General features: G+C 36.6%; 1 protein-coding gene across 2 annotated transcripts; it reads left to right on the forward strand.

Moving 5' to 3' along the window:
- The first annotated feature begins 26,934 nt into the window (after positions 1 to 26,934).
- Positions 26,935 to 86,186, forward strand: GABRA1 (gamma-aminobutyric acid type A receptor subunit alpha1). Of its 2 annotated transcripts, XM_002710356.6 has the most exons (10): positions 26,935 to 27,540; positions 29,851 to 29,939; positions 33,197 to 33,309; positions 46,748 to 46,815; positions 56,084 to 56,304; positions 57,532 to 57,614; positions 65,882 to 66,025; positions 75,305 to 75,457; positions 81,071 to 81,273; positions 83,372 to 86,186. In XM_002710356.6, the coding sequence occupies exons 2-10, from the start codon at positions 29,857 to 29,859 to the stop codon at positions 83,681 to 83,683; spliced, it is 1,380 nt and encodes a 459-aa protein (XP_002710402.2). In that variant the 5' UTR covers positions 26,935 to 27,540; positions 29,851 to 29,856; the 3' UTR covers positions 83,684 to 86,186.
- The last annotated feature ends 57,993 nt before the right edge of the window (positions 86,187 to 144,179 follow it).

Consider the following 144,179-nt stretch of genomic DNA (forward strand, 5'->3'; position numbering starts at 1 on the left):
GGGTACTAAGTTACAGCCAGATAGAAGTAAGAAGTTCTAGGGTTCAGTTGCATAGTAGGGTGACTACAGATGATGTTAATTACTGAATATATCTCTATAGAAAGAATGAAAGAACTGGAAGATAAAATTCTGGATGTTTTTATACCATATAGAAATGTTAAATATTTGAAGAGAAATATTTACCCTGATTGGGCATTTGACAATGTATGTATGTGTTGAAAAATCACGTTACCCAATGAATATTAACAACTTTTATTGTATATTCTAAAATTAATTTTAAAAGTGAGTATATCACTTTGGCACTGATTTGCTGAACTCTACTCCCATAAGGGAAAGCAAAAGGCCAGATACTGTCTGCCCATGAAATCAGTTGTTTTACAGGAGAGGAACTCCAAGAATGGAAAACCAGAATCTTTTATAGTAGGCTTTAAGGCTGTTTAGATTTTGGCTTGTAGGTAGATACTATCTTTACCTTATTGAACAGGAAATCCATGAACCCACTGTCCCAGAGTTAGTAAAAAAGGCATGTCTTGGATAAATACCCAGGAGTGGAATGGCTGGGTCATATGGTTGGTCTATATGCAGCTTTCTGAGATATCTCCATACTATCTTCCACAGTGGCTGTACCAGTTTACATTCCCACCAACAGTAGATTAAGGTTCCTGTCTCCCCACACCCTGGCCAGCATTTGCTGTTTGTTGATTTCTGTATGAGGACCATTCTATCTGGGGTGAGGTGAAACCTCATTGTGGCTTTCATTTGCATTTATCTGATAGCTAGGGATCCTGAGCATTTTTTCATTTTCTATTGGTCATTGAATTTCCTCTCTGGAAAAATGTCTGTTCAGGTCCTTTGCCCATTTCATAATTGGATTGTTTGTTTTGTTGTTGAGTTTCTTGAGCTCTTTATAAATTCTGGAGGTTAATCCTTTGTCAGTTGCACTGTAAATGTCCCTTTAAGAAACCTTCTCCAGCTTCCATTCTAAAGTCCCCCTCTTATTTATATCTTTGAAATGAAGGCATGAATGGGACTGCTCTTCTTTATATTCCCTTGTGAATTTGTCATTATCTTCTTCATCAAGAAGTCATCTCTTGAAATACCAGAGAGCCAATTAGCATGATTCTCGGAGCAATTTATATTTGAATGGTCTCTAAGAAATGTGTTTTATAGAAGGAAAATGAAAAATGTTCATTTGATTAATTTAATTACTTAATGCGAGACTTCAGAAAAAATGTGAAGACTTTCCCTCCAGTAGATTTACTCTTCTTTTTCTTTATGCTGAACTTTTATATCCAAGGGCTCTCAAACATACACCCTGCTGTGAAGTAATCAGATCTTAGGAAACGGGGTGACTAAGTATTTCTAGAAACCTAAGGAAGATCCTTTAATCTTTTAACTGCTGTATGCTCAACTGAATATAATAAAGGCCCTGTTTTACTATTTGAAATTATGTATTCTCAAATCCCTATGTCAAGAGACATAACTATATAAAGGGTTCTACTTAGTTTTAAAAATCTGATTTGAATTATGTCACATTTGGTTTTTTCCAAAATTTATTTATCTAAAAAACTTACAGACATGTAAAATTGAACATATTTATGGAGTATTATGTGATTTTTTGTTGTATATATACATTGTCAAATCAGATTAAAGATACATATTTGTTCTATGAAGCATTGAATATTTTTCTATAGTAAAGTCATCCCAAAATGCAGTATTCAAGGTTAATTTTTTTAAACAGAGAAACACATTGGGAGCCATTGCCATGGCACAGCGGGCTAACACCCTGGCCTGAAGTGCTGGCATTCCATATGGGTGCCAGTTCGTGTCCTGGCTGCTCTACTTCCTATCCAGCTCTCTGCTATGGCCTGGGAAAGCAGTGGAAGATGACCCAAGTCCTTGGGCCGCTGCATCCACATGGGAGACCTGGAAGAAGCTCCTGGCTCTTGGCTTCAGACTGGCGCAGCTCTGGCAGTTGCAGCCACCTGGGGAGTGAACCATTGGATGGAGACCATTCTCTCTCTCTCTCTCTCTCTCTCTATCTCTCTCTCTCTCTCTCTCTCTCCTCTCTCTGTGTAACTCTGACTTTGAAATAAATAATCTTTTAAAAATAAGAGAGAGAAATACACTGTTCATTAGTATTATCTGTTCTCACCCTAACATGTAATAGAACCCCAGAACTCCTAATTATAATCTGTTTCTCAATCTTTCCCTACTCTTCCATTCTGATATCTCTCTTCAGCATCTGATAACCAAGGTTATATTTTTAACTTCTGTGAGATCACTTATTTTTGTATTCCACAGAAGAGTGAGATCATGTGGTATTTGTCTTTCTGTGCTTGGCTTATTTCACTTAATATAATAAACTCCAGTTCCATCTGTGTGGTGCAAATGGCAAGATTTCATCCTTTTATATTTAATACTCCATTGTGTATATGTACTTCATTTTCTTTAACTACTCATCTATTTTTTTCATTATTTTCTGTGCTTTTGTGGTCTGACCCAGAAAATTCTTGTTCATTCTCATGTCCTGAATTGTTTTCCCTGTTTTCTTCTAATGATTTTAAATCAAGATCTCAAATTTAGGTTTTTCATAATTTTGAGCTGATTTGTTTATATAGTGAAAGATAGGAGTCCATTTTCATGCATCTGTGTGTGCAGTTTCAATTTTCCCTTGCACTATTTTTAAAAAGACTATCCTTTTTCCAATGCATATTCTTAGCACTTTTGTTAAAGGTCAGTTAGCTCTAGATGCCTGTGTTTACTTCTAGGGTCTCTATTTAGTTCCATTAGCCTATGGATCTGTTTTATACCAATAGCATGTTGTTTTAATTACTGTAGCTTTGTAGTGTATTTTAAAGTCAGGTACTGTAAAGCCTTCTGTTTTGTTCTTTTGCTCAATATCAATTCAGTATTCATGGTCTTCTGTGGTTCCATATTAATTGCAGTAGTTTTTCTATTTCTGTGAAAAAATGTCATTGGATGTTGACAGAGGTTGCATTGATTCTGTAAATCATTTAGGGTAGTATATACATTTTAATAATATTAATTCTTCCAATCCACGAACATAGGACATCATGCCATTTCTCAGTGATCTCTTCAATTTCCTTCATGAGTGGTTTGTAGTTTTCACTGTAGAGATCTTTCACCTTTGGTTAAATTTGATCTTGACATCGGTTCAAATATTGCTTCTTTAGCTGTTCTTGTCAATTTTTTTTTTATTTGACAGATAGAGTTAGACAGTGAGAGAGAGAGAGAGACAGAGAGAAAGGTCTTCCTTCTGTTGGTTTACTCCCCAAATGGCCGCTATGGCTGGCACTGCGCCGATCCAAAGCCAGGAGCCAAGGTGCTTCCTTCTGGTCTCTCATGCTGGTGCAGGAGCCCAAACACCTGGGCCATCCTCCACTGCCTTCCCAGGCCACAGCAGAGAACTGGACTGGAAGAGGAGCAACCGGGACTAGAACCTGGCACCAATATGGGATGCCAGCGCCACAGGTGGAGGATTAACCAAGTGAGCCATGGTGCCGGCCCTCTTGTCAATTTTTTTAAAAAATAATCAGGTTTGTACTTTATATCAAAAAGCAAAGTTGTTGTGTATGAGTGAAATTTAACATCTTTTCATCTGATTATTGTTTATAACACTTGCCTATATTCCTGCTGAACTATGATCTTTTTACACTATTATTTGTTGCATCCTTCATTTAGTGGAACATTAAAGCTTTGACTATAGTGTATTAAAAATACGTTGTCTGAAAAAACAATAAATGGAAAATTAAAAAGAATATCCACATATGCAAAGTCAGCTATATAATTTGTTACAAGAGCAAAACTAGAATCCTATCAAATGCTTTCACCTGGTACAAATTTCTTGGGAGTTCGTTGTTTAATAAAAATTTGAGAGTAAGGTTTAGAAAAGTCCCAGTTAGTCTCTGTTATTGTAAGAGTTTGCAAAATCACTTAATTGTTCTGGGATTACTGTTTTCTGATCTATTAAGAATAGTCATCAAATTATATACACTTTATAAACTTTCTGTCTTAGGATATTTGAGATTTAATGGTTTCTATTAATATTAATTTCATAAGTATTGCTATGATATTTCCTAGACATGAGGAAAGCCTGTAATTCTTGAAAAGTTTTTTTATCATAAATGTTTTAATGGTTCAGTTCCATGATTTTTACCCCAGTGGATTCTTCTCCATTTGGGAAAAACCAAGATTGAGTTTCATGACTGTCTTCCTCATACCCAGTTATTTGTTACTACCTCTTTGTCCTGTTGAATATATTGCTCTCATGGAAAAAAACAAATGGGGTAAAGGAAAAGGATGTTTTACCAGTTTAAGCAATATCCTTTCTATTGCATTTATACTCTAGAAGACCACTAAATTTTTTAATAATATTTTTTTTTTTACTTTTGTTTTTATATTTGTTTGAAAGAGTTACAGAAAGATTCACACAACAGCTAAGGCTGGACCAGGCTGAAGGCCGAAGCCAAGAACTTTATACAGCTCTCCCACTTGGATTGGCAAGACCCCAAGTACTTGGTTCATCTTCAGTTGCCATCTCAGGTATATAAGCAGGATGCTGAATATGAATCTGCAGAACTGAAACTCAAACCAGCTCCCTGCTAATGTGCCGTGGAAAGCAGAGGAGGATTACCCAAGTGCTTGGGCCGCTGCACCCACGTGGAAGACTTGGAAGAAGCTTGGTTTCTTGCTTTGGCTTGGCCCAGCCCTGTCCTTTATAGCTGTTCAAAAGAGTGAACCAGTGAGTGGAAGAACTCTCTCTCTCTCTCTTTCACTCCCTTCCTCTCTCCCTCTCTCTTTCTGTCTCTCTCTGTAACTCAGTCTTTTAAGTAAATAGATCACTTAAAAAAATAAAAAAACGAAATTCAAATGAGTGTATTTATATGGATGCCAGCATCCCAAACAGCAGCTTAACCTGTGTGCCACAATGCTAGCCTCAAAACTTTCACTGAAATAATAATGTTAAGGCAGAGTTATGGTGGACCACTAAATTATCTTTGGAAATAGGCGAAGTCCAAATAAGTGAGAATACACTTTTCTATTGTTAGTCTATTTCAGGGTAATATGCTTCTGAAATATCTAATTATTAATTTATAATTAAATAATTATTCATTGAGCTCGCCAGATATGTAAAACCATCATACTTTTTTTTCTCAGTTTGCTTACTGAGGATCTGCCATAATCTGATGGAGGTGATTATGTTTTCCAAAAATCCTCATGATAAGTGGCTCTTAGATATCTGTGCTAGAATGAGGTGATGGGCTTGAGAGGAAAAAGGTTCATACAGGAATTGACTCAGAGACAAGAGTCTTTAAACAGAGGATGAGCAAAAGCTGCATGGATGCACGTAAGTACTAATTCCTCCAACTTTCTCTGATTTCTCCCAGAAATCCATCTGGCAGAGTGGAGGTGTTGAGAGTTATGGATAGGATATAAATGATAGCAAAAATTATCATTACAGTAAAGAAGACAATTTATCTCCAACCATCACAATGTGAAGCCCTTGACAAAGAGTAACTTCTTAGCTGGGAACCTCACTCAGAAATATTTTGCAGCTCTTTTAAAAATATTGCAAAGTTAACACTCCATGTGTAGAGGAGGAAATGCTCAAAAATTGAGTCTCCTCAGAATTCGGTTTGATGGGAGGTTAGTATAAGAGTTATGGAGCCAGATATGGACATTTCATCCTCAAATTTTAGAGATGTTAAGGGATTCTAAGGCTTTTGTTTTTACCAAGCGAAATTATTATTCCTTTGGAAATCACGACTCTGTGGAATATTATTGATGCCACAGTCACTGATTGTTTAGTGTAAATGGAATCACTTCTGTGAAAATGCCCCTGGCTTCAGTCACCATGTCCAGGCAAGCACACTGACACATGTCACTGTGGGCTGCCTCCCACCAGCTTCTAAATGCAAACAGAAACGGAAACCTTGACTATAGACATGAAGAGATGAACAGACTGCTCCCATCCTAGGATACTGAGAGATCTGCAAGGTGGCAGACAGATTAAAACTGTCTTCAGCATGGAAGCTGCCGAATGTTAGTAGGAAAATCAGATTAAATCAAAAAAGTGTCTGTGTTTTTGTGCACTTAAAAAAACCTGACTCTTAAGGGAAGGGATTTTTTTTTTTTTTTTTTAAATACAGACTTCCTTTTGTTGTAAGAGTCAGTGTCTTTTTGTTTTCTGGCGATTGTTGTCAAGGTTCATGAAAGTGGCATTGTCCCAAAAGGTAGACACTAGTGGTCCTTCATTAATCGTAATTGCTAATTAATCATCATTAATCATAATTGCTGTTGCAGTGGTTTTGAACCTTGTGATATTACCCTGGAGATTTTGGTAGACTCCAGCATGGTTTTCTTGTGTCTGATTTCCTTTATCTGTTCCTCTCACTCACTTTTCATGAACACTCTCATTTTTCCAACCTCCAAGCTGCTGCCAGACAGACCATTCAAGAACACAAATGTAATTTTGCTTATGCTGATTTAGAACAGAATAATAGTACCATACTGAATGGACTAAAATGCCTAAGTTTCTTTTGTGCCTTGGATTTGCACAAAAAAGCCTTTCACAGATTGGCCTTTGTCTGTGTCTTCAAATCTGTATCTCTGTCTCAGAATCACATGCTCACCCACGAGATCAACTCATTTCTATTTTCCAGAAACACCAAAAATGTGAAGTTTTTGGGAAACATTATACAGATGATCCTTGAATTATGGAAAGATTATGGCCTGAGAAATCCATCATAAACTGGAAATATTATCATAGAAAATTTGATATAAGCAACTGACCAAACATTTTAGTTTAGCCTACCACCTCTTTAACATACTCGAAATGCTTATATTAATCTCCATTTAGACAAAGTCCTCTAAATGGAATCAATTCTGTTATAAGATATGGAATAATTCACGGAATTTATTGAATAACTGTATCCAAAAACCATAAACAACAGTTTCAGTTGCTTACCTTCAAGACTCTCTGGAAATTGAGGCCTCTCTACTATTCATAAGCATTGAGTGAGGGAATACTTAGCATAATCTTAGCCCAGAATTTAAAATGCTATGTCTAGTTCCTAATAAACGCATATCACTTTTGCACCCTCATAATCCAAAACATTGTAAGTGGAGCCATCATAAAAGTCAGTCATCTGTATTTTTCATTTATTAATTTTCTACCTGTGTTGTATTTTCATTTTAGAAAATCTTATTCATCCCCCTCAACACTTAACTGAGCTTCTTTGAGAAACTTTCCATGACATTTAAAGTCAATCATTCTTTTCTATTTTTTTACATTCCTAGCATGTACTTCAATGTCTGGCACATGGTAAATTCCTAAAGTAGTTTTATTTTTGTAGTTATTATTTATGACAAGATTTTGGACAACTTTAATCATTTAGCATCCTGCAAACCTTTAAGAATATGGAATAAGCAGAGTATACCAGGAACTATGGTTAATTGCTTGTAAGTAGCAGTCTTGACTACACCACCTTAAACATATTAGTGCTAATTTTTAAATTTTTACAAAAATTGGATTAGATTTGTATATGCAAGGGATGCCATAGCAGTGCACAAAATGAGTTGAAGTTTGATCTGTAAGTTTTATTATACAGACTCATAAATTTTATCCTAAAAAAACTTCAGTGTCACAAGATTGTGGACTGCAGGGGCTCCATTATCACATATAATTTCCAAAAAGAAAAATAAAACAGGAAAGTAGCAAAGTGTGTACCCCCTCCAAGCTCATTTACGGCCCTTCAGAGAACTCCTTTCATGGTACAATTCAAAATTAAGCCTACATTTCATTGCCTTTCCCAATAACATACAGGCTGAGAAATACAGATATATTGGCTGGTGTCGCGGCTCACTAGGCTAACCCTCTGCCTGCGGCATCAGCACCCTGGGTTCTAGTCCCAATTGAGGCGCTGGATTCTGTCCTGGTTGCTCCTCTTCCAGTCCAGCTCTCTGCTGTGGCCCGGGAGTGCAGTGGAGGATGGCCCACGTGCTTGGGCCCTGCACTCACATGGGAGACCAGGAGGAAGCACGTGGTTCCCGGCTTTGAATTGGCACAGCGCGCCGCTGCAGTGTGCTGGCCATGGCGGCCATTTAGGGGGTGAACCAACGGCAAAGGAAGACCTTTCTCTCTGTCTCTCTCTCTCACTGTCTGGCTCTGCCTGTCAAAAACAAAAAAAGAAATACAGATATATAGACACATACTGTATGTTAAGTTATACTCCTTCCCCAAAATAAAGCTAAATAGGGTCCTGTTACTAATAGAAAGAGAAAATTCCATAAATAAATTCTGTAACTGGTTTTACAAACTATAAAATATCTTATCAAACACTATCATCTCTAAAATCATGAATTCTTTTTTTAAAGATATTTTTTGTCTAGTTGAAAGGCAGAGTCACAGAGAGAGAGGGAGAGAGCTAGAGAGAAATCTTTGATCTGCTGGTTCACTCCCCAAATGATGGCAATGGCCAGGACTGGACCAGTCAGAAGCCAGGAGTCAGGAGCTTCATTCAGTTCTCCCAAATGAGTTCAGGGGCCCAGGGACTTGGGTCATCCTCCTCTGCTTTCCCAGGCACTTCAGCAGGGGGCTGGATCAGAAGAGGAACAGCTGGGACTCAAACTCGTCTGGGATGCCAGCATCACAGGCAGCAGCTTTACTCACTATGCAACAATGTCAGCCCCGAAATATGAGTGCTTTGCAACACAGTTTTGTAGCCATTGGTCTAGACAATTTCCTTTAGACATATGAACCTAGTAGTAACATGTCATTGGTTAGAAATTACTCACGGAGTAGATTTCAGATCCTCACAGACTTGATATCCTATTAAACCAGAATGTGCTTTTTTAGGTAATGTTATTTGTTCCCTTTGACTTTGTGCAATTAGGAAACATTTTCTCTAGTATAATAATAACAGCCCTTTTTAAAGAGACTTTTTTCAGAACCAAATCATTTTCTTTCAAAGGATCAGTCTAAAAGCAACTGGAATAAAGCATGGGTCATCTCTGTCCTCGTGCTACATGATCGATTCAGGCACGTTTGCCCACCTTATTATTTACACATTGTACATCTGTTATCTGCAATGGCAGCTATTGGAAAAAAAAATGTGTGTCGTATTTCAGCCACTATAGAGAGCCAGGCTTTTCAAACAATGCAGATAAAAACCACCAATCATTTTGTCCTGTGGCTGAACCTAACAATCTTGGGAATACTACAATTCTCTACCAACTGATGACAAAGCTGTCTGCTTCATAAGAAAGGAGCATCTGCAGCATAAAGATGCAGCATTTAAATATGGACACCGTATTGTGCAAAAGTCCTGGATCTGGAGGCAGAGAGTTCCAAGGTTCAAATCCTGGTTTCAACATGGGCTAGCAGGGAAGTCTCATGCAAAGGCTTTTATCTCCGTGAGCCTCAATTCTTATCTGAAAGGAGCACCACACCATGTTACAGAGTACTTTAAGGTTTATGAAAAGTATGTAAAGCATTGACAATGGTTCTTCACATGCAAGACTCTCTCCATAATTTGTTGCTTTTATTGTTTTCCTTCTTATCTTATTTTCCTTCCTCCACCTAGTTCTTCCCTTCACATTTATACTATTTTTTCTAGCACATATTAGGAGTTAGCAAGTTTATATGTGGTTTAGTTACAATAGTAATCATAGTAGGTAGTTGCAATTATATTCTGTTGTGTTTTCCAGATTTTTTTTTATGTAAAGGCATTTTTCCCTCATTTTGTTTTAGAAATCCAAATACCTTCATAGGATAATGTAAATGTATTCCTTGCTTTCAGATTATTCACGGCATCAGTAATCATCCTGATTTAAAAATAATGAGGAAAATGTGCCAATTGAACTTCATAAAAGAAAATTGATGGCATCTAACCCATCAGACTGTCTTAATGCAGTCTAAAATTTCTGGTATAACCTGGCTCCTATACAAATAGTCAAATTTATCCAAGTAGCCCTTTAGAAGAAAATGGCTCACTCATTATGTTGAAGTAACATTTCTGTTTCATGCTCAATTGGACTTGCCCCAAATGGTGGAGTTAGAAATGTGCCAGGGGATTCCAATACAATCCTATCAAGGGTGCATGTACCAATGCCATCTCACTAGTCCAAGTGATCAATTTCAGTTCACAATTGATCACACTGATAGGTCTAAGAGTCAAAGGGGTCACACAAACAAGACTAGTGTCTGCGAATAATAACTGATAGAATAAAAAAGGGAGAGAATGATTCAACATGGGAAGTGGGATACACAGCAGACTCATAGAATGGCAGATGTCCTAAACAGCACTTTGGCCTCAGAATCAGCCCTTAAGGCATTCAGATCTGGCTGAAAAGCCCATAAGAGTATTTTAGGCATGGAAAGCCAAGACACTCTGGAAAAAAAAAAATAGGCCATCAAAGAAGGAGGTACCTTTCTCTGAAGGGGGGAGAGAACTTCCACTCTGACTATGACATTGTCTCAATAAGATCGAAGTCAGCGAACTCAAGAGGCTTCCATAGCCTTGGAAACTCGTGACTAGAGCCTAGGGAGATTTCTGATGCCATAAATAAGAGTGTCAAATTGTTAAGTCAACAACAGGACTCACTGTGTACTTACTCCTCATGTGGGATCTCTGTCCTTAATGTGTTGTCCAATGTGAATTAATGCTATAACTAGTGCTCACTTTATGTTCTGTGTGGGTGCAAACTGATGAAATCTTTACTTAATATATACTAAACTGATCTTCTGTATATAAAGATAATTGAAAATGAATCTTGATGTGAATGGAATGGGAGAGGGAGCAGGAGATAGGAGGGGTGCGGGTGGGAGGGAAGTTATGGGGGGGAAAGCCATTGTAATCCATAAACTGTACTTTGGAAAATTATATTTACTAAATAAAAGTTTAAAAAATAAGAAAAGAATGAAATTTGTACAATCCTCAGGATCTCTATTATGTTCTCTATCTCTATTTCTCTCCCACAATTTTCCCTTCATCACTCTCTCACACAACCTCTCCTTTTCTTGGACTTGTGGAATGTCCTTTCCCCTAATTTCTACAGGTCGGACTCTATCTCAAATGTTATCACTTTAGAAAGAACTTCCTTCATCACCCTAGTAAAAGAAGCTTTCTCATTGGCCTATCCTTTTTGTTTAGCATCATAGAATTTATAACCATCTGTAATTAATATATACATATATGTGTGTGTGTGCGTGTGTGTATTTATTCACATCTTTGATTTTGTTTCTGCTCAGCGGATAGCATGCAGAAAAGTGTCAGTCATAATCAGTTCTGTACTCTTAGCACTTTGAATAATACCTGCCACAGCAAAGTGCTCAGTATGTAGATAAATGAATTAATACTAAGTAAACCTTTATTAAACAAAAAGGAAAGGCATTTTAAAAACCCTTTTTCCCTTCTTGAGTGCTTTATCTTCTACATCAATTTGTTTCTCTACGTTCTGTAAGAACTATAAAGTGTATAACACTTTACTTGCAAGCTAACCCTTTGTCCTGCTGCAGTTTCATGATTCCTGGCAGAAGACATGAGCCTCCTGGGCCCCAAACAAAGGACCCTGTTATTCAAGGCACATCATGTTTGCATCAGTGACTCTTACCCCACTTCTCACATGTCATCATAAAGAGGACCAGATGACACCTACACATGGAATAAGATTCACTCTATGAAAAGAATCCTTACTTTGGTGAACCCAAGTATTATAAGAAGTGATTGTGCTTGCTCTTTGCTTCAGAAAACAGTTACCTCTATCTTTCAAACATGTAAAGCAAACCTGCTCACTGTTCTGGAGGGAGGCTTGCTATCTTCCAAGGCTGCTTAATACTAAAACATTCTTGAAAAGTTAATGTGGAATAATGGTAGTCAGTGTTGCTGCTCATAGAATGTGTAGAAACACTAGATAAACATGGAGATTTTTTTCCAGGAAGCAATTCCCTTTAGCACTTGCATTGCCACTCAATGTCTACTTTGCTTTTTAAAATTCAATCTTGTGTATAACTCTAATTCTGTTCATTTGCTCTGTGTGCTCCTGCTATCATGGAACTTACAATCTGATATTAATGAGTAAGGAAACTCAAGTTCTCCTAATCCAGAGCCAATAACCCCTACTTCACCCCACAAACCACAAGCAGAGCCTCTGAAATTGTTCATGGGACAGCTATCGTTTATCAGGCCTGTCTCCTTAAGTCAAGCAGATGGAGAGTAGTCAAATAATCCTTTCCAATGAGAGTGGAGAACTGGTTATCCTCTGAAGCACTTAGAAATATTAAACCTAGCAGGGGAAGTTAAAGCATGATTGAACTGAGAAAAATTCCCTCATGTAAATGACTACTACTGGTGTTTGTAATAATCAGGCTGTAATACCTTGAGGCTGTGAATGTTTCTCACATAGTTTTAAATATTGTCAATTTCTATTTATGGGCTCAAGATCAAAGAAGTTTTTATTTCAGTAGAAACCTAAGTTGCCAAGTTTTCAAATTGTTCAGTAAGTTTTTTTGCTCTATCCATAATGAATATATCTCTTGATGTATAGTGAAATAATGTTCTTACATAATTTCTACAAAATCAAATATAACCATTAGTATTCCATGAAGAAATGGTGATTGGGACGGGAATCATAAGTAAATTGCAAAGTGCAACATTAGCATATTTTTGCCTATGGATCCAAGTAAAGAAGGTATAGCGCATTCTGTTTTATCTAATATCAGTGTTCTTATCACCTGGATCTTTCTAATTTTCATGAGTATACTGTAATTCTTAGACTAGAGTTGTCTCGGACTTATAATAGCTGCTCTCAAATACACATTAGTATCATTTCTCCTAGAACATCTTGAATTCATCAATTCAATCATAAATTATAACTTAAAAGTAAAATATCTAAAATTATATTATACCTTATAAGAAAATTATATATTATATTTAAAGCATATAAAATAATTAAAATTATATTACATAAGTAACATAACTAAAATGAATTTATTACATATTATATGGATTATTATGTATTATATAACATATTAAAATTAAAACTATTGGAATTCTAAATTGAATTACAATCTATTCAGAAAGATGCATGTTCCTCGATGTGTGGCACTTACATGGCTCTTTTGTAAATTCTCAAGTAATGGTGACACAGAATATTTCCTGAAAAAATACTGTAATGTACCTACAATGAAGTTTCCCTTGGATTATTGATTTCTAGCATGACTATACAGAAACTGTGCTGCATCTCAGAGAGGTTTTTTATGATACAGATAATAATACTATTAATTATAATAAACACCTGGTCTGTATCATTTTAGAATACTTTACTGAGAATGTATCATGTGAGTGACATTGTACAAAGCACTTTATCTAACTATGTAATTCAGATTTTATACAAAAATATATGAAGTGGTTATTACCCCTAATTGTCAAGTGAAAAATCGGAGATAAAGACATGTCAAGTATCTTAGCTCAGTAATCGCCTGAGCTAGGACATAAATCTATATTTGCTTGAAATTGCTCTGACATACCTCCACTTGTACATAAACAAGGAATAATTATCAGTAATTGAACATGATTTTTTCTACTTTTTAAACAAAAAGATATATTTTCAACAAGTGCAAAGATAGGTATCCAAAATATATATTCACATTCCTATTTGGCAGAATTGTTTTCTTTCTTTGTACAAAGATGCAAAAAGAGTTACAGTTTTTTTTTTTTTTTAAACTGTAAATTTAACTATTTATGTCTCCATAAGCACTGAATTGAAATGGTACATTTTGTAAGGGTGATATCAAAGGAACTTGACATTTAAATTAATTCTCTATTTTAAAACATACTCTCCTTGCTAAAGCTCTGTAAGAATGAACATTTGCAAATGAGAGAAAAGGCCATCCTTTGGAATCCCTTATGTGCATAACTATGCAAAATCACAGTGTCAGACTTACATGTCCTTCAACACAGGGATAAGAGAATTACGTGACTAGTGGAGAGTTGCGAAGAGTACAGAGAAAGAAGTAGGGGAAGTTTTCTGGTTCCCATCAATGTGATGCTAACATACTTAAACATATGCCCCCTAGGGTATTTACAGGCACAAAATGATTTGTCCCTGAAACCAAAAGCAGAAGTGCCTCTAAGTTTTCATACTGGTAATACCGAAAATATGATCTGATTTTTACAGCATGTACCAGAGATTCTCTCTTACTCAACCATATCTCTTCAGTTGATTAACAATTTTTGCTTTCAGTAATTTGTTGTGAAATTTACAATACATCTATAGCACAATATTGGAGGAGTGCCTAAGATTCTGAATTAAGCATCTTATTTCTGAACAGAACTGTTGCTCATGTATGATTATATAATTAGGAAGAAAAACCAAGCAAAGAAAGTTAGTGTGAGCTTCTAACACTAAGTTGCCACTTCCTCTTCAACTTTCACAAGTGAATGAAATCTCAGGAATTTTGAGAATCCAACTCTTCCTGGGTGATAATTATAACAAACCTGTTTTTGTAAACCTACAGGTCAGATTTTTCCTATTTTATGTGACACTGTGTCATTAGTTCATTTCTTCTATTTTGAAGAATCTAAGTCATCTTATTTTTCTTTTTGCTATTTTATAAACCATTTAACCAAAGGTATACAAGCTCACAAAAAATCATAACACATGAAAAAGATAAAACCAAAAAGATAATCCCTGATGGCTTGTGTATCTGAAGTCTGTGGCAGTTTATATCTGTGTTATATTTTCTATATTATATGTATTTTGTGAGATAGCAATCATCTACTTATATCTCTGTTTTTTGAGTCAGTAATACTTTATAGGCATCTTTTTGTATCAAGGGATAAAGATTTACTTCATTTTAAAAGACAATTCATATAATGTCATAAATTGTTTTAAATTTCAAAATTCATTCAACCATTCCTCTATTTTTGAGCATTTTTGATATCTTCGGGGCAGATATTTGGACCTGTGGTTAAATTGCTCCGTGGGACACCCCATCAGAGTGACTGGCTCAAGTTGTAGCTCTTCTACTTCCAAATCCAACTTTCTGCTAAACTGCACCCTGAGATGCAGTAGATGGCAGCTCAAGTCCTTGGGTCCCTGTCAACCACATGGGAGCCCTGATTGAATTCTGGGCTCCTAACTTCAGCCTGCCCCAGTCCTGACTGTCATAGATATTTGAGGAATGAGCCTGCCCCAGTCCTGACTGTCATAGATATTTGAGGAATGAACTTGTGGATGGAAGATCTCCATCTCTTTTTGTGTGGATGTCTCTTTCAAATAAAATGAAAATAAATAAATAAAAATTTTGAAAATGATACTTTTAATCTCATGCATTCAGATAATCTTATAATAAACTTCTTTCTATACATACCCTTTCATAATTTATTAAGATTATATATATATAGAGAGAGAGACAGAGAGAGAGAGAGAATTTATTCCTAGGAATAAGATATTGACGTTAATTTTATATGTTTTTATTGTTTGATATCTGCTAACATATTAGCTGCTCAATTATTACTAATTCAGATGAATAATCAATACTATCAATCATTTAAAATATTTTATTAATCCAATAATCAAAGCATAATGTTTTAATTTGTCTTTACTGGGTTTCAACTACAGTTCAGTTCTAGTACCCAAGTTTTTGACAATTTGTAAGAAGTTCTTATTGTCCTATCATTTCATCCACTGTAGTTTTTGTTATTAATTGATATATAGAATATTTGTAGTTTCCGTTATTCATTGGGGATCTGGTTTTATGTCCACCTGGAGGTGTGAAACTAAGGGTTTTTTGTTTGTTTGATTTTTGTTTTATTTTAACCTATGGCATACAATCCTGTTCCATGTGTTAAATAATAAATTACTTTGACCATGGTTTAGAAAACAGCTTTTACATATAAAACTCCTCATATATTGAGTCTGTTTCTGTATTCCTAATTGTGTTTATAACTGTGCAACTATTTCCATGCCAGAAATACTGAGTTCTATTTATTACAGCTTCATATGTATTTGTTACATATAGTAGATAAACATCTATGCCTCAACTCCCCATTCTTCAAAATAAATCTTGATAACTGTGCTTATATTAACAGAGAACTTTTGAATGAATTTAATCAGCCCCCAAACAATCTGATTAGGTTATCAAGTATATTTACTTAATTTTTGAATGAAATAAATTATCTAAACTCTAAGACAGTAAATACTGGTAAGTACCTACATATTTATATAACTACATATCTATCTTTTAGTTCTAAATATTGAATTGAGAAAATGAAACTAGTGGGTGTAAGCAGGCATGCCCTTTAATAAAGGGTGCTACCTAAGTGAGGAAATCCCAACTTTGAACTTGGATTTGGAAACCAGATGAAAGCAATTATATTTCAATGAAATGATAAGAAAACCTAGGACTACAACTTTAAATTTATAACCACATTAACCACTTCACCTATGCACTGTAATAGAGAAGCTACTATAACTGATTTAAACAAACTTAATCCTATAATGCTCTTTTTTTCTCTCTACATTTATATAGTGAAGTTCTAGGGAGGGAACTCATTCTGTTTTTACTTTTGAATTTTCACTTGTTCTTATATATTGCCCAGCATCTGAGTACAAAGTGATTTCAGGAAAGGTGAGGAGAGTGGGCCACGTTTTACAATGGATTTTTTGTTTCTGGTAATTTATGGAGCCTTCTATGACTGTTTACATGGGAAACAGATGCCATTCTGTTGGGAAAAGGGCTTGCATTCAAGCCCTCTTTCAGCCTTTGACAAAGACTTTCTGAACCTTGACTGACCTTCCCCAGCCATATTCCTCCAAAGCCACAGGGCAAGTCTACTGAATTTGCTGACTTGTCGGGAGCCTGACAGAAATTTCTCTAGGCACTGAAATCATGATTTAAACATATGGCTGTCAGACTAACTTAGGACAGTTCAATATATGAAAAAGCTAGTTTTCCTAGAGGTATCAGGTCTCTCAAGGTCACCAAAGACTGGTTCACAGAGTTAATAATAACAGAAGTCTGGTTAAGTCACATTCAGACAGTATGTCTATATTCTAGCTTTTTTCTACTTTGATGTTTTAGAAAAAATGTAAGCACACCATTAATTCACATTGATGTATATAAAGAACTGTAGGGTGGACATTTAATCTAGTGATTAAAATGCTGGCTAACATCTCATATCAGAGTACCTGGATTTAATGCCCAAGTCTGGCTCATGGCTGAACCTCCTGACAATGCAAACTGTGGGAAACAACAGTAGTAGAGCAAGTTAATGGGTTCCTTTGACTAACTCAGGTCCTGGTTTTGGCTCTGGCTCAGTCCAGGACATTGCTGGTGTTTGCGGGAGTAAACCAATGGATGGGAGCTTTCTCTCTCACTTTCGCTTTCTGTCCTCTGTCTCCCTCTCTGCTTTATAAGTAATAAACAATTTTAAAAAATTTTTCAAGAAAATAAAAATTCTGTTGATTTTCAATGTAATAATATTTTATATTTCTACTTAATAGTTGATATTTGTGTTGGTACATGAGTTTGGGGTCATTGATATGACTTACTTCTTTCATCATGGAGTAAAGTTGACTGCTAAAATACTCCCACAAAAATAAAACACAAACAAGCAAAAACGTGTTAAATGTCTTTAAAAATGGTATAAAAGATGGACCTCCAAAAGAATCTCTCTTAATCTTTTATCTGCTCTAATTGAAGTTGGTTTTCAATTTCAAAATTTGCTGAAAAGAAAACAAATTGCTTTTCTTTTGATGCTTTCTTCTGAAATTTTGTGAACTGCTTCTGCCTCAGCAGTATCTACTCAGTAGAAGCAGAAGACATAGCTTGAATAGGTAATTTCTCTTAGACTCTTATTTATTCATTACTTTTTATTCCATATATTTTGTATTCCATTTTATTTGACTCTAATATTAAGTCATTCAATTTTTTTCATTAATCTTAAATTGTCTTGTTGGTAAGACAGTTAAGCAGAAGTTGGATAAAGAGTTCTTCACCTCTTGCCTTGGCATTATGGTTGAGATTTGCAGTAGCTTCAGCCATTTTGTAACTTATATCTTAACACCTGCTGACTCAAAATTCTCTGAAATAATCAATTCAATTTTCCTGCAAAGGCCAAGGGTTTCTTGACTCAAGCAACAAATATATGATTAAAAATATGGTCAATCTTCTATTTGATAAATTTTGAATGAGTGTGTTGGTTCAAATGCATAGTATCAATTGAATTGATGGTATATATATAAAACTTTAATTTTAATATTTGAAAAACTAAAATATACTTTATGAAACATTATTTGTTATCACAGATCAGCAGTAAAAATGCCTATAATAGTCATAACCTCCAGGATTTTTAAATTTGTTAATTCCTTTGCAGATACTATCAATATGCCTTATAAAATGAAATTACTAATCTCCTATTAGAAATAAAGAAACTTAAGTTTAGAGAAGTTAAGTAGTCAAACAGTAAATAATTGACAGAGAGGAAAAAGTTCAAGATTGATGTTTCTGGTGTCTGGGCAAAGTGATTAAGACATGGCTTATGATATTGAATTCCATATAGGAGTGCCTAATTTGAGACCTGGCTCTCTACTTGGGATTCCTTCCTGCAAAGGTGCACCCTGGGAGGCAGTAGATGATGGCTGAAGTTCTTGCATTGCTGTCACCATTTTAGAGATGATGCAGGTTAAATTTGGGGCTCCTAGCTTTGTTGTTTGCATTTAGGGAGAGAATCAGGAAATGGAAAGTCTCTCTCTCTCCCTCTCCCTCTCTCTTTCTCTCCTTTCAAGGAAAATGAAGAAATTTTTTAAAAAATTTTGTTTTTATTCATTTATTTTAAAGGCAGGATGACACAGAGATGGCAAGTTGAGATGATGAGATGCAGGTGACCCAAGCAATGGTTAAACCCGCTGAGCCAGAATGCCCAACCTAAAATCAGTTTTTAAAAATTTAACAGTAAAAGGCCTGCCTCAAAATCCATTTCTTGAATGTGAAGATATTTCAAAAAGTTTGTGAAAAATTGAATTTTGGCTGCAAAGATTTTGAAATTAACACCGAGTATTTTCAAAATACACAGTTTCCTTCACTTTTTGAAGACCCCTTGTATTCATGGTTTTCAAATTTTTTTTTTTTTGAAATGTACCTTGGAATACTGTTCTTGGTGTTTATCTTTTTTTTTAAGTTTTAATTGTCTTTTTTCTTTTTTAATGATTTTGTTTATTTATTTGAGAAGTAGAGTTACAGACAGTGAGAGGGAGAGAGAGAGAGAAAGGTCTTCCTCCCATTGGTTCACTCTGCAAATGGCCGCAATGGCCGGAGCTGTGCAAATCGGAAGCCAGGAGCCAGGAGCTTCTTCCTGGTCTACCATGCGGGTGCAGGGGCCCAAGCGCTTGGGCCATCTTCCACTGCTTTCCTAGGCCATAGCAGAGAGCTGGATTGGAAGAGGAGCAGCTGGGACTAGAACTGGTGCCCATATGGGATGCTGGCGCCGCAGGCGTAGGATTAACCTACTGTGCTACGGCGCCAGCAACCCTCAAATTTTTTATACACAATAAACTGATCCTTTAATTCAATTTCCAAGAATATTTTAAACTACATTTCATTATGTCAGACTGCTTCCCTAAATTAAATATTTAACCTTTAACAATTTATAATAATCAAATTTTGTTTTGCAAAATTTATGGTCAGAAATAGATTTACAAGTCTCTCATCACAGTTTTACTTTCAGGCTTTGTGGAAGAGATTTACATAACTTCACAAATTTATAATCCAAAGTTTTAGAAGTCACAAAATCCATGCCTAAGTTCAAATCCTGATAGATTCTGTTAGTCTCTATCTTTTCTGAGCCTTGGTTCTTTCTCTGCAAAAATCATTGCATATTGTGAAAATGCAATTATAAAAATTATGTGAAGAAAAAAATACTGGTGCAGTGTCTAGTATATTATAACTCATAATTAAAAGCTACTATCTTCTAAGAGGAGAGAGAGTGTGATTTTGAAGTTCATTTTCTCATCTACTCTATGTTGAAATTCTAATATTGAATGTGAATAGTGACAAGCAGCAAGTTCAGTCAATCCAAATCTCACTTTATGTCTCTCAAAGGCAATCTTGTGCTGTCATTTTTATAAGCAGTTGAAGTATAGGACAAGGAAATATATCCTCATTTGTCATCTTGATTCTGTTTGTTAAGTTTGCCTTGGGCTATATGATTTCAGATGTATCTTTTTACTCATCTAGAGCAATGCTTTCTAGGCCAACCCACAAGATCCCATGGGGAACCATCTACATTTCTGAAATTAGCTTGTGTTTATTATTGTTTCATAAATAAATACTCAAAAGTGATTATCACTCACCTTTAAAACTCTTTCGTTCACCCTTCTACATGTAAGTGCTCTGTTTCTCTGTCTCTTTCTGTCATGAAATTTTCTCTAAAAAAATCATATCGAATATTATTAGAAGCCAAATTGGAAATGGTTTACATTAAGAGGTTCTTTTCTATAGTTATGAATTATAGTAAAATAATCTAATTAGTTCCATTTTATACATTTAACACAGGGCATTAGTTACATTTTGATATATTTATGTTTAACCATAATGAAGAAATGCATTTGTAACCACAAAATTGTTTTCATTTCATTCCTCAACACACAATTATTGTAAACATTAAGAACTGGGAGCTATTGAACAGATGGGGCATTAGTGTCTTAATTCTTGATCTTTGTTCTAGCAAATCCTTCTGTTTCATATACTTTACACAAATCCTGTGGCCATGAGGAATGATTTTTTAAATGCAGCCTTAATGTTGTTGTCACTTTTTTGTGTTTTACGATTTCAAACAAATACGTAAATGTAGCTGTCCAACAGGATGTGTTACTTTAAACTCTTCAAATGTTTTAAATTGGGCATATCCCAATGATATCCAAAGATCCTGTTGAACTAAATGCATTTTCTTGGTATTAACATATCTATTGCTTTTTGTTACATTTGATAAGCAATTTTTCTAAATTGATTTCCTAACTCAGGCCTTCCTTTTTGCCTGCCAACTACTTACTAAACATTATTGATTGAATATCTATTAATTCTGTTCCCTTAAAGATGACAGAAGTAAATATGTATTTTTATGGATTAAAATGGATATATATACATATATATACACACACAAACACACACACCTTAAGTACACAAAAGGAAATACATATCCATCCTGAATATCTTAATTACTGCCACCAAAACAGAAGATACGTTTCCATAATCAAGTCACATAGGATGTAGCATTGTAACATATATAATTTTGAGTTATGACAGCCTTTAATGTATTATGTTCATTTTCTCATCTCCCTTACAACATCATTATAATTACCAATTGCATCTACAGAGTCAAAAACTCATATTCAAAATTTTAAAGATTATGGATATTTTATTTTGATTTGAAAGTAAATAATTGCTCCTAAGCACCAGCTGATTATCATTTCCCCTATCTCTAAACATGTATGCAGTCACCTGCTTGGGTGGGTGGATTTGACATGCATGGAAAAAATGTTTTTGAAAGAAAATGGGTGAATCTGGGTTACATGTCAGTTGCAGATATACTGAAAATGCCAACACAGGAAAACTGGATAGTGTCCTAGTTACATAACTATGAAGTTGACTTTGGCATAAATACATATATATATGTACATATCTACATATATATGTTTTCTGGCATATATATATATATTTCCACTAAAAATTTATGGAAAAATGCATATTAGGAAAAAAGCTGTATATGGACTTCAAAATCTTGCACCAAAATGAACTAATCTTTCCACAAACATTTTGAATTACCCTCAAATTTTATTGTCGGATATCTATTGTATCCTTCTTAAGTACTATGGGGAAATAGCATTGCAAGTGACTCTTTTAGGGGGGTCTATGGTTGGCTATACTGGCTGTGGTTGGAGCATTTCTTGTGGCTATATCTGTCTTGAATTATACTCTTCAAACATTCCTGGTTTGGAGTATATGTAAAATACTCCACACCTAAATCACATGCAGTGAGAATCATTCTGTTTCTAAGAAGATTTTAGAAATAAGAACATGGACCTAGGATTACTGTGGTATGAGAGTTTTGTCAGTATCTTATCTGATAACAGTTAATCATATTCTTCAGTTATATCCTATGCAAAATGTGAGAAATATTCTCAGTATTCAGAGTTACATGAATATATTGTAAATAAGGCACTAAAACTCTGTGAAAAAATAATTTGTGGTATGAAAATGAGAGAAAAGGAAACCAGCATACATCAGCTATCTATTAGATGTCACATTTGAGGGCCATGAGATTCACAAGCATTTTCCCACATAATGACACAAGTAGCTTATAAAGCTTCGGAACCTCCTTTGAAAACCTCAGAAACTGAGATTCAGGAAATTTCAATAACCTATTCTTGGCCACCCACCTATTAAGTATCAGTGACTTTAAATATGCAAACACCCATGATGATTTATTATGCCATGCTCCCCTGTGTTCTATTTCTGAAAAGACTAAGAAAAAAAATACAGAATCCTTGTGATATGTAAAAGTGTTTGACACAACAGCTTGAAAGTCTGATTAGAGTATCAGATACTTATGGATCAAATACAAAGAAAATGTTTATTGTTGTTTTTAATATCTTATCACATCTATCAGTATGCTGAGACGTCACACAGAACCTCTAGCCAGGGAAAATAATTTTTCTGAGTAACTCAGATGACAATGGCATCTACCTGAATGTACAGGAGTACTCTATTTCTTGAATCATATTACTATTCCTTTTCTCAACTGAGCTACTCATTCAGAATCAATTGTCAAAGGAGGGATATCTTTCTGGATATATGGTCTGTATTATTTACAGAGGAATCAGAAAAATGGGAATAGTTTAATGCATATAATGAAATGTTCCATATTATTATTCATTTAAATGTACATAAACATAAGTAAATTCATATTCAACTGCACCTTGTACATTTATTGTTGCATGTTGGTATTCATGTTTCACAGTTTGTTAACAGGAAAATACACTTTCAGTGTATGTATCTGAGCCACTCAAATACATATTAAAATCACTTTATTCTTGGTTTCAGCTGAAACTTATTTGATATTTTACTATTTTTATTTACTTCTTCCCCTTCACTTCAAACTGTTTTGTATGGGATAAAAAAATTTCTCACTAAATAAATGAGAACACTCTTGCTATTTTTTTCTCATTTGGTTCACATGTAGTTGGAGGAAGTAAAAACATTTTTCTGTTGAATAGAATCAGTGCCACTTCTTCAATTAGGTCAGGGCTTCATGCCATTTAAAATTGACAGAAAAAGCAAAATGTACCAGACTGCAACACTGGAGATAGAGCTATTAGGCCTCCCCAGGATCCCTGGTCCTGGGTTTGACCTCAAATCCCTTCTGCCAAGAATTAGAAACTGTTAAGAGGGTCTTGGCCACTAGCCTCGGGAGACAAGATAAAATAGCATAAACTTCTGCAATACTAAAGGGAGCCTGACATTATGTTGAAGTTGGAAGCACTTGTTCATCAAAAGAAAGACTCCAGTAATGAGTAAATAATACAAATATTCACACAGGTTTTATATGACTGATAGAAAGATAGTCAAGCATGTATATAAAATGTATGAAAAACATTTTGAGTCATAACCTCATAGTAATATAGTAACATAGGCGTGTGTTCAAGAAAGCTTTGGGCCAGCGCCACGGCTCACTAGGCTAATTCTCCGCCTTGCGGCGCCAGCACACCGGGTTCTAGTCCCGGTCGGGACGCCGGATTCTGTCCCGGTTGCCCGTCTTCCAGGCCAGCCCAGGATAAGTACCTGGCTCCTGCCATCGGCTCAGCGTAGTGCGCCGGCCGCAGCGCGCCGGCCGCGGTGGCCATTGGAGGGTGAACCAATGGCAAAGGAAGACCTTTCTCTCTGTCTCTCTCTCTCTCTCTCACTGTCCACTCTGCCTGTCAAAAAAAAAAAAAAAGCTTTGAAGGCAGAGATCCGTGTTTGTATTTTAGCATAGATATTCACCAGCTGTATGACCTTGGGCAAGTCTTAATCCCTCTAAATCATAACTTATTGAATGATTTGAAAACAGATATGTTAAGAGAAATTAGAATAGATTTGCTTTGAGAATTAAATTCAAAAACTTATATTAATTGGGAAGTTCATCATTTGGCATCAAGAGACACTTCAAGAATACTAAGGGGCTGGTGCTGTGGCATAGTGGGTAAAGCCGCTGCCTGCAGTGTCAGCATCCCATAAGGACGGGGGTTCGAGTCCCAGCTGCTCCACTTCCAATTCAGCTCTCTGCTATGGCCTGGGAAAGCAATGGAGGATGGCCCAGGTGCTTGGGCCCTGCACCCACATGGGAGACCTGGAAGAAGCTCCTGGCTTCTGGCTTCGGATTGGCACAGCTCCAACCATTGCAGCCAATTGGGGAGTGAACCAGTGGATGGAAGACTTCTCTTTCTCTCCCTCTCTCTCTCTCTCTCTGCCTCTCCTTCTCTGTCTATGTAACTCTGACTTTCAAGTAAATAAATAAATATTTTAAAAAAGAATACTAAGACTCATGGGTATTAGTACTTAAAGAACTTAATTAAACAGATATGCCTATATTTTAAAGTGGTTTATTGTGGGAAAAGAAAAAAGAATGTCAAAAATTATCTCAAAGAATCAACATAACAAGACTATATAAAGTAGATTACATCTTTGTCAATAATTTCTTGAATGTAATCTCTGGTAATATGTGCATATGTTAATGACATCTCAGATGGAAAATTATACACATTCGTAATTTAGAATACTATTACTATTTTTATGTAGTCAAATTGTCAATATTTTAGTACTCAGTTTATTAAAAGCAGATGCACTAGAACAAATTCATATATGTATATATGAATACATATGGATATTTCAAAAAGTTCATGGGAAATTGAATTAAAAGATTAGCTCATTTATTCCATAAAATAAATTGTAAAATGCATGCTTTTTCATAATACATATTGACATGAACTTTAGGAAAAATCTCATATACACTACAATATGATCTACACAGGAAATAATCTAGCAAAATCTCCTTTGTAAGTATTGTATTTTAAATAGAACCACAGCATGCATTTCTACTCCCATATAAATATTATGAGCCCCCATTTAATTTTTTAGAGATCTCTGGAAATGCTGTACCATCATATCTTTTTGCATTGCAGCATAACATTTTTAGTATGAAGCAAGATGTGATGGACATTGTTTTCAGACCATGGTTTCAATAATAAAGTTTCTGTCATTATTGGCAAAACCATAATTGGCAGAGTTTGCATGACACTACTTATGAGATCAGTGTGTAGAGGAGGCTGAAAGGAACTGCAAAGAATAAAATATTACATCTTTATAACTATTGATTTTTGTTAAAAGAAAATTATAGAGTTGCAGTGTATAGAGAAAGGCAAGAAAATAATTGTTAAATCGACTTCAAAGTTTTTCTTAAAACTGCTCAATAAATATGAAAATGAATTGATAAGTAAATAAAAATTGAGCAATGTTACATAGAGAAGTAATGGCAGATATCTTTACAAACATACTTGTAATTCTTGTGTTTGAAAAGAACAGTTAAATAAATACTGTCCAGAAACAGTTTTCTAAGATGATAGTCAAATCTCCATTGAAGAAATGCATCTCTCAAATCATTTCCCAGGAATATTTCACATCCAAAGTGAGAAGGTAACGAACCCCTTCCATCAAAGTGGTCTTCAATTTTAAAATCCTTATCATTTCAGTCACCTGAGTTGTTTTAGTCATGTAAACTGATTACCCTGCAGCAAAAGGAAGGGAACACTTGCACAAACACTCAAAAGTAGTTGTGGACTAATCTAGGTTTTCACTTGGTTTCACCAAGTTCCTTCCCTATCCAAAAACTCTCCTCTGCTAGAAGTTCACTTGAGGGAAATAGTCAGTGAGGTTGCCACAGCTTGGATCTTACCCACCAGAAGAATGGACAGGGCCACCCCATTTATTCAGCACCTCCTGCCTAGTCTGGGGGATCGTGCTGAAGGGACAGCTCCCCGTAGATTAGCTGTTTTCAAGTATGCGCTCCCAGGAAGCAGCACCCACTCTCTCTGTGCTACAAGGAGCCATTCACAAAATCCAAAAGGGAATCACGTTCCTCGCTGGCTCCTCGCAAATTTAGTTAGACTGATGTTGAAACACACGCCCCTTCCCTAAGTGTATAATTATTCGTGGGTGGAGAGCTTCCAGGGAGGGTAGTAGAAGAGGGCAGAGGCGAAGGAAAAAAAAAAAAATAGCAGCAGAAGCGGGTCTTGGTTTGGCTTCTAAAAATCCCTCCTTTCTCCCTCTCCCATTTTTCTAAATCCGAGAATGATGGATTTGAGGCAAAGGGAAGACTCCGGCAAGGAGATATGACTCTCCAACCTAGAAATGATCAAGGCGATTTGTTAAAACTCAAGTATCCTTCGACCAGGAACCCAGGATAATTCAGAGTCGCAGGCGCCTGTTTTCCCCACGGAGGCATACACAGACAGACATGTGCCTCCCGAGACAAAATCCCCGGTTCCGGAGCGAGTTCCTGCTGTCCTCCAAGCTGGAGACGAAGGTGGGGTGGAGAGCACTCACTACCTGAGGGAGTGCGAGGGACGCTTGGCATCCAGGGGCCAATTCCCAGCCGGCCAGAACTCTTCCTTGCCGTCCTCACCACACGCAACTCAGCCAGATACTGACTCTGACATACATGTGCCAGTGTGTGTGAGCGAGGGGGGAGAGCAGCGTGCGCGCTCCACTTGTGCACCCTGCGCCTCCCTGTTCCATAGCTTGCGTTCATTCATATGCATGCATTGGTTAAATATTTGATCAAAGCAAGGACAGCTATATTGATCAGTTGTATTTTTAATGGGCACACCTGAAAACAGGGTGTTTGTAAATGGCAAGTGTGAAAAATTACTCAATACAGTCTCCATGTCTCTAACCCTTTCTCCACTTCCTTCCCCCATTCTCACTCCTCTCCAAAAGGGAAGCTAGCAGCAGATTGTGGAAGGATTTGAGTCTGCAGCTAGAGAGAAGGGGATTAGGGCCAGAGCGGTGCAAGTTAAATTGTGCTGCATATAAAAAATGGGCGGATTGGTCTCCAGATCCAGAGGCTGGTACCACCTTCCTTTCTAAAATAAAATCTCTCTGGCATGAAGTCACCGCCTATTTCACATCCGGTTTGCCCTGGGACGTATTACTACTGTCTTGGTAAAGAGAAATCTTTTGTTGTATAGCTGCAGATTGGACATTGGGAAGCGAATTTGGGTGTGAAATCTTCAGCAAAGGAGCACGCAGGGTCCATGATGGCTCAGACCGAGTGAGTGAGAGGCAGCGCGAGGACGCCGCTGCGCTCCGCTCGCCGCGCGCCCGGACTCGCGGACTCGCGCCGGCTTCAGCCTCTCCACGATTTCCTCTCGCAGACTTTTCCCAGGTCTTGTGCGATCCTGTGCCCAGAGGGGGCCGAGGTAAGTGCGGCTTCGGACCGCTATACCCGGGGCTTTGAACATGGCTTTGCCTAGCTGGAGAGAGAGGAATTCTATAGTGGGGGGGTGGGAGGTGGACAGAGAAAAGGAGAGCAGGACAAGAGCATAATCCCACAGCAGGTAGGAACAACGAATGTTTTTCTTTCAGGGTGAAAACTGCAGCGATGTAAGAGCATTATTTGTTTCTCTCTTTTATTTCTTTCCTTCTTTCTTAGGCAGGTTTGAATGTATTCCGCGGGGTGGGTGGTGACATGTTGTTTTGGTCTTTTTCTTTCTTCTTTTTTCTATTTTTCTTTTTGCTAGGGGGAGCTGGGGCGAGTTGCGGAGGGGCGTTGGGGGCCATCGTCTAAAGTTAAGACAGCAAGACAGAAAACCTGTCTCCCTTTTCCATCCTAGGGTAGGCACTCTTATCCTGGCTGAAAAATTGCCTTTCCTCTTTCTCAGTGGACGCTGCTGAAATGCCCTCTGGTGTAGGGGTCTCTGCCACTCTGAACATGAAGAACTCAACTTATTATTCAATACGGGTGGCATGGGACATGGGGGTTCGGGGTGTGTGTGTCTGGAGGGAGGAGGCTGACAGTGGGAAGAAGGCAAGAGGCAGCTGCGTTCCTTTTAAACTATTATGTTTGTATTTGCAAGAAACTTTCTCACTCAACAACTGAAGTGCCATGATGGGTTTGTTTTTCTCTCTTTAAAATGTCAGAGGAATGTGAAAAGGAATCTTGCCTTTCCTTGGGGTTTTGTTTTGTTTGTCCCTTCAGGAATTCCTCCTTTTTGTACAGATCAATGAAAATTAATAAGGCTGAGAAGTGTTCTTTTTCTTCAGAACAGATGTTAAAGATTAACACAAGGGTGAATGATAACTGTACAATTTGGATGCAATCTTTTAAGATAATGATATTTACCCAAGATTTCTTGTCATATTCAACTGTGTGTGTCAAAACCAGTTACTACATTAAGTAAAAGCAATGAGACGCTCACATTTCTTATCTCTAGACCATTCCATTCTAAACAAATTAATTATGTTTCATTGCTTACATGCCTGTTTGTGATGGTTTTTTACTGATTCAAATGATCTCCAGGAGTGTAGAAAGCATTTGCAGATATATTTAAAGATATACCACACCAAACTAGAGAGTGCTTAATAAAAATATGCTTCAAAAGATTTTGCAGTCCATTAATCACTGACCCTACTAAGGAGTATAGATTTTGGGAAGTGCTATCAAACACCTTTAACATTTCTCATATGATGACTAAAATTAATTATGGTATATGAAAGTAAAATGTTACCCTACCTGCTCTTTAACCAAGTAGCACACTGAATTTCAAAAATTGACTTCACAATTAGATTCATATGTTTAATTCCAAGAGCTTTCCTGACTCCTCCATTTCTCCATCATCCACTACCAAGTCTAAATTCAACAATCAGATGGTGATTGATTGCACTTTACCTAAGAGGGAAAAAAGATCCCCTTATTCATGCAAAGCAAAGCCCTCCAGCTTCCATCTGTTTGAGATGAAACATTTTCTAGCAGCAACCTGGCAGAAATCGAGAGGGCTAGAAAGATGTGTGTGGGCATGTTTGTGTGCATTTATGTGTGTGTGGTTTATATGTGAAAAAGAGATCAGCACATGGTTTGACTACAAAGTGTGTCCTTTAGCCTCACAGAAGCATTAGTGAGCACATTTAACAAGGCAATCACAGACCTAGAATTTAAGCATGACTTCAGCATTCAACAGTGTGTTTTCTATGGCTTTTAAAACACAGAAAAAAATACAGTTGCTTCTGACATCAAGATACAGTCAGAATGCAAAGATGAATTCAGTTGACAGAGTGTTAACCAATACCATCACCTCCCCAAATAACTTGTCCCTGTTATAGATACCAGCCTAAAAATTTCAGTGCAGAGTTCAGTCATGGGAACTCAAATCAGAAAGGTCAAAATTTCCAGATGGTAAACAACGGGAAGTGAGACTACATCAAACTATATTGGAAAAATAAAACCTAGAGATAAACAACTCACAGTTTTTATGTGAACAGTATGGACACCAGAAAGTATTTCAATTTGTCTTCTTTTATCAGGAGAAAGTAAAATATTGATATATTTCTGAATGGAGGAATGGAAGGGAAAGTGGAGTCCAGGCTTCCATTGCTTCCAATGAGGTGTCATATTCCAGTGAGGTCATTTCCTGACTTCAAAGCATTCATCTGAACTGCCTCAGTCAGCCCTAGTGGTTATAACCTGATGTTTCTTGCAAGACACATTGATCTGTACTTATTCTACTTTCCAGCTGCTCATGTCCGCGATGAAGAGAAGTCTGGGTCTCTCTGAGTATCTTTGGGCCTGGACCCTCCTTCTGGGCACATTGACTGGAAGAAGGTGGGGACACTTTATTTTAAATCTGCATGAGAATTTCTGTAACTTTTCATTTATTCCATCAGGAGGAAGAAACTTGTCCTTGGATGAATTCATGACTAAGGGAATTAAAAAAATAACTGCAATACAATCCCAGCTGAGAATAAAGAAGAGTAGTATGAAAAATTAATCATCTAATTTGCATGTTAGTTGGAATACACTTAACAAGGCTTAGTTAAGAAACGTCTTAAGTCAACTTTTATGTGTTTAACTGAACTTTTCAATATTCACTTGTGTTGAAGAAAATGTGTGATTTTCTAATTCATAGAAAAAGCTACTCCAATCAATGCCTGTATACCATTTCAGTTAATTTTCCAACAATAAAATTTCCAGTAAATTGTAAAGATCATGGTATAAGTTGCAAATGTGTAGAGAAATAGAAAGTTTAACATTATATTTGTGATTTGAAAGTCATAAGTCTCTCTAAATGTATGGGCACACTGTGTTTTGAAACTATTATTTATATAATTGAGGTAGAATATATTATACAAATATTTAAGATCATTGAGTAAAATTAAACTTCTCCAATTAAACATAACTACGGCATAGATAAAAGAATTTCTTAACTAACTACATTCAAAACATTTTCAAATGATCCAATAAAGTACATAAAGTATTACATTCACAACTATATAAATGATCAAAATATTTTTTAAGATTATTTTTGATGTGCCTAAGTATTTTCCATATGGCCTTTTTCTGTGGCCCATAAAAAAGTGTTAGTAACAAAAGCCTGAGATTCTTCAAATACAATAGAAAATGAAGCCTTATGAGGTAAGGTGGACAGATGGACTGTTCTGGAAAGACATAGGAAATTAGGAGAATTATTTTGTTGAAAAGTTGTCACTATTTTTTTTACTATTGCATAGAGTAAATACTGACCTCCAGATGAATAGAACATACATTATTGTCAGATACTCTCAATCTGAGGAGTGAAATGGGCTTCACTGCTTTTGAAAAATTATGTGAAGTGTTACTATTGTAATGACCTGTAGATGGAGGTAGTGCACAGTGTTTTATTATATGGTGGTTCATATGGAATCAAAATCAGGTACTGTAACTGACATTTCTCTTCAAAATATGCATTCCATTTAGGAAACACTACACTGGCATGAGTATTTAATACTAAAACCATAATCTTGATATTTTTTCCTAGAGTTCTTCTCCGGTAATTACAATTTGACTTAATACTTGTAAACTAGAAGTATAAAGATGGGGAAGAACCTGTTTAAAAAAATCTCACAAAATAAAGATTTCTGCTTCAACTGGAATAGCAGAACTAGTCCTCTTGGGGAAAATGGACAAGTCTCTGAAAATTTGTGTTCCAATGCAAACAGTTAGAGAAACCAACATTTTAACAGATAAAACCAGAGAGAACAGCATTTCCGCAATTTGCATAAGCTGTGAAAGCAAAAAGAATGCAGGTAGAGTTAACATATTATAAGGATTGATTTAACAATCTAATTGGCACTTGGTAATGTCACTACATTTCACATTTCATCTTTTCTCCCCTACTTATTTCATTGTTTTCTCCCTTCTTTATCAGGCCTTCCTCACAACTTAAGGTGTGTTAACATTTTTTTTCCATCTATATCAAGATGACCTTGCAATCTCCTTGAAAGATGCATGCATGGCAGTTGTTTCTGTCACAGTGAGATTTTAAAAATAATTGCATTCAGAAAACTATTTTTGCCTTATTCCAGTCATATGCCAATGAGATATAATGGAAGATGCAGAGCTCATTGAAAATTTGATTTATAAAAACAGCAAAATATTTAATGTTATAAAACAGAGTATGCCCTCAATCTGCATGTCATTAATGTTGAATTTAGGAAAATGAAAAATAATTTCATAAAGATATATTTCATATATTTAATATCATATATACATTTATAAGAAATTTATTAAATTAAAACTTTACCAGAAGAATAACCACTACACTTTGCCATTACATATTTAATTTTCTGCAAATCAGTATTTGTTTTTAAATGCCATTTTATTTCTTTCTTCTGTTAAATAAATAAACTCTGGTTTAACATGTTGCCTTTTAAAAAAGGAAATATAATATAAACAAAAAACATATTAAATAGAAAGTATGAAAGTGATAGATTTGCAGCATTTTCTTAGTGTATATCTTTATTTGTTTATTCTGCTACTCAAGGTCAGAGATACTGTTAAAATATATCAGGAGTGTGATCCATAGGGAGATAGAAAATGCCCTCTTGAATTATTTCATAGGATTATGCTAATCATTGCATAAAATATGATTCAAGGAGTATAGCGAAAAATGCGGTTGATGCAAGAAATACACAATTTTTGAACTGCAGTCACAACATGCTTGAAACTCAAAAACTAGTAATGATAATGCATACAAGCTCTGTTCTCAACTAGAAAGATTTAAATAGAAATAAGTTATTACAGTGGAGAAAAATGGAAATAAATATTTAGACTAAAACGGAGAATGATAGGTTCTAGGTTGAGCTTTGCTCACAAATAGTTGTGCCTTTCCAAACAAAACACTAAAACTTTGCTACAGCTTAGTAAATCATAAAGCCAGAGTATTGAACTTCATCTTTTGCAGAGTCTTTTACATTTATGACCAGAAATGACAGAAATTCAAATAATTAACTGTTTAAATAGGCAAACTTCAAAAATTGGATTATAAATCCTAAGGGATTTATACTAATATATACTAATATATACTAATGTAAAGGTACAATTATCCCTAAGAAATAGGTTTTATATATATTTATTATCTAAATATAACAACATAATATTAGCAAAATATAGATTTATTTGAAGTAGATGAAGGAAAGAATGTTGGAAAGTGAAAATATAGCCTTGTAATATGCTAACATGAGTGCATACAAAAATATACATATATATGTATTTTATTTTGGAAGAGGTTTCACATTTTAACATTTTTGTGTTATAATATACATGTTGAAAACAAAATAAGTAAGGAAATGGAACACATTTCCTGTAATTATTCTTCCATGGTTGGAAATATTAGAATGAAGAACTTGTCATCAAGGTGAGCAATTATGAGAAAACGTGAAGTGTTACAATATGACTTTTATTTTTATATTCTACCTGAGAAATTTGCAAATTAAGATTCAACAGGAAAAAAATGGCAGGAAAATTTTGGAGAGGTCTTATTTGGAAACAGGTTTTAGTAGAAATGTATGATTTGGCCATCTGTCTCCTTTTGTCTTTTTCAGCTATGGACAGCCCTCATTGCAAGATGAACTTAAAGATAATACAACTGTCTTCACCAGGATTTTAGACAGACTCCTGGATGGTTACGACAATCGCCTAAGACCCGGACTGGGAGGTGGGTTGCACTACTGTATTTTATTTTAAAGAACTGTATTTAAACATTTACTATTACAGTCTAACTTTCCCATTAAATGGCAAAGTAATAAGAAAGGAAGCTTGTGAGTTAATGATTAATGCTTGTTTTGATAGATCACTCACTGTTAATTTCATTTGCTATGGTAGTTTTGTGAACATACCCATACATAGTAAAAGATAGACACAAACTTCTCATAATTATGTGAAAAAGATTTTACGTGCACCTGACAAGAACAATGTGTTTTGTGTAATGATTTGATTATATAGGGGAAAATGGGGATAATATTATCGCTTCGTGTTCAAAGACTGCATTGACTTCATACTGGCACTTCTATGTCTGCACTGCATTCAAACAGGATATCTCTGATTCTATTACGTTAAACATTTATTTTGAAATATTACGTATTGATCCACTATGTAGTGCTAAATTACCATCACCTCTAGGATAAAAGGTGAATGTGATAGATGGTGGTGTTTTTGTAAGCGTGCATTTGAACGTGTACCTTAATTTTCTCTAGTAAAGTTTTATTTTTATTGGTATAGCAATTAACCATCTATACTAATGAATATCTGCAGAGGACGAAGACAGCACTTAATAACATAACATATATAATAATAAGAGTAAAAAGTTCTAGAAATGGCATACTTATTTAAATAATTCTTGAATGACGTAACCAAACTATCTTATTTGGTTAAACAAAGACTGATGAAGCCAAAGCAAAATATTGATTTTAGAGTAAAACAAGTGAAGCAAGGAAATAAATTATTGTTCAATGTCATACAAGCCAAAAGTAGACTCTGATTCTCAGCTGTAGCTGATGCTGCACCCTTTTCAAAGAATTTGCAGTAACTATTCAACTGCAATATTTAAATAACAGTTAGATGACAATATTAAGAAAGTCAACTCTTTTTCATTTAGACAGCAAGGACAAGCAAAGAATAAGAACTCCAGGAAACTAAACACTGATTTTACAGTTTAATGGAAGCATGGATTTAGTCACTTTTTAACAAATACATTGCAGACTGTAACCTCCTGGATGTACATCATGGATCTGTTTTGGGACTGCCAAATGCTGTTCAAGGGATCTGCCTTGTCAAAGACACAACTCAAATATATGCAAAAATTCTCACCAAGTGTTCTTTCCTGTGAATTTCAAACATTTGTTTTGGGCCTCAATACACAGATTTATTCAGGTTTAGCTTCCATCTTAGTTTTCATTGAAGTTGTTAGGAGAAAAGTATAAAGTTAAGATACGTGATCACCAAATGGAGGTCACAATTGTGTTCAGACGTGTTCATATATCTGTGTACATCGATACATTTGAATTTGCTTCTGAAAAATGTTCTGGATTTATGAAATTTTAAATAAATTACAAAGACTGCATATAGAGGGGTAGTCTCCAAAGATGAGAGTCAGGATAGAAATACAACTTTTAAGGAGACTTTTGAAAGGACTTCTCAGACATATTTGATTCTTATAATGCATCTGCTTCCTGTTCCATGATATAATTCTCTAAAATATCAACAAAATTTTGTAGCCTACCCCAAAATTCTTCTCTTTACCCTAGTTCAGGATATCTATTTGTTATTTTAGCATGCGAATATGAGTATCTCTGAAAGATCTGTGCATAGTTTTCAGTTTGTTAAAGAATATTACTTATATACACTTTCTTCAACAATCAGTTATATGGTTATATTGTTGTTCAGAGTACAAGTAACAAGCCATGACAGCTAATTTCCACCTAACCACATGTAATAACACTTTAATAAATATATATATAAATGCTTTAATCAAATATAGTCTAATCAGGAAGCATTTTAACTAACCCTCAAATGCATACTTAAATCATGGAGAGCTGTAGACCTTGAAGATGTATAAACTAGACTAATAGGTTGAAAAGCAAATGTGCAGTAGTCAAGATACTGAAAGATTTGCTTATAAAATAACCACATTAATCAATACTGAAACATTATTATTTTTGTAGAATCTGCTTTTATTAATTATTTAATCCTAGGAAATAAAAAAGTCATGAATTCAAAGAGCAAAGGCAGTAACTGACCAAATGTAGGCAAAATATCTTCTTTTGAATTAAAATGAGTATAATATGAGTATTTGAAAGTTCATGGAAATTGTGTGATATAAAAAACTATACATGCATTATTAAATTTTTTCACCAAGATAAATTTATCTTTTAATATTATTTCCCATGAACTTTTAAAAATCCCTTGCATGCTATAATAATAGCAAATTATAGGACTTGGGAAAACTAAAAGAATGCATATGCCTTCATCTTTACTTATGTTGAGTTTTCTGCTATTTCTGATCCTTGGAAACACTCATTTTTAAGAGTATGCCAGAAATTAAAACAAAAATAAAAGTAACTCAAATATTTCTCTATATCTAATTTAAATAGCCTCCTAGAAATATAGTACAACTAAATTTGATAGACTTGAGATGTATGCAAAAAGCTTTAATGCGGACTCAACTTAATCATTTATATGCTATTTTTAGTGCATTTCCTTATCCAAAAGGGATAAAATGATTTTTTGTTTATATCTGCAGAGCCATCAGATTTTTACTACATTTTACAAATGTTTGTCATTATGGAATTACAGTTTAAAATACTAAATACATTTTTAAAAACATATTAACCATAGAATTAGAGGAAAATGTTAACACCATGATTGCTGCCTCATATAACTTGAAAATTTTTTTTACTATAGAATTAGAGTACTTTCAATCTGTTACTGTACAATTTTTGATAAATTAATTATGGCATGCATTCCAGCAGATCCTTATTACAAAACAGACAGCCATCCCCTTATTTCTTTACATGAGCTGTGTGCTTTTCAATGTAAAGACGCACGAGAGGAAATACTTGAAAGAGTATTATTAGTTTATAAGGAAGCAAGATTTTCTTCATAGTAAGTTTACAACTAGGATAATTTCCTCTTGCTGTCTTCTCCATTGTGACATTTGTTTTTTTATGACAGTAACATTAGTGTTCAAAAGGCAAGAATGTTTGGTTCTGAATTTCTTCAGAAAATAGGGAGATGTATTAAGAGTTCAGACCAAAACAAGATTCTAGTATGTGCAAATTCATCATATGCATTGTCTCTTAAAAACATACATTACATCAGAAAGTATAGCAGTGCTCTATGAAGAGGTACACTACAATGCATAAATTGGTTGATCCAAATGATATAAATCAGTTTACAGATATTGTAACTCCATTTAAGAAGGCTAACATTTTACAGTTGAGTGTAATCCCAAGAAGGTGAAAATAAAACAGATAACAAAAGGAAATACATCCCAGAATTTTTCTCAACGTAGGAGAGATAAAAAGTATTAGAATGTGCAGTTTTAAGAATGAAATGTACTGTATTAAATAATGTAAAAATAAAAATAAGTTGGCCATGTTTATATTTTAAGTTCAAAGTAAATGAAGAAAACTTGAAATAAGCCTGAATTAAAATAAATAGTATCCAGAAAACACAAATCAAAATTGTCAATAATTATTGAATTCATTCTCATTTGTATTCCTTGCCAGTATATTCCTGGCAAGTATATTCTTTGCAGTTCAGAGCTGAAAAAAGTTTTTGAAAGACTCTTGCTTCAAGCATAGTCAGTAAAAAAAATAAGAGAGGTAAATGTTAAAGTCAGTCGAATGGGAAGATAAGAGAGAAAAGGCTAAAGAAAAAAGTAAAGCAAGACAGTGGGATAGAAAATAAGGAAAGAAAATAGAGTACCCAGAAGGACTGAGATGATGGAGAGGAACGGGGAGAGGAGTAACGTTAGAGGAGAGGAACAGATATTCTGGGTGTCAGGTGAACTCAGGTGTCCTCTGACTAATCAACACCCCTTGCATTTTCAATCAGGACCCCATCCACAATTTTCTGAAATTAAAAAAAAAAATTTTCCCAAGTTTTTTCCTTATTACCTGTGATTACATTAAACTTAGGAAAGTTTGGGTGATGTTTACCTCCCTAAAATATTAAACAATGTTCCTGATGAACTGTACCCATTTGGTGAAATTTTAGTCACGTTCATATAGGCTACCCCTGAACCCTAGCAATAAGAGAATATAATCTGTAAACAGATTCCAAGCTTAATCCTGAAGGGTTTCTGGCTTTTAAGGACAAATAATACCCCTCCAGTGATATTTTTCCTTTCTGTTTGCCCCACTGTACAAAAGAGTACAGAATTACACTTTATTTACCATAAACCAAAATCCCAGGGCAAGCCAGCTTCATGTCCAATGATTTGTTCAGGCCATGCCACCAAGCTAAGCATAACCCTTTCCTCTTGTCCATAGGCTCTGCTCATCCTCTAGCTCTTATTCAAAAATAAATTTATTTCACTCCTTGGAAACAAATTAGGGTAAATCATCTTTAACTGGAATACAAACAGGATGGAGCTGGAAGAATGAGATTGTTGTTGAGCCATATTTTGAAGGGATTGCAGGAGAAATTTCCATTCAATTCCCTCCCTGCTCACAATAATTTCTGAAAATATTGTTATAATTTCTAAATTAAGTCTTATATTTAATTTCAATAAATAATGTATGGGATGATAGATACCTCGCAAAGATTGTATCATCTAACCACAAAGATAAATATAGCAAGGGAAAAGAGAGATCTATGTGTACTTCTAATGTGACAAACCCAGGTAGATGGATGAAGAAGCAGATAAACTAGGTAGGTAGGTAGAGAATGAATTTTATCTTTATCCTTACTACATATTAAACAGAGTATTATTTCTTCTTTCTTCTTCTTCCTTGTAAGTATTGTAGATTTTCCTTTGATGATTTGTATGTGTGTACTAGATTTCACCTAATAAAAATTATCAGAGGAGTGTTTATAGCTGGAATTAGTAGAAATACATTAGTACTAATACCTTATTTTTTCTTTTTTACTGCTTTGAAAATATTTATTTTATTATCTATTTGAAAGGCAGAGTTAAAGAGAGAGGTCTCTCTGGTTCACTCCTCAAATGGCCATAATAGCCCCAGCTGGGTGAAGCCAACGCTAGGAGCCAAGAACTTCTTCTGGGTCTCCCATATGGATGCAGAGGCTCAAGGTTTGGGGCCATCTTTCAGTGCTTTCCCAGGTGCATTAGCAAGGAGCTGGATCGGAAATGGAGCAGTCAGGACTCAAATTCATATGGGATGCTGGCGCTTCAATACACAGCTTAACCTGCCATGCCACAATGCCAAAGCTAACATAATATTATTCTAAAAAAAAAAAAAAAACCCTGTGCTTCAAATCAGTCTATCTTATTATCATCATGATTTTCCTATCTTTAAATATTTACTTCTTTTACATGGGTTGGAAATTCTTTGTGGCTAGCAAAATGGTGTTCACTTCTTAGGGAAAGCACTTGGATCATGGGTTTTTTTCCTTCATGTAAAAATAAGACAAAGATGGAAAACTAAGAATGCATCCAAAGAAGTTACTTAATTTCTGGGAAGCTTTGTGCAACTTTATAAAGTTTAGTTCACTAGAGAATATTAAAAGCAGTAGAATTTAATATTTTTAAAATTCAATTTTCATCTGTGTCAAAATTATAAAATGTTAGTCATGTGATCTTTTCTTTTTAACACTACATGACATTAAGGTCAAAAAGAAACATTTTATTCATGTTCTACTAATGTTAGAATACTTATTTTGTAGTTACACTAAAAAGTCAAAAATAGAATTAGGTATTTATGCCACAATGGCACAAGACAAAATAAAAATATTCTAAATTACTGACAATATAAAAAAAAAAAAAAACAGCAAAGTTAGGTTTATCCAGTCCCTGTTTGTTGCTATATTAACCTTACCAGAAAGTGGCCTTTAGTGTTATATTTTGAAATTCTTTTGGAATTCTTCAACTTGAACTTGTAATGTTTTCTAGTGTTTTTAATGCAAGGTGTGGAGCAGATACTCAGACTTTGGCACACTGCATCCACACAGAAATACTCTAGACATGTCCTAAAATTCGGTTAAATTTCAGAGGAAAAGACAATCATCAAAAGCCTAGGAGGAACTGATCAAATGAACAGACAGTACCTTCTAACCTTTACTGGCTAACACTGCCAGTCAGCACATGTAGCCAGCTCTTGTCTAATGAATCCAATCTGCATACTCAAAGGAATGTTCTAGCATGTTTAGAAAACTCATTACTCTCATCTTTCCTGTTATATATAAAACATTTACCTGGTCAATGCCAGGAATCTTCTTAGATAAAATCTAGCCACTGAGACTATGTTCAAGTTATAAAAGCCATAGTATTAGTACATGGCTGCAGTTTGTTTCCTGGGCAACTAAGCTTGATCCTTGTATAGTCTCTCTTTCCCATCATGAATCTAGTACTAATATGAGATCTTTTAAATGTTTTCTATAGATGATTGCTTTTTTCTACCAGAATATAAATTTTTTTATTTGAAAAAATAATGTAGTAGTCCTGAGATGAGAGATTCATTGTTAATCATCACAAACTACCATTTTTGGAAAACTTAAAGAGAATGTAAGGTTCTGATGGCATATTCCTCCCAAGACTTTTATATTATTAGTAACTAACTACTATACTGCAAACAGGCAAGAATATGTCTCACAGCTGTTATACAGAATTTTGATCAAGACGAATTTTGATCAAGACTCATCAGACAAAAAGATAGCCAGAGAGTGCAATGCACCCTTTTTCTGAAGGTTAGTCCTCTCTCAATGTAGACTGCTCATAGGATGATAAAAGAATAGAAGTTCTTCACAAGTAGCTAGAACACTGCCTAACTTATTTATGTGGGAGTCCAGGTTTATTTTTAATTTCCAAACGTGACCTTTTTAAAGTAAGGTTTTCAGATACATTTTATGATGACAAATAGTAGTCCAGTTAGTCTCCATGTAGGGGTCTCTGTGAATTAAAAGACATAAAAGAGCTTAGAGTAGGTTATAGACCTCCTTCCTAAATTATAAGTCCAGAGAACTGGACCAAGTGGATATTAATCTGAATCTCTCAGTTGACATTTCTATTGAAAATACGGCTAATGCCATTTATTTAAAATTGATTAATTAATTAAATTTATAGGAAAGACAGAAAGACAGACATTTAGAGAGAGATTGCCCATCTGCTGGTTTACTCCTCCAAAGTGCATAATTGATGGGATTGGGCCAGGCCAAAGCCAGGAATTGGGAACTTAGTCCAGGTCTCCCACATAGGTAACAGGGACCCAAACTACTTGTGCCACCATCTTCTGCCTCCCAGGGCACACACTGGCAAAAAACTGGAATTGGGGCAGAGCTGGGACTCCAATATAGGATGTACTCATCACCAGTAACGTTTTCGCTGCTATGCAGATGCCATTTTAAACAAATTGTCCTTTAGGACCCTAAGCTTCCTATTGCATTAAAGTAAAGATCACTGCTTATTGAAACATACAAGGCTCTTCAGAGGTGGTCCCACTTGCCTCTGAAACAGCATTTTGTGCCAAGCTCCTGAGCATCATCAGGCTTCAGATACACCCGACCTTTTGATTCTTAAACGTAGTACATTTTCTCACCTGAGGTCCTTTGACTGTTTTTCCTTTTCTTGATATCTTTCCCTGGATTTGGCTGTCAGTGAAGTTTTCTCATCTTTGAAGTCTCAGTTTAAATGTTATCTCTTTAAAAGACATTCTTTCAGGGCATTTATAATTATCTGAATTGAATTAGTATATTTGTATGTGTACATTTATGCTTGTGTTTAGGATCTACATTATTATATCTATCTATCATCTATAGATCATATTTCTATCTATCCATCTAAAACACCAAAAGATAGGCTACAGAAGAACCAGAACATTTACATATTTCTTCATCACTGTATTATTACCTAGAATGGTGTCTAGCTGACACATAGAAAATAGTCAATAAACATGTACTGACTAAATTAATGTACCAGACAAATGCCACTCAGAGAGTTTTTGGTGCCACAATCTTGCTTGACCCTCATTCCAAAGCTATGTAGATGACTGTGGAACTATTATTTCTTCATTCAAAACATAAGGAAACAGACTAAGAGAGATTAAAGGATTGTATCCAAAGTTGCATAGCTTGTTCACAAAAAAAAAATCAGAGTTAAAATCTTAGTGCTTAGACTCTTAATCTTGTGTGCTTCTATTTACTTCACTACACTTCTTTTCTGATTTTTGCTCCAGTACTAATCATCTTTTTGATTTATCACTTCCAAACATCTGTTATATCTGTACTTATCAATGGGATATCAACATTGTAAGGAATTCCTAGTACAAACAGATTTGCTCCCAGCAGTTAGAGTATATAATGAGTATTTGTGTGTACATTTATACATACATAAGTATGTGTACCTATATAACAACATCCTTTTGAAAGATGTGCTTAAGGCCTGAATTAAATTTGATTTACTTGTTATCAAATATTTCACTGACATTATTGTATTGATATCCTCAATTATAATATCCATTATCATCATGATACCACGTTATATAATTCTGTTCCAAATTTTTTCTAAAAAAGTTGAACATATGTGTATATTTAGACTTTAAAAATCTTTTTCTTTTATAAATTTCACATGGATTATGCTGAAGAAAATATTACTGGACAAAACTCTTTGATTAATTGTCTGTTTTAACATTCTTTCAAGCTAAGTTATTTTATTTCCACTTTTAGACCACTGCCTCATTATATAATGCATTCATTCATGTAGAGTTTGGGATAAGCATATTATCACTGAAACCTCATTATAAGTTCCTGAGTCATGTTATATATTCTCAAAGAGACTATATTGAAGCACAAAAATATGTTGACTTTTCCTCATGTGGTCCACAGGAAGGCTTTGCATAAAGTATTTCTGGTAATGCTTAATAATCTGATGCTAATTCAATGAATTCTGATACAGAGGATATAATTCAGATTCCAATGTTCCTTATCTAATGCATAATTATAGACACACATACACACAGAAAAATATAGAGTCTTCAAAAAGTTTGTGAAAAATGCATTTTATCAAAAAAGTATGCATGGATTTCAACTTTTTTTGCACTCTGGGCTTGGATTGTGGCACAGTGAGCTAAGCTGCTGCATGTAATGCCTGTTTGAGTTCAGGTTTGAGCCCTGGCTGCTCTATTTCTTATCCAGCTGCATGCTAATGGAGGAAGGCAATGGAAGATGGCCCAAATACTTGGACCCTTGTCACTCACATGGGAGACCAGAATCAAGCTCCTGGTTCCCCTCTTCAGCCTGGACCAACTCCCGTGATTGCAGCCATTTTGGGAGTGAACCGGTGGCTGAAAGATATCTCTCCCTATCACCCTGTCTTTTAAATAAATAAATCTTTAAAAATCTTTATTTGCACTCAGATACACTGATCTTTTAATTAATTTTCACATGAACTTTTTGAAGTGCCTGTGTGTATGTATGTGCATGTGTATGGTATGGGGGAGATGAGATTTCATTTTGAGAAAGAGACAATATGTTTAAAATTCTTAGAATTTAGAAAAAGAGTGAATCCTCAATAGTTTCCTTATATCTTGGTCAAGGTGTATATATATATATATATATATATAAATAAAGATTTTTCATTTTGGCAATGTCCTGGCATAAGAGGTATAATTTCAAATCATCATTAGTTTGCCAAAAAAGAAAAATAAAGTACAAAGATAAATTTATTTTTATGCAAATATCTCTTTCCGTGAACTCTCTTCATGGCCTCTCATATGTTAGAAGAGAAAGAATGGAAAGTGGTTATCTCTTAGTCTACTGATCTTTCTCCTCAAGTCACTAATGATAAGTGAAATTCCATTACATTCTGTCTCTTCCCTTCTGATGCCATAATTCACCTCTTCCTTTTAGTGGTTGTTTGGTTCTGCAATCCTTCATAGTCTTTAATTTGGGGACTTAAAAAATTTACTACCTAAAGCATAGGGTTTATAAGTATGTTTGGAGAATAAAGATAATATATAACAATAATCAGAAACTCTTTAAGGACATACATATGATCAGACTGTGTGTTGAGAAGGTAATTTGAAAGTTCCACTATATGGGAGCTCTTGGTTAGGATAATTTCCATAGAATATTGCAATGACACATTCTGGAAAATCTGATGAGCAAGTAATCAGTAGAAAATAAGATGAAGTACAACTGAAGATTATGAACTGGGATGTTCAATAGGTTTAGTGGAAAGATTAGGTAAAAAATAAATAGAAACAAACTTTATTTATTTATTTATTTAATTTGAAAGAGAGAGTGAGCCAGAAAGAGAAGGTTCTTCTATCCACTGTTTCATTCCCTAAATGCCTGTAAGAAGTGGACCAGCCTGAAGTCAAGAGCTAGGACCTCAAACCAAGTCTCTAATATGGGTGACATTGAACATGGAACATCACCTGCTGATACATAGGGTGAGCATCGCCAGGAAACTGGAATCGAGAATAGAGCCAGGTCTTGAACCTCATGTGATATGAGATGAGGGCATTCTGAGTTGTGTCTTAACTGTTGCAACAAACACTCCAACCAAAGTCTTCAAAACTATTATTGTCATTTATGTAAATTCCTTTCCATTTATGTCTAACCTCGATATGGGACAATAACAACTATGCATGCCAATAAATGTGTGTAAGCTTAACCATGTTTTATGTCCTATTTGACTGGTATAATAATCTTTCTAAGCAGACTTTTAGGCCTTTTAATTTGTCACTTCTATAGTATCTACTAACAACCTAAAAACAACAGAAAGAAATGACCTATGCTTTTGGCAACAGGGCACCAGATTTCTCTGGGCACTTTATCATGCTATATAATACTAGTCGCTAACTCCTGAAACACCTGGTGAAACAATTTTATAAAACTAATTACCTTGAGGATTTACCTTAAGGTGCCAAAACTATACTCTTCCCACAGTCAAGAAGTAAATAATAGAAATGAAGGATTCCAAGAGAGGTGTCCCAGATTGCCAATCACGGTACAAGTGTTCAGACAGGAATTAGGAGATAGTTCCTGAACAGAATATTAGTCACCTTTTCATCAGTATAATGATACATCAGATGCAACCTACTTTGACAGAAAAACAGGTTTATTTGGCTCATGGTTCTGGAAGTTCAAAACAGCACAGTGCATGCTGTACTTGGCTGTATCATCTCATGGTGGAGACAGCAAGCAATGTGGGAGCAGCATATAGAAGTAAAGAGAAGAGATTACATCTGAGAGATCTGGTGCAGCCAGGCTTACTGCTTTTCTAATAACTCTCAAGAGAACTACCACTGGGACTCAAAAGAAATATCTTGTGCCCCCAAGAGTCCAAGGATCTCCTAGTAGACTCTACCTCTTAAAGATTCCATAGTATCTGCCAATACTGCCACCTGGGAACCATGCCTTTGACACATAAACCTTTGGGGGACACAATTAAGCTATCACCAAACCATATAAATATGCATCTCAAAAACAAAAAGGAAAAGAACTGCTATAATGTTGATTCAATACATGCCCCTAAAGTCCATAAGATATTTACCATAAGTTTTAGATTTTGTAATCTGGGAGAATTAAAACTGAACCTTGGACACAAAGTGCAGCTGAGTCAGCAAATTAAAAAAAGAAGTAAAATAGAAACATTTGATCACATCAAGATTTAGGTTCAAAGATTTTCATAGTTCAGATCTTAATCCTTTTGGTCACACAGCTTAAGAAGCATTTAATTGCAAGCTATTCATCTATAAAAAAGAAAAAAATGAAATTATTCACAATTAGGGGCTGAATTGGTACACTAAGAATTTAGTATGAAAATATTCCTGAGAGTCTACCATCAGTTGACTTTCCTTTTACATTTTTTAATGGCAAATGTGTATATTTTCTTTATCAAAGAAAATCAAAGTAATGGGTTCTTTGCTTGATCCAGAAAGGGAAATGCTAAAATTGAAAAGACAAAAAAAAAAAAAAAACTCATTTAATATAAACTGTAGGTTCTATGAAAAGAGTAGATTTCTGTTTTATTATTATTTTAGTTGAAAGAAGGTTGTACTGTTTTAGTAAAGTGTGAGGTCTTGATACAGTCTTAAGAAATAGCAGATGTTTTAACTAAGAAAAAGAATTAATTTAGTAAAAACAAAATATGTGTTGAGAGAATGTGGTAGAGAGAAGTATACATACTGGGGATGAAAATGGGAACACCTAAGAGCTGAAACTTACTGCTGTATTGCAAAAACACTGGACTGGTCATGGAAAGGAATTTTACTAACTCCAAATTATTTTATCTATTCAAATATGTAGGATGTGCAATATATGAGGCATCTTCAAAAAGTTCATTTAGTATGTGTACTATGAAAAAACTAAGCATGGATTGAAAAGCATTTTTGCACCAAAACCAGAATTATCTTTCAATTCTATTTTTCTATAAACTTTTTGAAGTAACCCCATATAACATGACCTCCTTGATAGAAATTTATATTGAAAGTTATTAACTACTCACAAGGGAGAAAGGACAGCTTTTTATTTTCTTAGAAATTTATTATTGAATATAATGGATCACCTTTTTAATGTCCTATGCCAGAGAATAAATGTCCTGATAAATGAAATGAGCTGCTTAAGACATTGGACTGTTATTTTTTAGAGCTAAGGTGAAAATCACAGTCATCTTTTTCATTCTCACCCCTCAACAAATTGTTTCTTTTTCTGCAAGCAACATTTTTCTATTTCTTGGTGAGTGACTATATTTCTTTGAAAATGTCTGTGTTGAGTTGTCACAGTACTACGATAAATATGTTTTATTGGTTGATATATATGCCATCAGAGGCCAATGTAATAAAATGGCAGTGAACGTGAAACAGAATCTATTAAATGAACTTTTTCTATGCCAAAATATGTCTTCCTCATCCTCAAAATTGAAGATACTTATATAGGTTGTCACATTTTTCCCAGAGAGTAATTTGAAATAAATCATTTATGATGTAGTGCAAAAAAGCAATCATTTATACCGCATACTCTCGAGACCTCAAAGAGTTAATAAAGCTTGCGAAAGCATACTATATACTTCCCAAGAGTAGCCTAGATAGCTAGAGGAACTCCCTGGCAGCATAAAAATATTTTAGGGGGAGCCAAACCGATATGCAAACATATTTTCATTAAAGTGTGGAATGGTTTAGTATGGTTTTAGGCAAGTGTGTGTCCATTCTTGAAGAATTCATTAAACAGCAGCTGAGTTCTCCAAACAGCCTGCCTCCCAAAGTGGCATATTTAGACTCTGTTCTCCATTGAAAATATTAACTGTGAAATTTCATGTGTAAGCAGTAAATTACCAGGACTACACTGTGGACCAATTTTAGAAATAGCTAATCAAAGTCAATAAATTTCCCATTTGGGTGTGAGTATGTGGTGGTGATATGTAATAAAGACTGTTGATAGACACTCACTGGCCCAATTTCCTGCTTCATCAGAGCGTGTAACCGAGGTGAAGACTGACATCTTCGTCACAAGTTTCGGACCCGTTTCAGACCATGATATGGTAAGTGACACTGTATCTTTGATTTTTTGGGGGTACTTTCAAAATTGAACTTCTGTAAGAAAAATACAGACTAAGTATTTAGGGAACAACTTGAGAAAGCTTGACTATATCTTCATGTCTCTGTGTATAATAACAAATATAATATTTATATAATAGAAAGACATATATTTGTTTTTCAGGACAGTTTTATTTCTAATGATATCAACTACTGTAGTCTTTTCTTTCTCATCCCTGAAGTGGTAGCTTTTACTTGGTTTGTACTGGAGTTCAAGTCACATTTCATTTGAGTTAGGAGGTCATGTTAACTCAAGATACAAGGGAGAATTGAGTACAAATGGTACAAATGTTGAATGAGTCTTTGACCAAAATTAGACAGAGAAATAATTAAAACTAAATATGCCAGTGGGAAACATTCTGCTCAACTGATGAAGACACTCATTATTACCAAGAGAGAAAATCAAATGAACACAGGGATATATTCTTTTTGTTGTCCCAACCAAAATAAATTAGCCGGAATTTCTTCATAGGGGTTAGTGAATAAGAAGAGCTCTGCAGATACTAGGTGATATTTCTGAATTCATAAAAATCAAACTTCTATATAAGCAAAACATCATACGGAGGCCATGAAGAAATGACTATTTCAAAGAGAGATTGATAATTATTTTTGAAATGCTTTTTTGTTAGCATAATCTGGATTTGAAAGTCCTTTGATTTCAAGATAGCCCAGAATGACTCAGAATAAACATTGCAGAAAATATTAATTTAGGTTAGCATTTCCAATGGTATGAGAACTCACAGTACACCCACTTGGCAGGATCAAAACTGAGAAGCTGTAAGGTAAGGAAATCTGTTTGAGTACATTTAATCTGTAGTCTTTCCAATTGCATTTGTTTGAAACTTTTCTTTTTGCCATTTAGTACCAGTTAATGTTCTGGAAACCTAGTACCCTAGTACTTTCTAAACACTGAGAAATGTTGGCTCAAGGGATAATTAGATATTTTAGTTCAAAGGATAGCTAAGTATTTTAGATTTTAAGACAGATTTTATAATTTGTCGATGAATGTTCAAATAAAAAACTATATTAGAGAATACATAATGGTAGGTAAAAATGCAGGCTTCTCAATCATATGCTGAGTATAAAATACCAACTTCAACTTAAAAGGGTATCACTTGAGGGAATTACTTAATATCTCTATGAATCAATTTCTTCAAGTAGGACATGCAAATAGTAACACCTCATGCAGTTATTACAAACACTCAATGAATTAATGGGTTAAAGGTAATTAAAATTATTTTTAAAGTTTTTTTATTTGAAAGGTAGAGTGATAGGGAGGGAGAAAGAGAGAGAAAGAGGGAGAAAGAGAGGGAGGGAGGGAGGGAGAGGGAGAGGGAGAGGGAGAGGGAGAGGGAGAGAGGAATTTTCCATCCGTTAGTTCACTCCACAAATGGCTGAAACAGCCAGGGCTGGCATGGACCCAAGTACTTGGGCCACCCTCTGCTGCTTTCCCAGGTGCATTAGTGGTAGCTGGATTGGAAGAGGAGCAGCAAGGAATCAAACCAGCATTCATACAGGATGCCAACACGACAGGCTGCAGCTTAACCTGATTCACTACAGCACCATCCTCAAAACAATTCATGACATGTAATAAGCCATCAATAAGTGCTAACAATTACTTCTATGAAGTAAATAGAAATATGGCATAATTGTGTATTCATCTGACAATTCATTCTGTCATACTGTCAATCCATAGAACACTTTATTGAAATAATGTGTGATACTTTTTTTTTTTCTAAATCGATCACTTTCTGAGGACCCACAGTGATTCTCCCATGTCAAAACTCTGTCTTTGTACAACATTATTCTCTTCTGGAACTTCCATAATTAAGGATCTGTACTAGGTCCTAGCCAGGTTTAAGGACAAATTGAAACTCTTCTGTCTATACTGCTCACAATTCATACATGCTTTTAGCACTCTCTTAGAATTATTTCTGATACCTATTTGCTTTAATCATCTGTATGAGTCTTGCTTTCTCTGAGGCAATACAGTGTAGAGTTTAGCAGGATTGGTTTTAGGATTCAGGCTGGGAAATTCAAATCTCATCAACCAACTGCAGCATGACCTTGGACAAATTGCTTAAGATCCTAAGGCACAGAGTCTCTTAGTGTGTGTGTTATTATACATGTATATAATAAATAGGTAAATAAAGTATATGTCATTAGTGCCCAATAATTAACAACTATTATTATTCTTGCTTCTAAACTCTCTTTGTAGACTTCATGGAAATTTCATCTTTTATTCACCAATCTAAATCCTGTATTTTTACAGGTTTACATTAGATGCAAAAGCTTGATGGAATCAGTTTTCATTATTCAGATAACAAATCAGCCCTTGTGTTCTGCATTTTAGTCACATGCATTAGCTATAAAATATAATTTAATATTTGGCCATGTATAGAGCATTGCTCTATAAAGTTATTTGTATTATATAAATGTTATTTTCCTTAATCAGTATCAAAAAATGTAAGACATGCTTAATTCATCTCACATAGTACCTATCAGTGTATTGTGGCTTCAAGTGACTATTGAATTATTGGTGACTTCATGATAGATTCAGGAGCCAATATTATTTTAAAAATTGAGGTCTAGGCCAGCGCTGTGGCTCACTAGGCTAATCCACTGCCTGCAGTGCCAGCACTCTGGGTTCTAGTCCCAGTCGGGGCGCTGGATTCTGTCCTGGTTGCTCCTCTGCCAGTCCAGCTCTCTACTGTGGCCAGGAAGGCAGTGGAGGATGGAGGATGGCCCAAGTGCTTGGGCCCTGCACCCACATGGGAGACCAGGAGGAAGCATCTGGCTCCTGGCTTTGGATCAGCACAGCGCTGGCCATAGCGGCCATTTGGGGGGTGAACCAATGGAAGAAAGACTTTCTCTCTGTCTCTCTCACTGTCTAACTCTGCCTGTCCAAAAAAAAAAAAAAAAATTGAGATCTAATTAAATTAGTACATAACAGCTCTTTCCTTTCTGAATTATGAACCTTTTGGAAAATAAGACAATATTGTAAGGGACATGGGTAATGGGAGTAACATGTTTATTACCAATAATGATGTTGCTGAATGTGTCTCACAACTACTTACAAGTGGGTTGCAGAAATACTAGCTGATAGAATAAAAAAGGGAGAGAATGATCCAACATGGGAAGTGAGATACACAGCAGACCCATAGAATGGCAGATGTCCTAAACAGCACTCTGGCCTCAGAATCAGCCCTTAAGGCATGCGGATCTGGCTGAAAAGCCCATGAGACTATTTCAGGCATGGAAAGCCAAGACACTCTGGGGAAAAACAAAAACAAAAACAAAAACACCTAAATAAAAGATCTCCGCGAGTGAGATCCCAGTGGAAAGGACGGGTCATCAAAGAAGGAGGTACCTTTCTCTGAAGGGAGGAGAGAACTTCCACTTTGACCATGGCCTTGTCTAAATATGATCAGAGTCAATGAACTCAGGGGGCTTCCATAGCCTTGGCAGCTCATGACAAGAGCCTAGGGTGATTACTGAGGCCATAAACAAGAGTGTCAATTTGTTAAGTCAACAACAGGAGTCACTGTGCACTTACTCCTCATGTAGGATCTTTGTCCTTAGTGTGCTGTACATTGAGATTTAATGCTATCACTAGTACTCAAACAGTATTTTTCACTTTATGTTTCTGTGTGGGAGCAAACTGTTGAAATCTTTACTTAATGTATGCTAAACTGATCTTCTGTATATAAAGAAAATAGAAAAGAATCTTGATGTGAATGGAAGGGGAGAGGGAGTAGATAAGGGGAGGGTTACAGGTGGGAGGGATGTTATGGGGGGGAAGCCATTGTAATCCATAAGCTGTACTTTGGAAATTTATATTCATTAAATAAAAGTTTAAAAAAAAAAAAAACAAGTGGGTTGCAGAGAGTAAGCACCAGAATCAACCAGATTAACCTACTCAGTCACAAGTGGTGTTGACCTACCTCTGCCACAGTATAGATTGTCCATGTAAAGCTTCTAGCATGGAGGAACATAAATGAATTTGTCTATTATGAACAGCCAGCATCCAAAATGAAAAAAGGACTAAAATATGTAAAATTGTTTTTTCCTCCAAAATTCACACATCAGATTAAATGACTCTTCCCCATTCCTCTCTTCCAGTAGAAGAATATGAGGGAAAATAGAGTATTCAGATATTTTATACTGGTAAAGCTCTTTTCTCATTGATAAAATCATCAAGAGAGGGGTGAGGGGCGGGCACACTTCCATAGAAGGCTAAGCCTCCATCTGCAGTGTCCATATCCCATAATGGGCAATGGTTCAAGTCCTGGTGCTCTACTGTTTTTTTTTTTTTTTTTTTTTTTTTTTTTTTTTTTTTTTGACAGGCAGAGTTAGACAGTGAGAGAGACAGAAAGGTCTTCCTTCTGTTGGTTCACCACCCCCAAATGGCTGCTACAGATCCGAAGCCAGGAGCCAGGTGCTTCCTCCTGGTCTCTCATAGGAGTACAGGGGCCCAAGCACCTGGGCCATCCTCCACTGCCTTCCCAGGCCACAGCAGAGAGCTGGCCTGGAAGAGGAGAAAACAGGACTAGAACCCGGCACCCATATGGGATGCCGGCGCCACAGGCAGAGGATTAATCAAGTGAGCCACAGTGCCAGCCTCCTGGTGCTCTACTTCAGATCCAGTTCCCTGATAATTCCCCTAGAAAAGCAGTAGAAAATTACCCAAGAACTTGGGCTCCTGCACCCATGTGGGGGTCCCAAAAGAAGATCCTGGCTCCTGGCTTTGTCCTGGCCCAGCCTAGCAGTTAATGGTCATTTGGAGAGTGAAACAGCAGATGAAAGATTTCTGTCTCTCTGTCTCTGTCTCTCTCTTTCTCTCTCTCTGAATCTCTGTTGTTCAAATAAATAATCTTAAAAAAACAGGGGTCAAACATCCCATATTTATCACAATACTAATAATAATTTAAAATGTAAAGATGAGTATTCTATTCTGTCTCTGATACCTACCATGGTGTTTCACACAGAATTAGTTTTCATTAGGAGTTGTATGTGGACAGTGCCCCAGAGAAGGGAATGTGTAGCAGAAAACTTTCCTTTGAAAAATATTTAACATGCCTTTCAGTTACTGGTTCAAGTTAACTGTAATTTAAGGAACCAAGTGTTTTTTTTTCTCCCTCCAAATAAAAATGCACAATGGGGTTTTTAAAAAAGATTTACTTATTTGAAAGGCAGAGAAATAGAGTGAGGAAGAAAGAGACAGGGAGAGAGGGAGAGAAGAAGAGGGGAAGAGGTGGGGGGGGGGAGTGAGTGTGAGAGAGTTCTTCTATCTACTGCTTCACTCCCCAAATGGCTGCAATGGCTAGGGATTGGCCATGCCAAAGCCAGGAGCCTGGAACTCCATTCTGATCTCCCATATGGGAGACAGGGGCCCAAGCATGTGGCCCATCATCTATTGCCTTCCCAGATGTATTATCAGGAAGCTGGATAAGAACTAGTGATTACTAGAACTGGCACTCCAATATTGTAAACAGCTGCTTAATACACTGCACCAGGATGCCTTCTTCCAGAATAGGATTTCTGAAACACCATTAACTCTGTGGTCATCAAGAGCGAGCAATATTTCCTATATGACCTTTGGTTACATAATAGATAAAAGAAGTGGATATTATGTCCAAGCCAGTGATACTGTTACTACCTAATATTTAAAGCTTCTGAAAAAGACAATGTTTGTTCTATTAGAGATCAAATTAGCTTTAGGCCTGCAAATGTTTTCCTAAGTTGCTAGAGGATATTATATCTGAGTACCTTGCTTTAGTAGATTAATCATTTAAACCATACTATGTAAGAATCATGAAAAAGAAGTAATGGTGTGATTTAGAAACAAAATTTCAAGGAAGAATGACAAAGCTATTTTTTAAACAGAAAAAGTTTTGTATTTTTTAAAGTGAGAACTAATGAAATATTTAATTAATAATAATCACATCATTTAACATTATTAAATTTTCAAAATATTTTAGGCACAATGTTGAAAGATTTATAGACCCCATTTCATTCAATCCCCTATATGAAACCTTTTAGCTAAATATTACTCCTATCCACATATTCCAGAGAAGGAAAGTGACCTGCTAAATGTACCAGCTGAAACCCAGTCCAGTCATCCCCAGAGACTCAACAGCTCCCAAGGCATCTGACGTTATCTAGAATGGAAAATAAAATTAGGGCAACTCCTTAATTTTATTTTAAAAACCACTAATTGGCAATCAAACAGTGCATTCCCAGAGCACCAGGTTCTAACAGAAATATCCAGGCAGCACAATCATAGACTTGTTTTCCACAGTGTTTAAACTGTATTAAGTCAAAGCATACACAGATGGTAATAAATGGTGCAAGTGGGAACACTTCAATACAATATTTATTTAGGAACATAGCGAATGTTTTGTCCCAGATCTTCAGAATAAGGTTCTCATTCTCCAGGGACTTAACTCTATTGAGCAGAGTAACTCAGATTTTTCACTTTAGTAGTGAGGGTAGAACCTTTGAACTTGAACAAATTCTTTCATAGTGCTCCCTACTTACTCAGGCTCTGTTCCATGGAGTCCTGCCCTTAGCATTCTGCTGTACTTTGCTTGTTCTGACTACCGTCTCATTTTCCAGGGGTTTCCTGTCCCACAATCCTCCAAAAGAAATACCACTTTCTCATTCGCAGCATGTTCATGAAATAATCAAAGGGGAGACAAATAATTTCTAACATTCATTAAGCACTTCCTAGATTCTAGGCATTTTCACTAGCTATTCACAAGCATTAAATCATTTCTCACAATAGCCAAGTGCATTATTTCCAGATTAGGGAGACTAGGGCTTCGCAAGGATAAGAAAATTACCAGAGACCAGCTAGCTGGCAGGTTAGGAACTTGCAATCATTGATACCATGCCATGGGCTTTGTGTCTTTCCACTGTCATTCCAACTTGCGAAAGAAGGGGTTCTGTCGCATCTTGATTCAGATGCCCATTCTTAATCTATGAACCGTGACCATGGGGCAGTATCAGCAGGTACTGAAGGCACCAGCTACTCCTATGCTGACCATGCAGGAGCAGTTCTCAGAAAATGGGAGATCAAATATTTACACTTTCTGTTAGGCAGAGAGTGTAGGCTGGTCTTTGTTAACTGTTATAATTTCAGCTTTTCCTTCCACTTCTATCAGAGGGGATAATCAAAATGAAGTTTACTCAGTTATACTTGCTCTTTTTGTATGTGTGTATGGCTGAGTAGTAAAGATTTGAAAAGAGAATGATAAATGAGTTTGGCAATTTCATTGTCTGCCAGTAGCACAGGTAAGTAAAGCTGGCGTTGAACGTATAAAGGTGTCAGCACTAGAGTGTTAGAATGTTTTGACATAATTTTTTGGAGTCATTGCCTTTGGGATATATCTTGTCAATCTTTGATAATACAAGTTTAACATTTATTTTGTGTTCAAACGATTATCTTGGGAATAGATGAACCAAACTTTAGTACATGGTCAGTTTAGACATCCTTGGAACCTTGATTTCTAAGTGGTCATTCTTTCTACCCTTGACTAAAAGTCGTTCTTCAGATAGTTAATAAAGCTCATGTATCAAAATCCTGAGTAACAAAAATATCATATATTGTATCCCACATCTGAAGCCCGTCTTGTTCAGAGAGGGGAACATGCCCAGCCCAGGGTGGACCCATCCATCTGTTTACTTGATAGACACTACCATACTGTGTCATCTTCTGATGTGAATCCACAATGGCCCTCCACATTTCTCCCATTGTAGAAAGTGCTGTTTTCTGTCTATCTAATTCCTCCATAAGCATTTCTTATAATGTCCATGCCTAAACAGTTTGTCCCTCTGCTAAATTTAGCAGATGCTCAAGAAGTGTGTGTTGGTGAGTAAATTTCTATCATTTGTCACTTTTTCATTTGACACTTGAAGGCACAGAAAAAAACAAACAAATGACACAATTTGTCTTGCCACAAAGACAGACTGGCATCATGGTATACTCCCTTCTTTCTCTCTCCACTGCAATGAGCAGTATGCTTTGTGCATCATAAACCATCCAATAATAATTGCGTTACTCAATCATCAATTGCTCACCAATGCCAAAAGTGTGCCAGAAAGACATATTCTCTTTCATATTGTTTTAAACCCTGTAAAGGGGACAAGTAGATAAATTTGTCCAAAAAATGCCCATAGATGGACATTATTATTGTGTTTCTCCAAAACCCAAAATATGTAAGATTAAAAAACAGCTGCTTTTTGATGCATCATGTTTAGAATATTAGGAAAACGTTATATGATGTTGTCAATTTAGTCCTCCTTCTGGTTAAGAGCATTCTCAGATTAATGGAGAATGTGGTAACGTTCATTTCAAATCATTGATTCCAAATATAGTGCTAGTGTAGCAAGTCTTGCAAGGAAGATGGGTAGAATCCTTTGCAATTTTTAGAGCTGCTAAGTCATATTGCTTGTTTTTAGATTAGCAGATGTTTGTCTCTGGGTATTGCCATAAGGAATGCTGTATTTATTCAAATAAATAAATTCCCTGGCTGTGAATTATGATGAGCTCCACACACTTTTCATGTGACTTCTGCATATATACAATCACAAATACACACACACACACACACACGTGCACCCTTCATTGTTTTTCTTTTTTAGTAGTGATCCAAACTAACAGTGGAAATGGATTCCTTATTTTCATTGTGTAGGAGAATTGAAAGTCTACATAGACTACCCCTGACAACAATGTTTACTAAAAAGATGATGGGATTTTCACACTCACAGTAGAACCATGAATGACTTGGGTGAGGGTGTTCAGTTTTCAGAGACAATAGGAAAACATTATTTTAAGGCTGGAAACATCTAATGTAAATGTTGTTCTGTAAATAATTCCCTCTTATGTGAGTTTGATTTTATTGTAATAGATTTTATTTCTTTGACTGCTGGTGGTGGAGGTGATGGTAGACATTGGGGTGTTAATCTGTTTTCACATTCTCAGAAGATACTTGGCCACATTTTTCTGACCAAGAAGTATGTCAGGAATTTTAGAAATTAAAAAAAAATCATTATGCCAACCAGTGATTCACCTGACACCAAAACGTACCACAAGCTATCTAGCTCATCTTTTGCTTCCAAACTCGTAAAAATTATGCATGTTCTATGTGAGATGTTTGCATTGTAAAATACAGCACAGTGAACTCTTTGCCATTTTCCAAAACTACCTAGGAATACACGATTGATGTATTTTTCCGTCAAAGCTGGAAGGATGAAAGGTTAAAATTTAAAGGACCGATGACAGTTCTCCGGTTAAATAACCTAATGGCAAGTAAAATTTGGACCCCAGACACCTTTTTTCACAATGGAAAGAAGTCAGTGGCCCATAACATGACCATGCCCAACAAACTGCTGAGAATCACAGAAGACGGCACCTTGCTGTACACCATGAGGTAAGGAAGGTTATCCTGATTAATGGTTTATGATGTATGCAATATTCCTCTCCTATTCTATGGTCTTCTGTAAGGAGCTATGCTAAGGTTCAAATTGAATGGCTACTCAAATAGGATTGGTGGTGCTCATCTTCCTAGAACAGGAGTGAAGTTTTCTGACCAGTATAGAGGGGCAGTGAAAGAACTTGTATGAATGGGAACAAAAGTAAGAACAGAGGTATTGTGATAAAATAAAAACAAAAATCAAACAGAAAGCAAAAAAAAAATAGTAAGTAGCTTATATTTTCCATCCTCACAATTTCTCATCACTTTTGCTATATTGATCACATTCTTTAACTGGCTAACAATTTAATTTAATCAGTAAGTAATTCACTTCATATTTGCTTTAATCAGTATTATAATCACTTAAAGATTTCACTGGCTTGTTATGAAGCTATGCTATAACATTTCTTGAACTACTTAATAAAATGAGTAAAAAGAAAAACTCTTGCTAAAAACCATAAGATGGAAATGAGGATAAATTCCCTCATAATGCTACAGACAGCAAATATATTCCAATGAATTCTTTCCCTAGCAATCCTTTTTTAAAAACATGAATAGAATTCACATTCCCAGAACACCCTAGGGATTCCTGGCTTCAATTAGGCAGTGGATTTGTAAATAAAACTAAACGGTTGGAATAAAATGAGATCACATACAAACTCTCAAGGGGACTTTACGTTAATCTCAATCTCACAGAGCCTGAAGACACTGATCCTTCCGCTATTGCTTTGTTACCTTATGCACACATTACTACTTGGGTGAGGGTTGGGCAACCGTGTTTAAAACAAGATAAGTTATTTTCCTTGACATTCATAGCTTTTTCCCAACCAAGGATGAATTACTTCTGCAAATATTTATTTGCTTAAGTCTTGGGTTATTCCCTAAGAATTTGCTGTAGCTATGTGGAGTCACTGATGGTGCTTGTTATGGAAAACATTAGCAATACCTGAACATTGTACAAGATAGGTGTTGTCTAGTTTCTCAAAGAAAACAAAGAAAAATAGACAGAATACAGTTGTAAACCATTCTTTTTGGGTCATTTGATTATTAATAGCTCAGTGTAACTACAGTTTATACTCTTCTCTGTGTTGTTGCTATATTTACTAAAGTTGATAATATCACACTTGTTTATGGAGCTAATCTATAGGGCTCTTGTTTGTATCTTTATTTCCCTTAATGAATAAGGCTGACCGTGAGAGCAGAATGTCCAATGCATTTGGAGGACTTTCCTATGGATGCTCATGCCTGCCCACTAAAATTTGGAAGCTGTGAGTATTTCATTTCAAACTTCCTTTATTATTACGAAAGATCTAAGACTATATACAAAATAACATTCAATTAGTTATGTCTATTAGAGAGAAAGATGAAAACATCAAGAAAACTTTCAGAGCAATGTATTCAAAAGACTTTCTATTTAGAAATCCTTGACTTAACTTTTAATAAAAGTTACTTCAAGAGAGGAGTGATTCCCTAACTACTGGGCTGGACAACACAGTTTAAATTATTTAGTGGAACAATTCTATTTTTGCTGAAGTTGTATTCACAGAAAAAGGAGTGAAAGTAGGTGCTTCTATCCCATGAATAACATTTTCCTACCAATAAATGAGGAACTTTATGTTTATCTTACATCAGTAGTTAGGTTTGTTTGTTTATTTTAAATTGGTCACCAGGTGGTAATATTAGTAGGTGGTGAAGGACTACAAGTAGGGTTTGTTATTAAATGAAGTTTACACCTACATTATTTTCAGAAAGGAAATGTACCCTAATCATATTCTTAGAAAACTAATTTATTTGTATATCCTATGGAATTCATGTATATACTGATATTCTTGAAGGCATCCTGTATAGCTTCTCTTTATGATAGCTTTCTGGGTTTCTGCTGTTTGAAAATATTGAGGAGCATTTCAGAGGATCCATGATAAGAGTGGCCAGGAGAATCAGGTTACAATTTTCCCTCCATCCCTCTGCTTTTGACCGGTATGCATGCATAAAACGAGTGGGAATAATAATTCCCAGTTTCCTGCAAAGGAATTACTTAGAAGGACTGAGTCAACTCCCGGAATACCTAACAAGCTTTCTGTCCTCACCAGACAGGCAGTCTGAGCAACTATTTTGGTGAAGATATGATTCATAGAAGAAAAATAGTGGTAGTGTAGGAAGAGAGCAGGCAAAGAAAATAGCAAAGGACCTTCAGGCTCCTAGCAGTGCTAGTCATGGAAGGACAAATGACTCTATTTATAAATCTCATTGTATACTAAAGCCCAAGGATAAATGACTTTAAAAACTATCAGCTAAACAAGCCTTTGGTGGCAACTTTCTTCCCACTACCCTTTTCTCAAATCTTGCATATGTTCTGTATCACACACTACTGGTTTTCTTCCATTACCAGTTCAATTTTTAACAATGATAATGTGTTTTATGTGTTTCATGGATGTCAGAATGTATATTAGATTCATTCATTCATAAGGCCATCTAAACCACAGCATAAGCTATAGTTAAGAAGATAATACATCATAGTTTGCTTATGACAGTACTAAGTTATGCTTAATATCCTGGTATAATTATTTTTTTATTTATTTATTTGACAGGTAGAGTTATACACAGTGAGAGAGAGACAGACAGAGAGAGAGAGAGAGAGAGAGACGTCTTCCTTCCATTGGTTCACTCCCCAAATGGCCACTACGGCTGGCGCTGCGCCAATCCAAAGCCAGGAGCCAGGTGCTTCTTCCTAGTCTCCCATGCAGTACAGGGGCCCAAGGACTTGGGCCATCCTCCACTGCCCTCCCAGGCCACAGCAGAGAGTTGGACTGGAAGAGGAGCAGCCGGGACTAGAACCAGCACCCATATGGGATGCCGGTGCCGCAGTGAGCCATGGCGCTGGCCCAATATCCTGGTATAATTACTAATAGTATCCTCTTTTTCCTTAAAAAATGTCTAAATTTTGACAATGAATTACTTGTTTTCCTAATTTTTAAATAGGTATGCTTTTAGCAGTTAAGATACTATAAAAAAATGAGAAGGTTTATATTTCATATATGATGGATGAAAGTAAGTGATTTTATTTTTCTAAATATTTATTTATTTATTTGGAAGGCATAGACAGAGGGAGGGAGGGAGTGAAAGAGGGAGGAAAGGAGAGAGGGAGGGAAGGAGAGAGGTGGGGGGAGGAACTCCATCTGCTGATTCACTCCTCAAATGGTAGCAATGGCAGGGGCTGAGTCAGGCTGAAGCCAGGAGCACTACCTCCAGGACTCCCATGGGAGTGAAGGGTCCCAAATACTTGGGCCATCTTCCATTGCTTTTCCAGGCATATTAGGAGGGGGCCAAATTGGAAATGGAGCAGCTGGGACTTGAACCGGAGCCCACATGGGATGCCAGTGTCACAGGCAGTGGCTTAACCCACTACCATGCTGCCCCAAGTGATTGCTGATTGCTTGCTGGTTATCTCAGCATTTTAACAGAGCTGCTATTTCAAGTTGTCCTTGGATGGTCATCCTTATTACTAGATGGCTGGTGAAATTCCAACCACTACATCTGCTTTCAGAATCAAGTGGAATAATTGGTCAAATGAGAAGAGTGGTGCTGATAGTAACAACAACAACAACAAAAAAAAGTGCTTTCTAGAAAATCCTATCAGGCATAATGTTTCATACATCAAATGTGCATCATGTTGCTAGTGGCATTTGTAAAGGAGAATATGAAATAAATATTTTAACTGGATACATTATAAACCTGAAGAATTTTGGATATATTTTAGGAAGATGAAAATGGATAAACGGTAGAAAACAAATAGCACCTTATATAAGAAAACTGAGGGTAAAGACAAGTAAGTGAGCTGTTTTCGACCTCAGAGCCTTTGCACATATTCATTTGTCTACCAGGGTTACCTTTCCTTTGCTTCCTAGCTGGACTGGCTTCCTCCATCTCTCCACATCCTCTTCTGGGGCCTACGCCAGTGACCTTATCATAACATACCCACCAGTCTTCATGACCACAATGCTCATCTATTTTATCTGTAATGCTGACTAGTTTTATCTGCTGTCAGGACACTGAAACTTCCTCAGAACAGGCTGCAGTTTCCTTCATTCAGAGGCTAAGATAATAGAAGCACTTGCTAAATGGTTCTTGAATGGGTAATGATTACAATAATCTGGATTTAAATATCCCATCAACTTGTGTAAGTTTCAGCAAAGAGGGTTTAAGACCTGCAAAGGTTAAGATTTGATGTTGAAGCAAATGTTGAAATGGAAACGCTCAGTGTAATGGAGCCGCCTTGACAAGTTACTACCTACCACGTTCCAATGGCACGAGGAGAGGCACTGGGGGTCCCATTGTTGCCTAGCTGGGTCCCCTTTCTGGCTTTATTAGCATATTTCAAAGGTATGGAGACAGGCAAAAGTGGGCTAAAAATTATTTGGCCTACTTTGGGGATCAAACATCTCACCAAAATATCAGAGAGAAGAAAAAGCCAGAGCATTTTCCACTAATTTGGTGAAATACTCAGTAACAAATGCTTGCAAAGCTTCTGAAGCAACCTCATCCATATGTTGATAAGAATGGAACACATAAAAGCAGATGTTTTCCTTACCACTTTCTCCGAGATTCTGATTGTCTGTGTTAAATGACACTTTCTGCCTGGTAGGGATAAAGCTCTATCTCTTCATATAGCCAGTTAACCAGAAGAAACGTGTGTCATACAGCTGTCATCTGTTAATACTTTTCAAGGAAAACACAAAATAAGGCTTTGATAAAGAAGCAAATTGGGCTATGGATTCTGACATTAAGACCTAAACAAGCCCTGAGCGGAGCAAGGGCCTAATACATGATTGGTTTTTTTCTGACCAACTGATTATCAAGCAAAAGGAGGAGAGAGACAATGAGTGAAATGTGGAAGAATTCTGAAAACACAAATTTAGAATTTAGTTTACCTGCTCTATATAAATGGAAAAATAAAGGCCCATAAAAATGAAGCTACAGCGTCAGTTAGCAACGATCCTTTTGATACTGAATCAATGGCCTCACTGATGTACCATTACAAAGATCTTTCAACCATCACCCAAAGCTTTTTACCTTGTCTTTAAATTTTATTCTTCTTAAATATGATTTATTTGAAATCACACTTTAAAATTTTTGACTAGGAAACGTGAAGTTGAAGACTATTTTTAACCTCTTTTCTTTATGTTGAAATCGCAAATCAAGTGAATTTGTATAGAGAATATTTTCCAGATACTGAAATCTGAGGAAACAATAGGCTATATCACCTAAGATATCACCTAAGACCTTAAGTGTATCTATATTCTTCCTCTATCTTGAAATACCAGCTTTCATCCTGTTCATTTACTCTGCCTTGAAAGTCTCCAAAAGAGATGTGAATAATGAATAATTTGCACTTTCACAGTGATACCATATCTATAATAATTACACATTTTTATACACAGTGATGTATACGAAGTTGAGACAAAATTTATAACATGTGTTTTTTCTCTACAACTATATTGACATTCCAGTGACAACACATAAAAAGATATAAAAATGCAGTCTCCAGGCATTGTTGTTAACAGCAATGCAATACAGTAGCATGGGATTTAGTTTGTTATGAAATGGCACAGATCTAGAATTGACTTCAACACAATTATATGACTACTAAGTATCTCTGCTTGGTTTCTGAGCATATAATATACTGTTTTTGCCTAGAAAAACCTTACAAACAACAGTGGAGTAGAATAAATTATATCGTAAGTTTTTAAACTTAGTTTTCCCACTAAATAGTGGTATAGGCTTAAACAAGTCATTTAGTGCTCTGTTCCTCAGTTTAGCATCTATAAAATACAATTAAATTGCAGGTCTTTTGACTCTCTTCTAAATGGATCATTCAATCATTCTGTACATAAATTCATTCTGTACATAGATTCAGTACATCTTCTTAGGTAAGACAATTCCATTAAAAGTCAACAATTTATCATGACCAGTAGGTACATACACAATGGTCCTTCTAAATCTAGTATGCTCTGCACTCTTCTAAGAGATTAAAACAAAATCTTCTAAGAGATTAAAACAAAATCATACCCTCATACCAGCTGTGATTTGTCTTCCAGTACAATGCTGACATGCATCATTTTGCTTTCTAAGTCAATGAGGACAAACACAATTAGAAAGAAAGAGTCAATAAGGACAAATTTCAGGTTACTCATTTGTCATTTTCATGTGTCTCATGAACAGCTAAGTTAATTTCCAGTTCATTTTTTCAAAATTCTAGGAAAATTTCTTTAAAAAGATACATGGTTATAATTGGGTCCACACGTGAAGCTGAACCACACAGGGAATCAGAAAATCTTTACTACACTTTCTGTATCCCTCACATTGGGAAAAAGTGACCACTTTAAGAAGTTTGTTTTCAGAGCTGGAGGGATGTGGCTCACATCTTTTTTCAAGAAGCCTTATTTTCATGTAAAATAACTGTACAACTCATTTCAGCTTGTGAGAATATGAATGTACTTTAAATAGTTCATGGGAAATTGGAATTAAAACATAAATTTATTTTGGTGCCAAAATTACTTGAAATACATGCAGAATTTTGTCAAAGTACACATATTCCATGAATATTTTGAAGATCTAACATCACATTTAGACACAACACCCAATTCTGGTCTCCTATGGTTAGGGTTGGAGTCAGGAAGGGCTAAATGGGATTTTCATGGGTTCTAGACACTTTTGTCTTTGTGGGAGCAATCCTTAAAAATAAATAAAACAAATTATATTTATGACTAAGCTGGTATAAAAATGAACATAACCCAAGTTAGATTAAACTCTATTTAAATTCTGATTTTAAAAGAAATTAAAAACATGTCCATGTCCTCCTGGGCTCTTTGCCACTGTTGCCAAGGAAGAAGCTGGCCGTTGGCCAAAGAGTCAAGAGTTAACAAAAAGTCAACTTGTGCTACCATGACTTACCCTCAAACTTTGGAGGGGCTGGTGCTGTGGCATACATGTAAAGCTGCTGCCTGCCATGCCAACATCCCATATGGGTGCCAGTTCGAGTCCCAGCTGCTCCTCTTCCGATCCACTTCTCTGCTATGGCCTGGAAAAGCTGTGGAAGATGGCCCAAGTTGTTGGGCCTCTGCACCCAAATGGGAAGCCCCAAGGAGGCTCCTGGCTCCTGGCTTTAGATGGGCACAGCTCTGGCCATTGCAGCCAATTGGGGAGTGAACCAGTGATTGGAAGACCTCTCTCTCTGTCTCTCTCTCTGCCTCTCCTCTCTCTGTGTAACTCTGACTTTTTTTAAGGTTTATTTATTTGAAAGACAGAGTTACAGAGAGAAATAGAGACAGGGAAAGAGGTCTTTCATCCGCTGGTTCACTGATGGTTCACTCCCCAGTTGGCCGCAACGGCTGGAGCTGCACCGATCTGAAGCCAGGAACCAGGAGCTTCTTCTTCAGGGTCTCCCACGTGAGTGCAGGGGTCCAAGGACTTGGGCCATCTTCTACTGCTTTCCCAGGCCATAGCAGAGAGCTGGATCAGAAGTGGAGCAGCCAGGACTAGCACCGGCACCCATATGGAATGCTGATGCTTCAGTTCAGGACTTTGACCCACTGCACTTCAGCGTTGCCCTGTAACTCTGACATTCACATAAAATAAATCTTTAAAAAAGAAAAAATTTGGAAATAATTTGATTTTTCCATAATGTGATGTTCCTTAAATTTTAAGCATCACTCCGCATCTAATCATTGGCGGCACTGGCACCCTGGGTTCTAGTCCTGATCGGGGTGCCGGATTCTGTCCAGCTCCTCTTCCAGTCCAGCTCTCTTCTGTGGCTCGGGAAGGCAGTGGAGGATGGCCCAAGTGCTTGGGCCCTGGATCCGCATGGGAGACTAGGAGGAAGCACCTGGCTCCTGGCTTCGGATCAGCACAGCGCGCTGGCCACAAAGCGTTGGCCATAGCGGCCACATGGGGGTTGAACCAACGGAAGGAAGACCTTACTCTCTGTCTCTCTGTCTCTCTCACTGTCTAACTCTGCCTGTCAAAAAAAAAAAAAATACTGGGGACCAGCAAAGTGGCATAGTGGGTAAAGCCAACGCCTGCAGTGCCAGTATCCCATATGGGCGCCTGTTTGAGTCCTGGCTGCTCCACTTCAGATCCAGCTCTCTGCTATGGCCTGGGAGAGCAGCAGAAGATGACCCAAGTCCTTGGGCCCCTGCACCCACATGGGAGACCTGGAGGAAGCTCCTGGCTTCGGATCAGCACAGCTTTGGCCGTTGCGGACAATTGGGGAGTGAACCAACGGATGGAAGACCTCTTTCTCTCTCTCTCTCTCTGCCTCTCCTTCTCATTCTGTGTAACCCTTTCAGATAAATAAATATTAAAATAAAATAAAAATATTTAAGAAGTAAACCTATACTTGCCACCATAATCATTACAATCGTTATGATGGTAAATGTCCATGAGAAGCATCATCAATAGCAATAGGAAGAAACTCAGATTCCCTTGAAAATAGATGTGCAGCCAAATTTCCCGGGTTGTTTCTCATATTTCTGATGAACCATCCCTAAGCCAGTAAGATTTGAATACATGCTCCTGAGACTATCCTCATTTCCTCTCCAGGCCAATCAGTCTAGACAGATCGGTCTTCCTCAAACTAGTCAAGATTTAACTCTAAGACTGGGAATTTTTTGTTAGTGTGCCTATAGAGGAAACTCTTCCACAAGATTTTGCAAGGCTCACTGCCTTATTTCTGTCATACATTTGAATAAACAACACTTCCTCAGAGACTCTCTCTGATTCACTAACCTAAAATAGATGAAGTTCATTGTCTATCTCTTTCTCTGATATTGCATGGTTTATTGCACTTAACATAATTTGAAATTACATACTTGTTTGTTATTGTCTCCATTGATATAATGCAATTGCCGTAAGATCAAGAATCTTTTCTGATACAATCACTACCGTATTCTCAGCAGAGTACTTTGTCTTTTATAGGTGTTAAAAAACCATTTGTTGGAGGCCAGCACCATGGCTCAATAGGCTAATCCTCCGCCTTGCAGTGCCAGCACACCGGGTTCTAGTCCCGGTCGGGGCGCCGGATTCTATCCCAGTTGCCCCTCTTCCAGGCCAGCTCTCTGCTATGGCCCGGAAGTGCAGTGGAGGATGGTCCAATTGCTTGGGTCCTGCACCCCATGGGAGACCAGGAGAAGCACCTGGCTCCTGGCTTCGGATCAGCGCAATGCACCAGCCACAGGGCGCCGGCCACGGCGGCCATTGCAGGGTGAACCAACAGCAAAAAGGAAGACCTTTCTGTCTGTTTCTCTCTCTCACTGTCCACTCTGCCTGTCAAAAAAAAAAAAATTGTTGGAAAAGCGAACAAATGGTTGAATGAAACAGGAAAATAAAATTTACCTTCCTGAAGTTAAGGAATATGGGCTTTCCTAGCTCACCCTATAAAACCACGAAATAGAAAATATGAAGTTGATAAAATATATCAACCACTTATGAGAATGGAACTTTGAAAATACTTGGATAATTTCCCATGCTTTGCTTTTAGATGCTTATACAAGAGCAGAAGTTGTTTATGAGTGGACCAGAGAGCCAGCACGCTCAGTGGTTGTGGCAGAAGATGGGTCACGCCTAAACCAGTATGATCTTCTTGGACAAACAGTGGACTCTGGAATTGTACAGTCCAGTACAGGTAAGTGTTGCTTGGTTACTACAGATATGGAATAAGGGGAAGAAAAACATTTTGTGAGAATGTTAGAACTCATAGAATTCTTTCCTAACACAAATAGAGTAAAGAGAAAATTACATTAAGCCAGGGATAAATTGAGTGGCAAGTAAGGTAAACTGTAGATATGTGACCTTGGACTGTCATTTAATGCATTTTGCTTTTGTTTGTTTTTAAAGAAAGGAGCTGATTCTGTGTGATCAGTGTAGCACAGCAGGTGGAAACGTGAATTCTTTGGGTTGAATGGGTTAAATCCTTACTTTTCTACCTTGTAGTCAATCTTAGACACCATGCAGGATTGTTGAAAGGAGTACATTCAATGCATGAAAATTACCTGTCACAATTCCTTGCAGAGAAAAAGCTTTTTGTAAATGTTAGCAACTAATACTATCTACCTCATTTATCTCTACACATCAATAAATCTCTGAATTTATAGCAGCATTCATTACATGCAGCACATCAAAAGGCCAATTCTACAAATCCATGCATCTCTCTGGCTGAGCATCTTCTACTCCTAAAGTCAACAAGATTTGGTCACAATTCTAACCACACCATTTTGGAATTAAAAGTCAATGAGGTGGCTGGTGCCATGGTTCACTGGGCTAGCCCTCCGCCTGTGGTGCTGGCACCCCGGGTTCTAGTCCCGGTCGGGGTGCCGGATTCTGTCCCGGTTGCTCCTCTTCCAGTCCAGCTCTCTGCTGTGGCCCGGGAAGGCAGTGGAGGACCACCCGAGTCCTTGGGCCCTGCACCTGCATGGGAGACCAGGAGGAAGCACCTGGCTCCTAGCTTCGGATCAGTGCAGCGTGCTGGCCATAGCAGCCATTTGGGGGGTGAACCAACAGAAGGAAGACCTTTCTCTCTGTGTCTCTGTCTCTTTTCTCTCTCTCACTGTCTAGCTCTGCCTGTCAAAAAAAAAAAAATAGTCGATGAGGTGCCATCATTTTTAGTGTTGCAACTGATTTAATAATGACATACTCAAAACTAGATCAAATATTTTGAAAAGTGCTGGGCCCCAATTTTTAAAAGCTGTTTCAAATGTACAAGTTTAGTATGCAAGTATCTATTTTGTACTAACTGAAATGGGATCATGAAGCTGGAGAATTATAACTGAAAACTAGACTCGAACAACTAGAACAACTTATGCTCTCCAAAGTCCAACATTTTAAAATACATTCCATTGCTAAAGAACTTGAAAAAAGACCAACAATTATTTCTATAGGTGAGTTAAAAAATCAAATTGATCTCATTCACTGAGATTTGTGATTTCTAAGCAAAGCTGATTCGGTAATATGCAGGGCCAGTGGTGCTATTTTTTCATAAAATTTCTTGCTTAGAAAAAGTATGAAATATACTATATATTTAAACCCTCATAATTCTAAAACATTAAAGTGGTAGATGGGTATCCCTTAATGTGATTATTGAGTAAGTTCTGCCTAAGAGGATCTGTCTTTTGCTTACTAAAAAGCATCCGTTTTAGAAGCTTAAATATGTATTCTTCTTGTTTTAAAAAATGGAAGATTTTTCCTTAGCTGTGCCCTTGCTAGGAATGCATATTGGAAAGGTCATAGGCTTTGTAATCAGAAAAATGTGGACTCAAGTTCTGGTGCTGTTACTTAGAAGGCTTGTGATTTTTGGACAACTCGTTTATCCAACTGGAAACTGATTTCATCTAAGAAATTAGAATCTTATAATTCTGCATTAAAATGACAGAGTATAAAACATAGCAGAATGTTACATAGTAAGTGCTCAAAAATGGTATATGGTAGCCTTTGCTGTAGTCTTGAAAATATCTTAAGACATGGAAGGTGCTGAAAATGTTCGGCCATATAATATCTTCTATTGGAAAAGATGTTTACTCCTTATAAATTGAGTGCTACTATAAACTGGATATGGTGCCAGGCACTAGAGATTTAGTGATGGACAAGACACAAATCTTGCTCTCACCACATTTGAAGTCTAAAAGAGGATGAACACATAAACTATAATTATCAAAATGGGTGTTAAGTACTGTGATTAACATTATTGTGAGGGCAGTGACCATATCTGCCTTTTCTATCCCTGTTATTTTCTGTAGTAGCTGAACATAGAATGCAAAACAAATATTTTGAATTAATGAATAATAAAAAGTGAATTGAGCCCTGGATGAGTAGGAACTGTAGCAGGGTTGACTTTTCATTTGGTTAGTCTAATATGTCAGGGGACAGATCATCACTGTTGTAGGTCAGGACATTCAGAATAATAAACACAGACCCTTTCTTCAAGGAAATCGCCACCTACAATCATTGGAAGGGAGTCAAAGAATGTCAGAGAAACAATTCAAATGTGGTAGCATGCATGAAATAGTAGAAGTATATGCAAGTTTTGAAGGTTGCCCAGAGTAGAGATTGTCTCCATTCTAATTCTTGGCATTGACCATGCCACTATAATCCTTGTCTCAGTTCTCATCTGCAAAATCAGTGGCTTTGTCAGAAGAACCTAGAGAATTTCGTGACATTTGGCTTTGCTATCCAGTGCTATCAAGCTGGCTGGAGCTCATAGATTAGGTGCAGATTAGGTGCATTGGAAGTACAAGAGCAGCAAGTTTATCTATTCAAAATAAGAGCTTTATTCTGCCATCTCGAAGTGAATATTGGGGGAGGGAGAACAAAGCAAGTTCTCAAATACGGGAGCTCAGTGTGATGTATATTTTCAACTTCACAGTAAGACAATGAGCTGTACTTTTTCTGGGTCCACTTTAGCTCACTCAGTAATGCATCTTGGTAAATTTCAGTGTAAAGAAACAAAGATCTTTGTGTACTGACTTTGATACTATATTTCACATCCCCTTGTGGAGCCTTGAAATCATTTAGATAATTTCAAGTTTGTGTTATTACTTCTCTGTTCAGTCAGAAAACTTTACCAGATAAAAGGCATCTTCTATCTCAAAAATCTTTGGGGGCACCAATCAATTCAGATCACCTCTTAGAAGGAAAATGGTGGTGTTGTATTTGCCTGCCACCAACATGCTTGTGAGTACACAAACACACAATCCCAGATACCCGTGTCGAGTCCAAATCTCTTTAGATCACTTCAGTGATATAAGAGGGATAACAACGGAGATCCTAACACAGTATTTGGATGTTTTAGTTCAGTCCATGGCACAATAGCTTCCTTGGAGTCGGAAAAATTTAAGTGAAGAAAATTATTTAGAGCTTTAGTTTGAAGTAAATTTATTCACTTGGCAGAATAAAACCATCACAGGCACATAGAAAGGGTTCATCTAATCAGCTTTCAAATCTAATGCAATTCACAATTCATTCAATTAGTCCTTTAATAACTTGCTCATTTGCTGTGTCTGACACTGTGACTGGAACTGGAGAGATGAAAGATGCACTGCTCTCAGAAGCCTGTGGATGAGTGAGAGGAGTAGCTAACCTGTCTTAGCATTGATTTTATCTTCAGACCTAACTCTCAAAAAAATCCTAGCCCATGGGTATAATCATTGTCTCCATTTTACAGATGGGGTATATTTGAGGCCCAGAGACATTTCACCATTTTTCCAAGGTCACATTGCTTGGAAATGGCAGAGCTGTGATTTGAACACAGGTAGTTTGGCTGAAGAGTATGTGCTCCCAGCTAGATGGCATACTTGTCACAGGCAACAGACAGTTGAGATGGGAGGAGCATAGCCCTACTAGTGTGGACTCTAGTTATACTACAATGGTTTAAATGCTGATTTTAACACTTATTAGCTACATGACTTTTGTCAAATATTTCAATTGCTCTGTTCCTCTTTTCTCATGTGTCTACTTGATGAGTTAATATGATATTAAAAAAAGAAAATGCAAGTAAACTCCTTAGAAGAATATCAGATGTATAAAAACTATGTAACAAATAACAGACAGTGTTATGAATAATAATCATGGAACTAGTAGAAGAGAACTATTGATGGCATAAAGGAGAAAGAGGACATTTTTGCTTAAAGGAAAAAGGAAAAGCAATTTGGAACTACATCTCAGGCGTGGCTCCTTGTCTCCTTCCACCACCACCGTATGCCCTCTGAGTAACTACCTATGGAAAGTTATGCAAAAAATACAGAAGTAATTTAAGAATGTGAAACATAATTTATACAGATAGATAAAAAAGTAAATTAGCAATTAGGTACAAGAATAATGTCAGTGTCCAGAAAACAGTAAGAATGTGCTAACATGCAATGTTTATAAAACACAATGATGATTTATGGAAGGCCTCTGTATTTACCTAAGTAAGTCTGATCACCAGAAATTCAGGTTAGTTTGATGACTAGCAATGTTTCTTCTGAATGACAATTGTTAATCCTTAGAACAGATGTATAAGTGACTCTTTCCTTGACAGAGTCCTCTTTGAATGGGATGATTTTAAGATGACATTTTGAGGTCAAAATAATGAGAAAAGCATTCTGCTTATGGATGGAGTGATAGTAATGATCAGCATTCACCAAAGGATCCCAACATATCCATTAATAAAACCTGGTACACGATTTTCTGAAAAATATTTCTAATCATGCAATAAGAGTTAAAAAAAAAGATTTGTTAAAAAAAAAACACAAATACAAAACAAAATGAAAACTTAAACCAAAAAAGCCTTATTGGTCATTTGGTCAACCATTCCTGTTTCAAACCAGGAGAAAGTGCCAGAGAGGCTAAGATGCTTAGAACTATAATCATATCTCCTTTTTTTCATTTTAGTAGTTTTTAGCTATCACAGTATGACCATCCTCCCCTTATTATTGTTTTTCATACATGGTTCCTTTTAAAATGGTGGCATCCACAAAAAGCATAAAGTTTAGAATACCTGAAAGAATAGGACAGGTTCATGTGGAATAAATGCTCCTTGTTGAATTACTTAATGGTTGATTGCCTGGCCTAGAGAGGGAATGCATTTTTTTTTTTTTTTTGACAGGCAGAGTGGACAGTGAGAGAGAGAGACAGAGAGAAAGGTCTTCCTTTGCCGTTGGTTCACCCTCCAATGGCTGCCGCAGCCGGCGCGCTGCGGCCAGCACACTGCGCTGATCCCATGGCAGGAGCCAGGTACTTCTCCTGGTCTCCCATGTGGGTGCAGGGCCCAAGCACTTGGGCCATCCTCCACTGCACTCCCTGGCCACAGCAGAGACCTGGCCTGGAAGAGGGGCAACCAGGACAGAATCCGGCGCCCCGACCGGGACTAGAACCCGGTGTGCCGGCGCCGCAAGGCGGAGGATTAGCCTAGTAAGCCACAGCACCGGCCTGGGAATGCACTTCTATGTCTCCGTCTTTTCCCTATAAATCTGCATAAGACTTTGATTATTTTAAAAAGTATATTCATATTCACATATATAATTTAATTTTATCCTGACAATATCTCAAGAAATGTTTAAGCCCTACTATATTACTTTAGCAAATCAAGAAACTAAAGTTGAATAAGATTTAGCAAAGTATTTACCTTCAAGTAACTAAATTTGCGAAATTTAGCCAGGAATAAATAAAGTGTTAATGCTGCTTTGGAAAATTATATCCTTGCTTCTTTTCCTCTACTCTCCTTAATTTTGCATTATAATATTAGAGATATTGTCACAACTAATTTACAAGCTTCCCTCAGGGCTGGATGATGTGCAAGGATATTTGAATTCCAATTCTTTCCAACTGTTGAATTAGAATTTGACATGCTCAGTGCATAAACACTTGGTGTCTAGACATACTCTTTCAATCCAATTTAGGAGACTGGGTTTTTGTCCTTATTGTTTTGTTTTTCTTTCATTTTTAAACTATTATAATAAGATTCTGATGTTCCTGCCCTTTCCTTCCCTTTTTAAAGACTTTTGTGTCAACACTTCTCAGATTTGATTTAACCTAAGAAAATGGTTCCAAAGCATTGGAAGACCTTATATGCTTTTCCTAAACTGTACAGGAAAGACTTCTTTATAAAGCAGCTATAATGCTGAATAAGAGCTCTTTAGATACCTTAGAATAATACTCTTTTCAGAATCTCCACAAAACACGTCACATTGCAAACAACAGAAGATAATGGAATAGATGTACACAGTCATTTTCTGACATTATATGAAAGATGGAATTTTTTCCTTTGAACTGGTGATATTTTTCAAGTCACAAATTAAGGAATGGTTAGGAATAACAATGTGCACACCTGAGATGATGAAATGTAACATGTGCATGTCCACACAAGGTTATATTTTAGTATAACCATGGGAAAGAATTTTTCTGTACTATTTTCCCAATTTGTATTGCTTCTATTTCAAATGATATTGAAGATATTATTAAAAGTATATAGAGAAAGTAAAAATAAATTAATTGGTTAACATATGTTTATCCTTCAAAAGAGAAAAACCTATTCATTTTTGTTTAGATTAAATGCAGTTAAGTTTCATTGTACTCATTTTCATTTGGATACTGATTACTGAGGATATACAAGGTCATGCTATATCCAAAGGACTACCCTTCTCAGTATGCTTCCATTTTGGTGGAAGGGATTTAAGCATAAAAATAACTAAAATACAGAGTATGATAGCTTTAAATAAGTGGAAAAGCTAAAATGAAAAACAAAAGTTGAAGGAACGTAAGTGCTCAGTAAATGGCAAGTATTATTAATAATGACTGAAAATGAATGCCTGGATAATTTCCTGCTATACAGAGTGAATGTGTTTCTTCTACCAACATGCCTACCAATTCTAATGGTAAGGTGTATGAAGAAATTGATAAAAAGTAACAAAAATTTATTTTAACATGCTTATGTAGCATCATCTTAATTAGAGTCATTATTCTTTGTTCATCTTATATTATGCTTTTCCATATTTTATAGATGATGATCAGAGAGTTTGAGTTGCCCCAGGCTACCCATCAAGAAAGTAGCATATCTGGATTTTGACTCAAATTCATTTGCTGCCAAAAGCTAATGTAATTTTCTTTACAAGACATAACCTTCTGTTCCACTGAAGAACTGGTACTTGAGATGGACTCAATCTACTGATGAACAAAATATTGAGCTATAGAAGGTGTCTAGTAGAGTTTTTTAGGCCAAGATACTGAGATGTGGAAATGCGTGGAAAGATGTGCAACTGCTATGATGTAAAAAGACTTGCATTTTGGAAAAATATTCTGTATGTTAGAATACAGAATTGTAGAAAGTTATTACTGTCACACAAAAGGAAGCTGAAGTGTTTGCTTTTGGTATCTAGTGCAGAGAGACTAGAGTTTTGACAAAACATCATACAATGCTCAGGACATCCCCTTACTACAAAGAAACATCTTATCTGGAAGGTTGATAGTGCTGACATTGAAAAATCCTGATGTAGATAATGAGAATCCACTAAGGTATTTTATGTAAGAAAATGAGTGACATGATCACATGTGAAAGCTCACTCTACATTAATGTTTAAGGAAAACTGGAGTTAGGATGTGATAGAATACACACAAGACAGTTTGTAGATTCATGTAAAAAATCTACAAAAGAGATAAGTGCAGTGACCTCTTGATAAGGAGAGATAGAATGAAAGATACTGCACAGGTGAAATTGAAATCACGATAACAACTGACTCCTTCCTCTCTTTTCCCAAAGTACCATCTAATCCTTAAGGATTAAGTAATTGTAGGTTTTTACTAAACAGATGATTTTTCCTTTAATTAAGAGCATAACCAATGTGGAGAAACAGTGCTGGTATGTGATGGTCATTCTTTTGTGGGGAAAGATAATGTGAGTTTGGAATGCACTCTGAGGGGACAGTGAGAATTCAGTGTGTGGAAAACAGATATATCTCAGTATAGATCTGGAAATTCAGTTCTTTATTTTGAGAGTGAGTTTACTTACAGATACAGATTTGACAGATCACTGTACAGCGTCATACAGAGAACATTAGGAGTGAGAGTGAAATGCAAAACTCCTTGTTGGAGTAAAGGAAATAAAGACACTTGAGAACAGCAGTGCTCAAACTCATTTAATACAGGAACTTCTACGTTAATTTTGCAGAGAGCTGAAATGAAGTTCATGGTTAATATAAGTTTCATAAGAAATTTCTGATTGAAATGATAAGTGAGTTAGCAAAGAATTTGAAAAAAGAGATAAGGGAAGATGGGAGTCAAGAGGGAGCTATCTAGAAGGCAGGGATGCTTAACACTTAAAGCTCTTACCAAGGAGAACAGCTAGCATGAAAACAAAGAAAAGGGCTTTCATTGCAGAAATGAAGAAGTCCTGGATAGTTGTAGTCACATTGGAGCAGCTGAAGTCAGAGCCCATGGGCTGAGATAAAAATGGTTATAAAGAGAGAAGTTTAGAGGAGAAAGGAAGGAACAAGTTGGAGAAATACATATTCTAAATAGAGTGATGCTTTCCTATCTAGAACATATCTATTTTCTCCTACCCACCCACAGGCAGCTAAGCATATATTCTGAGTGAATCAGACTGAGAAACTATAGGGTTTATAATTGAAAAAACTATAACATGAAGAAAAATAAAACCCTCCCACAATTTGGGTTGTGTGCCTGTCTTTGGACCTTAAAGGAAGTCAGAATCTGGAATACATAAAGACCATGAAGACAGCTTAACTACAGCACTGCTTCCTAACCTGCTAGGAATTGAGGCAAGCTCAAAAGCTGGTTATAAATACAGATTTCCTCGTAAATTCAAAGAATGACTTGTGAATCTATGTGGGATATGAAGAACTGCATCTTTCAAAAGCTTCAAAGATGATTCTGGGAGTCACATTTTGAGAATCAATGATTTCTAGCATACTTTCTGCATTTTGGAGTGCAGACCAAGCTAAATGACGAATGTGAAATCAGAGAGGTTCATTACGGAGGTGTTGGAATTGGAATTCAGCTGTCTTGACTACTTCAGTATCTTGCTGAATCTGTCCTGTAATAGATACATTGAGGATGTAGTCTCTTTTTGATCTATTGGTGTGGGTTACAAGATCTAGCACATTGCTTTTATGGACTTTAAAGCTGATTTGTATAAATATATGCTCAGATTTGTCTCTTAAATATATGACACACCAGGATTAGGGAGTAAGAAGATCTGTAAGGTCTGTGGCACCTCAGTCTCTTCCAGAGAGCCATTCTGGAATCTGTCAAAAATGTTTCTTTTCTCTACTGAATAAAAACTTTCCTCTCCAGGAAATGGTTTTTACATAGAAAAGGGGTATGTCTAACCTTCACACTTTTGCTGCCAATAGAAAAACCTCAGAAATAACTTTTTCAAGGTCGAATGTTCAACTTTACTGTCTGTTTCACCTTTCAGGAGAATATGTTGTTATGACCACTCATTTCCACTTGAAGAGAAAGATTGGCTATTTTGTTATTCAAACATACCTGCCATGCATAATGACAGTTATTCTCTCCCAAGTCTCTTTCTGGCTTAACAGAGAGTCTGTACCAGCAAGAACTGTCTTTGGTAAGTGTCAATCAAGACATGCATGCAAGGGTCTGAAGGGCAAGCTATGACATTGCGCAGGATGTAAAAAGTCATTATATAGTTGAATATGGAGTTGGTACCACAGACAGTTTCAAGGAATTACCATTTCTATCATGGAATGTTCTAAAGATACTTCTTTAAATAGCAAGCTGTTTTAGTGCATATGAATATATGTAATTAATATACATTTGATTTGAAATTTGGGAATAGAAAAGTGGTTGAATAGGCATAAAATGAATTGTTCCAGATTAAAAACCATGCATGGAAGCCTGCATATCTAAAGTATATATTTAGAATACATGACATTTATCATTACATTTTTTGAGGATTTTGGAAAACAGCAGCAAAACTGCCTCCTTACATATGTAATAGCAGGGTTTTGTCCAGTAGAGAGAGCTTGTTAATTACTACATCAATATAAGGATACTTCACTTTCCTTAATATTTACACTCCTGAAGATTTACAAATATGAGGATACTTCAAATACTTCATAGAAAAATGGAGTTAAGTGGTAAATTTATTTGGTGCCAAAAAATTCTGAAATTTTTTGCATACCAGAAGTCTTCAAAAAAGTCCATGAAAACACACATTACAAAAAAAAAAAAAAAAAAACTTGCTTGGAGTTAAAAATGATTTTACACTCAAATAAACTTATCTTCTAGTTCCAAGAAATCTTTGAAGTACCCACATATATTTTGGGCATTAAAATGTTTTAAATGGCCTAAATGCTTCCCATTAAGACAGTCCAATGAAGAATTGTTTAAAGGGTAAATAGTTTTTTGCTAATGGGAAAACTTACCTCTTAATGTATTATTTTAGGGTGTGCATTTTGTGTAATGAGGTATTTATGACCTGGATATAATATCTCAACTGTACTTTTCAGACTGATAACAATGAAAGACCCCACTAAAATAAATGTATTGATTCACTTATTCAATTATTTTCCACCTTTATAGTCTACTACTGTTTTCTGGGCACAGAAACCATCAGTGAACCAAACATAAACCACTACACATATGAAGGTTATGTTATGGAGCTTGATCACTCCGCCTTTTTGCTAAGATCAAGTGCATTATGAAGCCTGAAATTTGAATCATCATGATCATGATATATAATACATATTGAGTACTTTTATGCCAGGCACTGTTCTGTGCAATTACCCTACATTACCCTAATTAATCCAAATATATATACATATATATGTATATATATATCCACACACATATATAGAGTTAATGTCTCATTTTATAAAAGTGAAAGTTAAGGAATAAAAGACTGCCACCTGCCCAAGGTCAGAAGCTGTTAGGCTATGCTTCTAGAGGAGAACCCAAGCACTTAGTTGATAACTCTTAATGATAATGCTGTCTCATCACTGCTACTCGGCTACAATGACAAGCCAGGGAGTTGTTGTGGACAATGTCACTTAGTTGAAAATAACAACCACATATTTACTGAGGAAAAGTACAATTATCAAGGTTCATTCTACAAATACCAACTAGGCACCTGCTGGGTTTAAGTCCCTATGCTAAAGGATAAAAGCCCTAAGAAGCTTACAATCTAAACTGAGGATTATTCATGGGCAGAGATTCCTGTGGTACCATTCCTCAATAATGTACAAGGTTATCAGTTATCTCAGAAGAAAAGTAACTCTACTACAAATGTCCATAAACCTTGAAAGTGCTCCCAAGTCGAAAACCATCAAATCTTTATTCTGACAGCAGACTAAGCACAGAGCTCGATATGATCCAGAATGATTCCAGCTGTAGAGCAAAAGTGCCTTTCATTGCAAATAAATGTTTACTTGGTACTATTGTGTCTACCAACCAGCAAAGAAACCACGAAAGAATGAAGTTGAAGAAGGTGCTCATCTCCATATGTAAATGCCATTTGAGCCCTTCACTCATTAGGAAATAAAAATTAAAAAGCAGACAGGGGCAGTTGATTTTGTGTATTTTGCTTTATTTTATTTTGATAGACTGAGCCCAGCACTATAGTGATAAAGATTTTTTTAAGTGATAACTTTTCCCCATCTCCAACAAACTCTCACTACATTGGAATTCTCTAAAGCATTTCAGAATATTTTGTAAGTGAAAAACATTGCTCTTAACATTTTCAACCATCTTGTATCTCAATCGACTCATGCCCTTTCAGTGAACATAACTATATATCTGTAAACCCAATGGTGGCAACAGTTTCTGTGTATCAAGTTATATGTTTCTAATGTCTTGGCCTCAATACAATCACAAATATAATTTTCCTAGACCTTTAGCCTTTTAACATTTACTTAGAACACATATTTCTATTGTTTTTACTCTGATCATAGCACATTCCTCTGAGTTCTGTAGATGCCTGAGAGGATCACAGGTATTTAAAGAAACCCTAAAAAGAAAAACAAACACATACAAATTGTACTTCCTAATTGTTTCTTAAAAGGCATCCAGAATGCAACAAAGTTGAAGTCTATTTTATGCCTTAAAAGATCAGATTATTGGCTCTCCATGGTCTTTCTTGTTTGTTGGTAATGTTGTCATGGGAATTTGCTGCCATGCCATCATGGCAGGATCTAAGTTTTACCACCTGTGTGTCAATGACCACTCTGCTTCATTTTTCTGAGTTTCAGTTGCCTGTCAAATGAGGATGCAAGGAAAGTGCAGTAGGTTAAAAGAATTAAATGAAAAAAATAAAATGAATAAATTGTCAAGCTTAGTACCTTGGGAGTTAATTGCTGTTTAATACATTTGGTTCCTTGCCCTTTCGCTAGATTGGAATTATAAAACTACATACACACACCCCTCTTTATGTTATTCTTAACTATTCTTAAATTATGGATTAATTTGAATTAAGCATGGCACTCTTGAGCCAGCATTATAACATAATGAGTCAAGCTGTCACCTGCAATGCTGGCATCCCTATGGGCACTGGTTCATATTTGGGCTGCTCCACTGCCTATCCAACTGCCTGCTTATGGCCTGGGAAAAGCAGTGGAAGTTGACTCAAGTTTGGGCCCCTGCTATCCACAAGGGAGACCCAATGAAGCTTCTGGCTCCTGGCTTCAGCCTGGCCCAGTTCTGGTCATAAGGGCCATTTGGGGAATGAACCAGCAGATGGAAGGTCTCTCACACTCTCTCCCTCTCCCTTTTTCCATAACTCTGACTCTAAAATAAATGAATATACTTAAAAAAAAACCCATTCTCAAATTACATCTGAGAACTACCTAAATAAAGCTACTTTTAGGCCGGTGCCACGGCTCAATAGGCTAATCCTCTGCCTTGCGGCGCCGGCACACTGGGTTCTAGTCCTGGTCGGGGCACCGGATTCTGTCCCAGTTGCCCCTCTTCCAGGCCAGCTCTCTGCTGTGGCCTGGGAAGGCAGTGGAGGATGGCCCAAGTGCTTGGGCCCTGCACCCCATGGGAGACCAGGAGAAGCACCTGACTCCTGCCTTCAGATCAGCGCGGTGCACCGGCCGCAGCGCGCCAGCCATGGCGGCCATTGGAGGGTGAACCAACGGCAAAAGGAAGACCTTTCTCTCTGTCTCTCTCTCTCACTATCCACTCTGCCTGTCAAAAATAAATAAATAAATAAATAAATAAAGCTGCTTTTAAAAAATAAAAGGAGTGAGATTCCCTGTAGTGGGGGATTTATCTAAAATGGCTCTAAACTTGTCAATAACAATAGTCATTAATCTTTCCCTAAATAGCTATCAGACTAAGAATTAAACACTTTATCATTTAAGTGCTAATCTTATTTAATACTCATACTAGCCCTCTAATTTGGTTATTAAAATTAATTTAGAAAGAAAAATTTTTTAAGAAGCAAACAGAAGTTCAGGGTTGAAAGGCAATTTTCCCATGGTCATTCAGCAATTATAAAAATGGGATTTGAAACTGGGTTACCTTGTTGCCCAAATACTGACTTTTAATTACCTTGTTATTTGCTCAAGTTCATATTGCTATATAAATTTGGGGCAGTTTTTCAGCCAATATTCCTTAAACCATTTGTTGGTTATATAATATGGATAATGGCCCAGAAATTTCTGTAATAACTCCAAAGCTCAAAATAGCTCCACTTCCTACAACTCTGATCTTGTATCAAAAATACTATTTCATAAAAAAAGTCTCACAACATTTCTTCTCAATAATTTTACTTCCCAATGTAGTAGCCTTGCAATTCATGGAAATCTAGGGAATACTGGCTGGTTTACAGCAGCTAACACATGTTAGCCATCTACCAACTTTGTGACCTTACTGAATTCCTAAAATAAACCGAAAGAAGGAATCATAAATGTGAATGTTAGATACATATGTTAGAATGACAGTTTCTTCCAGAGCAATATTCTATTTATAATATTTAAAATATTTTGTGTATTACTGCATTTAATCATCACAGTTACCTTGGGAGGGATCAGTCAGAAACAGTAGTGAAAATGAAGAACAAATCATTCCTTTTACAACTAAGGTGACTGAGGTCCCCATAAAATTATTCACTTCCCTGAGGCTGAAAATACTCACTAGAAGAGATCAGGGTTGTTTCCAAAGCATGTAGCCTCACCTTGCCTGACTGGATTACTGTGAATTATTTTTTCTGCATATTCAAATGAATTAATAGGAATCTTACAAGATTCTACTTCTTTACCTAGTACAATGCCCTCACATTATAGGACAACAGACATCATAGATTTGTTAAATAGGTATAAAAAGAAATTTCTTCTTTTACATGCCAACTCCTATCATTATTAAACAAACTAAAAAGGACTTATTTCCAAACTGCTTTGAATGCAGATCATTCAAATGGATTTTCAGAGTAAAGAGGCAATATTAGAAGGATGAGAAAGATGGCAAACATTAGAATCAGACAAACTTGGTTTCAAATTTTGGTTTTGCTACTTAGCTGTGTGATTTGAAGCAAGTTATGTAGAACTTGTTTTATATATATATATATATATATAAACTTTAAAAATTCATGGAAAATGAAATAAAAGTCAGTTTATTTTGATGTAAAAATTTTTTGAAAATCCATGACACTTTATTCATAATGCAGATTTTTCATGAATTTTTGAAGACCCCCTGTATGTTAGTTTCAAGAATTTCTTCAAGAGGGTAGCTATGAATTATGTGGCAAATTATCATGGTTAAGTTCTTTAATTGTCTGTCAATTATCAAGAAGTCATTGGCTTACTGTGTAATAGATTTGGAATGCATAGAGTATTAAATAGAGCTGAGGTTCTAGAGAGTTCTTTTGAATCAAAGTGAAAATATATGATTCCTATTTAAAGAATTGAGTACAGCGAGTAATGCATTTCCTATCCAACCAGGACAATATGTTCAAGATATGCATTGAAAGTTCACAGTCATATTAATGGCTCCTCAATAGCAGAGCACTTTATACTTCCAGGATATCTACTTTAACACTGTCATACCTGATCCACAAACTATATTGATGTTAAATTGAGTCTCATTCATTGCAAACCCAAACGATGTGAACTAGGAACCATATTTTGTACCTGGTAATGTTGGTTTCCCTGGTAAGGTGGGCCCCCCAATGATGAAATTTTGTATATGAACCCCTAAATTCACTTCATTTTTCTCCTTACAGGAGTAACAACTGTGCTCACAATGACAACTTTGAGTATCAGTGCCAGAAATTCCCTCCCTAAGGTGGCTTATGCAACAGCTATGGATTGGTTTATTGCAGTATGCTATGCCTTTGTATTCTCAGCTCTGATTGAGTTTGCCACAGTAAACTATTTCACCAAGAGAGGTTATGCATGGGATGGCAAAAGCGTGGTTCCGGAGAAGGTAAATGCTGTAGTATTTTCTGTGCTAGATCACTACTAAGTCTCCCCAAGCCTATGAGATGGAATATTTAGGCCTGCAGAATTAGAGGAAGGGGAGTGGTGAAGATTCTTACTTCCTTTTTCCTTCCATCATAAATGGTAAAGTGCAAAGATAACTTTGTTATTGCTAAAAAGACAGGCAGTTGTGGCTGAATAAAAATGCAGAATAGAATGAAGGAAACACAGGGGAGGCAAAAACATGGCTGCTTCACTGTGCTTTCCTATGGCTTCTGTGGATTTGAGAGCAGTTTAAACAAAGTGGGCATAAGGAACAAATGAACTTACTCAGATTCATTATTTACCAAGTCCATTACAATTTTTGAAACTTGAAAATCATAGTGTTTTGATTGTTTTATGAATCTAAAAAATTTGGTCACATACTTAATACTATGACCCCTCAATTTAAATGAGTTTGCAAAAATAACAGCCCTCAATTCTCAGTGAAGTCATGGAAGCTACATTTTCTTTTTCTAAATTAGATATTTGTATGATTCAATGTGCACAGAAGAAGGGAGCCACTTTCCTAGACTTGCATCATCCAACAGATATATAGTGTCAGCCACAAATATGAACCATATATGTAATTTTGAATTTTCTAGTTCCATTTAAAAAGTATAAGCAGGAATGGGCATTTGGTGCAGAGATTTAGACACTGTGCGGGAAGCCCACAACCTGTATCAGAGTGCCTGTTCAAGTCCCAGCTGCTCAACTTGTGAACCAGATTCCTGTTAATGCATACCCTGGGAAGGAGGAGTTGACTGCTTAAGTACTTGGGTCTCTGCTACCCTTGAGGAGACCCCAGCCTGGTTCAGATCTGGCTGTTCGGGGTATATGAGCAGTGTGCCAGTGGATTGAAGTTCTTTCTCTATTTCTCTTTATATCTCTTTGCATTTCAAATAAATTAAAATCAAACACTACTTTTGTAAATAGTATAAACAAGTAAAGTTAACCTTAATATAATTTAACATGGCTTTAGAACATGTAACACATATGAGACATTATAAACATTACATTATGTTCTATTTTTCCATACTAAATCTTCAAAATCCTTTGTGTGTTTTATATTTATTGTACATCTGAAATCAGACTAGCCATGTTTGAAATGCTCAATATTCTCATATGGTTAACAGGAATTGTACAGGACCAGAGAGCTGCAACCAATAATCCACTTCACTTTTATCTGTATAAGAAACCCTAGGAAATGCTGCAATTGTTGATCATTGCACAGACTACACTGTTGAGCAGCTAAAAACTGCTCAAGATAAGATTTCAGGAAATGCTGAATAATATTTAGTATTTTCCCCACTTTATAGAACTGTTTTATTGTTGGCACTATTATTCACATTATCTTTGCAGCTTTGTTTGTATATTATTTATTATAAAGCAAGTAATAGCTTTGTTATTTGCCCATTTGAAACACTAAGAGAAATGGCAAATAATAATTGACTCAGCAATTATTATTATTTCAAAATTATTATTTCAAAACAAGCCACCCCAAAACTTAGTGGCCTCAAAAAACAGTTACTTGTTCATGAATCTGCATTTGGAGCCTGGTGGTCCTTCTGCTAGCCTGACCTGGATTCACTCACATGTTTAGTTTATCAGAGGTTCCAGAAAGACTGGAAGATTCATGATGGCCTCTCTTACATGTGTGAGGCTTGCTGCTGCTGTCAGGCTGCTCACAGCATGTGCTGTCTTGTCCGTTGATATTCAGATCCAGACTTCTTCACGTAGTACTGGTATATTTCCAGAAACGGAGGGCTGAAGCTGAAAGTCTCTTGAAACTGGGATGCTAGGCATCACTCTGCCTAAGTCACAAGTCCATTCTAGATTAATTGAAGAGGGGAGGGGGAATAAACTCTAGCTCTTAATGACAAAGTCTGCAAAAATAATGTCTGCATTTTCAATCGATCCCAATTAAGATAGTTGTTAACCTTATATCTTAGATTTTTAAATAAAACACAGGGTGGAGTTTCAAAGTAAGGGTCACTTTGCTCAGCAACTTAAAAATTTGATTCTCATAGTTAACTAAATAACGTGTTTTGTCTTCCCTTCTACAGCCAAAGAAAGTGAAGGATCCTCTCATTAAGAAAAACAACACTTATGCTCCGACAGCAACCAGCTACACCCCTAATTTGGCCAGGGGTGACCCCGGCTTAGCCACCATTGCTAAAAGTGCAACCATAGAACCAAAAGAAGTCAAGCCCGAAACAAAACCACCAGAACCCAAGAAAACCTTTAACAGTGTCAGCAAAATTGATCGACTGTCAAGGATAGCCTTCCCACTGCTATTTGGAATCTTTAACTTAGTCTATTGGGCTACATATTTAAACAGAGAGCCTCAGCTAAAAGCCCCCACACCACACCAATAGTTCGACTTAGTTATGTTCTGTTGTTTAGCCCTCTGCACTGGGAGTTGCTTCCTATTCTCAATGCAGTAATTCCCGTCTGCTTTATTGCCTCTGTCTTAAAGAATTTGAAGGTTTCCTTATTACCATAATTCATATAAGAACAAGAGACCCCTGTCTGGCAGTCCAGAGCAGAGCAGCATATACAGCTTGGAGACAGGATTCTGAGAGAGGAAACGAGAGAGCAAAATCATGTCAGAAGGAGACAGAACAAGAGAGGAAAGGGGATGCAAGAAGGTCCAAAGATAGGAGGAAAAGTAGAAGAGAAACAAAAGAACCCCTAGGTCATTTGTAGATGTATATTTCCAAATATTCTTAAAGAATATTGTATATGTCAAAATATTTTTATGTGAAGATGTTTAAAGAATAAACTATAAAAGTTTAAAGAAGAAAAATTTTTAAAGAAATCTATTGCACAAACTATGATGTGCTTACATTTTTGTTATTTTATTGACATATAGCTTTAATGTTTTGTTTCCAAAGATAACAATACCCAATTTTTTCCTCTCCTTAAAACCCCAAATGCATTATTTTTAATTAAATGCTATTTTAAAATTCATGGAAATCCCATAGGTAAAGGTGCAGTTGCTCGCAAAAGAGCATATTTAACCAAGTGGAGAAAAATGCTTTCAACAGGCTACTTCACTATCTGAGTTTTCACTGCTAAATTCAATGAAGAATCATTTTGACAAAGTGTACACTCAATAGAAGCTAATAAATAAATAAAATAATTTAAAGGTATTCTGTTTTCCACTCTATTCTCAGCACATTGGCCCAATAATCACCTGATTATCAAAGTAAAGGAATTTTTAGAGGGGCAAAAATATTTTGCAAGCTCTAGAATAGTTGAATGTATTCTTTTGTATAGCTACACTTAAAGTTTTAGATTGAAATTTATGACTAGAGAACAAAAATAGAATATACAAATTATAAATGTAAATATTTAGCATGAGATTGTACATTTTTTACTTTTCTAAAAAATTCTGTTATTAAAATATTGTGTAGAAATCACCACTCTCAGCTGTTTGAATGCTGTTAAATTCTATGGAAATACATTTAGAGCCTACATTTAAGAACAGAATAGCCTGCAGGAATCAGACTGAACTTAAACCATATGGGTATGAAGTCCCCTTATGCAGAAAAAGTTTATCATTTCAAATGGTTGTCTGGTGTACAGTAGTAGATCAGTTGTTATCTGCTCAAGTTCTGCCACACCACATTTCCCTATTTTAGGCTATTGTAATATAGAAAGCAAATGGGAACTAGAAAATCAACTGTATATTATTGCTATATTTGCTGATACCAACTATTTCAATAAGTGTTGTACCATATGTAGCATTAAATATAAAATACATGAAAGGATGTACAGGAAATAGCTTTTATTGAATAATATTATTACATTTCATTTATACTGTAGCAATATATTTGTAGGTATACTATGTAAGGGCTTTAAATACAAAAGGTTCATTAATATTCCCTAAAAAATTCTAGTCTGTTCATTACTGCCCAGATGTTTTAGAGATAAATATTTATGCAGAAGGTATTTTTGAAGTCTCCTTTTGTTTGATAGAGTTTCACAGATACTTCAATTTAGCGTTCAGAATCCACAGGTCATGGTCTGAACACATTTAGAATACTACAACATAAACTTGTTAGCATAATTGCCAAATAAGACAGTTGGGATCCATATTCACATTTTGAGCAACGCTTTTCTTAAAAAGCTACTATCCAATGATAAAGGAAAATACATCGTTTGTGTTTTCCTAAAGCATCATTTTCTTTCGCAATGTACCTCATTATTTGCTTTTGTCCTGCCTGACTTCATGAGCTAGGCCAAAAAAAGGCTGAACCAAGGGTGTTTCATCCTGTGGTACCATGTGTAGATATTATGTATAGGAAATAAAATAAATTATGGCTCTGATTTCTGTGTTTCTGTTTATCTTGTTATTTTCCGGCGTTAACCTAATGTGTTTATTGAGAGCATTTTATCCCCCGGACTCCTCATGGATAACTTTTGGTCTGTATTTTGCTCATTAGATGTGACTATCTCTTATTAGTCTGCTTTCTGCTATGCAATGACTGCATTTCTATCATTTCTTAGTTTGTTAGTATTTGTGGAAAATATTCTATTATATAAATTGATTGCACAGTTTATCAAAGACAGAATTATTCTATGTAGCTTTTCTACAGTGCTTTGCTAAACCATGTAACAGTAGTTAAGTCTTCCTTCAAAATAAAGATACACTCTTATAGAGGACAGTTCCTGTTTACTCCCAGGAAAATTTTTTAAGATGACATTGAATGTTTATTGCACTTAGTGCAGTGAAGTGGCAATAAAACCTAACATGAGTCAAGGTTGTTTATGGCCGATGCATGTATTGCTTTACGGAGTTTAGCAAAAGCTCTTAATTTTATGTCATACTGTATTCTATTATAACAATAAAGCTAATGTTATTCAATAATAAAATGGAATACTTGACTCTCTTTTCATATTACTAAAAATACCCTCTGATACTTTGTTTTAATACATTTCCAGGTTAGGAACATTTATATGTATCAAGTACTAGCAAGAAAGAAGGCCACTCGGAAGATTTTTGAAGCTGTATTGTTAATATGCTCCTAAACCATGACTTTTAAAGAATGACTTAAAACCACATCATTTTTTAATCTGAGGTATCTGATATTACAAGTGGCACTTCAAAATTCAGGAAACATAAATAGAAAAGAATCAAGATGTTGAAGTAATAATACAGTATGTTCATATCTGTTGTTAGTACAGGAAATTTGTTTTCTCATCTATCCCAGAGAGGTTAATTTAAATGTTTGGAGAGTGGAGTCTGAGCATTGTAGATTAAAAAATTCTCTAGGTAACTGAATATCTAGCCAAGGTTGACAACCATTCCCATAAATTATTAATATTTAGAATTTCTGTTAAATTCCTTGGCATTTTATTAGCAAATAGATCAAACTAAAAAATTATAATCACTTGAAACACAATAGAAAAATGATTTCATTGATAAGTATACAGACTATATCATGTGAGGCAAACCGTTCCTGTGGTAGATGGAGGCCATGCCAAAACAAAGTAAACTGTATTTTAATAAATAAAACACATAGCTTGTTTTTAAAAAGTTCAAACTTAGATAAAAGATATATTTCATTAAATGTGTTTATTCAATCCAAATAATGCAACTCAGTTCATAATAATTAAGATACAGAATAAACCCAAATGTCCATCAACTTAAGACTAAATAAAGAAATTATGGGCTATGTACGCCATGGAATAGTACACAGTGATTTAAAAAAAAGGAAATTCTGTCATTGGCAACACAATTATTATTATACTATTATAAATTATTACAAAGTTATTATATTATTATAACAACATTATACTTAGTAAAATAAGCCAGTACCCAAAGGACAAATACCATACATTCTCCCTGATCTGTGATAATTAATAGTGTACCTGAAAGGTAATCTATAGAAGTAAAATTGACTCTTTGAGAAACAATGACTTTGAACAGCCCTTAAATAAAACTGTCCATGTACTCTAGCATAAACATGTCGTTCATTCATTTCCAGGATTTCCTAAAAAGGAGATATCCAACTAAATTCTTATCAAGGCTTACTATATAATTATCAAAGCAGTCATGTAAAAGAAAGATCTTCATGTTACTTACTGCTGATTATCTATTTGAAGTTTACTGTACCAGTTAGTTACAACCTTCTGCTGGGGTTTTCTATCCATCTCTTATGGACAATATGAAAACACCTAGCTTGATCATATTATATTCATAACTCAGACAAATAAGTCAACATTGAATATTGGTTTAACTTAATTAAACTAAATTCTACAAACATTTTATGAGCCCCTTCCCTGTGTTCAAGACTATGCTTCATGATGCAGACGTCTAGATAATTGCATCATAACCTTTTCCCTTAAGGAAAGCAATGCTGGTGGACAAAAACAGACTCAGACAAAGGTAATAAAAGTAGATGTTAACAGGCATAAAAAAAATATCTTGTGATTCTTCAGAATTAAGGAATTGGATCTGGAGGAATTAATAATGTCCAAGGTGAAAGTTGAAACATATAAGAGGATCTGAAGGCACACTGGACCATGAGTCAACAGACTTAGGATTTAATGCCAGTTCTATGAATTGTTAATTGACATTTAACCATGCACGAAACATGTGAGACTGCCATGAAGCCTTCAGCTTCTGGGGTAGGTGTTGAGATTTTGGAGGTAAAGATGACACTTTCTGGAATTTCATAATTTCACTGGGAATCAAAGGAACTTAAAAATCACAAAATACTTCCTACAAAAGTCAGATTACTGATATATATATATAAAATCATATATATAAATATATATATATGTATATGACATTTCTCAGGTACATTAGTGATGGGATGCTTGCTGGCGGTGAAGGACAGACTTTATTCAAAGATTGTAACACAGTAATCACCGTAAGTACCATCAGTGGATGAGTGTGTTAAGAAAATGTGGGGCATGTATCACAATGGAAAGAACAATGACCTTGATAAATAAAAAGATTCCTTTACTTGTAGTAATATGGCTGACCCTAGAGGACTTAATGTTAAATGAAATATGCCAGCAAATGTCCACAACTGATAAATGCTAAAGAAATATGATGCAGCATGAACAACAACAGAAAAAAAAAAAACAAAAAACAAAAGATGATACAAGCTACATGGATGAAACTTAACAACATTTTGCTAACTCAAAGAAGCCCGACCCCCCCAAAAAAACCACACATAATAGATCTTTCTGTTTTCATGAAATGACCTGAAATGGTAAATTTAGAGGTATTAAACAGGATTGTGGCATCTGATGCTGGAAATGGAAGTGGGAATTAGCTTTAATTGATCACAAGGGATCTCTGATAAACTGAAATGTATTAAAGTTTCATTGTGTTCAGAGTTGCACAATGTTAGTAATTTACTAAGAATTATTTAGTTGTACATTTAAAACAGGTGACTTTCATGCTTTGTATTACACTGCAATAAAACTACAACAGTGATTAATGTGGAGAACTGCTGTAAGGCATCATATCAAACTAGGTAAGAGGGGCCAGCACTGTGGCACATTGGGTTAAGCTGCCACCTGTGATGTGGGCATTCCATGTGGGTTCCAGTCCCTCTCCTGGTTGCTCCAATTACTCTCTAGTTCCATGCTAATAGCCTGGGAAAGCAGTGGACGATAGTCCTAGTGTTTGGGTCCCTGACACCCATGTGGGAGACCTGGAAGAAACTCCTGGCTCCTGGCTTCAGCCTGGCCCAGCCCGCCCTGGATGTTGTGCCCATCTGAGGAGTAAACCAGCAAATGAAATATATTTTTTCTTTCTCTCTCTCTCTCTTTTCCCTCTCTCTCCTTCTGTAACTCTGATTTTCAAATACATAAATACATCTTTTTTAAAAAATATGAGTAAGAGAATCTAGCTTATCTTCTGTCTTCCAGTTTCTCTTGCAAAATTGCATACCCTATCTTAAGATAGGGCCCTTATATCCAGGTGGCAAGAAATCACTAAAATTGAATCTAAGGAGAGAAAAGGTTACACCACAAAATAAATTTGGGGATAGAGATTTCTTATACGTAAATTGAAAACAGGACTAACAGACAGACTGACTCAATGTATTTAAATAACCATACCACATGCATTAACCAAGCAGCTATTGAAAACATTTGCAGAAAGATTCCATCCTCCTTTTCAGAATGTGCACAATCTTAGCTTGAACTAAGACATTCTCTAGGGAATAGAAGGATACAGCTGCTGAGTAGCCTGGAGTGTAAAGGATCAATGTTTTCTAAACATTAGCGGAAATTACAGTTGCCTAGGAGGGACTGTTAAAACTTAGATTACTGGACTCTACCTACAGAGTTTCTGATTTAATAGAGCTGAGATGGTGCCATGAATTTGCATGTCTAACAAGTTCCCAGATAATGCTGATGCTACTAGTTAATGAAACACATTTTGAAAAATTTGTACATAGTGTCGACATTACCTACAGCCTGTGTTCATGGGTTCAATGGTTTTATCTCAGTTTTTACAACAATAATTCATTTGAGTGAGCAAAGAGAGAAGACTGAGGATTTAAAGGCTAAGGTATGGCTTCACTAGGAAAAGGATATATACATTTTACCACAAATGACAAGAAATTCAAAGCTTTATTGAAATAGATCTTGCAGATTTTGTCTGATTCAGTATAAAACAGGTAACTGTAGTAAATTCCACTTACAAATGGAATAGTGAGTAAAAGTAAAATGAAGAGATAAAATTCAATGAACCTGTTAAAACAGAGGATTGTTCCTTACATAATAAAACTCAAATATTTTTGAAAATTAAATTACTTTGTCCTTTAAAAAGGAAATTCAATTTCAGACACTATAAATGAAACTACCTTCCCCTCTCTACATTATAGTACAGCTATTTGTAGGTCAACCAGTAACATTTGTTCCTGTTGCTCGTGGTTTTATCTACTTTGCCCATTAGCTTTGGTTTTCAACTGATTTAAAAGCAGGAATATGTCTGTGGCTATTATAATTATTATGTATTACATAGTCTTGAAAGCTGAAGTATAATTTATGTTCAGAATTATCTAGTTTTAGAGAGTGGCAAATGGGCAAACAATAGAGACATCACCTAAATGTTTTTATTCTAAATGTTGTGCAACCATATTGTGAATATGACTTCAATGTCTGGTATTATTATTATCTTGGGATAAAGAGTATGATAATCTCTTAATAATACTGTTGAGTACTCCCCTTTAACAAAGTTACTCAAGTACTAATATGTAAAACACTTAAAATATGTTTTATAAATGTTGGTGATCATCTGTTCTTCAGCAGTCATATGCCTTCCCTAATTACCACTGGGACCTGGTAAGTTGACAGATGGTATCTAAATCCACAGATTAGGTCAATTATCCATACGTATTTACTTCTTCCATTCATGGGCAGTGTAAAAACAGAAATAATGAAACATGTAATATTTCAGAACTGTTTTCCAGTTCAAGCCTCATGTAGTACCCAATAAAGATTATTCTCAGAAACATTTTTGACTCAAAAACTGTTTCTAAAAATAATGGATTATTAAACAATAAGACAGGATTTGGCAGAAGTATGGAGATGCTTTTTAAAAGGTAAAACTTTTAAATTTTAAGATGGAGACAGTATCTGGTGCAGTGGTTAAGTCACCACTTGAAACAACCTCATTCATACTAGAGTGCGTGGTTCAAGTCTCAGCTACCCCACTTCAGATCCAGCTTCCTGCTAATACACACCTGGAGGTCACAGATGATGTTTCAAGTACTTGACATTGCCACCCACATGGGAGACCTGGATTGAATTCCAGGTTCTTGAGTTCCGCATGGCCCAGCCCTTGCTATTGCAGGTATCTGGGAAGTGAACAGCAGATGGAAGATCTCTCTCTCTCTTTCTCTCTCTCTCTCTCTCTCTCTTTCTGTCTTTCAATAGAAGAAAGTAAACTTAAAAAAATTCACATGATGCATAGATTCCACGTATGTAATGTGTAGCATGGGTGGTGGTGAATGTGTTAACTGATTTTATTGTGGTAATCATTACACACGAATATCAAATCACCACATTGTACACTTTGAATATACGCAATCTTTGTCAATTGCGGTTCAAACAAAAGGGATTTTTTTCCCATTGAGAAATTTTGGCTGGTGCCCAGAAACAGTTAAATCTTGATATTTAATCATGTAAGTGAACTCAAGAAATCTAAATGTAACTTTTTATAAGAAAGGAAAACATCAAATGATATAACAAAGATATGTAACCATTACTATTAATAATGCCCCATAATTTACTGCTTTTTTAGTGGCAGGAATATATAAATACCTGAACTATATAATCTTCATAAATTATCTCATTTAATTTTCACAACATTGGAAATAGGGATAATAACTCCATTTTACAGATGAGAAAAAAGATTTTAAAAATGATAAAACTTGCCATTGCTGGGTAACTATAAAGTATCAAACTAGACTTAAAGAGAAGACAGGAAATAGGTCATATTTTAATAGCCTATCTCCTTTGTTTTATAAATAATATGGAACCCAAATTTGGTTAGCCCTGAGGAAAGCACACACTCTAGACTATAATACACATTTCTCAAATTTTAACAAGAAATAAACATAAAAGCTTTTAAATTACTGTTGCATTTCCATTATTCTGTTTTGATCCTTAACTGCAACACTTTAAAGAAGAAACATATTTAACAGAAGTAATACCAAAATAATGTGTAGACCAATAAAGAAATATGCTCCAGCTTATGGATATTACAAGAGATTCATTCATTTAGCATATATGTTTTCTAAGTTGACATGCATGTCGGGAAAGGTGTTGGATATTAGGAATAACAACATGATGATAATGTGGACTCTCGCTAGGCACACCTCTCCTTTTAAGATCACAGAAGGAACATGCAGAGTAATAAAATTAAAAATGGTTTTTGTTAATACAAATGTTGAAACTGTAGTGCATGAAATGGTAGATCTCCCCACCCTCACACTCTCATGTTTCCATGTCCTAGCCTCTAGAACCCACAAATGTGACTTTATTTAAACAAAAAGAAGTTTTTGAAGACCTAATTAAACTAAGGATCTCAAAATTAGATCATACTAGATTATCTAGCCCTAAATTCAATGACAAATCCTTAAACATAATTATATGAGAGTCATAAGAAGATGTGACACAGAAAAGATAATACACACAGAAGAGAAGGCCACTTGAAGATGGAGGCAGAGGATTGGAAATATGCAGCCACAGCAAACTCCTGAAGCTGCCTGAAGCTGGAATAGACAAGAAAGGAGTCTCCCTCCAGAGCTTCGAGGGAACATGGCCCTGCTGACACTTCGATTTGAACCTCCAAACCTTTCTTTTGTTTTAAGCCATAAAGTTATGATAACTTGTTACAACAGTCGTAAGAAACTAATATAAGAACATATATAATATGGATTTTCTTAGCCCTAGAGGAAGAAGTATTCTAAGTAACAACGTTTGGAAAGATCTGTCATTAAGTTCCTTCTGTCAATGATGTAAAATAGCATTAGAAACTAACCTTTCCTACATTAAACAACTAAGAGTTAAAATTTCCAAAACAAGAAATCCCTCATTTATCTTTTCCATAAAATAGAGATTCAAAGTGTTTAAGGTCTGAAGTCTGCAATTATGAAAGATGATATATTTCTAAGAGTTATTATAGTAATGCATAATGGTTTAATAATAATCTATTTAATGCTTCAGTGGCTCTTCTATATTTGGAATCAAATAATTAGCTATCAGAAATATGAGAATTCATAAGAAACTATTATTTGTAATTTTTAAGATTACAACATGAATGTAGCAGAAATAAAAGCATTAATGCTATATAAATGTGGGTTTGCTGGGCAAATCAGCTTCTTCCCCCTTCATCATCTTTATCATTGTAATCATCATCCAAAGAGTTGTCTTTCTTTACTAAAATCCAAAATCATAGATGGATTTAAAATACCAACAGACAAATGCTATTTACTTGTAAGGGAAAAATGAAGGATTATAAATAAACTCAAATGGATCATTTGTACCAGGAATTAGAATCACTTTTGTTAGTACTGAAAATTCAGGTCATAGAACTTGAAAGGTACATCTAGGGCAGGGCAGTAGCCTCATTTAATAGATAAGATCACTACTGAATTGAGGAATGAATTACCCAGTGTGTACAGTTTATGGAAAAACTGGTATCTGAAATATATCACCTGCTTAGTCAATACTATTTCCAAGATGCGTTTTCCGTGTGTCTATCTAAATAATGCACTGATACCTATGTAATCAAGATAGAAGGTTTATTACAAGCATTGGATTGGGGGAAGAGTCTAGATTTTCCTTCTGTTGTAAGGAATATTAACAAATAGATAATTATATTTCCCATGAAATAGTATCCCAAATTATATCTAGTGATCATGAATATCTGACAGTTATTTTGTTGGCTTATAATATTATTCCCCATAAAAATATTTTCTAATTAAATGTTTCTAAATTCCTACCCATTAAAATCCCATAAGAAGGCTGCCAATCAAAAGCTCTGGTCTCTTGCCAGGCTATTAGGCGACCATTTATTTGTACTACAAAACCTGTTCAAGGTTATGATTTTTTTTTATACTTTGCCAAAGGTAAAAGCTACAATTCTAGGAATATTCTTTAGATGAAAATATTCTTAAACTAAACTTATTAGACTATAAACATTGTATTTATTAGTGGAAACTATTGGGCTTTCCTCATGCAAAGACTAGTGCACAGGGTAGTATGTGCTGAATAAATTATAAAAAATAAATTACTTTTCATGGTTCCATTTACATGATACATTCAAAATAGTCAAATTAATAGAATCAGAGAATTGCGTGGTGGTTGTCAGAGGCTGAGAGGAGGAGAAAATGGGGAATTGTCAATAGGTTTAATATTTCTGTTACACAAGATGGAATACATTTTAGGCATGATATTATCCACTTACAAAGTAATAAGAAGACACATCTCATATTAAGTGTTATTATAAAAAATGCTTGGACATCATTTTGAGGTGATGAATGTATTTAGTACTTTTGTTGCAGTGATGATATCACACATGTATGGATATGTCCAAGTTCATAAAAATGTATTTTTTATAAATGTGAGAGATTTATCATTTATCAATTATATCTCAATAAACCAATGAAATGAATTTCTCTTTTTTTACTTGGAAAAAAGGGTGATGATTGGTAAATGTTTGAAACATACCTTGCAGATGGTTAAGTATCACATAACTATATGCCTAACTTAACCTCCTCTTTAAAAATCTTGATGACGGCCGGCGCCGCGGCTCACTAGGCTAATCCTCCGCCTAGCGGCGCCGGCACACCGGGTTCTAGTCCCAGTCGGGGCACCGGATTCTGTCCCGGTTGCCCCTCTTCCAGGCCAGCCCTCTGCTGTGGCCAGGGAGTACAGTGGAGGATGGCCCAAGTGCTTGGGCCCTGCACCCCATGGGAGACCAGGAAAAGCACCTGGCTCCTGGCTCCTGCCATCGGATCAGCGCGGTGCGCCGGCCGCAACGGCCATTGGAGGGTGAACCAACGGCAAAAGGAAGACCTTTCTCTCTGTCTCTCTCTCACTGTCCACTCTGCCTGTCAAAAAAAAATAATAATTTGTTGCAAAATAGCTGTTTATAGTAATCACTAATAATTATTTTAAATTTTGTGATGTCAGTCTCTTTTCAAAGAGCTGTTTCTTCATTACAATGTCAATGTCATTTTTTATACTCTGAATTTTATTATTTCTTCCCTTCTATGAATTGTGAATTTGATTCATTCTTGTTTTTCAAGTTCCTGTAGGTGTAGTGGCTACTTGTTTATCTGAGATCTTTCTGTTTTATGAAGCATTGATTGCTTACTTACTGTTTTGTGTGTGTGTGTGTGTGTGTATCTTATAACCTTTGGTATGTTGTGATTTCATTTTAAGAATTTAAAAAAAAATTCTTCCTTGATTTTTTTTCCTTTGATCCCTTGATTGTTTATGGGTAACTTGTTTAATTTCAATGCATTTGTATAGCTTCCAATCTTGTTCTTACTTGCTAGTTTTGTTGCATTGTGGTCAGAGAAGACACTTGATATGATTTGTATTATTTCAAATTTGTTGAGACTTCTTTTGTCACCTACCATATGATCTATCTCCAAAAAGGCTCCATGTGCTATTGAGAAAAATATATATTTGCAACATTATATCCAGGAATGTTAGATCCAGACAATCTATGATGCAATTTAACTCTGCTGTTTACTTGCTGATTTTCCATTTAGATGATCTTTTCATTTCTGAGAGTGAAGTGTTAAAGTTCCCTACTATTGTATTGGAGTCTATCTCCAGTGTTTCATATACTTAGTGTTCCATATTGGGTATACATACAACTACAAATGTTATTTTCTTTTTGCTTGATGAAATTTTTACTCATTATATAATGACTTTTCTGGTTTCTTTTTACTGCATTAATATAATAAATTTTAGCCAATAAGAGTATGGCTACTTTTGTTTACTTTGTATACATTCAATAACTCTGTGTCTTTTAACTGCAAATTTAGCACAGTGACACTTAAGGTAATTACTGATAATACAGGGTCTTACTACTGCCATTTTGACACTTGTTTTGTCTTTTTATTGCATTTCCTCTTTCTCCCTCTCTCACAATTTTTCCTTGTAGTTTAGTGATTTTTCTTAATAGTATACTTTGATTTCTTCCTTATTAATTTTGTTAAGTCATTTATAGGTTTTTGTTTTGTAGTTATCATGAGACTTACAAAAAAACTTCTTTTAGATGTAACAATGTGCTTTGAAATGATAATACTGATTATAAAAACATGGAAGAGACAATGAGATACAAATTCTGGGACTGGCACTATAGCGTAATGGGCTAAGCCTCTGCCTGTGGTGCCGGATTCCTATATGGGCACCAGTTCATGTCCTGGCTGCTCCTTTTTCGAATCATCTCTCTCTTTTATGGTCTGGGGAAGCAGAAGATGGTCAAGTGCTTGGGTCCCTGCACCCACGTGGGAGACTTGGAAGAAGCTCCTGAATGCCAGGCTCAGCTCTGGCCTTTGCAGCCATCTGGGGAGTCAACCAGCAGATGGAAGACCTTTCTCTCTGTCTCTCCCTCTCTCTGTCTGTAACTCTATCTCTCAAATAAATTAATTAAACACTTTGCAATTTTGCTTTGTACTCCACGTACTGTTGAGAAGAATGTATATTTACAGCTGTTGGATGGAACATTCTGTGTATGTCTCTTAGGTCCAGACAATCTACAATGCACTTAATTTTACCTTTTACTTCTTTCTTTACTCCTGTCTCTTAACCATGTGGTGTAATAATTAGAATTTTTAAAGAATTCTTCACAGTAAAGCTATTAATAGTTTACATATCATGTTTGTAACAGAGCATTATTGATTTACATACTTACTCTAGTTACTAGTGAGATTTCTACCTCAGAAATTTTATTATTTGTTAACATCTTTTCTTACAGTTGGAAGAACTTCATTTAGCATTTCTTTTCATACAGGTCTGATAGTGATGAGATTTCTCATCTTTTGTTTGAGAATCTCTTTGTCTCTCTCTCTCATAACTGATAAGCATATTAATAAGTGTATTGATCCCAATAAATAAGTAGATAAATAGTGTGATAAAACCCCTGGTGTGTAAGCAATAAAAATCTTTATTGTGAAGGCAGTCTTGTGTCCTTGTGTCCCTTTCTTCCCCGTGACTGACAAGTTGTAAGTTGCACTTTGCTACTGTCCAGCTGCGTGACAGTGAAAGCACTCGCGACAGCCCTCCATTCTCTCTCTCCCTCTCCATCTTCCTGTCTTTCCCTCTCTCTCTGTCATTCTCTCTCTTCCTCTCTATCCCCATACCCAGATGTCCTCATGTCTCTCTGCATCTTAGAAAAGTAAATTTTTTTATAAAGAGTATAAGGATATGCTAGACAAGCAGACATGAACCATGTCCTGGACGGTGTTGTACAACCGAGTTAAGAGTTTAGATTTAATTCTAAGTTTATTGAGAAGCTATTATAGTTAATTAAATGCTGGAGTGAGATTGCTTTGTCTGAACTAAAAATTCATATTTGTTCACAATTCTATCAATATTGTTTACAAGATCTATTTTCATAATAATGCTAGAAAGATACAGTGAATTGATTTAAAGATAGATAAGAATTGCACCGCTGGTGGGGGAGGTGTCATTTTTATAACACAAGGCAATTTTAGGGGAAAAAGGGGGAGAGGTGGTTATTGGGATGGATTTAAAGCCCATTTATGGAACCGGCACTGTGGCATTGCAGGTAAAGCTGCCGCCTATACTGCCAGCATCCCATGAGTGCCAATTTGAGTCCTGGCTACTCCACTTCTGATTCAGCTCTCTGCTATGACCTGGAAAGCAGTAGAAGATGGCCCAAGTCCTTGGGCTCCTGTACTCATGTGGGAGACCCAGAAGAAGCTCCTGACTCCTGGCTTCAGATTGGCACAGCTCCAGCCATTGCGGCCAGCTGGGGAGTGACCCAGTGGATAGAAGCCCTCCCTCTCTCTCTCTCTCTCTCTCTCTCTCGCTCTCACTCTCGCTCTCTCCCTCTCCCTCTCTCTCTGCCTCTCCTTTTGTCTGTGTGTAACTCTAACTTACAAATAAATAAATCTTTTTTTTTTAAAAAAGGTCTACTTATCCATTTGGTAAGAACTATTGGTATACTTAAGAATGAGTTTAGTCAGTCTTCCAATGAAATATAATTTTCTAGAAACCAAAAACAAAAAAATATATCTTCTGTTTAGGTGTGTGCTCATATTTGAGTTGCATTTACTTCCTATCAATCAACTACTATGGATGTGGAGAGGGACGGAAATATAGAAACTTGTGTAAGTATGAATATGCAATTTATTATAAACTTGTATTGACATGTAATAAAAAAAAAGATTGCCAATAGGAAACTAGAAATGCTGACAGTAAACTAGAAACTGCTGGTAGACTGAGCAGTAGATGAAGCTTAAGAAGGGCTTGAAAAATTAGATATCCAAAAATTTTAAACTTTTAAAACAACAGGATTCTCTTACTCTCCAGAATAGGCTGAAAACTACAAACTCTGATATCCTGAAGCCAAGATAGCAATCAAGATAAAATGAGTGGGGCCAGCACTGTGGTGCTGTGGGTTAAAGCCCCAGCGTGCAGCACCAGCATCCCACATAGGTAGGTGCTGGTTAGAGTCTTGGCTGCTCAACTTCCAATCCAATTTCCTACTAAAGCACCTGGAAAAGCATCTGGGGGATGTCACAAATCCTTGGGCCCCTGCAGCCACTTGGGAAACCTGAAAGAAGCTCCTGGCTTCTGGCTTCACATTGGCTAAGCTCTGGCTGTTGTAGCCATCTGGGAAGTGAACCAGCAGATGGAAGACCCTTCTCTCTCTCTGTGTGTGTGTGTCTTCCTCTCTCTTTCGAATAAAAAAAAAATAAATCTTTTTTAAAAAGAAAAGAAAGTGGAAAAAATATACCAAAAAAAAAAAAAAAAAAAAACGAAATGAGCTCTGAAGAGGATAGGATACTCAGAGTGGGCATATCATTTTTCTTACCAGTGAACTTTAGCTGACCTCAAACCTAAGAAAATATTTTGGTCTGTGACTGATGGGGAAAATAGTTAAGCCTCTTACTAATATAGGCTCTTTATTATAAAAGAGAAAAAAAAAAACAGATTCACAGTTGAATACATTAATTAAGATGAATGAATAAGAAAACATTTTTTAATCACATTGGATAATCATCACTAAATAAGGTATTTTCTAGGTATACTGACTCTATCGATCAAAAATGTATAAACATGGGTATCTTTCAATACAGTGGTGCTATAATCTATCTCTTTCTACTAAATGAATAATTGAAGACATATAAAAAATAGCTTACTATCCTTAAATTAGTATAGTAACATACTTACTATAGAAAAAAAATAGAGAGGAGTGAGTGAAATGAGAGATTTACAGGCTCTTGAAAATTTTGATCATGAAGGCCCTGTTTATACAGTAAGGTCCATTGACAAGATTCAGTCTACTTTTATATTTTCATAAAAATCAAAATATGGGAAGTATTACTAACTTGGAAGAACTTCCATGCACTCTTATTTGCAGGCTTCCTTTGAATATGAAGAAAACCTAGAGGCACTAGACCTACATTCTAGAAGGACGTGTGATCTCTAGGTATCTTGGTGCTTCTTCAAATTGGGCATGAGCCTTGTAGTTCTCTGTTGTCTCCCCCCCCCTTCTATTCTACCCCAACATCCAACACTTCCTTGAACTTCTAGACCTTCGAATGTCCCTAGTCTACAATACTGTATGCATCTCAACAGGATCGAAACAGATTTTTTGATGCAGTGTCTTTTTCATATATCTGTGTATTTTATATGTCCATCTCTACTCTGTCTTAATCTATGTATTGAGAGAAACATAAATGTACATAAATATATGTGTCCATATGTAGTTATTATTTTCCCCCAAAGAAAGAAACAGATAAATATTTATTATCTCTTCAAATATCTAAATCATTTCTCCTTTTTTAAGATTCTGATGAAGACTGAATAGAAAGTATAACAAAGACAGTAGGCACATTTTTGGGGGGCTAAAATTATAACAAGTTCACAGGAGACCTTGGTTCTAAATGCAACTTCTCGATGCCTTCTTGTGGTATCAATGACACTAATATTTTTGAAAGTAAAGGAAGGACAAATTTTCTGTATTGGAATCCCTCAGCCTTTGGATACCTGTTTGCTTTTGTAGTTGCCAAATGTTATTGGGACACAGCAAAAATGACAGATTGTCTGGAGACCATAAGACCGCTAGCTGCCCAAGGCAGTCCAGGCAGCACAGGGAGAAACCTTCCGCAGACTGCCAGGGCCTGTACTTTTTAATCAGGACTGCTAACTGATCCAGGTGGCATGGAGTTTGAGCACCTTAGTAAATACAGGAAAAATCAGTGAATATTCCCTTCCCAACTGTTCTGTTTGGCTCTTCTTCAATGAATACAAATATCCTTGGGAGTAAAGATCAAATATCCTTCTCTGATCCATAAGAAAGCATATATTTGAAATCTACACATAGCTAAGGACAAAATAAAACAAAAACAAATTAAATTGACAACAATACAAAAGAACCTTTTATCAGAAGCAGAAAAGGATAGAAATAGTCAAAAGGTCAAATACTTTACATGTCATGTGGGGGAGGCTGAATCCGGAGAGGCCTAAAGGAACTTCCAGAGCCTGCCTCGAATTTGGAATTTGAAAACCTGTCTTTAGGCCAGCGCTGCGGTTCACTAGGCTAATCCTCCACCTGCAGCACCGGCACACCAGGTTCTAGTCCTGGTCGGGGCGCCGGATTCTGTCCCGGTTGCCCCCCTTCCAGGGTAGCTCTCTGCTGTGGCCAGAGAGTGCAGTGGAGGATGGCCCAAGTGCTTGGGCCCTGCACCCCATGGGAGACCAAGAGAAGCACCTTACTCCTGCCATCGGATCAGCGCAGTGCGCTGGCCGCAGCGCGCTGGCCACGGCAGCCATTGGAGGGTGAACCGACGGCAAAGGAAGACCTTTCTCTCTGTCTCTCTCTCTCACTGTCCACTCTGCCTGTCAAAAAAAAAAAAAAAAAAAAAAAAGAAAAAGAAAAAGAAAAGAAAAGAAAACCTGTCTTTAAGTTTCAAATCCCTGGTAGCAAACACTCCAGCCCCTGGGCGCTTCTGCCTAAGGATCATTAAGGTGGTATAATATGAGTGGCTAAGACCCTTTTGCATCACAACACCCCACCCCTTGCCCACATCAGCTCATCTGCTCTGTAGCATCCCCTCTGTACCTCAGCTATATATACACCTCCCTTTTACAATAAAGTGAGACCCTGCTTCCACTGGGCTCCACACCGTGCCTGATTGTCCTTCAGGTTTGGGGAAGGCTGAGTGGCGGGTGGAGCACTTCCCCTCCTCGGTCAAGGCAAGCTGCGGGCAGCCTGCCTAATTCTCAGGCAGTGGCGAGGAACAGTCACCGCAATGTCAGACATAAAATTTGCAGTTTTAAGCTCCCACTATCCTTGAGAGGGTTGTCTCTTGCATAGCTCCTCCTCTTTAACCACAATTTTTCTTTCTTTCTTTCTTTCTTTCTTTCTTTCTTTCTTTCTTTCTTTCTTTCTTTCTTTCTTTCTTTCTTTTTTTGACAGGCAGAGTGGACAGTGAGAGAGAGAGACAGAGAGAAAGGTCTTCCTTTTGCCGTTGGTTCACCCTCCAATGGCTGCTGCGGCTGGTGTACTGCGGCCAGCGCACCGCGACGATCCGAAGGCAGGAGCCAGGTGCTTCTCCTGGTCTCCCATGTGGGTGCAGGGCCCAAGCACTTGGGCCATCCTCCACTGCACTCCCTGGCCACAGCATCCGGCGCCCCGACCAGGACTAGAACCCGGTGTGCCGGCGCCGCAGGTGGAGGATTAGCTTAGTGAGCCGCGGCACTGGCCCACATTTGTTTTTCCTTTGAATTTATAATCTCTTTGCTGGCAACCGAGCCCTTATTTACTTTGTTTGGTACCTCTCTGTACAGGGTCTTGCTCCTGACACAAGGACTGACCAAGTGATTCATGATGGAGCATCAGACATGAGTCAAACATGTGAAAGGAACAACACATTAGGACCTAGCCAAACTGATTGCTGTCAAGTTCCTCCTGTCAGTTGCTATTTGCCTCTCAATGGAAAACTTCCTCGTGGTTTACAGTTCCTTTCTCAGGGCCACTACTAATGACTCTGTCCTTTGTTTTAGACACTGTGAATTTAATCTGCTTGCTAGATTCGTTTTCTCCACTTGAAACAGTGAAATTCTCAATGGCCACGCACATTTTCCCTAAGCTGGCACTGTGCACCCTTCAAGAAGCCACCTCCTGCTGAGAAGCCATCTCGTGCTGGAACCCTGTCTTGAGTGCCATTCCCCAGGATGCCTCTTTTCAGCATGAAGCAGCAAGAGCAGTCATGGCCCAGTTCCCCTAAAAAAAAGTTAAGGTCTACTCTTCTGGGGTGGGGAATGTGAGGCGTCAGGTGGGATAGTGGGCAGTGTGGTCCTGGTGGAGGTTTAGAGTGCAAAATTCTTGCTTTCCCCAGAGGCTGTCTTTAGCAAGGTCAAAAGTACCTGCTTGCCCTGCCCTTATCATGAGAATAGCAAGGGAGTGGTAACTCCTTCTGAGCTCCCAGGTTACTGTAAAGCATTTTAGGTATCCCACCTTTCTGTTGGCTCTTTCATTTTATCATGAGCAAGCCAGACAGGACACAGATTGCAAATAAGGTATTTTTTATGGGTTTTATCTCCATCTTGTACTTGACCATTAAGCTGATAAGTCTTTTTCTTCCCGAAAATTGTGCTTAGAAACCCCAGAACCACAGGCCCCTAAGGGTTTTTCCTGTCTTGGATCCCCTCTCCACACCACTCTGGCTGGAAGTCCTTGACTTAAAATAAATCTTGCTTTCAAGCCTTTAAAAAATAAAAAAACATAAAAGCAAAGCTAATATGCTGCTGAATCACTTATAGATCCACTTCTAGTTGACTCTAAGATCTGTCTTCTTATTCTCGAAAGATTTCATGGAAAGAAAATCTGAATGCACTGTGAATTCAGAGATGAGTGCATCAGTTTGACCTAGGAAATCAAAGAACAGTATTACTTAGGTTGGAATAAGCAGACCGGTAGTAGTGTATACTGTGAAAGGAAGAACATAAAGAAAAGAAGCCAGTTGAGAACACCTGGGCATATTGTGGGACCAATGAGGAAATAGGTTATTTCTGAACAGGTGAGTACTAGTGGATGCTATCCTTAATGTAAGACCACTTTTTTTTTTTTTTTTGAAAGACAGAGTTGCAGAGAGACAGACGTAGATCCAGAGGGAGATCCTCCATTCAGCAGGTTCACTCCCCTAATGACCGCAAGGGCCTGAGCTGAGCTGATCTGAAACCAGGAGCCAGCAGCTTCTTCTAGGTCTCCCACAAGGGTGCAGGGGCCCAGGGAGTTGGGCCATCCTGTACTGCTTTCCCAGGCCATAGCAGAGAGCTGGATCAGAAGTGGAGCAGCCAAGACTATAACCGGCGCCCATATAGGATGCTGGTACTGCAGACAGCGGCTTTACCTGCTATGCCACAGCGTTGGCCTCAACACATGATTTTAGAAAGTGGTGTTTGGGACTAGTTCTGTGGCTCAGTGGGTTAAAGCCCCAACCTGAAGCACTGGCATCCCATATGGGCACTGGTTTGAGTCCCAGCTGCTCTAGATCCTATCCAGCTCTCTGCTATGGCTTAGGAAAGCAGCAGAAGATGGCTCAAGTCTTTGGGCCCATGTACCCGTGTGGGAGATCCAGAGGAAGCTCCTGGCCCCTGGTGTCGGATTGGCGCAGCTCTGGCCATTGCAGCCAATTGGGGATTGAACCAGTGGATGGAAGACCTCTCTTTCTATCTGCCTCTCCTTCTCTCTCTGTGTAACCCTTTCAAATAAATAAAAAGATCTTAAAAAAAATAAAATCATGTGTTGCACATCATGTCTATCCACAAAGAGTTTTAATATAAGTAATTATAGGTATTGAATCTGCTTAATATTTTCCTTTTAAATTTATTTGAGAAGAAGTGGGAATGGGGAGGGGGAGAGAGAGAGAGAGATGACTCACTTAAATCTGTTGGTTTACATGCTTGTAACATCTGGGGAGGGAGGAAAACTGGCAGTTGCAATTCATTTTCAATTCACGTCACTCACATGGGTTGTAAAAACACAATTATTTGAGATATCTCTGCTGCCTTCCAGGATCCATAGTAGCATGAAGCTGGAGTCAGGAGCTGAAGCCAGAGTTGAATTCAGGTATTCTGATGTGGGACATGGGTGTCTTAACAGATAGGCCAAATACTTGCCCTGGATTCTACTTAACAAACAAACAAACAAAATTTAAATCCTCTTTGGAAATAACCATATTGGGGTAAACAAGGTTAAATCCCATACTCTAGCCGAGCCTTATTTTACCTGAATTTAGAGTGGGAATAATGTTATTCCACTTCTAGACCAATTGGAAAAAGTGAATGAGATAACACATGAAAAAAACTAAATACAATGTCCATCACACAACACAAGAATTATTCAGAAATTTTGTCATTATTATTATTCAATCATTCAATAATTCATTGGTGCAACTCTCGGGTTCTATTTTTTTGTTTCTATCACTAGAAAGATAAAATTAAATCACTGTACTCATTTCACTGTCATCTCACTATCATTTAAGAAAGTGAAAAGTTAGTCAAGAGCTTCAATAACTTATCTTACATAATATGATGAAGGTAAGGACAAACACTCTGGCTCTGCTACAGTGGACCGAGCAGCCCTGGAGTCAAAGAACCTAGGAAGTCAGCTAAGGTTTCCAAGATACAGAAGTAACAGCTGACAAGATAGAGGAAGGATCTTCTGTGCAGAAGGCCTCACAGATAGTTTAAAGTGGCCCAGCCAAATGGTGCACCTGGAGTGCACCCAGCCAGGACATGATAAGGGGCTGGAGAGCTTCCCAAGGACCTGCCATTTGTTCAGGGCTCAGTGAAACAGCAAAGGTGCAGGGTGTTGCTTTCTGTGTGACAATCGCAATAAAAGAAAAAAAGGAGGTAAGTAGCTAATATAGTCTATTGTAATGACTAAAGGTATTGACTTTAGAGACAGAGGATTTACGGTTTTACACATGAATGTCACTTTCATAACTTTGGAGAAGTACATCTTGCAAACGTCGCTCTCATTGTCTATAAAGCGGGGATAATTTTTCTCATATAATGATGAGTAAAGAAAGTAATGAGGATGAAGCAATTAGCTCAGTGCCTGGCATATAATAAAAAATCTGTACTTTTTACTTCTGCTTGTCACTGATTATTTTATTAATAATAATAAATTTATCTTAAGAGTGTTGTATTCAAGGCCAAGTCTGCTGCTGTCGCCACCTCTATTTTTATAAATAAAATGTGATAACATGTTGTTTGTGTTGAGAAATGAAAAGTTAACTTTCAAAAAGAAACCAACCTACGAAAGAGGTAGAGTTAGAGAAAATCTTATTTTAACTATCATATATAATACATTGGTTTCTCTTCCATGTTTCCTCCTTCCTCACATTTCCTTTGGTCCTCCAATTCTCCTCTTTATATCTTTTCATGATTCAAGTCCTACCAGAATCTTCTAAGCTATCTTCATCCCTATACTGTGTGAAGAAAAGAAAAAGGCTTTGCTAGTAAAGTAAAAATGGAACTAGTAGCCCTTTATAACATGTGGCCCTACTCGTGAAACACCAATGATCTTTTTAAAGATATATTTGTTTATTTGAAAGACAGAGTTAAAGAAATAGAGGGAGAGACAGAAAGAACTATTCCATCTACTGGTTCACTCCCAAAATGTCTACAACAGCCTGGGTTGGGCCAGGCCAAAGCCAGGAGCCTGGAAATCCATCTGGGACTCCCACAAGGGTGCAGGGGCCCAAACAGTTGGGCCATCTTGTGACACTTTCCCAGGTGTATTAGTGCAGTGCTAGATCAGAAGCGGAGCATCTGGGACTCAACCTAGTGCTCATATGGTATGCCAGCATCACAGCTGATGGCTTAACTCACTGTGCCATGCCAGCCCCCATAGTGGATTTTACCAAACCTTAAAAACAGATACAGATTATTTCAAGGAATTTGCAAATTTAATCACTTAAATGTTATCTCTGTATCAAAATGCTACAATGGAAATATTATATAGTACTTATTAATTTCTCATTGTGTTCCAGGTGTTTAGTTTTCATGTGACCCATTTAATCATATTTTATTAATTTAAAATAGAAGGGATTGTGGTGCCAATGTGTGGCACAGCAGTTTAAGCCTTGCCTGGCATTCGTGAGTACAAGCACAAGTCCTGGCTGCTCTACTTCCAATACAGCTCCCTGTCAATGGTCCTAGGAAAGCAGGAGAAGATGACATACATGCCCCTGCCATTCATGGGGGGAACCAGATGGAGTTCTTGGTTCCAGGCTTCTGCCTGCTCTAGACCTATGCACTGTGGCCATTTGGGGAGTGAATGAACCAGTAGATGGACGATCTCTCTTTCTCTGTCTCTGTAACTCTGCCTTTCAAATAAATAAACAAATGTTATGAACAAAAAAAAAGAGATTTAAGTAAATTGAGCAAATCAAGGCAAATCACTTTTATTAACTGACTAAAGACTTTGTCTTTTATTAAGAAAGATAACTTAAATTTGAAAATATAAGCTAAAAATTCTAGGCCAGCAAATAGAAAAAAAAACTTTTAGTGATGATTAATTGTTGAGAATTCATGGCCAAAAACTTTTACCCACCCCAACCCTTGACTTTCACATCTGCAAAGCAAATTAGTGTTTGGCCTGTTTCTCTAAGTTTATATCAGCTTTCTATAGATTTCTCAGTCACCTTTATATAGATCAGTTCATCAAACAAGTATTATGTATATATCCCTGAAAATTTTCTGGAATAATTTAATTCAAATAGGCAACTAGAGAATAATGTTTTACATCAGCATATGAATGGAAAATACCTATCACTCATGTTCACACTTCCTCATTTCTCTTCCTGGGCAGACACTGCTGATCCATCACCATACTTATTCCAGCCGAACCTAGAGGAGGCCTCATTACCCCACTAAAACTCAGAATTGACATAAGATAAGATTTATTTGTCAGCCTATTTACACAGTGATGAAATACTACCTAGATTCCACAAGAGCCATTTTAAAACAAAATTTGCAATACTCAGAAGAAAAAATCCTCCTCACTGAAGAAAAGTGATTCTTAGATTCTGTCAACTAACAGAACAATGAAGATCCAAGTCCTTCCTCAAGGCTTCCTTGGTCACCTGACCTAGTGCTGATCTCTTTCCCTTTTTGTTTAAAGTAGCCAGAGGACTAAATTCCTGTACCTTAACTATATTCAGTTTGGAGCATGATTATATAGTGTCTTGTAGAGTTAGATAGGTTTTTCTTACATTCATTATTCAAAAACACTTATTTTAATATAATAGGCATTGAGCTAGGCACCATGATTAAAATAAGCATAAGGCAACAATAGTAAATGTGCAATAGGATATCAGAGTAGAAGTATCTGGGGTATTAAGGGAGTCTTTCTAGAGACAGTGAAGTTGAGTTCCAGAGGATGTACTGGAATTAGGGAAACGCAAATAAGAGGAATAAGGCTTCCATGGAAGGGAGACATAAGCAAAGGTCTATTGCCAAATGAAATGATAGTGAATTAGTAAAGGACAGAGAATTCAGCAAGTCTCAGCTTCAAGGTAGGAAATGTCAAGAGATGAGGCTGAAGAGTTATGGGGGGATCTGTCAATAAATATCCTGGAAAGCAACAAAATTAAACTTTGGCTCACTTTTTAAAAATTGAAAGAACTTATTTGAATGAAATATCATAATCAAAGGTAAAACTCTATAGCAACATTACAAGATATATATAGGAACAGAGTCCACCTGGAATCTCAACAGCAGGTATTCCTGTCATTTCCGTTAGGTCACCCTTCTTACATTGTCTCAGCTCCAACCATCATTGATAAAAGGTGCTCCACTCTAGGTTCAGTTCTTAGGTGAGCTTTATAGGTGTAGTTTGCTTTGGTACTCATTTTTTTGAGAAATACTGTGGTGACAGTTCTAAGTGAACACTATAAAATATAATTTCCTCCTAATGAACATGCATTGGAGATGGTGTGTTGGTAAAAGGAGCTGCGAAAGATGAAGAGGACAGACTCAATAGATGCCTAGTACAATGTGGTAAGAAATTTCTATGCTGAACTGAGGACAATAGGGTGACACTAAGCTTTACAGAAAGAGAATAATATGAGTAGATTTGCATTAAAGAGTCATCAATGAAGTACAGATTAGGATTGGACTATCCTGCAGTTCTATGGGCATGGAAGTGAAAGATGATAAATGAAGATGTGAACAAGGTTAGTGGTGGGAAAGACAGAGAAGAAAATTGGTTCAAGAGATATTAATCAAGTAGAATGAAAAGGACAAGGACAGAGCAGTTAAGACATTTCTGGGAACAAAGCAACATCTCAGCAATTGTCTATTGATATGGCTTTAATGAAGAAACCTGTGGCTTAGAATGCACTTAGTAAATTTAGGCATTTAAAAAATTTGGCATTTATAGATATTCTAAGCATCACTACACCTGATTTTTTAAAACATGCTATTCAATTTACATCACTTTGAATAACCTTTTTTAATCCTATAATTTTACAGTTTAATTTCCTAATTGTAAGTAAGTAGGCAATCATTCATAGGGATAGTGTGATTATTTCAGTTGCAGGAAGATCTTCATCTGAGAATTAAAAAGGAACATGTGTAAAACATAGTATTTCAGACTTGCAGATGTTGCTTAAATGTAGAAGGTATAAAATCTTGGTAAATAGACATGTCAAAGTGACTAATAAATGCTCTAAAAATGCAACTTTGTCAATGATGAGAGCTTTATTATAGATCAGATTTCAGCTTTTCTTTGTTCTATAACTAACAAACACAGCAGTGTTCTTTACTGATTTTGAGAAAATAAAAGCAGTTTTCTCAGCACATGGAATATGACAGTGGAAGATATGGATGTTAATAAGGTTTAATATAACACAATTTAAGTGAATTAAATCATTATACATACTAAGGCTGTTTAGTGGCAAATAAAATTTCAAATAATTTTATGCTTCTGGGGTAAAATAAGGTGAGCATGGGAAAAAGAAATCATCAAAATTTCCCAAATCAAACATAAAGAAAACAGTCTAGAGAAGAAGCTGCTGTAGCCTACCAACCTGAATAGGGATTTGAGAGTTACTGATGAAAATCTACAGTCATCACCCCATGCAGCACTGTCACGAGAAAGGAAAATGAGAAAGCAGAGCCAGGGCTCAAGAGAGTTAGAATTGAAATATAAATTAAATGTAATCATGCAATGTATTACCACCTATATTCCTGTACAGCTCAAAAACCCATTTCAGTATAAACACACTGAAGGGGCTGTTCTATCTGTAACAAGTTGACCTCAAAGGGGAAAATAAATTGATGTATTTTCACAACTGAAGCTGACTCTTGCGAAAGGAAATATGTTGTGAGGGCATGGTTGGCACTGTGTTGCAATTCAAATGAACTCTTCAAGTTTGAAAGAATACCATCAAACAAACCTCTTATTTCTCTCTTCTTTTGCCTTCTCTGCACTCTTCTCAGCTCCTTTCTTCTTCTCACGTCTCTTCCCCTCTTCTCTCCTTTCCTCTCTTGCTACTTTTTTTTGAATAGCAGAAAAATACGATGCGATATTCAAAAAAACACACACAAATATTTAGAAAGGAGAGGTAAATAACTGACTGAAAATAAGTTTCCCAGTTGTGAATTTAAGGACAATTATAATTAAACACAATTATAATTAAGGTATACATCAGTTAAATTGCAGGATTTAATTTAAAGAGACATTGCAGATTTAGTTTCAGACCACCACACTACAACGAATATCACAATAAAACAAGTCATATGAGTATTTTGTTTCCAAGAGCAGATAAAAGTTATCTTTTATCTGAAATGTACTATAGTCTGGAATGTATACAGTCTATCAAATATGCAACAGAATTATGCTTCCACAATCTCCCGCAAAAAAAATGAAAGCAGGAATTTGGCATAGTAGTAAAGACTTGGGGTGCCCACATCCTATATTGGAGTGCTTCGTGCACACCCTGGGAAGCAGGAAGTGATGTCTCAAATATTTGGTTCTCTGTTAACTCTGTGAGAGATCTGGAGTTAGGTTCCTGGCTTCTATCTGGCCTGTCCCTGACTGTTGCAGGCATTTTTCGTGTATACTTGCAGATAAAAGATGCTCTCTGTCTCTCTCTCTGCCTTTCAAATAAGATGAAAAGATACATAAAAATAAAATACAATGTACACACCTTACATTTTAAAAATGTTACTGCTAAACACATTATAGTGATCATCTAAGCCTTCAGCTGGTTTTAATATAGTTTTAGTGGGCAGAGGGTCTTGATTCAGTGTTGATGGTGACTTACTGATCATAGTTGCTGAGAGGTAGGGTGGCTGTGGCAATTTTTTAAAATAAGGCAAGAATGAAGTTTTGTCTTGTTGAATGGCTCTTCCTTTCATAGAAATTCTTCTGTAGCATTTGATGCTGTTTTATATCATCTTACCCACAATAGAACTTCCTTCAAAATTGGAGTCAATCTTCTTAAACCTTGTTGCTACCTTATGAATGAAGTTTATATACCATCCTAAATTATTTCAACAATTTTCACAGCATCTTCACTAGGAGTAGGTTCCATTTCAAGAAAGCATCTTTTGCTAATTCATAAGATGCAACTTTCATCCATTAAAATTTTATCATTAGATTCTTGAAATTCAGTTGTATCTTCACACTTCACTTAAAAGTCAAGTTTTCTTGTGATTTATACCATATTTGCAGTTACTTTATCCACTGAAATCTGAACCCCTTAGAGTTTTGACATCAACTTCTTTCACAATTCTATTAGTATTGATAATTTGACCTCCTTTCATGAATCATACGTGTTCTTAGTGGCATCTAGAATGGCAAAACCGTTCCTGAAGTTTTTCTATCTAATTTTTCCAGTTCCATAAGGAATGAAAGATATGACAGGTATAGCCTTCTGAAATGTATTTCTTAAATAAGGCTTAAAAGTCAAAATTACTCCTTGATCCACAGGCTGCAGAATGGGTGTTGTGTTACCAGGCATGAAAATGGAATTAATCTCATTGCACAGCTCTATTGAAGCTCTTGGGTAACCAGCCACATTGCCACTGAACAGTAATATTTTGAAAGAAGTAGTTTGTTTTGAGCAGTAGTTCTCAACAGTGGGCTTAAAATATTTAGTAAACATGGGGCCGGTGCTATGGCGTAGCAGGTAAAGCTGCAGCCTGCAGTGCTGACATCCCATATGGTTGTCGGTTAGAGTCCAGGCTGCTCCAATTCCTATGTAGCCCCTTTCTATGGCCTGGAAAGCAGTGGTAGATGGCCCAAGTCCTTGGGCCCCTGCACCCATGTGGAAGACCTGGAAGAAACTCCTGGCTCCTGGCTTCAGATCAATGCAGCTCCCACTGTTGCAGCCATCTGGGAAGTGAACCATTGGATGGAACACCTCTCTCTCTCTCTCTCTCTCTCTCTCTCTGCCTTTGTCTCTCTTTAACTCTGCCTTTCAAATAAATAAATAAATCTTAAAAAAAAAATAGTCAGTAAGCCATGCTGTCAACAAATGTGCTCTCATTCAGGCTTTTTCATGGTTAACAAGTATGGACATCAGCTTAAAGTTACTAGATGCTTTAGAATCTAGTAAGAGAGTCTCTTGTCCTCTAAAAAGCCACACTGACTTCTCCTCTCCAGCTATGAAAGTCTTAGGTGACATCTTCCAATATAAGAATTTTTTTTTTTGACATTGAGTATTTGTTCTTTAGTGTAGCCACCTTCATCAATCATCTTAGCAGATCTTTTAGGTGACTTGCTGCAGCTTCTACATCAGTTGTTGCTTCATCTTGCACAGTTTTATTATGGAAACAGATTATTTCCTTAAACCTCCAGGACCATCTTCTGTTAGTTTCAAACTTTTCTTCTACAGCTTCCTTACTTCTTAAGCCTTCATAGAACTGAAGAATTGCTCTGGATTAGGCTTTGGCTTAAGGGAATGCTGTGCTGTTTTTTTTTTTTTTTGGTTTTTTTTTTTTTTTTTTTTTTTTTTTTTTTTATTTTTGATAGGCAGAGTGGACAGTGAGAGAGAGAGACAGAGAGAGAAAGGTCTTCCTTTGCCGTTGGTTCACCCTCCAATGGCCGCCGCTGCAGCCGGCGCACCGCGCTGATCCGATGGCAGGAGCCAGGATCCAGGTGCTTTTTCCTGGTCTCCCATGGGGTGCAGGGCCCAAGCACCTGGGCCATCCTCCACTGCACTCCCTGGCCATAGCAGAGAGCTGGCCTGGAAGAGGGGCAACCGGGACAGAATCCGGTGCCCCGACCGGGACTAGAACCCGGTGTGCCGGCGCCGCAAGGTGGAGGATTAGCCTATTGAGCCACGGCGCCAGCCCATGTGCTGTTTTGATCTATTCAGGCTACTAAAACTTTTTCTATAGCAGCAATAATGTTATTTTGCTTTCTTATTATTTGTGTGCATTTAGAGAGCAATCTTGTGGATGAGAAATCTCTTTATCTCTCCTACCCTTTCAAATAAACAAAACTACAGAAAGAAACTCTTAAAAAAAAAACTACTATTGATCACATATCACCACAGCAGATGCAATATTACTGAAAACATCTTAAATGCTGTGGGAATTACTGTTATATCATGCAGACAGGAAGTACGCATGTGCTGTTGGCAAAACAATGCCTACAGGCTCTTGCAACACAAAGTTATCACAAGCCATCAATTCATAGAAACAAAAATATTTGTGAAATTTAATAAAATGCAGTTAAATGACTTATACCTTTATTCCAACTAGAAATCATGATTCTTCAATCAAAACACCTTAACTGATTCTAAGATGAACTCACATACCCTGGGTACTTATGGAGTTAACAATTAGACATTTGTGGATGTCCCAAGCAGCATCTTAATCACTATGCCAAATGCCCACCCCTAAAGTTTTAATAGTTCTTAACAATGAATCTAATATAAATGAGGTAAGGGTAATATTATCAAAAACGGAAATACTAAAATGATCTGGAGTCAAAATTTATTAGTAGAGAATAAAAAAGAAAAAAGTACAAAATATAACAAAAATTGCAATTTACTGTCAAAAGAGATACAAATCACAATTAACTCTGATAACATCACCCTATTACTGTTGGTAGGAATGTAAACTATTACACCATTATGGAAGTCAGTAAGGAGATTCCTCAGAAATCTGAAAATAGATCCTGTAAATGACCCAGTCATTCTGCTCTTGGGAATTTATCGAAAGGAAATGAAATCAGCATATAAAAGGGTTATCTGTACCCACATGTTCAAAGCAGCTCAATTCACAATAGCTAAGATATGTATCAACCCAGATGTTCATTAACTGATGACTGGATAAAGAAAATGTAGTATTTATGCACTACAGAATACTATTCAGCCACAAAAAAGAATGGAATCCTGTGTTTTGCAATAAAATGGATGCAGATGGAACCAATTATGCTTAGAGAAATAAGCCAGTCTCCAACAGATAAATACTGTTTTCTCTGATATGTGGCAGTTAATATAGAATACAAAAAATGTATTATAATGAGACAGACATCTTGTGATGTGATTGCTATTTTTAGCCCTTGTTTATATTCCTGTGGAACTGTGATCTTGCTGAATATTATGGTTAGTAGTGAACTAAGCATGTGATTATAGAACAGATTGAGATTATTTCTTGTGAAAATATAAAAAAGGAAGGAAGGAAGGAAGGAGGAAAGAAGGAAAGAGTGAAGAAAGGAAGGAAGGGAGGGAGGGAGAGAGGACAGTGATTGAGGGAGGGAGAAGGGGAAGGATAGAAGTATTCTTATCATCTTAGAACTGTAGCTATGAAATACATGAAATCTGTTTTCTTCATAATAAATATTTTACAGGTAATTTTAAAAATCACTATATTATAGAATATTGTACCATGTGACCCAGAAATCCCTCTGCTAGGCATATAGCCAAAGAATATGAAATCAGTACTTTGTGAGGTCTGTGTTAACATGTTCATTGCAAAATTATTCAAAATAGTCAAATTATGTAAACAATATAAGTGTCCATCAACAGACAAATGAGTAAGTGATGGTACCATAAAAGAAAGAAAGGACAACTGTATGAGATGATAGATTACATAACAGGTGGCCCTGTAATAACTATTTCACTATGCATATCAAAATGTCGTGCCACACAACTAAAACATATACCATAAAACAAATTGTGATACATATCAATCAATGGAATGTTACTCAGCTTTAAAGAAAGGAGCTAGAGTACTGCTATTTATGACAAAATAGATGACCCTGGAGGACATCATGCTTATTGAAATATGTCAGACACAGAAAAAATACACTCATGATCTGACTCATTTGTATAATTTAAGAAAACATCAAATACATACGAGCATAGAGCAGAATGGTAGTTACCAATGTGAGAAACAGGAAGAAATGGGAGATTCAGGTCAAGGTGTGCAAACCTGCTGTTTGGTGGGTTGAAAACTATAGCTGAATGTACAGCAGGAGGACTATACTTAATTTTGTAGGGTACACTGAAAATGTTCTAACAGTATATTTTTGCTACTAAATTACAACAATGAGTAATTTGGTGTCAATGTAGTTTGTTTCCCCAAGGGTTCATGTGTTGGAAAATTGTTCCCTAGTGTTGTGATATTGGAAGGTGGTATGGACCTTTAAGAGGTGGGGGCTCATCGGATATCTGCTTGAGATCCAGGCATCAGAATCAATTGCAGCAGTTCTCTTGAGACCCTGAGTTAGTTCTCTCCAGAGAAAAGTTATAAAGTCAAACTCAACCCCTGAATTGCTATCTGGCTTCCTGTCTTGGAATGTGATCTCTTGCTTGTACACATCCCACTCGTGATGTCATCTGTCATTTGGCCCTCAGTGGACACAGAATCAGTGAGGGCGACTCAGCTTAGACTTTCAACTGCTAAACTATGAGATGATCAAATCTTTTTTATTTATAGAGCAGTCTGATTCAAAATTATCATTACAGTAAGGGAAAACTGACTAATACCTTGAGTTGATTGATATGTGATTGTGTTAGACAATAACAATCATTTCATTATGTGTATGTAAAATAAGTCCATCTAAATGAACACTTATTACTGGAAGGGTGTATGTCTACCAGAGGGAGACAAGGGACACTGGATAATGGATACCAAATTACAGTTAGATAGAAGTATTAGCTTTAGGATCTACAGCACAGTGTGATGTGACAATAGTTCACAATAACTTATATGTTGTGTGAAGAACTAGAATAGTGGTACTGAAAACTCTCTAATCGTCAAGTGATAGTAAGGAGAATAAAATGTTAATAACCTTAATTGGATCAGTACACGCTATGTACATGTATTAAAATGCCACATAGTACCCCATTAATATATATAATTATTACATGTTAATCAAAACATTATTTAACTGTTTAAGGATAAGGAAGTGCTAGTTAACCTAACTGACTTTTCATTACAAATTGTATACATGAATCAAATTAGCACACTATATTTTAAATTTCTGTGAAATTAAAATAACAGTAACAAATGAAAATATATTCACACATAAAAAAAAAAAAAAAACAAGTTCGTGGGTAGGTACTTGGCCTAATTGTTAAGATACCGCTTAGGATGACCACATATCATATTAGAGCACCTGGGTTCAAGTCCTGGCTCTGCTTCTGACTCCAGCTTCCTGGTAATGTGCACCCTTGGAGGGCAGCAGATGATGGCGTAGATAATTGGGTTCCTGCCATGTGAGCGACCCAGATTTAATTCCTGGCTACAAGCTTTGGCCTGGCCCAGTCGCAGCTGTTACAGGAATTTGGCAAGTGAAGTGGCAGATGGAAGGTCTCTGTCAGTCTATGCCTCTCTTTCAAATAAATAAACAATTTTTAAAAATGTGACAGAAGCCTTATACATATACAATAAAATGAACAGAAAAAGGGTATAATATGTAATATTTAAAACTATATTATGGGCTGGCGCCACAGCTCAATAGGCTAATCCTCTGCCTGCGGCGCTGGCACACTGGGACCAACAGAAAAAAGGAAGACCTTTCTCTCTGTCTCTCTCTCTTACTGTCCACTCTGTCTGACCAAAAACTAAATAAATTAATTAATTTAAGAAAACCTATATTATGGCCAGCTAATCCTCCAATTGCGGCGCCGGCACCCCGGGTTCTAGTCCTGGTTGGGGCGCCAGATTCTGTCCCGGTTGCTCCTCTTCCAGGCCAGCTCTCTGCCGTAGCCCAGGAGGGCAGTGGAGGATGGCCCAGATCCTTGGGCCCTGCACCTGCATGGGAGACCAGGAGAAGCACCTGGCTCCTGGCTTCGGATCAGCGCAGTGCACCGGCCGCAACGCGCCGGCCTTAGTGGCCACTTGGGGGGTGAACCAACGGAAAAAGGAAGACCTTTCTCTCTGTCTCTCTCTTTCTCACTGTCTAACTCTGTGAAAAAAAATTAAAAACAAAAACTATATTATAATTAATCATGACAAATTATTTTATGTGTCACCCATTTAATACAGTAAGTAAGTGTGCATAGCTTCTATAGCTACCTCAGAAGTAGTCCAGGACCCAGGGAAACCAAATTTTTTAAAAAAAGATGTTGTACATAATAAGAAAAAGTGGAAAAAAAAGACCCACATAGAAGTGGGTTCTTTTCCCCAGCATGTGGGTGAGTAGATTAGGATAGGTAACAATACTAAAACAAATATGCATTCCTGAAATCGGATAAAGTGCCTTTATTAGTGGCATCAATCTTTTTTTTTTCTTGTCAAGACAAAGGAGATGTAAATATAATCACTAATATTAATGGACTACTTCAGCAAATTGCTATACTTCTTCTGTTCTGATTATGCCTATGATAGATTTCATTTTCAAATATAGCACTGATAGGTCATTTATTAATTCATTTGATCATGTGTTGAAACAGTAAGTACTCGTGTAGAGACATTTGTCAAAATAATGGTGTCCCTATTGTCTAGAGAAACTGTCCTATCAGGGATTACCTAGAAATAGGAAAAAAATTGAAAAGCTGAGTGAACAGGAAGTGCCTGAGGATCAGAAATGACAGAAAACAAACAGAAGCCTTTATTTGTTTGCAAGCATCTTTCATTCCTAGTGGACTAGAATTTGTATTCTATCTGGTCATTTATGGAAAAGACATTCAGCTTTTGACCTATGACTGGAAGGTGAATTAAATTAGCATGATCAAAACAATGGCTAGTTTAGACAGGATTCTGCTATCACATATAATTAAACTGTCATAATATATATCAAGAAATGTACATTTTATTTGAAAAAAGTTAATAAATATTATTTGAAGCACATCTAGATTTACAGAAAATTGAGCAAGTTATACAGAGTTCCTAAATAATCCCTCCAATTCCCTCATAGATTCCCTAATACTCAACATCTTTCAGAGTCGGCACTGTGGCTTACTAGGTTAAGCTTCCCCCTGCAGTGCTGGCATCCCATATGGGTGCTGGTTCATGTCCTGGCTGCTCCTCTTCTGATCCAGCTCTCTGCTACGGCCTGGAAAGCAGAAGACAGCCCAAGTCCTTGTACTCCTGAACCTGTATGGGAGACCTGGAAGAAGCTCCTGGCTCCAGGCTTCAGATAGACCTAGCTCTGAAGAGTGAACCGGTGGATAGAAGACCTTTCTCTCTGTCTTTCCTTCTCTCTGCCTATAATTCTACTTCATAAATAAATACAATCTTTAAAAAATCTACTAAAAATATCTTTCATGGGTGTAGTACATTTTAAATGTAATTCTAAGAGCAATTATTAGAACACTTTATTACATGAAGCCGATATTTACACTGTGATTTCCTTTTGGTGTTGTATGGTTCCACGTGTTTTGACAGATGCACAACGTCACACACCCTCCACTGCAGTATCATTCAGGATAGTTTCAATGCCCTAAGAATCTCCAGCATTTCACCTGTTCATCTCTCCTCTCCCCACCCCCTTTCCATCCTGGGAAACACTGATCTTTTTATTATCCATATGATATTACCTTTCCAGAATCTCATAAAGTTGGAATTACACAGTATTTAGCTCTTTTAGACTGGCTTCTTTTAACATTAATTTAATTTTTCTTCCTGTTGTTTGATAGCTCGTTTCTTTTAATGCTGACTAATATTAGATGGTATATGTTGTACAGCTTGTTTACCCACTGAACTCTCAAAGGACACTTTGGTTGCTTCCAGTTTTCAGCAATTTTCAATAAAATTGAAGAATATAAGAATTATTCTGCAGGTTTTTGTGTCAACCTAGGTTTTTCAATTCAGCAAAAAGTTAAAACCACATTGTCTGCCTTGTATTATAAGACCGTGGCATTCTGGTCTGGCTGAAAAGCCCACAAGTGTTTCAGGCACGGAAAGCTAAGACACTGTGGCAAAAAATGTCCCACATAAAGGACCTCGGTGGGTGAGACCCCAGTGGAAAGAAGTGGTCATCAAAGAAGGAGGTACTTTTCTCTGAAGGGAGGAGAGAACTTCCACTTTGCTTATGCCTTGTCTAGATACTGAAAGGGTTTGTGAATTCAAAAAGCTTCCATAGCCTACGTAGCTCATGTCAAGAGACTCGAGTGAACACTGACGTCATATATAAAAGTGTTACTTGTTAAATTTACAACAGGAGTCACTGTGTACTAACTTTCCATGCAGGACCTCTATCCTCAAAGAGTTGTATTATAATTATAATATATAATATTATATATATTATATATATAATATATATAAGTGCTCACAAAAGGTGTATCATTTTTGGGTACTTTTTAAAGTTAAGTTTCTTTTAAAAAAAGTGAAATTAACTTCAAGATGCAATGACTTGTCTGGATTGTTGAGGAACAGTTTTTTGGATTTTTTTTCATGCAAATTGCTGAACTCTTTACTTAGTTTAGAATTAGTTTTCTGTGTATAAAGTTAATTGAAAACAGATCTTAATGGAATATGGGACTGGGAATGGGAGAAGGAGGAGGAGGAGGGTTGGCAGTATGGGTAGGAGAGTGGGTAGGGTGGGAAGAATCACTATATTCCCAAAGTTGTACTTAGGTAATGCATGACGTTTATATTTCTTAAATAAAAGGTTTCTATGAGAAAAAATTATGAAAAAGTGCATATTATTAAAAACTATGCATGGGTTTCAAGATTTTTTGCACCAAAACTTATTTTTCCATGAGAGAAAAAAATACCGTGTTTGAGTTTTTAAGCAGTTGTTGAATTGTCATTTAAAGTAATGTGATGCACTTTGTACTTCAAAACTTTATTTTCACGTCAGTTTTACCTATAAATAAACTTGATTGTGTATATTTAAGGAATAAAATGTGATGCTATGGGATACATAGAGTTTTCACCCACAAAAAGGTTTCTATAGTAAATAGTAAAACAGCATAACCACCATCTCCCATAGTTATCTATTTTTTTTCCTGTTGTGGCAACAGGAGCTAAAATTTTTGTGAGTACTTTATTAGTCCTGATTATGCTCATTTATTTATGACTCCCACATATACAACAATTTTATTACCTACAGTCTTCATGTTGTTCTACATTAGATCTCCAGACTTATTCATTTTATCTATTTGCTACTTTGCCTCCTCAGAACTACAACTCCTCATTTCCCATCCCCCATGAGCCCTAGTAACTACCCACTCTCTGTCAGTCTGTTAGTATATCTAGAACATTCACTTCTAATGTGATTCATTCAGCATAGGTGTATAATATCTACTATATTTGTAATTCTTTCACTCACTGCAATTATTATTGGCTTCTTTTGAAATATTATTTTGAGGCCGGCGCCGTGGCTCACTAGACCAATCCTCCGCCTTGCGGCGCCAGCACACCGGGTTCTAGTCCTGGTCCGGGCGCCGGATTCTGTCCCGGTTGTCCCTCTTCCAGGCCAGCTCTCTGCTGTGGTTAGGGAGTGCAGTGGAGGATGGCCCAAGTCCTTGGGCCCTGCACCCCATGGGAGACCAGGATAAGTACCTGGCTCCTGCCATCGGATCAGCATGGTGCGCTGCCCGCAGCGCACCAGCCATGGCGGCCGTTGGAGGGTGAACCAATGGCAATGGAAGACCTTTCTCTCTGTCTCTCTCTCTCACTGTCCACTCTGCCTGGCAAAAAAAAAAAAAAAAAATATTATTTTGAAAATCTTTGATTTTATATGAGCATTTTATATGATTCAATTTTTTCATCTATTATCAAATTATTCTTTTTCTGTTCTTTAGTGGTTAATTTGGATTTGAAGTATTTATTCAAGTCTAGCCTAAGTCCACTCTCAAATAACACTATCGTTTAATAGGTAATGTATGTATTTTATAACAGAATATCTTCAATTCCTCCCTAGTGTTATTTATAATGATTTATAATGTTACTACCATTCATTTCACCTACTCATAAGCTATATCACCCTATCTATGCACTGCTTACATTACTATTTGAACAGTCACCTATTAAAACCAAGAAAATATAAATATGTATTTTACTTTTAGTTATTCATTCTCTAGTGCATTTTATTTTTAATGTTGGTATGTGTTCATGTTCTGTATTAAATTCCTTCTCTCTGAAGCTTTTTAAAAACTTTTTTGCAAGCATGATCTATTGATAACTATTTCTATCAGTTTTTGTTTCTCTGGCAAAGTCTTTACTTACCCTCTACTCTGGAAAGGTAAATTTTTTCTATACAGGATGATGGATTGTTGGTTTGCTTCTTTTAACATGATAAATATTTCATTCTACTGTCTTCTTTCTTGAATATTTTATGAAAATAAATCTGATAGTTCTTAGCCCTGGTGCTCTATAGTTAATATTTGTTTTCTCCTCTGGACCCTTTCAAGAAGTTCTCATTGCCTTTGACTTTCTAGTTTGAAATGATATACCCAGTAGTGGACTTTTTATTGTTTTTATCATCTTTATATTCTTTGAGCTTCCTGAATATGTTATTTGGAGTCTGTTATGAATTCAGAAGACTTTTTAGTCAGTATTACTTCAAGTCCAATGGTGAGCCCATCAAATGCATTCTTCATTTTTTATTGCTTTATTTTCTCTTCTTTTTGATTCATGGTGTTTCTCTTCCTCTGCTTACTTCATCAATCTGTTCTCACACATTGTCCATCTTTTGCATTAGAGACCTTAGCATGTTAACTGTGATTAATTTAAGTTTCAATTCTGATAATGTTCAAATTTCTGCAATTCTTAAGTCTGATTCTGATACTTCGTTTATTCAGATTTAGCATCCTTTTGTTGAATGCCGCATTGATATATCGAGGAGAGAATGATATAAATAAGTCTTTCTTGTGAGATTTTCTTTTTTGAATAGCATTTAGGCTATGTTGAGTGTTCATTTTAGCAGTAGGTAGCACAGGTTTAAATTTCTTCTAGTATCATTGTGTTTCCTGTTATCTTCGGATTTCCATGGAAAATCCTTAAGTGGAGTCTGTCCTTGCAGCTCAATTAATTGTAATTTACTATTATTAATCTTGAGCCTGTCCATGTTGGAAGAGGAAGCATTCTATAATCTTGTCAACATCTGTCTGATGGGTCAGAGTTCACATGATGTGACCATCATAAGAGTTTCTTAGCTTTTTTTTCTTCTCCTTATGTGAAACAGGAAGGTTAGGAGTTCACTAATTGACTGTTAGATATGGCTTCTTTTTAAAAAGTTTTATTTATTTATTTTTCATTCATCCATTCATTCACTTGAGGAGGAGGGGAGATCTTTCATCCATTGGTTCATTCCCTAAGTGCTTTCAACAGCTGGAGCTGGGTCAGAGCAGTCAGGAGCCAGAAACTCTACCCAGGTTTCTCATGTGGATGGTAGCGATGGATGGGTCATCACCTGCTGATTTCCCAAATGTGGATAGGAAGGAGAAAGAGGATCTCGATTCCAAGCACTCCAATATAGGATGTAGGCATTCCAGGTGGCAGCTTAACCCTCTTGCCACAATACCCACCCCAGATATGAGGTTTTAAAGTAAGTTATTTTGAGAGTTGGTCCTTATTACAAATACCACAAACAAATGTTCTAGCATATTTCAAACTGCTTTGTTTCACCTGTGTATATTGCAAAACAATTACTTTCCTCCTCCTTCTACAGGAAGCATAAAGGGATTTTCCTCAGGTGTTCACAGTGAGAACCAGAACAGGCCATTGTTGGAAAATTTCATGAATTTGTAGAGACTGCCTAGGACTATGTCTTCACGAATGAGTCATCACTGGGCCTTCAGCAATTACTTGAATTTAAATATTCATACTGACACTGATTGTGGCATTGTGCTGCTTCTGGTAAACTGTCATTTTCAGTATCCACTTATCTTTCCATTTTTTGGATCATTATTTTCTCTTGTGCTCAAATTGTGATAGATTAGAAAATAGCTGTTGGATTTATTTGGTTTTGTTAAGGTTTTTTATTTTCTTAAGATGTATTTATTTTATTTGAAAGCCTGAGTAAGAGAGAGAGAGGAGAGCGAGAGAGAGAGAGAGAGGAAGATACAAAAAGGAGATAAATTGGGGCCAGCACTGTGGCGTAGCAGGTAAAACCTCTGCCTGCAGTGCTGGAATCCCATATGGGTGCCAGTTCAGGAGTCCCGGCTGCTCCACTTCCTATCCAGCTCTCTGCTATGGCCTGGGAAAGTAGTAGAGGATGGATCAATCCTTGGGCCCCTGCACCCACTTGGGAGATCTGGAATAAACTTCTGGGTCCTGGCTCCAGGTCGGCACAGCTCAGGCCATTGCAGCCAATTGGGGAGTTAACCAGCAGATGGAAGGCCTCTCTCTTTCTCTCTCTCAGTGCTGCTCCTTCTCTCTATGTGTAACTCTTGACTTACAAATAAATAAATAATTTTTAAAAATAAATTAAAAATAAATGTAAAAAAAAAGAGGGAGATAAATTTTCAATCTTTTGGTTCATTCCCCAAAAGACTACAAGGGCCATGGCAGGGCCAGGTTGAATGGCAGGGGTCCAAGCACTTGGGACATCTTCTACTGCTTTTCCCAGGCCATTACAAGAGTGATGGATTGGAACTGGATCAAAAGGAACACAAACTGGCACCCATATGGGATGCCAGTGGTTTTACCTGTTATATGACATCTTTTTTTGTGTGTGTGAAAAGGGAAATATTCTGACTTAGCTAACAGTTGTTGAATTTTTTCATGATTTAGAAGGCTCAAATCTAAAGTTCAGTTACATGCATATTAAATAATAATCAAAATATTCATTGATGAGTTCCCATGTGCCTGACTTTGCACTAAAAATTTCACATTCAGCATCTAAGTCCATGTGACAGTTCTGTAAGATAGTAACATAATCCCCAATTTTCAGTTCAGAGAAAAAGTCATACAGTTTACATTATTTGATTAATGTCTCACAGCTCAGAAATAGTGAAGCTGGAATCTGAGCCAGGTAAATCTTACTCCAAAGCCTTAGCTCTTAATAGCTATCTGATAATGCATTTAATTTTTTTTCCTCATAGGGGGAAAAGTCTGTCAAAGTTCAGTAATTCACAGAATTTGAACTTGGCCAATAAGCTATTAATTTAACTCTTAGAATACCTTTGCTTTTTCCAGTAATAATAGATTTTTTACAACCATTTCAAAAGAGTATTCCTTGACACATGTGATTAATGTGAATAAACCTCATTCTATTTCTATTCACTCTTTTATGCGAAATCACTGCTAGACATAAAGATATTATATATTTTAGTCATTGATGTTGAATTTGATATAATATCATGTAATTCATACAATCTAACTAGATAGCTGCATATACTGATGTTGAATTTGGGTAATGAAAATGGCATTGTTAGGTAGGATACTGTGGTTTTAATTTAGATATCACGAACTGATGCTCAAGTTTTATCTATCTATATGATAGATTTGACCTTGGTGTTCACATTTTTATAAAGAGAAAGGGGAAAATCTCAAAGCACACAATGAAGGAAACCAGAAGCACTTAGAATATTTCCTTTCCAATGGGGAATAAGAACTGACATTTTACCTAGTAAAATTTCCTTTTAAATACAATCAAAAAATGAAACAGAAAAACAAAAATTTAGTGATAGGACACTGTCACTATTATAGTGATAGGACATCACTAAAACATATTCTCCATTTGGGCCCCTGCAGCCACATGGGAGACCTGTAAGAAACATCTCATTCCTGGTGTTCACCTGGCTCCATCTGGCTGTTGTAGACATCTAGGGAGTGAATCCCCAGACGGAAGATCTCTTTTTCTCTCCCTCTACCTTTGTCTCTCTCTCTCTCTCTCTCTCTCTCTCTCTGTCTCTGTCTCTTTCACTCTCTGTAACTCTTTCAAATAAATAAATACATCTTTAAAAAATAATAATTTTCATCTAGAATTTAATGCACAATTAACTAATTATCCTAAAATGAGATAAAATTAAAGACATTTTAGAGTTAAAATGAACTGAATGTTTACCACCATAATAACCTCACTGAATTAACTCTTAATACAGTAACGCAAAATCCAGAAAAAAATATGAAGTAAAAATAACAAAAAATCAGAAACTTCTAAAACTGATATAATTTAAATTTAATTTTCTTACATAAACAAATTTCAATTGCTAACATTTTAGTTTAAGAAAAAAAACTGTTTGATTTATTTTGTGAAACAATGGAGAGGCAATAGTTACTACCTGTATTGGAAAAACAAAGATAAAATCACCTTACTGAAAGTAAGTCATTGTAAAAATTAAAAGAACTAAGAAAGGAAGAAGGAGGAGGAAGGTTCGGAACATGGGCAGGAGGGAGGGTAGAGTGGGAACTATGATTATGCTCTTAAATCTGTATATATGAAATACAGGAGATTTGTTCACTTTATATAAATAAAAAAAATTTAAAAGAACTACCTTCTCATTGCAAGTGACCAGAAATTTTGGAAAATTGCAAGCATTCTGATTTCAGACATTGAATGGTAGACAAAAGAGAACTATGAGCATCAAGAAAAGGGGAACAGGGCCAGCACCATGGCTCACTCGGTTAATCCTCCGCCTGCGGCGCCGGCTTCCCATATGGGTGCCGGGTTCTAGTCCCAGCTGCTCCTCTTCCAGTACATCTCTCTGCTGTGGCCCAGGAGGGCAGTGGAGGATGGCCCAGGTGTTTGGGCTCCTGCATCAGCATGGGAGACCAGAAGGAAGCACCTGGCTCCTGGCTTCGGACTGGTGCAGCGCCGGCCATAGCTGCCATTTGGGGAGTGAACCAATGGAAGGAAAACCTTTCTCTCTGTCTCTCTCTCTCACTGTCTATAACTCTACCCATCAAATAAATTTAAAAAAAAAAAAGAAAAGGGGAACAGATAAAATTTGCCCTATGCTCATCCCAATTGTCTACATAGTTGTGATTTCCTGTAAGTACAGGGTGAGTGATCCCAAGGGGAGCTTAGCAGTCTCACTGAGTTGATGTGATGCTGGATATCATTAATGACCAGGGCAAATGTATATTAAATGAAATGACAAACTACAACCCTCCACTAAACTGGCCAACATTAAAAAGATTACGGATATGGACTGATTTACAACATGACTTAACAATTACCTCCTATGCATCTGACAAAGGGAAATGAACACATGGAAGACTTGTATGTGGATGTTCATGGAAGCTAGAGTCATAGCAGTAAAATAATGGAAACAACTCAAATGTTCATCAACAGAGAATGATTCAATAATTTGTGGTGATCTATTCAATACAATGCATTTTGCAAATAAATAGAGCAAATTACACAAATACACACACTCACACACACACATATATATATATATATATATATACATATACATATCAACATCATGAACGAAACTTAAAAATATGTTCAGTGAAAGAAGCCAGGAAGAAAAAAGTAGATAGTGATTTCAATTGCATGAGATTCTGAAAAAAGAAAAATCTGATATCAGTAGAAAGCAAATCAGTGTTTTCTTGGGTTCAAGCATGTGTGAGATTGAGAGAAAAAGGGGCTTGCTAATGTTACATGGGAGAATACATGATTTGCAAATTTTATTGCTTGTTATTTATACTTTGATATAGTTAATTAAAATGCAATAGTGGAAAATCTAGAAAACATTATATAACTAATACATATACGAAAAGATTCACAACTTCTCTAGGATTTAGGGAAATGTAACAATATGTCATAATCAAATTTGCAAAAATTAAATGTCTGAAAATACCAACTGTGGGCAAAGATGTGAAGAATCACATGCCTGCAATATTAGTCTGCAGGATAGATCATTCATACAGCCATCACAGGCAACATCTGGTAGGATTTGGAAGCTTATCCTGATGAACCACATGCACAAGGTCATGCAGTCAGACTGCCTGAGATCAAATTGCAGTCCTCTGGGGCCAGCACTGTGGCACAGTGTGTTAATGCCCTGGCCTGAAGCGTGGGCATCCCATATGGGAGCTGGTTCTAGTCCCAGCGGCTCCACTTCCCATTCAGCTCTGTGCTATGGCCTGGGAAAACAGTAGAAGATGGCCCTAGCCCTTGGGCCCCTGCACCCATGTGGGAGACCTGGAAGAAGCTCCTGGCTCCTGGCTCCTGGTTTTGGATCGGTGCAGCTCCAGCAGTTGCGGCCAACTGGGGAGTGAACCAGCGGATGGAAGACCTCACTCTCTTTGTCTCTCCTCTCTCTGTGTAACTCTGACTTTCAAATAAATAAATAAATCTTTAAAAAAATTTGCAGTCCTCTATTCACATAAAATCTTGCTTTAATTTACTTTTAAACTGAGGATAATGATCAAAATTATTTCATACCAATGATATAAGCACTGCATTAGTTAATATATATAATATACAAGAAAGTGCTCAGGACAATGCTTGTTTTAATCTGGGAATATTACATAGAAGATGATATTTAAAGCATTTTTTAGATTTAAAAAATCAGAAAAGTTATAATAATAAATTTTATAAAGTACATTATCTCAAAAGTTTACGTTATTCTATTTGAACATTTAATATATTTGAATATTTAATATATAAATATATAATATATTTGAATATTTAGTACATTTCATATAAAATACATATTATATATTATATAATATTTTATATTATATAATATAATGTATTAATATATAATATAGTATAATGTAAATTAATATGTAATATACAATATATATATTAATATGTAATATAATATATTTTATATATATTATATGTTTTATATATAATATTTTATACCATGTCTTCATAAAAAAGTGATAAATCAAAGGATACCACAAATATTTTATATTTTGTCTCATAATGCTCAAATTCATTTACTTATCTGCTGGCCTATGTATATTGTTTATCCCATCTCTAAGGTAATAGAACAATTTTCAGCATAGTTTTAAAGCATATTTCACATGAACATATTTGCTATAAATACATATATATGTATTCTTGTAGCTTTACTAGATATGAATATTAAAATTGAATTTGAACGACTTAAACATGAATGGAAAATGTTTAATTCTTTAATTGTATTTAACATCAATTTATTTTACTAGGATTTTGTCTTCATTGTTTTTGGTTCACTTTCTTGTTCTGCTTAATTACTCTCTATTTTAGCCAGGTTTAATGATGGATGGTCTAGACTCAAATTTGCATCTGGAAATGAGCTGCTTCTTTTATCTGAGTTTAAATGTTGATTTTTCTCATTATTCATATTCTCATAAAATTTCCATATATTTTCATTCTTATTCTAGTGTCCCAGATTCTATTATGGGCTATAATGTTTTGAAAATGCATTTTATCATAACATCATAAATCATTTCTGAAACATTTCCCAAAAATCAATGGACAAAATCATGTAATTTCTACATTTTCCTTAAGGAAAATTGAGTTGTCAGACTGAATAATCAGGGAATTAATAGAACAAAATTGAAAGTTGTTCAGAGATGGAGAATATGAGTTGATCTAATAAAATGTTAGTTCAGGAAAAAAGGTTTTCACAGCATAGGAAAGCTGATATTTAGAGTACTTAAATCTATCACTAAAACAAGCAATGAAGGCAGCAAGAAATAAACACAAATATTCATTGAATTGAGCTAAAATAAAAACACGTATGTTGAAATTTCCTAAAACACAAATTTAGATGAAATGTTTTTTAGCTACCAGGAAACTATTTTCTTTAATGTACTTTTTCACCCATATTCACAGCAACATTTTTCTCAGTGGTGGCATTATAGGTGATGTTTATAATTTCCTAGTTTTATGCTCAACTAAAATACATGCTACTTTTGAAAATTTTCATTGTTAACAAAATTAACGTCTTAGAAGAGCACAAAATTTAAACTCAAATCAGTTTAATTCAATTTAACTCAATTTAATTTAAATTTAAAATTTAACTCAATTTCCATGGGTCAGGGTCATTCTAGTTCCTCTAAAGAGCTAGTCATTAAAGTCAATAAAATTATGAGCTGTCCTAGACATTATATAATGGACAACGATCATGTAAAATATATGAATTTAGTTTATTTTTTGTAAATAATTACAACACATGATCAAACACGACTGAAAGGCACAGTGGTTAGGAAATGAGGTTAGCGGTTTGCCTTCCTGGATACCAGCTTCCTTAGTGTGTGATCCAGAGTCTATTACTGTACCAGTTTGCAACTAAGTTTCCTCATCTTCTAAGGTGAGATTTTATCAAATTTTTAGAAGTTTGTTTATTTGAAAAAGTGAGACCAAGAGCCAGAGAGCAAGCAAGCGAGCGAGCGAGAGAGATCTACTCAAATACCAGCAACAGCTGAGGCTGGACCAGGCTGAAACTGGGAGCCTAGAACTCAATGTGTGTCTCTCACATGAGTGGCAGGGACTCACTCACTGAAGTAATCACCTGCCATCTCCCAGGATCACAGTAGCAGGAGGGCAGATTAGAAGCTGAACAGCTGGGAATCAGGACCTCTGATATGGGACGCAGGCATCTAAGGGGAGACTTTAAAAGTTCCTACCCCACAGGTTTGGTATGTGAATTAAAAGAATTAACCCATGTAAAGAGTACAAATAGTATACAGCTGCTAATTAATTTACGTTACTTGGACTTTTTATTTAAAATGATTATTTTGGTACAATTACTGAAATGTCAAAGGTGGAGGGAAACCCACAAATTAAAAAACAGAATAAAATCCCAGAACCAATCTATTTTAACTGTCTGTCCACTTTCACTCTACAATTTACAACACAATTATGCTTCAACATTTTTTAAAGATTTATTTTATATTTATTTGAAAGGCAGAGTTAGAGAAGGAGGGAGGGTGGGAGCGAGGAGAGAAGAAGAGAGAGAGATAGAGAAACAGAGAAAGAGAAAGTCTTCCATCTGCTGGTTCACCCCCCAAATGGTGGCAATGACTAGGACTGGGACAGACAGAAGCCAGGAGCCAGAAGCTTCTTCCAGGTCTCCCACATGGATGCAGGAGTCCAAGCAGCTGGGCCATCCTCCACTGCTTTCCATGCACATTTAGCAGAGAGCTGGATCCCAAGTGGAGCAGCTGGGACTAGAATCGTCACCCATATAGGATGCCAGCACCACAGTGGCTTAATCTGTTAATGCCTGAGTGCCAGCCCCTGCTTCAACATTTTATAGCTACACAGTAGTTAGCTAACAGTACTGGGTTTCTTACTCCAAGGTCAACATTCTTTCCATGAAACTTGGCTTTAAATACCTTTTTAGTGGATTATGGTTTATAATATTCTACTAAGAATATAGTTCAAAATGATGGGTAAGAACTAGTGGTTTTACTGGAGCGGGCCTTGTAGCATTATAGGTTAAGGCACTACCTGCACTGGTTCAAGTGTCCCCTGCTCCACTTCTGATCCGTCTCCCTGCTACTACATCTGGGAAAGAAGCAGAAGTAGTTGCGCCCCTGCCACCCATCTGGGAGACTGAGATACAGTTCCAGGCACCTGGCTTTGGCCTGCCCCAGACCTGGATGTTGCAGCCATTTGGAGAATGAACCTATGGAGGGCAGAGCTCATTTTCTGTCTCTCCCTGTCTCTTTGTAATTCTGCCTTTCAAATAAATATATGTATTTACAAAAGAAATAATATATGAACATTAATTCTACAGATAAAAAATGTCTCCTTTGATTACTCTGATTCATTTTAAGTTAAATATTATGTGTAGAAGAATTTTGGTTACCTCAACCCTGACTTACTAACCATTTGGAGATGACACTTTTGACCTTCCAAGAAAATACAGCAGAACCAGCAGTGGGTTGTTAATACTGCTCCTGGTCCACACACTCATTAAAAGAGTAAACAAAATAACCTAGGCACATATTCACAATGACATGAATGGGAGGAAAGACAACTACTGACTAGCAGTGCCTACAAAATTTTGGGAGATAGAAAACAGACTGTCAAATGGTATGTAAAACAGTAGAAGAGAGAAAGTTGAGCCCGCACACCATGGCTTTCTTCAACCAGAATCAATCCAAGGTACACAAGCCATGAAAAGCATATAACTTTAGAGACACCAGATACTTATGACAGAAGGATTTGATGAATGAGTATAAAAAACAGAATTGCTTGAATATCTATTTAAGAAGCATTATATTCCATACCACAGAACTAGTTACTCACACTCTTCCTCTCTAGTATTCATACAGTCACACATGTAACTGGAAACCAGCTCTCCAACCCAATGGAAGACAGCAATTTTATTATGTGGATCAACTGAACTTGATAGGCTTCTCCGTAGAGCGTCAGGGACAGGAATTGCCATGTTTGAACCATGGTGTTTGGTTTGAGAAGTCCTAATAAATAGCAATTCCAATTCCTATATGAGCTTAGGATAATAAAATATAGACAAATAGAAAGCAAAATAGAAGCTGTATAATAACAAGATACTGGTCGGTAAGATGTGTATTTAGATTTAAAAAAAAAAAATAGGCTTGCTAATTCCTCTCCTAAGCATTGCTTTTTTTTAAAGATTTATTTTATTTATTTGAAAGACAGAGTTACAGAGAGAGGTAGAGACAGAGTAAGAGGTCTTCCATCTGCTGGTTCACTCCCCAGATGGCCACAACAGCTGGAGCTGCGCTGATCCAAAGCCAGGAGCCAGGAGCTTCTTTTGAGTCTCCCACATGGGTGCAGGGGCCCAAAGACCTGGGCCATCTTCTATTGCTATCCCAGGCCATAGCAGAGAGCTGGATAGGAAGAGGAGCAGCCAGGACTAGAACTGGTGCCCATTTGGGATGCTGATGCTACAGGCCACAGCTTTAACCCGCTGCGCCACTGTGCTGGCCCCCTAAGCATTGCTTCATTTCATCTACTCTGTCAAAGTCAGATATGCCTTTACTTCCACTTCTGCATTGAAAATTACAGCACAGATAACTCTTTCATATGCTGGTTTCATGGTTTCATTTCCTTTGGATAAATTCCTAGGAGTAGAATGGCTGGGCCAACTATCAGCACATCCATGTTTATAGCAGGTCAACTCACAATGGCTAAGATATGGAATCACCCCCAGATGTCTATCAGATGATGACTGGATAAAGAACTTGTGCTATATACACACAATGGAATACTACTCAGCCATATGAAATTAAAGGAATGAAATTCTGTCTCACAACAAAACGGACATGACTGTAGACCATTACACTTAGTGAAATAAGCCTATCCAAAAAAGAAAAATGTTACAAGTTTTCCCTTATTTGTGGTAAATAATATATGGAGTACCAAAAAAAATGAATGTATATAACTGAAACTGACATTTTGAGATTTGATTATTTGTATGACTCTGTTTACACTCTTGAGGAACAGTGGTTTTCTACTTACTACTTCTTAAATTATTTATTTAGTGGAGGGTTAAGCTTATAATTATATAGTAAATTGAAAGTATGTCATTGTAAGTTAAAAAGAAATAAGAAATGAAAGAGGAGGAAGGGTGGTAGGGAGTGTGGGTATGGTGGGAAGTATCACTATGCTCTTAAAACTGTATGTATAAAATACATGAAATTTTTCCCTTCATACAAATTTTTTTAAAAAGAGAAAAAAAAAAAAAAACGCACAGAGAACCTGAGACTGTGGAGGCAGGCACTGTGGCGCAGCGGGTTAAAGTCCTAGCCTGAAGCACCGGCATTCCATATGGACACAGTTCTAGTCTCCGCTGCTCCACTTCGATACAGGTCCCTGATAATGTGCTGGGGAAAGCAGCAGAAGATACTCCAAGCCCTTGGGCCCCTGCATTCATGTGGGAAACCTGGAAGAAGCTCCTGGCTCCTGGCTCCTGACTTTGGATTGGCTTAGCTCCAGCCATCATGGCCATCTGGGGAGTGAATCAGTAGATGGAAGACAGGCTCGTTCTCTCTCTCTCTCTCTCTCTCTCTCTCTCTCTCTCTCTCTCTCTCTTTCAAATAAAATACATCTTAAAAAGAAAAGCACCTGAGATTGTGTATGGTCAGGTTATCTTCTAAAGGGATCAGAAAGAAGAGGTGGTACAGAGCACAAAGCTCCCTTTGATGTATCACTCATTAGAAAATGGAATTAGTGAGGAGTAGGTAGAGGAGTCAGAAAATTCACCTTTCCAGGAAATTCACCCAACAATTCAGATTCCAGAGAAGTAAAAATGCTGAGCTTTAAAACAGGCCCAAACTCTCTTTGGCTTATCTCCCCATAAGTTGTCAAAGATTAGCACCCTTAACTACCACTTACAGATCACAAGATTAAAAGTTTTCTCTAGGCCAGCGCCGCAGCTCACTAGGCTAATCCTCCACATAATGGCGCCGGCACACCGGGCTCTAGTCCCGGTCGGGGCGCCGGATTCTGTCCCGGTTGCCCCTCTTCCAGGCCAGCTCTCTGCTGTGGCCCAGGAGTGCAGTGGAGGATGGCCCAAGTGCTTGGGCCCTGCACCCCATGGGAGACCAGGAGAAGCACCTGGCTCCTGCCATCGGATCAGCTCAGTGTGCCAGCTGCAGCATGCCAGCCATAGCGGCCATTGGAGGGTGAACCAACGGCAAAAGGAAGACCTTTCTCTCTGTCTCTCTCTCTCACTATCCACTCTGCCTGTCAAAAAAAAAAAAAAAAAAAAAAAAACACAGTTTTCTCTAGAGTCTTAGACACTGATCACAATTTGTTGTAATTCTTAGTACTGCCTGGTTCCTGATGCAGTCACCGATTCTCAGCTGATAAACATGGACTGGCCCCAGGGCACTTTAATGTGAGCTGTAGTTATTTTTTTTTTCCTTTTTTTTTTTTTTTTTTTGACAGGCAGAGTGGACAGTGAGAGAGAGAGACAGAGAGAAAGGTCTTCCTTTGCCGTTGGTTCACCCTCCAATGGCCGCCGCGGCTGGCACACCGCGCTGATCCAAAGCCAGGAGCCAGGTGCTTTTCCTGGTCTCCCATGGGGTGCAGGGCCCAAGGACCTGGGCCATCCTCCACTGCACTCCCTGGCCACAGCAGAGAGCTGGCCTGGAAGAGGGGCAACCGGGACAGAATCCTGCGCCCCGACCGGGACTAGAACCTGGTGTGCCGGTGCCGCAGGTGGAGGATTAGCCTATTGAGCCGTGGCGCCGGCCGCTGTAGTTATTTTTTTATTACAATAGACTTTTCATTTAACCTTTAACTTTGTAAATATTGAAGTGGGTAATAAAGCCAATAAAATATGGGTTTGAATATTAAAAAAAAAATAAACAAAAAGTTTTTTCTAGAGAAATTCCACTACTCTGATGAAGATAACTAGAGATGCCATAGGTTTTTGATAGCATTCTTAACACATAGGTAATTTTTCCCATAACTTAATTTTTGGTTTCATTTTGGTATTATTCATATATTTTTCTTTTTTTAAATTATTTGACAGAGTTAGACAGTGAGAGAGAGAGAGACAGAGAGAAAGGTCGTCCTTCCATTGGTTCACCACCCCCAAATGGCCACTATGGCTGGAACTACGCTGAACCAAAGCCAGGAGCTAGGTGCCTCCTCCTGGTCTCCCTTGCGGGTGCAGGGCCCAAGCACTTGGGCCATCCTCCACTGCACTCCCTGGCCACAGCAGAGAGCTGGACTGGAAGAGGAGCAACTGGGACTAGAACCTGGCACCCATATGGGATGCCCGCGCTGCAGACGAAGGATTAACCAAGCGAGCCATGGCGTTGGCCCCTGCATATTTCTTCACATTACGAGCTGACTGGATGCTCAGGGTGAAATCCATATTTAGACAATTACTGTCTTTTAATTCCACACGTTTAGTTCTTTCTCCTGTCATAGCAGTTAGTTGGTCTGATAGCTTTCCAATATCTCCAAAATTGCTTAGTATTGGCAATCGTTACTCCGCACTTACAATGTTATGGCAGTTCCTTAACTGGACTATCTGCCAGCAGAATGATCTGTTTGAGCAATTTTCATCCTGTAGTTACTGAGTCATTCAAAATCTGAAACCATACCTGTAATATATTAGCTAGTGATTTACAAATCACCCAGATGGCTTTTCTAAATCTATATATCATTTGTCTCTGTCAATTTGTTTGATTTTTGGCTTTATTTCTTTTCCTTATTTCAAAAGTAGCACATTTTCATTACAGAAAAAATATAGAAAGACAACCTAGCAAAAGGAAGACAATGAAGTATATTAGAATCATGCAGACTAAGGAGAATCACTTCAAACACTGAGGCATGCTACTGTTCCAATAAAGCCAAGGTTTTTAATTTTTCATTTTATTTGACAGGTAGACATGGGGAGAAAGAAGAAGGTGGAAGAGCAGGGAAGGAGAATTGAAGGGAGGAAAGGAGGGAGGGAAGGAAGTAGGGAGGAAGTGAGAGAGATGGTTCATCTGCTGGATCACTCCCCAAATGCTTCAACAGCCAGGCATGTGCCAAGTCAAAGCCAGGAGCCAGAAACTTCATGGGGTTCTCCTACATGACTGACAGGGACTCAAGTACTTCAGCGGTGATCTGCTGTGTCCCAGGATGTGCACCAGCAGGAAGCTGAATCAGAAGTGGAGTAGAAGGAACATGAACTGACTCTCAAATGGGAAGCCAGTTTCACAGGTGGCAGCTTTACCTGCTATACCATAGTGCTAGCCGCTCTGATTTTCTTTAATTAAACAACATAATAGTTAAAAATCATTAAATATAATTACATGGCTGATATATTTTGCTTATGCCCATACTAATTCTAAACAAAGAATTTTATTTAAAATACTGTCATAATTTATATCTCAATAAAAAAGGAACTTTGTATCTTAGAGAAGAATACATGACTAATGTAATTGAAAGTCCATGTGCCCTTCTCTGATTACATTCTCATAACTTGGCATAGACCAACGCTCAAACATACCACGATATAATTATTCTATTTAAGGCCATTTGAGACTTCAGACAGAGCTGAGGTTAAGTCTAGCTCTGCTATTTATTAGAAGCAGGACCTTTTTTTATAGTTACTTAATCCTCTTTTTTAAAGAAAGGATTATTTATTTATTTTAAATTAGAGTTACAGAGAGACATGAAAAGACAGAGAGAAAGAAATATTCCATCCACCGGTATACTCCCCAAATGGCCACAACAGCTGAATCCAGGAGCCAGGAGATTCATCCAGGTCTCCCAGGACAAAGGGGAGATGCAGGGGCCCCAAGTACTTGGGCCATCTTCCACTGCTTTCCCAGGCACATTATCAGGAGGCTCCATCAGAAGTGGAACAGCTGAGACACGAACTGGAGCACAGATGGGATGCCAACATTGCAAGTGGCAGCTTAACCCACTGTGCCACCACCCTGACCCCTTACTTAATTCTTGTAGCTTAGAGATTTCTCAATTTAAAATTGAGGGAATATAATATTACTATATCATTTCTGGTGCTATGTAGACCAAAACAATAATTCATAAAACTACTTAGCACCACGGTTGATAAACAGACATATGCAGTAAGTGTTAAGTTTTTATTATTTCCATAATCTTTAAGAAATTATATACTTAAATCCACCTAGTGCTCTCCTTTTTGGAGGGCTTTCAACTTATGGATATAAGTGTTTAACAGCTGAGAAGTTAGGAGTAAATATAAAATAATTCAAAATTATACTTTGTAAAGGAAACAAAATTTAAAAGTAAATTTTGAATTATTTGTATAAAGGTGGAAAACATCTGTAATACATCCAACTTTTAAAAAAGCATTATTAATTAAATCTATTTAAGCAAGTGCAGGATAAAAGTCTTCTGGAAGTTAATAGTTATGTAATGGAATAAACTACCACCTACACTATCATCAATGTCTCCATACCAGAGGAAGCAAATTGATGAGAATTTATCTATGCATATTAGTACTATGACCACTGTGTCTGAAGAATGGATGATATATTATATAGACCTATGCGAAGGGTATCTATCATATTTGAAGTGCCGAATCTACTTTTGGGTGTTTATGTTTACTCATATTCACACTAGATTATAAGCTTCATAAAAATATATCTCTTATATTTTTAAACCAAAATTAGGAACTTTGAAAAATGACATTTTAAAACTTTCTAAATAGAGAATATATATAAACATTCAGAAATTATTACTCAATCTAGAATAAATGATGCTCAAAATTGAGTGAAAATAAGTGGCAGAATGTAAGTAATGTTAGAAATATGGTAAACATATTGGCTGGCGCCAAGGCTCACTAGGCTAATCCTCTGCCTGTGGTGCTGGCACCCCGGGTTCTAGTCCCAGTCGGGGCGCCAGATTCTGTCCCGGTTGCTCCTCTTCCAGTCCAGCTCTCTGCTGTGACCCCGGGAAAGCAGTTGAGGATGGCCCAAGTGCTTGGGCCCTACACCCACATGGGAGATCAGGAGAAAGCACCTGGCTCCTGGCTTCAGATCGGCACAGTGCGCCGGCCGTATTGACCATTTGGGGGGTGAACCAATGGAAGGAAGACCTTTCTCTCTCTCTCTCTCTCTCTCTCTCTCTCTTACTGTCTAACTCTGCCTGTCAAAAGAAAAATATGGTAAGCACATTATATACTAAAGTAATTTGACCCAGAAAATGATAATGCTAAAATGTGTCATCATCAATTTATGTTAAACACAAATATTTTTTAGGGAAAGTTGATGGTGCAGAGTTGCTGTTTAACTTGGAACTGATTTGTTTTTAGCATTTTGTATAACAAAAATTAACAGAGTATTATAAAAAAAGAATCATGTTGGATTTTTAGGGTTGCTTTCAAATGCAACCTTTAAAAGTAAGTAGTTGCAGAAGATAGTACCAGTGTACATAATATCATCAAAAATGTATTTAACATCAAGGTTAAATTAAACAGCTCTATTGATCAATGCTTATATTACACTTGATATAAAGTCAGAGAAGTAGAAAAACAAAAGTAACAGGTAATAGAATACTTTTCTAACTACTGCCTTTAAAATAGTAGACAGTACATCAAAGACTACAATTCTTTTTTTAACTTTTACTTATTTCAGAGGCAGAGAGACCAAGAATAGGTCCTATCCATTAGCTCATACCTCTAAATATCTTACTGGGCCAAGCCAAAGCTAGGATTCAGGAATACAACGCAGGTGTCTCACACAGGTGGCAGGAATCCAATTACTTGAGCCATCAACACTGCCTCCTATGATCTTCATTGGAGAGAAACTGGAGTTAGGAGCCACAGCAGGGAAATCAACCTAGGCACTCTAATGTGGAACACAGATGTCTTAACTGCTGGCTTAACCACCAATTCCTGATATATAAATCTTTAATATCAAAGTATCTGTATTCTTAATTTGATTTTTAAGGGATCCAATATATATATTGGCTGAAACAAATGTTGATAAAGCATTCTCAACCTCTTTTCAGATTCATGATTCCAAAAGTCTCAGTCTAAAAAAATCACTTAATACTTCAGGGTTATGCAAGTGATATACTTGCTTTGCATTTCTTGTTATAGCGTAATCCAAAGAAAGCCCAGTCTCCAGATGTTCTCCCTCCCCTTGACACTTTTGGAATATTTGGTGCCTGCACATAGGCACTGACCCAGAGAGTACACATACATCTATATTTGGTATACTATTTTAAGATTCTCTTTTATTTTAAATAAAGTTAGTCTTAATAACAGAAGATATTCTCTTTTATAAAAGTATTTAGACCTTTAATCATAGCAAGAGTTACAGTGGAGTCAAATTCACAATGTATTTTTTCTTAATTTATATTTTCACCATAAAGAAATGTTAAATATTTGAAGCAGAGTGAGCCTTGTGGTGCAGTGGTTAAACTGCCATTTGGGATGTCCACATTCCATATCAGAATGCCTGGTTCATATGCCACTTTGGAGTGAAATCCAGATTCCTCTTTTTTTTTTTTTTTCCTTGAGAGGCAGAGTTAGACAGTGAGAGAGAGAGAGAGAGAGACAGAGAGAAAGGTCTTCCTTTCCATTGGTTAACCCCTCAAATGGCCGCTACGGCCGGCATGCTGCGCTGATCCGAAGCCAGGAGTCAGGTTCTTCCTCCTGATCGCCCATGCGGGTGCAGGGCCTAAGCACTTGGGCCATCCTCCACTGCCTTCCTGGGGTCACAGCAGAGAGCTGGACTGGAAGAGGAGCAACCGGGACAGAATCCGGCGCCCCAACTGGGACTAGAACCCAGGGTGCTGGCGCCGCAGGTGGAGGATTAGCCAAGTGAGCCACAGCGCTGGCCTAAATCCAGGTTTCTCTTAACGTGTACCCTGGGAAGTAACAAGTGATGGCTCAGGTGCTTGGTTCTCTGACAGCCATGTGGGACAGTGGGATTAAGCCCTTCACTCCTGGCTTCAACCTGCTCCATTCCTGGATAAGGTAGGCATTTGGATAATTAAACAGCAAATAGATCTCTCTCCTCTCTCTCTCTCTCTCTCCCACCCTCCCTCCCTCTCTGTCTCTCTCTCTCTCTCTTCTCCCTGCCTTCCATCCTTTTCTCCAAAAACAGGCGGAAGACAGGAGCCTGGAGTTCCATCTGGGACTCCCACATGGGTGGCAGGGACAGAAGTTCTTGAACTATCACCCGTTGCCTCCCAGGATGTGCATTACCAGGAAACTGGGTCCAAGGCTGAGGTGCTGATCCATCAAATCCCATCAAATGCACACACAAACACACACATATCCCTCAACTGAAAACCCTGTACAGGGGATTCACTTTCACACATTTTACTCCCCACAGAAGAGACACACATTCCTCTTATCTAAAAGACACCTAGAAAATACTTGTTTATTCAACATCTATTTCTATCTTCTCCCCCAATTTTTTTTTTTACTTGACCTACAGAGTATTTTCTTGTTTATGCTAAATTTAACTGACACATAAAAATTTGTACTTATTCACAGGGTATCATGTGGTGTTTCCATACACATATGCACTGCATAATGTCCAAACATATCTATCATTTTAAAGTTTTAATTATTTATTTTTATTTATTTGAAAGGCATAGAGATGCACAGAGGGAACTTCCATCTGCCTCCAAAAAAGAGGGCTAGGCCAGGCCAAAAGTGAGGAGCCCAGAATTCCATCTTGGTCTTTGCTGTGGATAGCAAGGAATCAAGTACATGAGCCATCAACTTCTGCTTCCCAGACTGCATGTGAGCAGGAAGCTGGACCCAGAAGCAGATATGGGATTTGAATCAGGCACTCTAGTATGGGATGCAGGCATCCCTGGTAATGTCTTGACTGTTGCACCAAATGTATACCCCTATAATATCTTAAATAATTTAATATGTACATATTGACACAGCAATCCCATTTCTAATGCATATGGATACGTTGTATATTTGCTTATCTTATGAAATACTGGAAAAATCTGAATGCCCCCCAGACAGAATTGAGAAATAAATTATAATAAATTACTATAATGAAAGGCTATAGTCCCAGAAAAATAAAGCCTTCGTGATTGTGAAGTGAAACAACCTAAAAATATATTCTAAGTAGAAATAAGAAAGTTGTATAACAGCAATAGAGTCAAATATCACTGCAATTAGTAAGGAAGTATATATACATAGGTCTAGAGACATTGAATATTAATAGATGGTAAAAGAATTTCTCTAGGAAGAAGAATTGATACCAATGGGTTATATTACTTTATATTCTGTAATGTTTAAACTTTTATCTGTATAACAAGTAGATGAGCTATTATTTTTAAGGAAAGGATATCTAACTAAAACTAAAGATTAATGCTGAAATCTATTGGGGAGTTATAATAGCTAAACAGCAAAAGCTGCTAGTGAAATCATATAATTACTTACTCAGTTGAATTTATCAAATAACTTCAACCAAAAAGAATATTAGATACATAACATGCAGAATGAAAAGAAGATACCAGTAATATTGCTAAAGAAACTAGCTCTTGAGGTGAAGTTAAGGAATTAGGAATGCTAATCGTGAAATAATGCAGTATTGTGGCTGTGTTATAGCATCCACATTGAAGGGCTACCATGTGCAGTAAATGCATTGTACATTTAGAAGGAAAGGATGCAGCCAAAAAGCTCCAATATGTTAACATGACCCAATTTACTCAAGGTCATTCTACCAATCTGTGTTAAAATTGGAAATGAACTATGGATCATAATGGAGCTCCATTTTACTATGCTACACTGTGTTCTAGAAATGGGTTGCATTCATCATGGTGACACATTATCCACAGGCTGGACATTTGCTGTGTGACATCCATTATAAGAGAAAAGTAGTAAAAAAGATAAAGAAAAATCCATTCATTCAAGTTAAAGAATACACCTCTTTTGTAATCAATCCAAATTTATCAGTATATCTGCCATTCCATGAGCATAATACAATAACTGCAAACAAGATGGAAGAGTAATTCTTGGGGTAAAAAAAAAAAAGTATGAGGAGTGGAAGGTGAATTTCAGATTCCAAATCCATTCTTCTCCACTCTCCAGACTGAATTTATAATTAACATTAATCAAATATAACCATGATTTAAAAGGTACTCTATCTCAATTCCGTACTATTTGTTTTATTTATCATGAGCAAAAAATACATTTGTTTATTTATCTATTTGTCCCAAAAGCACAGAGAGAGACAGAGACAGAGAGAGAGAGAGAGAGAGAGAGAATTTTTCCATCTTCAGATTCAATCCATAAATGCTGATGGGGCAGGGCCAGGACAGAGCCAGAACCAGGAACTCAATCATGTCCTCCCACATCAGTCGCAGAGACTCAAGTGGTTGAGACATCACCTACAGCCTCCCAATGAATGCGTGAACAGGAAGTGAATTGGGAGTGCAGGCTGTACTCAGATCCAGGCATTTTAATATAGGGTAAGGGTATCCCAAGAGGTTTCTTCATTTTTTCATCCAATGCTCACACCCATAATACATTTTTAAAGGCAGACATCTGTAAAAGATTTTCAAGTCTGACTTACTGTACTCCAAACATGGATTAAACCTCCTCTTACAAAATTACATATCTGCAAAAATAATTTGCTAATTTCAATGTATGTATATTACCTCACATAGGTCACAATATTTAAATAAATCTGATCAGTAATATTTCTCAATAGTCTCCTACAGGAAATAAAACAAACTTTTTCTGATTATCAACTTCAGAAAAAATGACTTAATTATCACTTTCCTTTGTAATAGGCTGTCTCTATAACATTTTCTTTGATTTATATAATCTGAAACATTTTTACAAAGAAAGAGAAAACATTTTTCTTTTACGAAAAATAAATACCTTTCTAAAATAATAAATGCCTTCCTAAAATGTATAAATTTGCTGGCAGCACTGTAGTGCAGGGGGTTAAGCCACTGTCTGAAGCGCCAGCATCCCATCTGGATGTTGATTTAAGTCCTGTCTGTTCCTTCTGATTCAGCTCCCTCCTAATGTGCCTAGGAAGATGGTCCAAGTGCTGGGGCCTCTGAACCCATGTGAGACATCTGAAAGAAACTCCTGGCTCCTAGCTTTGGCCTGGCACGGCCCTGGGGAGTGAACCAGTAGAGGAAAGTCTCTCTCTCTCTTTGTCTCTCCTTATTTCTCTGTAATTCTGACTTTCAAATAAATAACTAAATCTTTAAAAACTATATAAATTTGGGCAAAACACATAAGTGCACAGGCACATGCACACACACAAGCTCCAGAATTAAAAATATAAACTAAATACTTGAAATGTAGACAAAATTATTCTAAATCTTCTCTTCTCTCAGATGACATAGGTTTTACAAAATCACCTTGGATTTGTCTTTAAAAAAATATTATTCAAAGAATCATTTCTTCTTTGTTCTGAGTCCATACTTTCATTCACTAATAATTAACAAAGTCATAGTAACTCTAGTTTTTCTCTAAAATTAGTACATGTTGAATTAAAAATTCCTATATCTTTTCTGTTTATTTTAATGATAACTAATTTACTATGCTTTTGAATTTCCTGCCGCCAAGCAAATTATAACACTGGATATTGTTACCTGAAATTATTCTTATTAAGATAATTATTTCAACTTCTCAAGTACTTTGTATTTAACATTATAATCCATACTTTTGTTTGTTTATACTATATATGTTACTTCAAAATTAGATAGGCAAGATATCACATCTTCATTTGACTCATTAATCAAGTTTTGTCAAAGTGCCAGAGCCAAAGGCCATAACATCCCAAGTTGACATTGACATATATCCATCACTTGCAGACAGTTCTACCCATTATTCTATTATATTCTACTATTCACTATGAAATGTTTCTATACTTGGTCCAATAACATTTTCTGGAGCACTGCCAAATGCCTTTAGAAATGCACAAACCCTATAACTTCCACACTGTGAAATCTGTTTTCAGACAGGTACAATAAATAGATTGTACATTTAGGTTATAATAAATAACTTGACATCCATGTCTGTCACAATAAATTTTTCAGTAATTCTGAGCAAACTTATGAAAAAATAATAATACCACATATCCATTTAAAAGCCCCTTTACTGTCTTACTCTTCTACATCATCCACCATGTACATATTTCTATGCTTCATTTCATTTACATTAGAATTATGGATCCCATGGACAAATTTTAAAAAATATACAGATTTAAATAATAATAAATTGATAATGTTTTATCTTCAAAAAGAGAGAATACAGATTAATCAACTCATTTATGGTTGCTTTCTTTGAATGAAAGAAATACTTTTTTTCATTAAAATTGTAATGCTGGGGCAGGAGTTGTGGTGCAATGGGTTAAGCTGTAGTGTGGTGTCCCACACTGGAGTGTGGTTTTGAGTCCTGACTGCTCTGCTTCCATTCTGAGTAACCGCTAATGCATCCTGGGAGGCAGCAGGTGACAGCTCAAGTACTTGGTACCCCACCACCCGCAAGGATACCTTCAGTTTGGCCGAGTCTTGACTGTTGTGGGCATTGAAGGAATGAACTATAGGACAGAAGACCAATCTCTCTCTCTCTCTCTCTCTCTCTCTTCATGTACATGTATGTGTGTCACTCTGCCTTTCAAGTAGATAAAAATAAGTAAATTTTTCATTCAGAAAGACATAATTTCAGAAATCTAAAGAAATTATAGACATTTACTTTTAAGAAAACTCACCAAATATACTTTATGTTTTACCAACCTAAGAAATTATGCCATTTGCCATCTTTTGGAAACCACTGAGCTGGAATTTATTTTCAGTCAACTGAAAAAAACAAAGATTCCGTTTACTCAATACACATGCTGAAAAAGTGCTCTGTGTCAAGTACGGTGATAGGTGCTAGAGGGATGCAGTACTTGAGAAGATAAGCCTAGCTGAGGAGAAGCAACAGATAGGCAAATAGGAAATCAACGGCAAGAGTAAATGGTGGTAGGTGGTATGAAAGGGTCACCACATGTTGCTATGGAAACATACATCCTGAACTCGCAGTGCCCAGAAAAAGCCAGGGCTACCTTAAAAACTTAATAAGCAACGATAATGTTAACGACCATGATTATAATTATAATGATGATAGAGAGCAATGAGGAATGAGGGAAATGATGCAGAGAAGAAAATATCCAGATATTTGTAAAAAGTAGTCAGATCAAGCAATGAGAAATGAATCGGAATTTTAAAGTAGGTTAATATAGCTTAGTATAAAGCACAGACTCCAAGGATGAGATTGACAAAATGTAAAAATAGAGAGATTATTGTATTCCTAGAAATAATATATTTCTACTCTCTATTTCTTTCTAGATGGTACCATAGTCATTATTTGTTTAAATCAATTCCATCTCTATAATGCTATTATGCTTCACAATAACTTGTGAAGTACTTACATTTAGCAGACT

Source organism: Oryctolagus cuniculus, chromosome 6 (assembly GCF_051225735.1).
Source record: "Oryctolagus cuniculus isolate XC-2025 breed Fujian yellow rabbit chromosome 6, ASM5122573v1, whole genome shotgun sequence".
Classification (NCBI taxonomy): Eukaryota; Metazoa; Chordata; class Mammalia; order Lagomorpha; family Leporidae; genus Oryctolagus; species Oryctolagus cuniculus.

What these genes read in the sequence shown, in the direction of transcription:
- GABRA1 (XM_002710356.6), top strand. Translation starts at nt 29,857, where the DNA reads ATGTCCGCGATGAAGAGAAGTCTGGGTCTCTCTGAGTATCTTTGGGCC. An exon ending in ACCTTGCTGTACACCATGAG is followed by an intron (nt 56,305 to 57,531) that starts GTAAGGAAGGTT and finishes TTAATGAATAAG; the next exon opens with GCTGACCGTGAGAGCAGAAT. An exon ending in AATTGTACAGTCCAGTACAG is followed by an intron (nt 66,026 to 75,304) that starts GTAAGTGTTGCT and finishes TTCACCTTTCAG; the next exon opens with GAGAATATGTTGTTATGACC.